The following is a 140,260-nucleotide window of genomic DNA, read 5'->3' as shown; positions in this document are numbered from 1 at the left end:
AGTTCCTCAGGTATCGGTATTGGGACCAATTTGATTTAATCTTTTTATTATTGACCTTGGCACAAAAAGTGGGAATGTGCTAATAAAGTTTGCGGATGACACAAAGCTGGGAGGTATTGCTAACACAGAGAAGGACCGGGATATCCTACAGGACGATCTGGATGACCTCGTAAACTGGAGTAATAGTAATAGGATGAAATTTAATAATGAAAAGTGCAAGGTCATGCATTTAGGGATTAATAACAAGAATTATTGTTATAAGCTGGGGACGCATCAGTTGGAAGTAACAGAGGAGGAGAGTATCAGAGGGGTAGCTGTGTTAGTCTGGATCTGTAAAAGCAGCAAAGAGTCCTGTGGCACCTTATAGACTAACAGACGTATTGGAGCATGAGCTTTCGTGGGTGAATACCCACTTCATTGGAGGAGGAGAAAGACCTCGGAGTATTGGTTGATCACAGGAGGACTATGAGCTGCCAATGTGATATGGCCATTAAAAAAGCTAATGCGGTTTTAGGATGCATCAGGCGAGGTATTTCCAGCAAAGATAAGGAGATGTTAGTACTGTTATACAAGGCACTGGTGAGACCTCATCTGGAATAGTGTGCAGTTCTGGTCTCCCATGTTTAAGAAGGATGAATTCAAACTGGAACAGGTACAGAGAAAGGCTACTAGGATGATCCGAGGAATGGAAAACCTGTCTTATGAAAGAAGACTCAAAGAGCTTGGCTTGTTTAGCCTAACCAAAAGAAGGCTGAGGGGAGATATGATTGTTCTCTATAAATATATCAGAGAAATAAATACCAGGGAGGGAGAGGAATTATTTAAGCTCAATGCCAATGTGGACACAAGAACAAATGGATATAAACTGGCCATCAGGAAGTTTAGACTTGAAATTAGATGAAGGTTTCTAACCATCAGAGGAGTGAAGTTCTGGAACAGCCTTCTAAGGGGAGTAGTGGGGGCAAAAGACATCTGGCTTCAAGACTAAGCTTGATAAGCTTATGGAGGGGATGGTATAATGAGATTGGTCTTTGACTATTAGCAGTAAATATGCCCAATGGTCTGTGATGGGATGTTAGAAGGGGTGGGAGCTGAGTTACTAAAGAGAATTCTTTCCTGAGTGTCTGGCTGGTGAGTCTTGCCCACATGCTCAGGGTTTAGCTGATCGCCATATTTGGTGTCGGGAAGGAATTTTCCTCCAGGGCAGATTGGCAGAGGCCCTGGGGGGTTTTCGCTTTCCTTGGCAGCGTGGAGCACAGGTCACTTGCTGGAAGATTTTCTGCACCTTGAAGTCTTTAAACCATGATTTCAGGGCTTCAATGGCTCAGACGCAGGTTTGATACAGGAGTGGGTGGGTGAGATTCTGTAGCCTGCGTTGTGCAGGAGGTCAGCCTAGTTATTCATAATGGTCCCTTCTGACCTTAAAGTGTATGATTCTATGAAAAAAGATTCCCCTGGGAGTGGAGAGTTAAACCCTAAAACAACCCAGTTCCAGTTGGGAGCTGCTGGAGGGGTCTGCATGGGGTCCCCTGGCCCAGACACCTGCCTCCTCCTTCCAGAGCCCAGCTGCAGCCTCCCCCCATGCACAGACATCTGCCCAGTGATGAGCTGCCAAAATATTAACAACCGGTTCCCTCCTCCTCACCCCATGAGGGAGTCATGCCCCTGGGACTCCTGCCCCATCCAACCCCCATGTTTCTTGACAGCCCTCCGGACCCCTGCCCCATCCACCCCCTTCCCTGTCCCCTGACTGCCCCTTGCCGCCCCATTTAACCTCTGCTCCTTCCTGACTGCCCCCTGGAACCCTTGCCCCCATTCAATCCCCCTGTTCCTGCCCTCTGACCCCGGACACTAATCCACCCCCCCAACTCCCCAGCCCTCTATCCAACACCCCCTCCATTCTTCCAACCGGTTCTAAAAGGGCTTCTAAATTTAACAACTGGTTCCCACGAACCGGTGAGATCCGGCTCCAGCTCACCACTGCATCTGCCCACCCTCCCCCAAGAGCTCAGCCACAAGCTCTGCTCAGCACAGCTTTGTCTCCCTGGTAAAGCCCTGTCCGTCCCCACCTTTTGTCTCCCGAGCTCGCTCCCACCTCCATCCCAGCCTGGCCACTCAGCTCACTGCAAGAGGGAGAGCGGGCCCTGCAGAGTCCAGCGACCCCTAGTGATGGCCAGCAGCTCTGCAGCCCCAATGCTGCGCAGAACATGAAATTCTGTGCAAAATCTGCATAGCGCTCAATTCCCCGAGGAGTAAATTTCATCGAGTTTTACACATCATTTTCTCTAGCACTCGTTTTCCATCTGTTTCTCTCTCTGACTCTCCGCAACCCATCTCTATTCCTTAGCACAGATCATTCCACCTCAGGTTCCCAGTTCTTTCCCAAGAATTTATCCCTTAATCTCTTGCTGCTCACCCAGAGCATTTCCCTCCTCGGGATGGTTCTGTGTTCACTCTTCATTTGCATTTCCCGCCACTTTCTCCAGGCTTCTCTTTTTACACTGGTTTTACTTTATTTTTTTCCTTTTTTATTCTTTCATTTCTTCTCTCCTTTAAACCTGCCCTGTGCTTGACTCTCCACATCTTCCTCCAGCTGACATCACCCCACCTCTATCTCCTTCCCACCTAAGCATCCCTTCTTTCATGGCTTGTAGGTCACACTCCCCAGTCCCTTGCTCTCCCACTCTCAGGATCCCTGCTGCTACAGATCCTCCAGATTCTCCCCAACCCTCCAAATACTAATTAATCCTGTGCCTCTCCCACCCGCATATCTGCCTGACCCAGCCCAACTGTTAATTCTCCCCCAACACCACATCACTTCTGCCCTCAGCCCCTTCGTCAGTTCTGACCCTACCCAGCCCCATATCTGCCCCTCAGGGCCTCTCTGCTCCTCCTGCAGCTCCAGAGGTTCTTCCCCCCCTCCCCCTCCCATCCCTGGTGCTGCACGGAGGGGGGAGGAGCTTCCAGGGGTCATAGAGCTAAGAGGCCAGAGGGTTGAGTTGACTGGAGTCCTCCAGGCTATAGGGGTTAGGATGACTTGGCTAGAGAAGCCCATTTTTTCATGTCCAGTGGGTTTAAAAAGGAGCTCACTCCAGTCAGGCAAGGGGGAGCCAGAGGAGAGGAAGTGCGTGTGAGGAGCTGCGAGCAAGAGGCACCAGGAGTTGAGAATGAGAGGGTGTGCTGCTGGAGGACTAAGGAGTACAAGCGTTATCAGACACCAGGAGGAAGGTCCTGTGGTGAGGATAAAGAAGGTGTTTGGAGGAGGCCATGGGGAAGTAGCCCAGGGAGTTGTAGCTGTCATGCAGCTGTTACAAGAGGCACTATAGACAGCTGCAATCCACAGGACCTTGGGCTGGAACCCGGAGTAGAGGGTGGGCCCGGGTTCCCCCCAAACCTCCCAACTCCTGATCAGACACAGGAGGAAGATCTGTGGGGAAGATCATAGAATCACAGAATCATAGAATTCAAGATCAGAAGGGACCATTATGATCATCTAGTCTGACCTCCTGCAAGATGCAGGCCACATAAGCCGATCCACTCACTCCTTTAGCAAGCGACCCCTGCCCCATGCTTCGGAGGAAGGCGAAAAACCTCCAGGGCCACTGCCAATCTTCCCTGGAGGAAAATTCCTTCCCGACCCCAAATATGGCGGTCAGCTGAACCCCGAGCATGCGGGCAAGACTCTCCAGCCATACCCTCTGGAAAAAGGTTAAGAATATCATATCATTGACCCATTGTACTATTTACCAGTGTGGCACTTAATTGACCTATTGACTAAGCCCGTTATCCTATCATACCATCTCCTCCATAAACTTATCTAGCTTAATCTTAAAGTCATGGAGGTCCTTCGCCCCCACTGTTTCCCTCGGTAGGCTGTTCCAGTATTGCACTCCCCTGATGGTTAGAAACCTTCGTCTAATTTCAAGCCTAAATTTCCTGACTGACAATTTATATCCATTTGTCCTCGTGTCCACATTAGCACTGAGCTGAAATAATTCCTCTCCTTCCCTGGTATTTATCCCTCTGATATATTTAAAGAGTGCAATCATATCTCCTCTTATCCTTCTTTGGTTAAGGAAAACAAACTGAGCTCCTCAAGTCTCCTTTCATACGACAGGCCTTCCATTCCTCGGATCATTCTAGTGGCCCTTCTTTGTACCCGTTCCAGTTTGAATTCATCCTTCTTAAACATGGGAGACCAAAACTGCACACAATACTCCAAATGAGGTCTCACCAACGCCTTATATAACGGGACTAGCACCTCCTTATCCCTACTAGAAATACCTCGCCTAATGCATCCCAAGACCGCATTAGCTTTTTTAACGGCCACATCACATTGCCTACTCATAGTCATCCTACGATCAACCAAGACTCCTAGGTCCTTCTCCTCCTCCGTTACTTCCAACTGGTGCGTCCCCAGCTTATAACTAAAATTCTTGTTAGTCATCCCTAAATGCATAACCTTACACTTCTCACTATTGAATTTCATCCTGTTACTAATACTCCAGTTTACAAGGTCATCCAAATCTCCCTGGAGGATATCCCAATCCTTTTCCGAATTGGCAATACCTCCCAACTTGGTGTCATCCGCAAACTTTATCAGCCCACTCCTACTCTTGGTTCCCAGGTCAGCAATAAATAGATTGAATAAAATCGGACCCAAAACCGAACCTTGAGGAACTCCACTGGTAACCCCCCTCCAACCTGACAGTTCCCCCTTCAATACTACCCTCTGCAGTCTCCCCTTTAACCAGCTCCTTATCCACCTCTGGATTTTCATTTCGATCCCCATCTTTTCCAATTTAACCAGTAATTCTTCATGCGGTACCGTATCAAACGCCTTACTGAAATCTAGATATATTAGATCCACCGCATTTCCCTTGTCTAAAAAATCTGTTACTTTCTCAAAGAAGGAGATCAGGTTGGTTTGGCACGATCTACCTTTCGTAAATCCATGCTGTAATCTATCCCAGTTGCCATCGGCCTCATGCTCTGGAACCACTCTCTCTTTTAAGATTTTTTCCATGATTTTGCATACTACAGATGTTAAACTAACAGGCCTGTAGTTACCCGGGTCACTTTTTCCCCCCTTCTTGAATATAGGAACTACATTAGCTAATCTCCAGTCAAACGGTACAATCCCCGAATTTAGAGATTTATTAAAAATTATCGCTAACGGGCTAGCAATATCACTCGCTAATTCCCTTAATATTCTAGGATGAAGATTATCTGGGCCCCCTGATTTACTTCCGTTTAGCTGTTCAAGTTTGGCTTCTACCTCAGATACAGTAATGTCTACCCCCATCTCTTCATTCCCATCGGTCCCTCTACCACTATTCCTTAGCCCTTCATTAGCCTCATTAAAGACCGAGGCAAAATATTCATTCAGATATTGTGCCATGCCAAGATTATCCCTAATCTCCACTCCGTTTAAAGTTTTAAGCGGTCCCACTTCTTCTTTCTTGGTTTTCTTCCTATTTATATGGCTAAAAATCCTTTTGCTATTGGTTTTAATCCCCTTCGCTAGGTCCATCTCCACCCGTCGCTTTGCCTTTCTCACTGCTTCCCTACACCCTCTGACCTCAATAAGGTAGGTTTCTTTGCTGATCCCTCCCATTTTCCACTCCTGGTACGCTTTCTGTTTTTTCTTAATGACCCCTCTAAGACGCTTGCTCATCCAGCTCGGTCTAAAACTGCTGCCTACGAGCCATTTTCCCTTTCTTGGGATACATGCCTCTGACAACTCCTGCAACTTCAACCTGAAGTAACCGCAGGCGTCATCTGCCTTTAGATCCCTAAATGTGTTAGTCCAGTCCACTTCCCTAACTAGTCGCCTTAATTTAGTAAAGTTAGCCCTTTTGAAATCGTAAACCCTAGTCTCAGATGCACTATTGATTATTCTCCCATTTATTTTGAAACGAATTAGCTCATGATCACTCGAGCCAAGGTTGTCCCCTACAACTATTTCCTCAACAAGGTCCTCGTTACTCACCAAAATCAGATCTAAAATGGCATCCCCCCTCGTCGGTTCAGCAACCACTTGATGAAGGAATTCATTAGCTATCACGTCTAGGAAAAGCTGAGCCCTATTATTATTACTAGCATTTGTTTCCCAATCTATATCCGGGAAGTTAAAGTCCCCCATGATCAAGCAGTTCCTATTAGTATTTACCTCCTTAAAAACATTAAAGAGCTCTCTATCCGTCTCCAAGCTAGATCCCGGCGGTCTATAGCACACCCCAATCACTATCCCGGGTGAGGCTCTGGTAGTTTTCTTCCCCAATGTGACCATTGCCCAGACAGACTCTGTATTATCCATTGCATTGCTAGTTATTTCATTACATTTCACCTGTTTATTGATATACAATGCTACTCCCCCACCTTTACCTTTGCATCGGTCTTTCCTAAATAGCACATACCCTTCCATACCTGTACTCCAGTCATGGCTACCGTTCCACCATGTTTCGGTTATTCCTACGATATCTGGTTTCAATTCTCGGACCAGGAGCTCCAGTTCCTCCATTTTGTTACCTAAGCTTCTCGCATTGGTGAACAAACATCCTAATTTTTCCTGTTGGGCTCCTCTCACTCTTTCCCCCCAACTCGGTAGGGACACAGTACTTCCAGTATGACTTGTAGATCTAGTATCCGTCCCCCCCCTCTTCCTTACACCTAACCGTCCCCCTCTGGCTATATCTGTTGTTATCGTGTTGTTTTCACTCCCAATGTATAAATTTGGCGTGGAGAGCACCAGGACCTCTCCCAACCGTCTCCCCCCAGTGTCTAGTTTAAAGCTCTTTTAATCAGATGAGCCAGCCTCCCTCCTAGAAGTCTACTTCCTTCCCTACTTAGGTGGAGCCCATCCCGTGAGAACAGTTGTCTGTCCCCAAAAGCCTCCCAGTGTCCATACATCCCAAAGCCCTCCTTGTAACACCACTCCCTCAGCCAACTATTAATCGTCACGATCCTGTCTCCCCTTTGGCGCCCTTCCCTAGGGACAGGTAGGATCCCACTGAAGATCACCTGAGCCTCAATTTCCTTGAGCGTCTTACCCAACCTGGCATAGTCTCCCTTGATCCTTTCTAGCGAGAATCTAGCTGTGTCATTCGTTCCCACATGAAGGATGACCAAAGGGTTCTTACCTGCTCCTCTTAGGATCCTTTTCAACCTCAGGTCCACATCCCGTATTTTAGCGCCCGGTAGACAGCACACCCTTCTGTTCTCCGGATCGGCCCTGGTCACAGGCCTGTCCAACCTTCTCAGTATGGAATCCCCAATCACGTAGACCTGCCTTTGCCTGGGGACAGTGCAGTCCTCCAACCCAGCCCCTTTTACCCCTGGTTGCAAGCTCCTTCCATTCCTATCATCCCTTGTGGTTCCCCTTAAGCCATCCTGTATCCTCCCTGAGCCCAAACTTGGTGCTGCCTCCATAGACTCCTCCCCTTTTTCTATGGGACTGGCCGCTCGTCTCTTTTTCCTTGGCCTCCCACTGTCAGCTACCATCTGCTTTACCCCTTCCTCATTCTCCAAACCTTCAAACCTGTTCCTTAGCTCAATTTCCCCCTCACTGGCTCTCCTTTTCCTTGGCCTGCTTCTCACGGTCACATGCTTCCACCGCCCATCTTCCTAATCTGGTGGTCCCCCCTCATTGGCCTCAGCCCCTGCTCCCCCCTGTGCCCCTGAGGTGAGCAAATCTGCCAAAAAGCGGAGGACCCACCAAGGTAGAGGAGGAACTTTATCACACCGTTTAGAAGGTAAGAGCCTCTGAGAGGTTTGAAACCTGCTCAGTCTGATTCATCTGGTGCCAGCTGAATTCTAGGCATGGAAAACACTCATTTAAGGTGGCAGAATTTTATTCCCCACCTGGGATTTTGTCCGATAGAATCATTAGGGACATTAGGGTTTGTCCTTTTTGTTTTACCTTTTCCTCCATCCCTCCTAGCTTTCTCTTCATCTCTTACTTCTTTTGTCCTTTCTCCTGTTCCCCTCCCACCACTAGGAGGGGGATGGGGGGTGTGTGTGTGGCGGGGGGTGCTCTGCATCTCCCATTGTGGGAGGGCCATCGAAAAATGTGGGGCTGATACAGTGCTCGGACAATGATCCCCACCAGTGACTCGAGCCATCCTTTGGGCTGTCTGATGAGAACCCTCAGCCTTTCGCCCCTCAGTCTCTACCCTGATTGGCTGAGCAGGGGGTTATTGACAGGGAGGAGACTCAGGTCCTTGTTGTGATATTTACTTGGTCTTAAAAGAGGTCATAACCAGTCCTATGGTTGATGAATTTTGCTTCTTCTCTGCATTAATTGTCTCTGAGCAGTTCATGAACTGTTGTTGGTCTGGAGCTCATTTGAGAGCACTTTGTTCAGGTCATTCAATGTATGAAATTTGAGAGCCAATGGTTAGTTTGAAAGTCAGGGCTCTTGGGTCCTATTCCCAACTCTGCCACTGACTAGATGTGTGATGACCTAAGACAAGTCAATTCTCCTTTCTCAACCTTAGCCTCTCCCCCTTTCAGGTAGGGATAACAATCCTCTTCTACCTACCTCATGGTGGGTGGAGGATGGGGATCCATTGGAGAGTGTTACTAGGAGCAGTGCATAATATGAGGTGTCCTGCCCCATTTCCTCAGATCAGATTATGACATAATAGAATAGTTGAAGTATTCTATTTTATTTGTATTTTATTATTTTGAAATTGTTAAGTTCAGCAGACTTCAGGAAGGTGTGTAAGGATATCATCGCCGGATGTCTAAGGTACAGCAGGGGATGCGCCTCTGAGGCCACGAGGAACTCCCGCCCACTCCCTGCTGCAGGTACTGCTCTGGCTCACTGTAAATGGGGAGCTAGTGGAAGGGGAAATGGAGCCCCCTGTCACTCACTAAAAGGGAAAGTGGTGGATTCTCCATCTCTTGATGTCATTTAGTGAAGGCTAGATGCCTTTCTGGAATGTGTTTGCCCCAAAAGTAGCTATTGTGCTATACAGGAAGGCTGTGACATGCAGGGTGTTAGACTAGATGCTCTAAAGGTCTCTTCTGGCCATTAAGTCTACTAATTTTGGAAAAACTGAGTGTAGCATTGGGAGCAGCCCCTGGTGTTTTACTATGTAGCTGGCTTGCTTCCTAGAATAAAGACTGATTGAGTGGGGTTATCCACAGGGAGTAGCTCAAACCTTGAAAGTGTCTGGCCAGTGGCAGCACATTAGCACTTCAGGGGAGGGGTGGGTGTGGCAGTGACATCACAAAGGCCTTTTGCAGGACCTCAGCCTATTGGTCAAAGGTGGTGGGGAGGTGGTGACCTCACAGAGAGATGCTGACATCAGTCAGGCAGGACAGGGGCACAGGGCTAGGGAAACCTCGGAGACCCCCTGTGGATTTCCCTCAGCAAGTCTCCTTCTCTAAGTCTCTCTTTGAGGACTTAGAGAGTATTAGGGTTCATGTACGTGAGCGCGAGGAGGAACCTCTTTTGAGTTTTCTCCTTTCCTTTTACTGACTTTACTAGAAAACAGACGTTTCCGTTGTGACAGACCCAGATCAGTGGGGTACAGGAGTCTGGTAGAGGGCAAATATACTGGTCACTGGATGAGTCGTTTTCTGTTCCCTGAGTGACCAGAGCACGGGCTGCACTAGAGTAATCAGGAAGCTGCTAGAACCAATTAAGGCAGACAGGCTGATTAGATCACCTGCAGCCAATCAAGGCAGGCTAATCAGGGCACCTGGGTTTAAAAAGGAGCTCACTCCAGTCAGGCAAGGGGGAGCCAGAGGAGAGGAAGTGCGTGTGAGGAGCTGCGAGCAAGAGGCACCAGGAGTTGAGAATGAGAGGGTGTGCTGCTGGAGGACTAAGGAGTACAAGCGTTATCAGACACCAGGAGGAAGGTCCTGTGGTGAGGATAAAGGTGGTGTTTGGAGGAGGCCATGGGGAAGTAGCCCAGGAAGTTGTAGCTGTCATGCAGCTGTTACAAGAGGCACTATAGACAGCTGAAATCCACAGGACCTTGGGCTGGAACCCGGAGTAGAGGGCGGGCCCGGGTTCCCCCCAAACCTCCCAACTCCTGATCAGACACAGGAAGAAGATCTGTGGGGAAGATCACTGAGGTGAGCAAATCTGCCAATAAGCGGAGGACCCACCAAGGTAGAGGAGGAACTTTATCACACCGTTTAGAAGGTAAGAGCCTCTGAGAGGTTTGAAACCTGCTCAGTCTGATTCATCTGGTGCCAGCTGAATTCTAGGCATGGAAAACACTCATTTAAGGTGGCAGAATTTTATTCCCCACCTGGGATTTTGTCCCATAGAATCATTGGGGACATTAGGGTTTGTCCTTTTTGTTTTACCTTTTCCTCCATCCCTCCTAGCTTTCTCTTCATCTCTTACTTCTTTTGTCCTTTCTCCTGTTCCCCTCCCACCACCAGGAGGGGGATGGGTGTGTGTTTGTGGCGGGGGGTGCTCTGCATCTCCCATTGTGGGAGGGCCATCGAAAAATGTGGGGCTGATACAGTGCTCGGACAATGATCCCCACCAGTGACTCGAGCCATCCTTTGGGCTGTCTGATGAGAACCCTCAGCCTTCCGCCCCTCAGTCTCTACCCTGATTGGCTGAGCAGGGGGTTATTGACAGGGAGGAGACTCAGGTCCTTGTTGTGATATTTACTTGGTCTTAAAAGAGGTCATAACCAGTGCTATGGTTGATGAATTTTGCTTCTTCTCTGTATTAATTGTCTCTGAGCAGTTCATGAACTGTTGTTGGTCTAGAGCTCATTTGAGAGCCCTTTGTTCAGGTCATTCAATGTATGAAATTTGAGAGCCAATGGTTAGTTTGAAAGTCAGGGCTCTTGGGTCCTATTCCCAACTCTGCCACTGACTAGATGTGTGATGACCTAAGACAAGTCAATTCTCCTTTCTCAACCTTAGCCTCTCCCCCTTTCAGGTAGGGATAACAATCCTCTTCTACCTACCTCATGGTGGGTGGAGGATGGGGATCCATTGGAGAGTGTTACTAGGAGCAGTGCATAATATGAGGTGTCCTGCCCCATTTCCTCAGATCAGATTATGACATAATAGAATAGCTGAAGTATTCTATTTTATTTGTATTTTATTATTTTGAAATTGTTAAGTTCAGCAGACTTCAGGAAGGTGTGTAAGGATATCATCGCCGGATGTCTAAGGTACAGCAGGGGATGCGCCTCTGAGGCCACGAGGAACTCCCGCCCACTCCCTGCTGCAGGTACTGCTCTGGCTCACTGTAAATGGGGAGCTAGTGGAAGGGGAAATGGAGCCCCCTGTCACTCACTAAAAGGGAAAGTGGGGGATTCTCCATCTCTTGATGTCATTTAGTGAAGACTAGATGCCTTTCTGGAATGTGTTTGCCCCAAAAGTAGCTATTGTGCTATACAGGAAGGCTGTGACATGCAGGGTGTTAGACTAGATGCTCTAAAGGTCTCTTCTGGCCATTAAGTCTACTAATTTTGGAAAAACTGAGTGTAGCATTGGGAGCAGCCCCTGGTGTTTTACTATGTAGCTGGCTTGCTTCCTAGAGTAAAGACTGATTGAGTGGGGTGATCCACAGGGAGTAGCTCAAACCTTGAAAGTGTCTGGCCAGTGGCAGGACATTAGCACTTCAGGGGAGGGGTGGGTGTGGCAGTGACATCACAAAGGCCTTTTGCAGGACCTCAGCCTATTGGTCAAAGGTGGTGGGGAGGTGGTGACCTCACAGAGAGATGCTGACATCAGTCAGGCAGGACAGGGGCACAGGGCTAGGGAAACCTCGGAGACCCCCTGTGGATTTCCCTCAGCAAGTCTCCTTCTCTAAGTCTCTCTTTGAGGACTTAGAGAGTATTAGGGTTCATGTACGTGAGCGCGAGGAGGAACCTCTTTTGAGTTTTCTCCTTTCCTTTTACTGACTTTACTAGAAAACAGACGTTTCCGTTGTGACAGACCCAGATCAGTGGGGTACAGGAGTCTGGTAGAGGGCAAATATACTGGTCACTGGATGAGTCGTTTTCTGTTCCCTGAGTGACCAGAGCACGGGCTGCACTAGAGTAATCAGGAAGCTGCTAGAACCAATTAAGGCAGACAGGCTGATTAGATCACCTGCAGCCAATCAAGGCAGGCTAATCAGGGCACCTGGGTTTAAAAAGGAGCTCACTCCAGTCAGGCAAGGGGGAGCCAGAGGAGAGGAAGTGCGTGTGAGGAGCTGCGAGCAAGAGGCACCAGGAGTTGAGAATGAGAGGGTGTGCTGCTGGAGGACTAAGGAGGATAAAGGTGGTGTTTGGAGGAGGCCATGGGAAGTAGCCCAGGAAGTTGTAGCTGTCATGCAGCTGTTACAAGAGGCACTATAGACAGCTGAAATCCACAGGACCTTGGGCTGGAACCCGGAGTAGAGGCGGGCCAGGTTCCCCCAAACCTCCCAACTCCTGATCAGACACAGGAAGAAGATCTGTGGGGAAGATCACTGAGGTGAGCAAATCTGCCAATAAGCGGAGGACCCACCAAGGTAGAGGAGGAACTTTATCACACCGTTTAGAAGGTAAGAGCCTCTGAGAGGTTTGAAACCTGCTCAGTCTGATTCATCTGGTGCCAGCTGAATTCTAGGCATGGAAAACACTCATTTAAGGTGGCAGAATTTTATTCCCCACCTGGGATTTTGTCCGATAGAATCATTAGGGACATTAGGGTTTGTCCTTTTTGTTTTACCTTTTCCTCCATCCCTCCTAGCTTTCTCTTCATCTCTTACTTCTTTTGTCCTTTCTCCTGTTCCCCTCCCACCACTAGGAGGGAGATGGGTGTGTGTGTGTGGCGGGGGGTGCTCTGCATCTCCCATTGTGGGAGGGCCATCGAAAAATGTGGGGCTGATACAGTGCTCGGACAATGATCCCCACCAGTGACTCGAGCCATCCTTTGGGCTGTCTGATGAGAACCCTCAGCCTTCCGCCCCTCAGTCTCTACCCTGATTGGCTGAGCAGGGGGTTATTGACAGGGAGGAGACTCAGGTCCTTGTTGTGATATTTACTTGGTCTTAAAAGAGGTCATAACCAGTCCTATGGTTGATGAATTTTGCTTCTTCTCTGCATTAATTGTCTCTGAGCAGTTCATGAACTGTTGTTGGTCTGGAGCTCATTTGAGAGCACTTTGTTCAGGTCATTCAATGTATGAAATTTGAGAGCCAATGGTTAGTTTGAAAGTCAGGGCTCTTGGGTCCTATTCCCAACTCTGCCACTGACTAGATGTGTGATGACCTAAGACAAGTCAATTCTCCTTTCTCAACCTTAGCCTCCCCTTTTCAGGTAGGGATAACAATCCTCTTCTACCTACCTCATGGTGGGTGGAGGATGGGGATCCATTGGAGAGTGTTACTAGGAGCAGTGCATAATATGAGGTGTCCTGCCCCATTTCCTCAGATCAGATTATGACATAATAGAATAGCTGAAGTATTCTATTTTATTTGTATTTTATTATTTTGAAATTGTTAAGTTCAGCAGACTTCAGGAAGGTGTGTAAGGATATCATCGCCGGATGTCTAAGGTACAGCAGGGGATGCGCCTCTGAGGCCACGAGGAACTCCCGCCCACTCCCTGCTGCAGGTACTGCTCTGGCTCACTTTAAATGGGGAGCTAGTGGAAGGGGAAATGGAGCCCCCTGTCACTCACTAAAAGGGAAAGTGGTGGATTCTCCATCTCTTGATGTCATTTAGTGAAGACTAGATGCCTTTCTGGAATGTGTTTGCCCCAAAAGTAGTTATTGTGCTATACAGGAAGGCTGTGACATGCAGGGTGTTAGAGTAGATGCTCTAAAGGTCTCTTCTGGCCATTAAGTCTACTAATTTTGGAAAAACTGAGTGTAGCATTGGGAGCAGCCTCTGGTGTTTTACTATGTAGCTGGCTTGCTTCCTAGAGTAAAGACTGATTGAGTGGGGTGATCCACAGGGAGTAGCTCAAACCTTGAAAGTGTCTGGCCAGTGGCAGGACATTAGCACTTCAGGGGAGGGGTGGGTGTGGCAGTGACATCACAATGGCCTTTTGCAGGACCTCAGCCTATTGGTCAAAGGTGGTGGGGAGGTGGTGACCTCACAGAGAGATGCTGACATCAGTCAGGCAGGACAGGGGCACAGGACTAGGGAAACCTCGGAGACCCCCTGTGGATTTCCCTCAGCAAGTCTCCTTCTCTAAGGCCTGGTCTACACTAGGACTTCAATTCGAATTTAGCAGCGTTAATTCGACTTAACCGTGCACCCGTCCACACCAGGAAGCCATTTAATTCGACAGAGAGGGCTTTTTAATTCGAATTCGGTACTCCTCCCCAACGAGGGGAGTAGCGCTAAATTCGACATGGCTATGTCGAATTAGGCTAGGTGTGGATGCAAATCAAACTTAGTAGCTCCGGGAGCTATCCCACAGTGCACCAGTCTGTTGACGCTCTGGACAGCAGTCCCAGCTTTGATGCTCTGACCAGCCACACAGGAAACGACCCGGGAAAATTTGAATTCCTTTTCCTGTCTGGGCACTTTGAATCTGATGTCCTGGTTGGACATTGGGGCGAGCTCAGCAGCACCGGCAACGATGCAGAGCTCTCCAGCAGAGGAGTCCAGGCAATCCCAGAATAGAAAGAGGTCCCCAGCATGGACTGACCGGGAAGTCTTGCATCTTATCGGTGTGTGGGGCGATGAGTCTGTGCTTTCGGAGCTGCGCTCCAACAAACGGAATGCGAAGACCTACGAGAAGGTCTCCAAAGCCATGAGAGACAGAGGATATAGCCGGGATGCAATGCAGCGCCGCATAAAAGTCAAGGAGCTGAGACAAGGCTACCATAAAATCAAAGCGGCAAACGGACGCTCCGGAGCCCAGCCCCAGACATGCCGCTTCTACGAGGCACTGCATGCCATTCTCGGTGGGTCTGCCACCACTGCCCCACCAGTGTGCGTGGACTCTGACGAAGGGATAGTGTCGACGGCCAGTTCCTCGTCGATGTTCGCAGATGGGGAAGATGAGGAAGGAGATGAGGAGGGGGAGGCAGTCGACAGTGCTTACAGCGTTGATTTCCCAGACAGCCAGGATCTCTTCATCACCCTCACTGAGATCCCCTACCCACCCTCCGCAGCCGTTACCACGGACCCTGAATCAGGAGAAGGATCAGTGGGTAAGTGCTTTAAACATGTTAACATTTATTTCTTAAAGAACAGGAAAATAGACTAGGCGAACAGAAGGTCTATATACAGGGAATGAAACAGGCATCTTCGCGGAGATATCCAGGAAGCTCTCCTGGAGGTAGTCGAAAAGCCTCTGCAGGAGGTTCCTGGGGAGAGCTGGCTTATTGGGTGCTCCGAGGTAGCACACTTTTCCGCGCCACGCTCTCAGCTGGTACTCCGGGACAAATGCCTTGACGAGCATTGCAGCATAGGGCCCTGGCTTGTGCTGGCTTTCATTCAGCATGCGCTCTCTCTCGCTCTGTGACACCCTCCTCAGGGTGATCTCGCGCGCAGACTCCTGCATGTAAGTAGAGTAATTTGTGTACTATTAGTATTGGTAGTGCTTCACTGTTCCTTAGAACAACAAGAAGTGTCACTTTAGAGCCACGTGCTGGAGGCTACAGAGTGGCAGCATACAGGGATCTTTTCCAAGGGAAAACCGCGAGGGGGTGGAACAGGGGCAGAGTTTATGCTTTCAGGATTGCCTGCAGCAAGAGGACAGAGCTGGACATTGACTTTTAAGCAGCCAAAAGCCTTTGGCTTACCATGCCTGGCTGCTCCACGGATTCAGCTTTCCAGCCCCGCTTGTCTGGTGTGCAGTGCAATACCCAAGGCAATGAAAGCGAATGCAGACAAATCGAACTTTCCCTGAGTGAGTGCGCATGAGATAGGTGCCGTCCATGGTCTGGTTCACAGACAATGAGTAGACTATGTTTCATTTTTGAGAAAATGTATCTTTGTAAGCAATTCCCTCCCTTTTCCCCATCACACAGCTGCGACAGTATCCCGACCTGCTCCACCATGCCCCTCACAGAGGCTGGCGCAGATTAGGCGGCGTAAGAAAAGGACACGGGACGAGATGTTTGCTGAACGTATGGGCTGCTCCAGAGCAGAAGTGGACCGGCAGAGCCAGTGGAGGGAGAACCTCACACAGCAGCAGCGCTCACACAGCGAACGGGAGGACAGATGGCGTCAGGAGGAACAGCAGGCGACTCAAACGCTGCTTGGACTACTGAGGAGCAAACAGACACGCTCAGGCGCCTTGTCGATGTTCTGCAGGACCGCAGGCAGGAGGACAGAGCCCCCCTGCACTGTGTCTGCAACCGCCCTCCCCCGCCACACACTGCAATACCCACCTCACCCAGAATAACAAGAAGGAAGGGCACCAAGAGCCGTGAAAACTGTCACTGCACCACAGCGGACTGCTAAATTACCCAAAAGTTCACAGTCCCTAGATTTTGAAAAGTTCTTCCCTTTACTGTGTTGTCGAGTATTAAAAGTAGTTTGCTGTTAATTACTGTTTCTGTCATGTTTGTTTGCTGAAGACTTTCTGTGAAGGGGGGAGAGGGGTTTGGTAATTGCATAGGACATTCACCATGAACAGGGTACAGACATGGGGGCAGGATCAACAGCAGGTTACTCACTGAGTGCAGTCACTAGGCACCCTGGTCAGTCTGTGAGGTGTTTTTAATGTTCTGTTCATAGGCGGCAGGTGCCCTGCTCCAGGTATACTTGGAGGTGGGTCTCTCCCCCAGCCCTGCCTGGATCGGGCCCTGGCCCACGCGGGTCTCCCTCCGCCCCGTCAATTCCCTGCCTGGAGCAGGTCCCAGCGCCCACCTGCCACCCCACCCCTGGCGTTTCGTCCCCCCCCCCCCCCGCGCTGCCTCCCTAACTGACAGTAGAGCGGCTACCGGCAGAAATGCTGTCTGCTGACCCAGTGTCCTAGCGCCTGCCATCCACAAATGGCAAGGCAGGTTGACCTCACCCTGCCCTTCTACCGTAGCCCTGAGCCTCTACAATGCCCCAAACCCTCAGCCCCAGCCACAGCCCGCAACCCCCTACGCCTCCTCCCCCTTCCCACACACCCCTCAGAACCTTCCTACGCCCCCACCCCCAGCCCAGAGGCTGCACCCAAACTCTGTCCCAAAGCCTACACCCCTCACCCCTTCATGCACACCCACCTGTAACCGTCCTCCCCCCTAGAGACCGCTGTAGGAGCAGTAGCCTATCATTCCTAGAGTCTAGAAGCGGTCTCTACATCACTGCACACCCTACCCACCAAAGTCTGCATCCCTGTTTCAACCCTTTAACGCGAAATCATTATTAAAGAAAAGGTTTTTAAATAAAAATGCTCCATTAACTTTATTTTTACACGTGTGTTGGAAGGGGGCAAACAGGGTTAACGGGGTATGAAACTGCAGAGGAGAGTCAACAGTAACTGGGTAAAGAAACAGGGGCAGGTTCAGCTTCTCTGTAAAGCAACCGGACAGTCATAGGTTACCCTGTTCTCTGAGGAACCTAGCTTTCAAAGCCTCCCGGATGCACAGCGCTTCCCGCTGGGATCTTCTAATGGCACGAGTGTCTGGCTGAGCGTAATCAGCAGCCAGGCGATTTGCCTCAACCTCCCATCCCACCATAAAGGTCTCCCCCTTGCTCTCACAGAGATTGTGGAGCACACAGCAAGCTGCAATAACAATGGGGATATTGTTTTCGCTGAGATCCGAGCGAGTCAGTAAGCTCCGCCATCTCCCCTTGAGACGTCTGAAAGCACACTCCACCACCATTCTGCACTTGCTCAGACGGTAGTTGAAGAGCTCCTTGTCAGTGTCCAAGGCGCCTGTATAGGGCATCGTGAGCCAGGGCATTAGCGGGTAGGCTGGGTCCCCGAGGATCACTGTAGGCATCTGCACATCCCCAACAGTTATTTTGTGGTCCGGGAAGAAACTACCTGCCTGGAGGCGTTTAAACAGACCAGAGTTCCTGAACACACGCGCGTCATGAGCCTTGCCCGGCCACCCGACGTTGATGTTGGTAAAGCGTCCCCTATGGTCCACCAGTGCTTGCAGCACCATTGAAAAGTAGCCCTTTCGGTTAATGTACTGGCTGGCCTGGTGGTCCGGTGCCAGGATAGGGATGTGCGTCCCATCTATAGCCCCACCGCAGTTTGGGAATCCCATCGCGGCGAAGCCATATATGATGACCTGGACGTTTCTCAGGGTCACTACCTTTGAGAGCAGTAGGTCAACGATTGCATGGGCTACTTGCATCACAGCAACCCCCACGGTAGATTTGCCCACGCCAAAGTGGTTCGCTACTGACCGGTAGCTGTCTGGCGTGGCAAGTTTCCAGAGGGCTATGGCCACTCGCTTCTGCACACTCAGGGCTGCTCGCATGCATGTGTCCTTGCGCTTCAGGGCAGGGGACAGCAAGTCACACAGTTCAAGGAAAGTGCCCTTACGCATGCGAAAGTTTCGCAGCCACTGTGATTCATCCCAGACCTGCAGCACTATGCGGTCCCATCAGTCCGTGCTTGTTTCCCGGGCCCAGAATCGCCGTTCCACAGCATGAACATGACCCATTGCCACCATGATCTCCACAGCGCGGCGTACCGTGCTTTCTGAGAGGTCTGTGCCAGTCTGAGAGTTCATGTCCTCACCGCGCTGCCGTTGCCTCCTCGCCCGATTTCTCAGCATCTGACTGCTGAAGAGGTGTACGATAAGGTGCGAGGAGTTGACAACGGCCATAAGTGCAGCGATGATCGCAGCGGGCTCCATGATCGCAGTGGAGTGCTGTGGCGTCCGCGCTGGCACTTATAACAGGAAAAGTGCGTGAACTGATTTCCCGCCGGCGGAAGTGACGGTAGAATGCTGACAGTTACCCAAGACCACCCTTGACACATTTTTTCCCCCAGCATGCATTGGGGGGAAATCCCAGAATTCCAATGGGCAGCGGGGACTGCGGGAACTGTGGGATAGCTTCCCACAGTGCACCGCTTCCAAAGTCGACGCTGGCCCTGTTACTGTGGACTCACACAGTCGAATTAGTGTATTTAGTGTGGATACACAAAATCGACTTCATAAGGTCGATTCCACAAATTCGACTTAAGTTGATTCGAAATAGTCTTGTAGTGTAGACATATGCTAAGTCTCTCTTTGAGGACTTAGAGAGTAGTAGGGTTCATGTACGTGAGCGCGAGGAGGAACCTCTTTTGAGTTTTCTCCTTTCCTTTTACTGACTTTACTAGAAAACAGACGTTTCCGTTGTGACAGACCCAGATCAGTGGGGTACAGGAGTCTGGTAGAGGGCAAATATACTGGTCACTGGATGAGTCGTTTTCTGTTCCCTGAGTGACCAGAGCACGGGCTGCACTAGAGTAATCAGGAAGCTGCTAGAACCAATTAAGGCAGACAGGCTGATTAGATCACCTGCAGCCAATCAAGGCAGGCTAATCAGGGCACCTGGGTTTAAAAAGGAGCTCACTCCAGTCAGGCAAGGGGGAGCCAGAGGAGAGGAAGTGCGTGTGAGGAGCTGCGAGCAAGAGGCACCAGGAGTTGAGAATGAGAGGGTGTGCTGCTGGAGGACTAAGGAGGATAAAGGTGGTGTTTGGAGGAGGCCATGGGGAAGTAGCCCAGGAAGTTGTAGCTGTCATGCAGCTGTTACAAGAGGCACTATAGACAGCTGAAATCCACAGGACCTTGGGCTGGAACCCGGAGTAGAGGCGGGCCGGGTTCCCCCAAACCTCCCAACTCCTGATCAGACACAGGAAGAAGATCTGTGGGGAAGATCACTGAGGTGAGCAAATCTGCCAATAAGCGGAGGACCCACCAAGGTAGAGGAGGAACTTTATCACACCGTTTAGAAGGTAAGAGCCTCTGAGAGGTTTGAAACCTGCTCAGTCTGATTCATCTGGTGCCAGCTGAATTCTAGGCATGGAAAACACTCATTTAAGGTGGCAGAATTTTATTCCCCACCTGGGATTTTGTCCCATAGAATCATTGGAGACATTAGGGTTTGTCCTTTTTGTTTTACCTTTTCCTCCATCCCTCCTAGCTTTCTCTTCATCTCTTACTTCTTTTGTCCTTTCTCCTGTTCCCCTCCCACCACCAGGAGGGGGATGGGTGTGTGTTTGTGGCGGGGGGTGCTCTGCATCTCCCATTGTGGGAGGGCCATCGAAAAATGTGGGGCTGATACAGTGCTCGGACAATGATCCCCACCGGTGACTCGAGCCATCCTTTGGGCTGTCTGATGAGAACCCTCAGCCTTCCGCCCCTCAGTCTCTACCCTGATTGGCTGAGCAGGGGGTTATTGACAGGGAGGAGACTCAGGTCCTTGTTGTGATATTTACTTGGTCTTAAAAGAGGTCATAACCAGTGCTATGGTTGATGAATTTTGCTTCTTCTCTGCATTAATTGTCTCTGAGCAGTTCATGAACTGTTGTTGGTCTGGAGCTCATTTGAGAGCACTTTGTTCAGGTCATTCAATGTATGAAATTTGAGAGCCAATGGTTAGTTTGAAAGTCAGGGCTCTTGGGTCCTATTCCCAACCCTGCCACTGACTAGATGAGTGATGACCTAAGACAAGTCAATTCTCCTTTCTCAACCTTAGCTTCTCCCCCTTTCAGGTAGGGATAACAATCCTCTCCTACCTACCTCATGGTGGGTGGAGGATGGGGATCCATTGGAGAGTGTTACTAGGAGCAGTGCATAATATGAGGTGTCCTGCCCCATTTCCTCAGATCAGATTATGACATAATAGAATAGCTGAAGTATTCTATTTTATTTGTATTTTATTATTTTGAAATTGTTAAGTTCAGCAGACTTCAGGAAGGTGTGTAAGGATATCATCGCCGGATGTCTAAGGTACAGCAGGGGATGCGCCTCTGAGGCCACGAGGAACTCCCGCCCACTCCCTGCTGCAGGTACTGCTCTGGCTCACTGTAAATGGGGAGCTAGTGGAAGGGGAAATGGAGCCCCCTGTCACTCACTAAAAGGGAAAGTGGGGGATTCTCCATCTCTTGATGTCATTTAGTGAAGGCTAGATGCCTTTCTGGAATGTGTTTGCCCCAAAAGTAGCTATTGTGCTATACAGGAAGGCTGTGACATGCAGGGTGTTAGACTAGATGCTCTAAAGGTCTCTTCTGGCCATTAAGTCTACTAATTTTGGAAAAACTGAGTGTAGCATTGGGAGCAGCCCCTGGTGTTTTACTATGTAGCTGGCTTGCTTCCTAGAGTAAAGACTGATTGAGTGGGGTGATCCACAGGGAGTAGCTCAAACCTTGAAAGTGTCTGGCCAGTGGCAGGACATTAGCACTTCAGGGGAGGGGTGGGTGTGGCAGTGACATCACAAAGGCCTTTTGCAGGACCTCAGCCTATTGGTCAAAGGTGGTGGGGAGGTGGTGACCTCACAGAGAGATGCTGACATCAGTCAGGCAGGACAGGGGCACAGGGCTAGGGAAACCTCGGAGACCCCCTGTGGATTTCCCTCAGCAAGTCTCCTTCTCTAAGTCTCTCTTTGAGGACTTAGAGAGTATTAGGGTTCATGTACGTGAGCGCGAGGAGGAACCTCTTTTGAGTTTTCTCCTTTCCTTTTACTGACTTTACTAGAAAACAGACGTTTCCGTTGTGACAGACCCAGATCAGTGGGGTACAGGAGTCTGGTAGAGGGCCAATATACTCGTCACTGGATGAGTCGTTTTCTGTTCCCTGAGTGACCAGAGCACGGGCTGCACTAGAGTAATCAGGAAGCTGCTAGAACCAATTAAGGCAGACAGGCTGATTAGATCACCTGCAGCCAATCAAGGCAGGCTAATCAGGGCACCTGGGTTTAAAAAGGAGCTCACTCCAGTCAGGCAAGGGGGAGCCAGAGGAGAGGAAGTGCGTGTGAGGAGCTGCGAGCAAGAGGCACCAGGAGTTGAGAATGAGAGGGTGTGCTGCTGGAGGACTAAGGAGGATAAAGGTGGTGTTTGGAGGAGGCCATGGGGAAGTAGCCCAGGAAGTTGTAGCTGTCATGCAGCTGTTACAAGAGGCACTATAGACAGCTGAAATCCACAGGACCTTGGGCTGGAACCCGGAGTAGAGGGCGGGCCCGGGTTCCCCCCAAACCTCCCAACTCCTGATCAGACACAGGAAGAAGATCTGTGGGGAAGATCACTGAGGTGAGCAAATCTGCCAATAAGCGGAGGACCCACCAAGGTAGAGGAGGAACTTTATCACACCGTTTAGAAGGTAAGAGCCTCTGAGAGGTTTGAAACCTGCTCAGTCTGATTCATCTGGTGCCAGCTGAATTCTAGGCATGGAAAACACTCATTTAAGGTGGCAGAATTTTATTCCCCACCTGGGATTTTGTCCGATAGAATCATTAGGGACATTAGGGTTTGTCCTTTTTGTTTTACCTTTTCCTCCATCCCTCCTAGCTTTCTCTTCATCTCTTACTTCTTTTGTCCTTTCTCCTGTTCCCCTCCCACCACTAGGAGGGAGATGGGTGTGTGTGTGTGGCGGGGGGTGCTCTGCATCTCCCATTGTGGGAGGGCCATCGAAAAATGTGGGGCTGATACAGTGCTCGGACAATGATCCCCACCAGTGACTCGAGCCATCCTTTGGGCTGTCTGATGAGAACCCTCAGCCTTCCGCCCCTCAGTCTCTACCCTGATTGGCTGAGCAGGGGGTTATTGACAGGGAGGAGACTCAGGTCCTTGTTGTGATATTTACTTGGTCTTAAAAGAGGTCATAACCAGTCCTATGGTTGATGAATTTTGCTTCTTCTCTGCATTAATTGTCTCTGAGCAGTTCATGAACTGTTGTTGGTCTGGAGCTCATTTGAGAGCACTTTGTTCAGGTCATTCAATGTATGAAATTTGAGAGCCAATGGTTAGTTTGAAAGTCAGGGCTCTTGGGTCCTATTCCCAACTCTGCCACTGACTAGATGTGTGATGACCTAAGACAAGTCAATTCTCCTTTCTCAACCTTAGCCTCTCCCCTTTTCAGGTAGGGATAACAATCCTCTTCTACCTACCTCATGGTGGGTGGAGGATGGGGATCCATTGGAGAGTGTTACTAGGAGCAGTGCATAATATGAGGTGTCCTGCCCCATTTCCTCAGATCAGATTATGACATAATAGAATAGCTGAAGTATTCTATTTTATTTGTATTTTATTATTTTGAAATTGTTAAGTGCAGCAGACTTCAGGAAGGTGTGTAAGGATATCATCGCCAGATGTCTAAGGTACAGCAGGGGATGCGCCTCTGAGGCCACGAGGAACTCCCGCCCACTCCCTGCTGCCGGTACTGCTCTGGCTCACTGTAAATGGGGAGCTAGTGGAAGGGGAAATGGAGCCCCCTGTCACTCACTAAAAGGGAAAGTGGTGGATTCTCCATCTCTTGATGTCATTTAGTGAAGACTAGATGCCTTTCTGGAATGTGTTTGCCCCAAAAGTAGCTATTGTGCTATACAGGAAGGCTGTGACATGCAGTGTGTTAGAGTAGATGCTCTAAAGGTCTCTTCTGGCCATTAAGTCTACTAATTTTGGAAAAACTGAGTGTAGCATTGGGAGCAGCCTCTGGTGTTTTACTATGTAGCTGGCTTGCTTCCTAGAGTAAAGACTGATTGAGTGGGGTGATCCACAGGGAGTAGCTCAAACCTTGAAAGTGTCTGGCCAGTGGCAGGACATTAGCACTTCAGGGGAGGGGTGGGTGTGGCAGTGACATCACAAAGGCCTTTTGCAGGACCTCAGCCTATTGGTCAAAGGTGGTGGGGAGGTGGTGACCTCACAGAGATGCTGACATCAGTCAGGCAGGACAGGGGCACAGGGCTAGGGAAACCTCGGAGACCCCCTGTGGATTTCCCTCAGCAAGTCTCCTTCTCTAAGGCCTGGTCTACACTAGGACTTTAATTCGAATTTAGCAGCGTTAATTCCACTTAACCGTGCACCCGTCCACACCAGGAAGCCATTTAATTCGACATAGAGGGCTCTTTAGTTCGAATTCGGTACTCCCCCCCGACGAGGGAAATAGCGGTAAATTCGACATGGCTATCTCTATTTAGGCTAGGTGTGGATGCAAATCGAACTTAGTAGCTCCGGGAGCTATCCCACAGTGCACCAGTCTGTTGACGCTCTGGACAGCAGTCCCAGCTTCGAGGCTCTGACCAGCCACACAGGAAATGACCCAGGAAAATTTGAATTCCTTTTCCTGTCTGAGCACTTTGAATCTGATGTCCTGGTTGGACATTGGGGCGAGCTCAGCAGCACCGGCAACGATGCAGAGCTCTCCAGCAGAGGAGTCCAGGCAATCCCAGAATAGAAAGAGGTCCCCAGCATGGACTGACCGGGAAGTCTTGCATCTTATCGGTGTGTGGGGCGATGAGTCTGTGCTTTCGGAGCTGCGCTCCAACAAACGGAATGCGAAGACCTACGAGAAGGTCTCCAAAGCCATGAGAGACAGAGGATACAGCCGGGATGCAATGCAGTGCCGCGTGAAAGTCAAGGAGCTGAGACAAGGCTACCATAAAATCAAAGCGGCAAACGGACGCTCCGGAGCCCAGCCCCAGACATGCCGCTTCTACGAGGCACTGCATGCCATTCTCGGTGGGTCTGCCACCACTGCCCCACCAGTGTGCGTGGACTCTGACGAAGGGATAGTGTCGACGGCCAGTTCCTCGTCGATGTTCGCAGATGGGGAAGATGAGGAAGGAGATGAGGAGGGGGAGGCAGTCGACAGTGCTTACAGCGTTGATTTCCCAGACAGCCAGGATCTCTTCATCACCCTCACTGAGATCCCCTACCCACCCTCCGCAGCCGTTACCACGGACCCTGAATCAGGAGAAGGATCAGTGGGTAAGTGCTTTAAAGATGTTAATATTTATTTCTTAAAAGAACAGGAAAATAGACTAGGCGAACAGAAGGTCTATATACAGGGGAATGAAACAGGCATCTTCCGCGGAGATATCCAGGAAGCTCTCCTGGAGGTAGTCGAAAAGCCTCTGCAGGAGGTTCCTGGGGAGAGCTGGCTTATTGGGTGCTCCGAGGTAGCACACTTTTCCGCGCCACGCTCTCAGCTGGTACTCCGGGACAAATGCCTTGACGAGCATTGCAGCATAGGGCCCTGGCTTGTGCTGGCTTTCATTCAGCATGCGCTCTCTCTCGCTCTGTGACACCCTCCTCAGGGTGATCTCGCGCGCAGACTCCTGCATGTAAGTAGAGTAATTTGTGTACTATTAGTATTGGTAGTGCTTCACTGTTCCTTAGAACAACAAGAAGTGTCACTTTAGAGCCACGTGCTGGAGGCTACAGAGTGGCAGCATACAGGGATCTTTTCCAAGGGAAAACCGCGAGGTGGAACAGGGGCAGAGTTTATGCTTTCAGGATTGCCTGCAGCAAGAGGACAGAGCTGGACATTGACTTTTAAGCAGCCAAAGCCTTTGGCTTACCATGCCTGGCTGCTCCACGGATTCAGCTTTCCAGCCCCGCTTGTCTGGTGTGCAGTGCAATACCCAAGGCAATGAAAGCGAATGCAGACAAATCGAACTTTCCCTGAGTGAGTGCGCATGAGATAGGTGCCGTCCATGGTCTGGTTCACAGACAATGAGTAGACTATGTTTCATTTTTGAGAAAATGTATCTTTGTAAGCAATTCACTCCCTTTTCCCCATCACACAGCTGCGACAGTATCCCGACCTGCTCCACCATGCCCCTCACAGAGGCTGGCGCAGATTAGGCGGCGTAAGAAAAGGACACGGGACGAGATGTTTGCTGAACGTATGGGCTGCTCCAGAGCAGAAGTGGACCGGCAGAGCCAGTGGAGGGAGAACCTCACACAGCAGCAGCGCTCACACAGCGAACGGGAGGACAGATGGCGTCAGGAGGAACAGCAGGCGACTCAAACGCTGCTTGGACTACTGAGGAGCAAACAGACACGCTCAGGCGCCTTGTCGATGTTCTGCAGGACCGCAGGCAGGAGGACAGAGCCCCCTGCACTGTGTCTGCAACCGCCTCCCCGCCACACACTGCAATACCCACCTCACCCAGAATAACAAGAAGGAAGGGCACCAAGAGCCGTGAAAACTGTCACTGCACCACAGCGGACTGCTAAATTACCCAAAAGTTCACAGTCCCTAGATTTTGAAAAGTTCTTTCCTTTACTGTGTTGTCGAGTATTAAAAGTAGTTTGCTGTTAATTACTGTTTCTGTCATGTTTGTTTGCTGAAGACTTTCTGTGAAGGGGGGAGAGGGGTTTGGTAATTGCATAGGACATTCACCATGAACAGGGTACAGACATGGGGGCAGGATCAACAGCAGGTTACTCACTGAGTGCAGTCACTAGGCACCCTGGTCAGTCTGTGAGGTGTTTTTAATGTTCTGTTCATAGGCGGCAGGTGCCCTGCTCCAGGTATACTTGGAGGTGGGTCTCTCCCCCAGCCGTGCCTGGATCGGGCCCTGGCCCTCGGGGGTCTCCCCCCGCCCCTTATATTACCTGCCTGTTGCAGGTCCCAGCGCCCACCTGCCAACCCACCCCCGGCGTTTTTTCCCGCGCTGCCTCCTAACTGACAGTAGAGCAGCTACCGGCAGAAATGCTGTCTGCTGACCCAGTGTCCTAGCGCCTGCCATCCACAAATGGCAAGGCAGGTTGACCTCACCCTGCCCTTCTACCGTAGCCCTGAGCCTCTACAATGCCCCAAACCCGCAGCCCCCGCCACAGCCCGCAACACCCTCGCCTCCTCCCTCTTCCACACACCCCTCACCTTCCTACGCCCCACCCCAGCCCAGAGGCTGCACCCAAACTCTGTCCCAAAGCCTACACCCCTCACCCCTTCATGCACACCCACCTGTAACCGTCCTCCCCCCTAGAGACCGCTGTAGGAGCAGTAGCCTATCATTCCTAGAGTCTAGAAGCGGTCTCTACATCACTGCACACCCTACCCACCACAGTCTGCATCCCTGTTTCAACCCTTTAATGCAAAATCATTATTAAAGAAAAGGTTTTTAAATAAAAATGCTCCATTAACTTTATTTTTACACGTGTGTTGGAAGGGGGCAAACAGGGTTAACGGGGTATGAAACTGCAGAGGAGAGTCAACAGTAACTGGGTAAAGAAACAGGGGCAGGTTCAGCTTCTCTGTAAAGCAACCGGACAGTCATAGGTTACCCTGTTCTCTGAGGAACCTAGCTTTCAAAGCCTCCCGGATGCACAGCGCTTCCCGCTGGGATCTTCTAATGGCACGAGTGTCTGGCTGAGCGTAATCAGCAGCCAGGCGATTTGCCTCAACCTCCCATCCCACCATAAAGGTCTCCCCCTTGCTCTCACAGAGATTGTGGAGCACACAGCAAGCTGCAATAACAATGGGGATATTGTTTTCGCTGAGATCCGAGCGAGTCAGTAAGCTCCGCCATCTCCCCTTGAGACGTCTGAAAGCACACTCCACCACCATTCTGCACTTGCTCAGACGGTAGTTGAAGAGCTCCTTGTCAGTGTCCAAGGCGCCTGTATAGGGCATCGTGAGCCAGGGCATTAGCGGGTAGGCTGGGTCCCCGAGGATCACTGTAGGCATCTGCACATCCCCAACAGTTATTTTGTGGTCCGGGAAGAAACTACCTGCCTGGAGGCGTTTAAACAGACCAGAGTTCCTGAACACACGCGCGTCATGAGCCTTGCCCGGCCACCCGACGTTGATGTTGGTAAAGCGTCCCCTATGGTCCACCAGTGCTTGCAGCACCATTGAAAAGTAGCCCTTTCGGTTAATGTACTGGCTGGCCTGGTGGTCCGGTGCCAGGATAGGGATGTGCGTCCCATCTATAGCCCCACCGCAGTTTGGGAATCCCATCGCGGCGAAGCCATATATGATGACCTGGACGTTTCTCAGGGTCACTACCTTTGAGAGCAGTAGGTCAACGATTGCATGGGCTACTTGCATCACAGCAACCCCCACGGTAGATTTGCCCACGCCAAAGTGGTTCGCTACTGACCGGTAGCTGTCTGGCATGGCAAGTTTCCAGAGGGCTATGGCCACTCGCTTCTGCACACTCAGGGCTGCTCGCATCCGGGTGTCCTTGCGCTTCAGGGCAGGGGACAGCAAGTCACACAGTTCAAGGAAAGTGCCCTTACGCATGCGAAAGTTTCGCAGCCACTGTGATTCATCCCAGACCTGCAGCACTATGCGGTCCCATCAGTCCGTGCTTGTTTCCCGGGCCCAGAATCGCCGTTCCACAGCATGAACATGACCCATTGCCACCATGATCTCCACAGCGCGGCGTACCGTGCTTTCTGAGAGGTCTGTGCCAGTCTGAGACTTCATGTCCTCACCGCGCTGCCATTGCCTCCTCGCCCGATTTCTCAGCATCTGACTGCTGAAGAGGTGTACGATAAGGTGCGAGGAGTTGACAACGGCCATAAGTGCAGCGATGATCGCAGCGGGCTCCATGATCACAGTGGAGTGCTGTGGCGTCCGCGCTGGCACTTATAACAGGAAAAGTGCGTGAACTGATTTCCCGCCGGCGGAAGTGACGGTAGAATGCTGACAGTTACCCAAGACCACCCTTGACACATTTTTTCCCCCAGCATGCATTGGGGGGAAATCCCAGAATTCCAATGGGCAGCGGGGACTGCGGGATCTGTGGGATAGCTTCCCACAGTGCACCACTTCCAAAGTCGACGCTGGCCCTGTTACTGTGGACTCACACAGTCGAATTAGTGTATTTAGTGTGGATACACAAAATCGACTTCATAAGGTCGATTCCACAAATTCGACTTAAGTTGATTCGAAATAGTCTTGTAGTGTAGACATACCCTAAGTCTCTCTTTGAGGACTTAGAGAGTATTAGGGTTCATGTACGTGAGCGCGAGGAGGAACCTCTTTTGAGTTTTCTCCTTTCCTTTTACTGACTTTACTAGAAAACAGACGTTTCCGTTGTGACAGACCCAGATCAGTGGGGTACAGGAGTCTGGTAGAGGGCAAATATACTGGTCACTGGATGAGTCGTTTTCTGTTCCCTGAGTGACCAGAGCACGGGCTGCACTAGAGTAATCAGGAAGCTGCTAGAACCAATTAAGGCAGACAGGCTGATTAGATCACCTGCAGCCAATCAAGGCAGGCTAATCAGGGCACCTGGGTTTAAAAAGGAGCTCACTCCAGTCAGGCAAGGGGGAGCCAGAGGAGAGGAAGTGCGTGTGAGGAGCTGCGAGCAAGAGGCACCAGGAGTTGAGAATGAGAGGGTGTGCTGCTGGAGGACTAAGGAGGATAAAGGTGGTGTTTGGAGGAGGCCATGGGGAAGTAGCCCAGGAAGTTGTAGCTGTCATGCAGCTGTTACAAGAGGCACTATAGACAGCTGAAATCCACAGGACCTTGGGCTGGAACCCGGAGTAGAGGGCGGGCCCGGGTTCCCCCCAAACCTCCCAACTCCTGATCAGACACAGGAAGAAGATCTGTGGGGAAGATCACTGAGGTGAGCAAATCTGCCAATAAGCGGAGGACCCACCAAGGTAGAGGAGGAACTTTATCACACCGTTTAGAAGGTAAGAGCCTCTGAGAGGTTTGAAACCTGCTCAGTCTGATTCATCTGGTGCCAGCTGAATTCTAGGCATGGAAAACACTCATTTAAGGTGGCAGAATTTTATTCCCCACCTGGGATTTTGGCCCATAGAATCATTGGAGACATTAGGGTTTGTCCTTTTTGTTTTACCTTTTCCTCCATCCCTCCTAGCTTTCTCTTCATCTCTTACTTCTTTTGTCCTTTCTCCTGTTCCCCTCCCACCACCAGGAGGGGGATGGGTGTGTGTTTGTGGCGGGGGGTGCTCTGCATCTCCCATTGTGGGAGGGCCATCGAAAAATGTGGGGCTGATACAGTGCTCGGACAATGATCCCCACCGGTGACTCGAGCCATCCTTTGGGCTGTCTGATGAGAACCCTCAGCCTTCCGCCCCTCAGTCTCTACCCTGATTGGCTGAGCAGGGGGTTATTGACAGGGAGGAGACTCAGGTCCTTGTTGTGATATTTACTTGGTCTTAAAAGAGGTCATAACCAGTGCTATGGTTGATGAATTTTGCTTCTTCTCTGCATTAATTGTCTCTGAGCAGTTCATGAACTGTTGTTGGTCTGGAGCTCATTTGAGAGCACTTTGTTCAGGTCATTCAATGTATGAAATTTGAGAGCCAATGGTTAGTTTGAAAGTCAGGGCTCTTGGGTCCTATTCCCAACCCTGCCACTGACTAGATGAGTGATGACCTAAGACAAGTCAATTCTCCTTTCTCAACCTTAGCTTCTCCCCCTTTCAGGTAGGGATAACAATCCTCTCCTACCTACCTCATGGTGGGTGGAGGATGGGGATCCATTGGAGAGTGTTACTAGGAGCAGTGCATAATATGAGGTGTCCTGCCCCATTTCCTCAGATCAGATTATGACATAATAGAATAGCTGAAGTATTCTATTTTATTTGTATTTTATTATTTTGAAATTGTTAAGTTCAGCAGACTTCAGGAAGGTGTGTAAGGATATCATCGCCGGATGTCTAAGGTACAGCAGGGGATGCGCCTCTGAGGCCACGAGGAACTCCCGCCCACTCCCTGCTGCAGGTACTGCTCTGGCTCACTGTAAATGGGGAGCTAGTGGAAGGGGAAATGGAGCCCCCTGTCACTCACTAAAAGGGAAAGTGGTGGATTCTCCATCTCTTGATGTCATTTAGTGAAGGCTAGATGCCTTTCTGGAATGTGTTTGCCCCAAAAGTAGCTATTGTGCTATACAGGAAGGCTGTGACATGCAGGGTGTTAGACTAGATGCTCTAAAGGTCTCTTCTGGCCATTAAGTCTACTAATTTTGGAAAAACTGAGTGTAGCATTGGGAGCAGCCCCTGGTGTTTTACTATGTAGCTGGCTTGCTTCCTAGAGTAAAGACTGATAGAGTGGGGTGATCCACAGGGAGTAGCTCAAACCTTGAAAGTGTCTGGCCAGTGGCAGGACATTAGCACTTCAGGGGAGGGGTGGGTGTGGCAGTGACATCACAAAGGCCTTTTGCAGGACCTCAGCCTATTGGTCAAAGGTGGTGGGGAGGTGGTGACCTCACAGAGAGATGCTGACATCAGTCAGGCAGGACAGGGGCACAGGGCTAGGGAAACCTCGGAGACCCCCTGTGGATTTCCCTCAGCAAGTCTCCTTCTCTACGTCTCTCTTTGAGGACTTAGAGAGTATTAGGGTTCATGTACGTGAGCGCGAGGAGGAACCCCTTTTGAGTTTTCTCCTTTCCTTTTACTGACTTTACTAGAAAACAGACGTTTCCGTTGTGACAGACCCAGATCAGTGGGGTACAGGAGTCTGGTAGAGGGCAAATATACTGGTCACTGGATGAGTCGTTTTCTGTTCCCTGAGTGACCAGAGCACGGGCTGCACTAGAGTAATCAGGAAGCTGCTAGAACCAATTAAGGCAGACAGGCTGATTAGATCACCTGCAGCCAATCAAGGCAGGCTAATCAGGGCACCTGGGTTTAAAAAGGAGCTCACTCCAGTCAGGCAAGGGGGAGCCAGAGGAGAGGAAGTGCGTATGAGGAGCTGCGAGCAAGAGGCACCAGGAGTTGAGAATGAGAGGGTGTGCTGCTGGAGGACTAAGGAGTACAAGCGTTATCAGACACCAGGAGGAAGGTCCGGTGATGAGGATAAAGGTGGTGTTTGGAGGAGGCCATGGGGAAGTAGCCCAGGAAGTTGTAGCTGTCATGCAGCTGTTACAAGAGGCACTATAGACAGCTGAAATCCACAGGACCTTGGGCTGGAACCCGGAGTAGAGGGCGGGCCCGGGTTCCCCCCAAACCTCCCAACTCCTGATCAGACACAGGAAGAAGATCTGTGGGGAAGATCACTGAGGTGAGCAAATCTGCCAATAAGCGGAGGACCCACCAAGGTAGAGGAGGAACTTTATCACACCGTTTAGAAGGTAAGAGCCTCTGAGAGGTTTGAGACCTGCTCAGTCTGATTCATCTGGTGCCAGCTGAATTCTAGGCATGGAAAACACTCATTTAAGGTGGCAGAATTTTATTCCCCACCTGGGATTTTGTCCCATAGAATCATTGGAGACATTAGGGTTTGTCCTTTTTGTTTTACCTTTTCCTCCATCCCTCCTAGCTTTCTCTTCATCTCTTACTTCTTTTGTCCTTTCTCCTGTTCCCCTCCCACCACTAGGAGGGGGATGGGTGTGTGTTTGTGGCGGGGGGTGCTCTGCATCTCCCATTGTGGGAGGGCCATCGAAAAATGTGGGGCTGATACAGTGCTCGGACAATGATCCCCACCGGTGACTCGAGCCATCCTTTGGGCTGTCTGATGAGAACCCTCAGCCTTCCGCCCCTCAGTCTCTACCCTGATTGGCTGAGCAGGGGGTTATTGACAGGGAGGAGACTCAGGTCCTTGTTGTGATATTTACTTGGTCTTAAAAGAGGTCATAACCAGTGCTATGGTTGATGAATTTTGCTTCTTCTCTGCATTAATTGTCTCTGAGCAGTTCATGAACTGTTGTTGGTCTGGAGCTCATTTGAGAGCACTTTGTTCAGGTCATTCAATGTATGAAATTTGAGAGCCAATGGTTAGTTTGAAAGTCAGGGCTCTTGGGTCCTATTCCCAACCCTGCCACTGACTAGATGTGTGATGACCTAAGACAAGTCAATTCTCCTTTCTCAACCTTAGCTTCTCCCCCTTTCAGGTAGGGATAACAATCCTCTTCTACCTACCTCATGGTGGGTGGAGGATGGGGATCCATTGGAGAGTGTTACTAGGAGCAGTGCATAATATGAGGTGTCCTGCCCTATTTCCTCAGATCAGATTATGACATAATAGAATAGCTGAAGTATTCTATTTTATTTGTATTTTATTATTTTGAAATTGTTAAGTGCAGCAGACTTCAGGAAGGTGTGTAAGGATATCATCGCCAGATGTCTAAGGTACAGCAGGCTATGCGCCTCTGAGGCCACGAGGAACTCCCGCCCACTCCCTGCTGCCGGTACTGCTCTGGCTCACTGTAAATGGGGAGCTAGTGGAAGGGGAAATGGAGCCCCCTGTCACTCACTAAAAGGGAAAGTGGTGGATTCTCCATCTCTTGATGTCATTTAGTGAAGACTAGATGCCTTTCTGGAATGTGTTTGCCCCAAAAGTAGCTATTGTGCTATACAGGAAGGCTGTGACATGCAGGGTGTTAGACTAGATGCTCTAAAGGTCTCTTCTGGCCATTAAGTCTACTAATTTTGGAAAAACTGAGTGTAGCATTGGGAGCAGCCTCTGGTGTTTTACTATGTAGCTGGCTTGCTTCCTAGAGTAAAGACTGATTGAGTGGGGTGATCCACAGGGAGTAGCTCAAACCTTGAAAGTGTCTGGCCAGTGGCAGGACATTAGCACTTCAGGGGAGGGGTGGGTGTGGCAGTGACATCACAAAGGCCTTTTGCAGGACCTCAGCCTATTGGTCAAAGGTGGTGGGGAGGTGGTGACCTCACAGAGAGATGCTGACATCAGTCAGGCAGGACAGGGGCACAGGGCTAGGGAAACCTCGGAGACCCCCTGTGGATTTCCCTCAGCAAGTCTCCTTCTCTACGTCTCTCTTTGAGGACTTAGAGAGTATTAGGGTTCATGTACGTGAGCGCGAGGAGGAACCCCTTTTGAGTTTTCTCCTTTCCTTTTACTGACTTTACTAGAAAACAGACGTTTCCGTTGTGACAGACCCAGATCAGTGGGGTACAGGAGTCTGGTAGAGGGCAAATATACTGGTCACTGGATGAGTCGTTTTCTGTTCCCTGAGTGACCAGAGCACGGGCTGCACTAGAGTAATCAGGAAGCTGCTAGAACCAATTAAGGCAGACAGGCTGATTAGATCACCTGCAGCCAATCAAGGCAGGCTAATCAGGGGACCTGGGTTTAAAGGAGCTCACTCCAGTCAGGCAAGGGGGAGCCAGAGGAGAGGAAGTGCGTATGAGGAGCTGCGAGCAAGAGGCACCAGGAGTTGAGAATGAGAGGGTGTGCTGCTGGAGGACTAAGGAGTACAAGCGTTATCAGACACCAGGAGGAAGGTCCGGTGATGAGGATAAAGGTGGTGTTTGGAGGAGGCCATGGGAAGTAGCCCAGGAAGTTGTAGCTGTCATGCAGCTGTTACAAGAGGCACTATAGACAGCTGAAATCCACAGGACCTTGGGCTGGAACCCGGAGTAGAGGCGGGCCAGGTTCCCCCCAAACCTCCCAACTCCTGATCAGACACAGGAAGAAGATCTGTGGGGAAGATCACTGAGGTGAGCAAATCTGCCAATAAGCGGAGGACCCACCAAGGTAGAGGAGGAACTTTATCACACCGTTTAGAAGGTAAGAGCCTCTGAGAGGTTTGAGACCTGCTCAGTCTGATTCATCTGGTGCCAGCTGAATTCTAGGCATGGAAAACACTCATTTAAGGTGGCAGAATTTTATTCCCCACCTGGGATTTTGTCCCATAGAATCATTGGAGACATTAGGGTTTGTCCTTTTTGTTTTACCTTTTCCTCCATCCCTCCTAGCTTTCTCTTCATCTCTTACTTCTTTTGTCCTTTCTCCTGTTCCCCTCCCACCACTAGGAGGGGGATGGGTGTGTGTTTGTGGCGGGGGGTGCTCTGCATCTCCCATTGTGGGAGGGCCATCGAAAAATGTGGGGCTGATACAGTGCTCGGACAATGATCCCCACCGGTGACTCGAGCCATCCTTTGGGCTGTCTGATGAGAACCCTCAGCCTTCCGCCCCTCAGTCTCTACCCTGATTGGCTGAGCAGGGGGTTATTGACAGGGAGGAGACTCAGGTCCTTGTTGTGATATTTACTTGGTCTTAAAAGAGGTCATAACCAGTGCTATGGTTGATGAATTTTGCTTCTTCTCTGCATTAATTGTCTCTGAGCAGTTCATGAACTGTTGTTGGTCTGGAGCTCATTTGAGAGCACTTTGTTCAGGTCATTCAATGTATGAAATTTGAGAGCCAATGGTTAGTTTGAAAGTCAGGGCTCTTGGGTCCTATTCCCAACCCTGCCACTGACTAGATGTGTGATGACCTAAGACAAGTCAATTCTCCTTTCTCAACCTTAGCTTCTCCCCCTTTCAGGTAGGGATAACAATCCTCTTCTACCTACCTCATGGTGGGTGGAGGATGGGGATCCATTGGAGAGTGTTACTAGGAGCAGTGCATAATATGAGGTGTCCTGCCCTATTTCCTCAGATCAGATTATGACATAATAGAATAGCTGAAGTATTCTATTTTATTTGTATTTTATTATTTTGAAATTGTTAAGTGCAGCAGACTTCAGGAAGGTGTGTAAGGATATCATCGCCAGATGTCTAAGGTACAGCAGGCTATGCGCCTCTGAGGCCACGAGGAACTCCCGCCCACTCCCTGCTGCCGGTACTGCTCTGGCTCACTGTAAATGGGGAGCTAGTGGAAGGGGAAATGGAGCCCCCTGTCACTCACTAAAAGGGAAAGTGGTGGATTCTCCATCTCTTGATGTCATTTAGTGAAAACTAGATGCCTTTCTGGAATGTGTTTGCCCCAAAAGTAGCTATTGTGCTATACAGGAAGGCTGTGACATGCAGGGTGTTAGACTAGATGCTCTAAAGGTCTCTTCTGGCCATTAAGTCTACTAATTTTGGAAAAACTGAGTGTAGCATTGGGAGCAGCCTCTGGTGTTTTACTATGTAGCTGGCTTGCTTCCTAGAGTAAAGACTGATTGAGTGGGGTGATCCACAGGGAGTAGCTCAAACCTTGAAAGTGTCTGGCCAGTGGCAGGACATTAGCACTTCAGGGGAGGGGTGGGTGTGGCAGTGACATCACAAAGGCCTTTTGCAGGACCTCAGCCTATTGGTCAAAGGTGGTGGGGAGGTGGTGACCTCACAGAGAGATGCTGACATTAGTCAGGCAGGACAGGGGCACAGGACTAGGGAAACCTCGGAGACCCCCTGTGGATTTCCCTCAGCAAGTCTCCTTCTCTAAGGCCTGGTCTACACTAGGACTTCAATTCGAATTTAGCAGCGTTAATTCGACTTAACCGTGCACCCGTCCACACCAGGAAGCCATTTAATTCGACAGAGAGGGCTTTTTAATTCGAATTCGGTACTCCTCCCCAACGAGGGGAGTAGCGCTAAATTCGACATGGCTATGTCGAATTAGGCTAGGTGTGGATGCAAATCAAACTTAGTAGCTCCGGGAGCTATCCCACAGTGCACCAGTCTGTTGACGCTCTGGACAGCAGTCCCAGCTTCGATGCTCTGACCAGCCACACAGGAAACGACCCGGGAAAATTTGAATTCCTTTTCCTGTCTGGGCACTTTGAATCTGATGTCCTGGTTGGACATTGGGGCGAGCTCAGCAGCACCGGCAACGATGCAGAGCTCTCCAGCAGAGGAGTCCAGGCAATCCCAGAATAGAAAGAGGTCCCCAGCATGGACTGACCGGGAAGTCTTGCATCTTATCGGTGTGTGGGGCGATGAGTCTGTGCTTTCGGAGCTGCGCTCCAACAAACGGAATGCGAAGACCTACGAGAAGGTCTCCAAAGCCATGAGAGACAGAGGATACAGCCGGGATTCAATGCAGTGCCGCGTGAAAGTCAAGGAGCTGAGACAAGGCTACCATAAAATCAAAGCGGCAAACGGACGCTCCGGAGCCCAGCCCCAGACATGCCGCTTCTACGAGGCACTGCATGCCATTCTCGGTGGGTCTGCCACCACTGCCCCACCAGTGTGCGTGGACTCTGACGAAGGGATAGTGTCGACGGCCAGTTCCTCGTCGATGTTCGCAGATGGGGAAGATGAGGAAGGAGATGAGGAGGGGGAGGCAGTCGACAGTGCTTACAGCGTTGATTTCCCAGACAGCCAGGATCTCTTCATCACCCTCACTGAGATCCCCTACCCACCCTCCGCAGCCGTTACCACGGACCCTGAATCAGGAGAAGGATCAGTGGGTAAGTGCTTTAAACATGTTAACATTTATTTCTTAAAAGAACAGGAAAATAGACTAGGCGAACAGAAGGTCTATATACAGGGGAATGAAACAGGCATCTTCCGCGGAGATATCCAGGAAGCTCTCCTGGAGGTAGTCGAAAAGCCTCTGCAGGAGGTTCCTGGGGAGAGCTGGCTTATTGGGTGCTCCGAGGTAGCACACTTTTCCGCGCCACGCTCTCAGCTGGTACTCCGGGACAAGTGCCTTGACGAGCATTGCAGCATAGGGCCCTGGCTTGTGCTGGCTTTCATTCAGCATGCGCTCTCTCTCGCTCTGTGACACCCTCCTCAGGGTGATCTCGCGCGCAGACTCCTGCATGTAAGTAGAGTAATTTGTGTACTATTAGTATTGGTAGTGCTTCACTGTTCCTTAGAACAACAAGAAGTGTCACTTTAGAGCCACGTGCTGGAGGCTACAGAGTGGCAGCATACAGGGATCTTTTCCAAGGGAAAACCGCGAGGGGGTGGAACAGGGGCAGAGTTTATGCTTTCAGGATTGCCTGCAGCAAGAGGACAGAGCTGGACATTGACTTTTAAGCAGCCAAAAGCCTTTGGCTTACCATGCTTGGCTGCTCCACGGATTCAGCTTTCCAGCCCCGCTTGTCTGGTGTGCAGTGCAATACCCAAGGCAATGAAAGCGAATGCAGACAAATCGAACTTTCCCTGAGTGAGTGCGCATGAGATAGGTGCCGTCCATGGTCTGGTTCACAGACAATGAGTAGACTATGTTTCATTTTTGAGAAAATGTATCTTTGTAAGCAATTCCCTCCCTTTTCCCCATCACACAGCTGCGACAGTATCCCGACCTGCTCCACCATGCCCCTCACAGAGGCTGGCGCAGATTAGGCGGCGTAAGAAAAGGACACGGGACGAGATGTTTGCTGAACGTATGGGCTGCTCCAGAGCAGAAGTGGACCGGCAGAGCCAGTGGAGGGAGAACCTCACACAGCAGCAGCGCTCACACAGCGAACGGGAGGACAGATGGCGTCAGGAGGAACAGCAGGCGACTCAAACGCTGCTTGGACTACTGAGGGAGCAAACAGACACGCTCAGGCGCCTTGTCGATGTTCTGCAGGACCGCAGGCAGGAGGACAGAGCCCCCCTGCACTGTGTCTGCAACCGCCCTCCCCCGCCACACACTGCAATACCCACCTCACCCAGAATAACAAGAAGGAGGGGCACCAAGAGCCGTGAAAACTGTCACTGCACCACAGCGGACTGCTAAATTACCCAAAAGTTCACAGTCCCTAGATTTTGAAAAGTTCTTTCCTTTACTGTGTTGTCGAGTATTAAAAGTAGTTTGCTGTTAATTACTGTTTCTGTCATGTTTGTTTGCTGAAGACTTTCTGTGAAGGGGGGAGAGGGGTTTGGTAATTGCATAGGACATTCACCATGAACAGGGTACAGACATGGGGGCAGGATCAACAGCAGGTTACTCACTGAGTGCAGTCACTAGGCACCCTGGTCAGTCTGTGAGGTGTTTTTAATGTTCTGTTCATAGGCGGCAGGTGCCCTGCTCCAGGTATACTTGGAGGTGGGTCTCTCCCCCAGCCCTGCCTGGATCGGGCCCTGGCCCACGCGGGTCTCCCCCCGCCCCGTCAATTCCCTGCCTGGAGCAGGTCCCAGCGCCCACCTGCCACCCCACCCCCGGCGTTTCTTCCCCGCGCTGCCTCCCTAACTGACAGTAGAGCGGCTACCGGCAGAAATGCTGTCTGCTGACCCAGTGTCCTAGCGCCTGCCATCCACAAATGGCAAGGCAGGTTGCCCTCACCCTGCCCTTCTACCGTAGCCCTGAGCCTCTACAATGCCCCAAACCCTCAGCCCCAGCCACAGCCCACAACCCCCTACGCCTCCTCCCCCTTCCCACCCGACGTTGATGTTGGTAAAGCGTCCCCTATGGTCCACCAGTGCTTGCAGCACCATTGAAAAGTAGCCCTTTCGGTTAATGTACTCTCTGGCCTGGTGGTCCGGTGCCAGGATAGGGATGTGAGTCCCATCTATAGCCCCACCGCAGTTTGGGAATCCCATCGCGGCGAAGCCATCTATGACGACCTGGACGTTTCCCAGGATCACTACCTTTGAGAGCAGTAGGTCAACGATTGCGTGGGCTACTTGCATCACAGCAACCCCCACGGTAGATTTGCCCACGCCAAAGTGGTTCGGTACTGACCGGTATCTGTCTGGCGTGGCAAGTTTCCAGAGGGCTATGGCCACTCGCTTCTGCACACTCAGGGCTGCTCGCATCCGGGTGTCCTTGCGCTTCAGGGCAGGGGACAGCAAGTCACACAGTTCAAGGAAAGTGCCCTTACGCATGCGAAAGTTTCGCAGCCACTGTGATTCATCCCAGACCTGCAGCACTATGCGGTCCCATCAGTCTGTGCTTGTTTCCCGGGCCCAGAATCGCCGTTCCACAGCATGAACATGACCCATTGCCACCATGATCTCCACGGCGTGGCGTACCGTGCTTTCTGAGAGGTCTGTGCCAGTCTGAGACTTCATGTCCTCACCGCGCTGCCGTTGCCTCCTCGCCCGATTTCTCAGCATCTGACTGCTGAAGAGGTGTACGATAAGGTGCGAGGAGTTGACAACGGCCATAAGTGCAGCGATGATCGCAGCGGGCTCCATGATCGCAGTGGAGTGGCGTCCGCGCTGGCACTTATAACAGGAAAAGTGCGCGAACTGATTTCCCGCCGGCGGAAGTGACGGTAGAATGCTGACAGTTACCCAAGACCACCTTCGACACATTTTTTCCCCCAGCATGCATTGGGGGGAAATCCCAGAATTCCAATGGGCAGCGGGGACTGCGGGAACTGTGGGATAGCTTCCCACAGTGCACCACTTCCAAAGTCGACGCTGGCCCCGTTACTGTGGACTCACACAGTCGAATTAGTGTATTTAGTGTGGATACACAAAATCGACTTCATAAGGTCGATTCCACAAATTCGACTTAAGTTGATTCGAAATAGTCTTGTAGTGTAGACATACCCTAAGTCTCTCTTTGAGGACTTAGAGAGTATTAGGGTTCATGTACGTGAGCGCGAGGAGGAACCTCTTTTGAGTTTTCTCCTTTCCTTTTACTGACTTTACTAGAAAACAGACGTTTCCGTTGTGACAGACCCAGATCAGTGGGGTATAGGAGTCTGGTAGAGGGCAAATATACTGGTCACTGGATGAGTAGTTTTCTGTTCCCTGAGTGACCAGAGAAGGGGCTGCACTAGAGTAATCAGGAAGCTGCTAGAACCAATTAAGGCAGACAGGCTGATTAGATCACCTGCAGCCAATCAAGGCAGGCTAATCAGGGCACCTGGGTTTAAAAAGGAGCTCACTCCAGTCAGGCAAGGGGGAGCCCACTGAGGTGCGTGTGAGGAGCTGCGAGCAAGAGGCACCAGGAGTTGAGAATGAGAGGGTGAAAAGGGAAAGTGGTGGATTCTCCATCTCTTGATGTCATTTAGTGAAGACTAGATGCCTTTCTGGAATGTGTTTGCCCCAAAAGTAGCTATTGTGCTATACAGGAAGGCTGTGACATGCAGGGTGTTAGAAAAATGCTCTAAAGGTCTCTTCTGGCCATTAAGTCTACTAATTTTGGAAAAACTGAGTGTAGCATTGGGAGCAGCCTCTGGTGTTTTACTATGTAGCTGGCTTGCTTCCTAGAGTAAAGACTGATTGAGTGGGGTGATCCACAGGGAGTAGCTCAAACCTTGAAAGTGTCTGGCCAGTGGCAGGACATTAGCACTTCAGGGGAGGAGTGGGTGTGGCAGTGACATCACAAAGGCCTTTTGCAGGACCTCAGCCTATTGGTCAAAGGTGGTGGGGAGGTGGTGACCTCACAGAGAGATGCTGACATCAGTCAGGCAGGACAGGGGCACAGGGCTAGGGAAACCTCGGAGACCCCCTATGGATTTCCCTCAGCAAGTCTCCTTCTCTAAGTCTCTCTTTGAGGACTTAGGCCTGGTCTACACTAGGACTTTAATTTGAATTTAGCAGCGTTAATTCGAACTAACCGCTCAACCGTCCACACCAGGAAGCCATTTAATTCGAACTAGAGGGCTCTTTAGTTCAAATTTGGTACTCCACCCCGGCAGGTGGAGTAACGCTAAATTCGACATGGCTAGCTCGAATTAGGCTTGGTGTGGATGCTAATCGAACTTAGTAGCTCCGGGAGCTATCCCACACTGCACCACTCTGTTGACGCTCTGGACAGCAGTCTGAGCTTGGATTCTCTGGCCAGCCACACAGGAAATGACCCGCGAAAATTTGAATTCATTTTTCTGTCTGGGCAGTTTGAATCTGACGTCCTGGTTGCACATCGGGGCGAGCTCCGCAGCACCTGCAACGATGCAGCGCTCTCCAGCAGAGGAGTCCGGGCAATCCCAGAATAGAAAGAGGTCCCCAGCATGGACTGACAGGGAAGTCATGGATCTGATCGCTGTGTGGGGCGAGGAGTCTGTGCTCTCGGAGCTGCGCTCCAGCAAGCGGAACGCGAAGACCTTCGAGAAGGTCTCTAAAGCCATGAAAGAGAAAGGATACAGCCGGGATGCGATGCAGTGCCGTGTGAAAGTCAAGGACCTAAGACAAGGGTATCAAAAAGTCAGAGCGGCAAACGGACGCTCCGGAGTACAGCCCCAGACATGCCGCTTCTACGAGGCACTGCATGCCATTCTAGGTGGGTCTGCCACAACTGCCCCACCAGTGACGGTGGACTCCGAGGACGGAATAGTGTACCGGGACAGTTCCTCCTCGATGTTCGCCGATGGGGAAGATGAGGAAGGGTCTTTTGAGGACGGCGCAGGCGACAGCGAACACACTCCCGCTTTCCCTGACAGCCAGGATCTCTTCATCACCCTCACAGAGATCCCCTACCAACCCTCCCCTGCCGTTAACCCGGACTCGGAATCAGGGGAAGGATCAGGCGATAAGTGCTACACACGTATAAACATTTATTTTTTATAACATTGTTATAGAAAAAATAGAAACAGTATTTACAAAATTCTAAATATTAAACTATATGAAAAGAAGGTCCACACAAATGGGGATAGAATAATAATCCTCTATCGACAATTCCACGAAGGTGTCATTCAATTCCTCGCAAAGCCTCTGCATGAGGTTCGTCGGAAGAGGTGCCTTGTTGGGCGGTCCATGGAAGCAGACTCTTCCACGCCAGGACATCCGAATATAGAGAGGAAGCATCGCCTCTACTAGCATTGCTGCATATGGTCCTGGTCTGTGCAGTGCGTCCCGTAACATCCTGTCTTTCTGGGCACGAGTGACCCGCCTCAGGGTGATCTCGTTCTGCAAATACTGCATCTAAGTAGGGCAATTAGTGTAGTGTTACTATTGCTAATGGTTTAAAATTAGGTTGCATAACAATGACCCTCGCCTAACAGCCACGTGCGAGAGGCCACAGAGAACAAGCATCCATTTATCGTTCCGGTGCACTGGCGGGAGGGGCTGCAAAAGGCTCATCCTTTCTGCTTTGCACATTGCCTTTAGCAGGAGAGCACAGCTAACCACTAACTGATAAGCAGTATGTACTGTAAGGCTTACCAGGACTTTGTGCAAGAGGGATGCAGCTGTCTTTCCTCGCTTGTGCGCTCTCCAGTGCAATGACGCCGCCAATGAGAGCGTATTCCAAAATCTCGGACTAGTTCTGAGATCTCCTGAGACTTGGTGCCCTCTTTGGTCTTGTTAACTGAAACTGACTAGACTGTGTTGACTGTTGGCAAACATGTATGTGTTCAAGGAAATCACCTACTTTTTCGCATCACACAGCTTCGGCTCTTTCCCGGACTGCCCCGGCATCCCCCTCGCAGAGGCTGGCTCAGATTAGACGCCGAAAGAAAAAGACTAGGGACGACATGTTCCAGGAACTGATGGCCTGCTCCAGAGCGGAGGCGGCAGAGCAGAGACAGTGGAGGGAGACCCTGTGTCAGCAGCATCGCACACACATGGAACGGGAGGATAGGTGGCGGCAGGAAGACCAGCAGGCGACTCAAACGCTGCTTGGTCTAATGAGGGAGCAAACGGACACGCTCCGGCGCCTTGTAGATGTTCTGCAGGACCGCAGGCAGGAGGAGAGAGCCCCCCTGCACTGCATCTGCAACCGCCCTCCAACGCCAAGAAGTCCTGTCCCCCCCTCACCCAAAGTTACAAGAAGGAGGGGCGGTAGGGGCCGTGAGAACTGTCACTGCACCGCAGCAGAGCGCTTATGTTCAAGACACCTCTCGCGCTGTAAATTTGTACAAGTTCTTTCCTTATAGCATCACCCAGTCCCAACTCCAAGTTTAAACCCCCCACTGTGTACTACATTATTAAAAGCGGTTTGGTGTTACTCACTGTTTCCGTCACGTTTCTCGTGTCAGAAGACTTTCTGTGTGTGTGTGTGTGGGGGGGGAATTGTAATTGCAGTGCATAGCCCACAGTACCATGGTACAGACTTGGGTGCAGGGTCAACTGCAGGGCACACACAGACTGCAGTCACTAGGCACCAGGGTCAGTCTGTGTGGTGTATGCTGCCCCGGGTCTTTCGTTGATGTGTATGCTTGTCCAGGGTCCTGGTGCCTGCCATCCCCGAATGTAAAGGCAGGCTTCCCTTGACATGCACTTCGACTGTAGCCACGATCCTCCCCGGTGCCCTGAGCCCCAAAAAGAGCCCTCATCCAGGGGCAGATACTCACCCTTCCCCCACACCCCTCACCCCTTCCAACGCCCAAACCCACAGCCCACAGCCGTCATGTAAACCCCTATCCAAAGACGGCACCCCTCGCCCCTTCCTGCAAACCCACCCATTCCTGCAACCCTCCCCCTACATGCACAATCACCGTAAACCGTCCCCCACCCCACAGACCTATGTAGGAGCAGGAGGCTGTCCGTCCTGTTTTGGACAAGCGGTCTGTACATCAGTGCACACCGAACCCAGCACAGAATGCTTCCATGTTTCAACCAAGAAACAGAAATGCAAAGTCAACGAAAGATTTATTATTAATTACTGTAACATTTCATTAGTTTTAAAATGTGCTTTGGAAGTGGGGGAAACTTGGAGAACCGGGTTTGTGAGCTCAGATCTAACTCGACACATACAGACACAGGCCCATGATCAGGCTCTCTTAAAATCAAGTGGACAGTCACAGGTTACCCTGCTCTGCGAGGAAACTCGCTTTCAAAGCCTCCCGGATGCACATCGCTTCCCGCTGGGATATTCTCTCGGCACGGGTGTCTGGCTGATCGTAAACAGCAGCCAGGCGATTTGCCTCAACCTCCCAAGCGGCCAAAAAGGTCTCGCCCTTGCTCTCACAGAGATTGTGGAGCACACAGCAAGCAGCAATAACTACGGGGATATTCTTTTCGCTGATGTCCAAGCGAGTCAGTAAGCTCCGCCATCTCCCCTTGAGACGTCCGAAAGCACACTCCACCACCATTCTGCACTTGCTCAGCCTGTAGTTGAAGAGTTCCTTCTCACTGTCCAAGGCGCCTGTATAGGGCTTCATGAGCCAGGGCATTAGCGGGTAGGCCGGGTCCCCGAGGATCACTGTAGGCATCTGCACATCCCCAACCGTTATTTTGTGGTCCGGGAAGAAAGTACCTGCCTGGAGGCGTCTAAACAGACCAGAGTTCCTGAACACACGCGCGTCATGAACCTTGCCCGCCCACCCGACGTTGATGTTGGTAAAACGTCCCCTATGGTCCACTACAGCTTGCAGCACCATTGAAAAGTAGCCCTTTCGGTTAATGTACTCGCTGGCCTGGTGGGCTGGTGCCAGGATAGGGATGTGAGTCCCATCTATAGCCCCACCGCAGTTTGGGAATCCCATCGCGGCGAAGCCATCTATGATGACCTGGACATTTCCGAGAGTCACTACCTTTGAGAGCAGTTGCTCAACGATTGCGTGGGCTACTTGAATGACAGCAATCCCCACGGTAGATTTGCCCACGCCAAAGTGGTTCGCTACTGACCGGTAGCTGTCTGGCGTTGCTAGTTTCCAGAGAGCTATGGCCACTCGCTTATGCACACTCAGGGCTGCTCGCATGCATGTGTCCTGGTGCTTCAGGGCAGGGGACAGCAAGTCACACAGTTCAAGGAAAGTGCCCTTACGCATCCTGAAGTTTCGCAGCCACTCTGTGTCATCCCAGACCTGCAGCACTATGCAGTCCCACCAGTCTGTGCTTGTTTCCCGGGCCCAGAATTGCCGTTCCACACCATGAACGTGACCCATTGCCACCATGATCTCCACTGCGCGGCGTACCCTGCTTTCTGAGAGGTCTGTGCCACTCTCCTCACCGCTGCGGAGCCTCCTCGCCCGGTTTCTCAGCAGCTGACTGTTGCAGAGGTGGACGATAAGGTGCGAGGAGTTGACAACGGCCATAAGTGCAGCGATGATCGCAGCGGGCTCCATGCTCGCAGTGCTGTGGCGTCCGCGCTGTAACCGACCAGACAAGGGTGCGAACAGATTTCCCGCCGGCGCTTTCAGGGAGGGAGGGCATGATTGACGGTTCAATGACGACAGTAACCCAAAACCACCCTCGACACATTTTTTCACCCAGCAGGCATTGCGAGCTCTACCCAGCATTCCAATGGGCAGCGGGGACTGCGGGAACTGTGGGATAGCTTCCCACAGTGCACCGCTTCCAAAGTCGACGCCGGCCCCGTTAATGTGGACTCAGAAGTTCGAATTAGTGTATTTACTGTGGATACACAAATTCGACTTCATAAGGTCGAATCCACAAATTCGACTTAAGTAGATTCGAAATAGTCTTGTAGTGTAGACAAGGCCTTAGAGAGTATTAGGGTTCATGTACGTGAGCGCGAGGAGGAACCTCTTTTGAGTTTTCTCAAGAGGCACCAGGAGTTGAGAATGAGAGGGTGTGCTGCTGGAGGACTAAGGAGTACAAGCATTATCAGACACCAGGAGGAAGGTCCTGTGGTGAGGATAAAGGTGGTGTTTGGAGGAGGCCATGGGGAAGTAGCCCAGGAAGTTGTAGCTGTCATGCAGCTGTTACAAGAGGCACTATAGACAGCTGAAATCCACAGGACCTTGGGCTGGAACCCGGAGTAGAGGATGGGCCCGGGTTCCCCCCAAACCTCCCAACTCCTGATCAGACACAGGAAGAAGATCTGTGGGGAAGATCACTGAGGTGAGCAAATCTGCCAATAAGCGGAGGACCCACCAAGGTAGAGGAGGAACTTTATCACACCGTTTAGAAGGTAAGAGCCTCTGAGAGGTTTCAAACCTCTCAGTCTGATTCATCTGGTGCCAGCTGAATTCTAGGCATGGAAAACACTCATTTAAGGTGGCAGAATTTTATTCCCCACCTGGGATTTTGTCCCATAGAATCATTGGGGACATTAGGGTTTGTCCTTTTTGTTTTACCTTTTCCTCCATCCCTCCTAGCTTTCTCTTCATCTCTTACTTCTTTTGTCCTTTCTCCTGTTCCTCTCCCACCACCAGGAGGGGGATGGGTGTGTGTGTGTGGCGGGGGGTGCTCTGCATCTCCCATTGTGGGAGGGCCATCGAAAAATGTGGGGCTGATACAGTGCTCGGACAATGATCCCCACCGGTGACTCGAGCCATCCTTTGGGCTGTCTGATGAGAACCCTCAGCCTTCCTCCCCTCAGTCTCTACCCTGATTGGCTGAGCAGGGGGTTATTGACAGGGAGGAGACTCAGGTCCTTGTTGTTCTCTTTTAAGACCAAGTAAATATGTCATAACCACTCCTATTGTTGATGAATTTTGCTGCTTCTCTGCATTAATTGTCTCTGAGCAGTTCATGAACTGTTGTTGGTCTGGAGCTCATTTGAGAGCACTTTGTTCAGGTCATTCAATGTATGAAATTTGAGAGCCAATGGTTAGTTTGAAAGTCAGGGCTCTTGGGTCCTATTCCCAACTCTGCCACTGACTAGATGTGTGATGACCTAAGACAAGTCAATTCTCCTTTCTCAACCTTAGCTTCTCCCCCTTTCAAGTAGGGATAACAATCCTCTCCTACCTACCTCATGGTGGGTGGAGGATGGGGATCCATTGGAGAGTGTTACTAGGAGCAGTGCATAATATGAGGTGTCCTGTCCCGTTTACTCAGATCAGATTATGACATAATAGAATAGCTGAAGTATTCTATTTTATTTGTATTTTATTATTTTGAAATTGTTAAGTGCAGCAGACTTCAGGAAGGTGTGTAAGGATATCATCGCCGGATGTCTAAGGTACAGCAGGGGATGTGCCTCTGAGGCCACGAGGAACTCCCGCCCACTCCCTGCTGCAGGTACTGCTCTGGCTCACTGTAAATGGGGAGCTAGTGGAAGGGGAAATGGAGCCCCCTGTCACTCACTAAAAGGGAAAGTGGTGGATTCTCCATCTCTTGATGTCATGTAGTGAAGACTAGATGCCTTTCTGGAATGTGTTTGCCCCAAAAGTAGCTATTGTGCTATGCAGGAAGGCTGTGACACGCACAGTGTTAGACTAGATGCTCTAAAGGTCTCTTCTGGCCATTAAGTCTACTAATTTTGGAAAAACTGAGTGTAGCATTGGGAGCAGCCTCTTGTGTTTTACTATGTAGCTGGCTTGCTTCCTAGAGTAAAGACTGATTGAGTGGGGTGATCCACAGGGAGTAGCTCAAACCTTGAAAGTGTCTGGCCAGTGGCAGGACATTAGGACTTCAGGGGAGGGGTGGGTGTGGCAGTGACATCACAAAGGCCTTTTGCAGTACCTCAGCCTATTGGTCAAAGGTGGTGGGGAGGTGGTGACCTCACAGAGAGATGCTGACATCAGTCAGGCAGGACAGGGGCACAGGGCTAGGGAAACCTCGGAGACCCCCTGTGGATTTCCCTCAGCAAGTCTCCTTCTCTAAGTCTCTCTTTGAGGACTTAGAGAGTATTAGGGTTCACGTACGTGAGCGCGAGGAGGAACCTCTTTTGAGTTTTCTCCTTTCCTTTTACTGACTTTACTAGAAAACAGACGTTTCCGTTGTGACAGACCCAGATCAGTGGGGTACAGGAGTCTGGTAGAGGGCAAATATACTGGTCACTGGATGAGTAGTTTTCTGTTACCTGAGTGACCAGAGCACGGGCTGCACTAGAGTAATCAGGAACCTGCTAGAATCATTTAAGGCAGACAGGCTGATTAGATCACCTGCAGCCAATCTCAGTGACACTATCTAAAGAGGGTTCCAAAGAGGATGGATCTAGACTGTTCTCAGTGGTATCAGATGACAGAACAAGGAGCAATGGTCTTAAGTTGCACTGGGGGAGGTTTAGGTTGGATATTAAGAAACACAATTTCACTAGGAGGGTGGTGAAGCTCTGGAATGGGTTACCTGGGGAGGTGGTGGAATCTCCTTCCTTAGAGATTTTTAAGGTCAGGCTTGACAAAGCCCTGGCTGGGATGATTTAGTTGGGGATTGGTCCTGCTCTGAGCAAGGGGTTGGACTAGATGACCTCCTGAGGTCCCTTCCCACCCTGATATTCTATGTTTCTATGACCCAGGATCCCCAGAATCCTCCTGGACCACATAGGACAGTGGCAAACATGCTGCACAATCCCTGGGGTAATGAGATTAACTTCTCTGCCTCTCTCTCTCCCTGCTCTCTATGGTTTGACCAGGGGCGGCTCCAGGCACCAGCACACCTGCTTTAAATCCCCGAGAGAAGCTCCCTCTCCGAATGAAGCCTCCACTCCTAGGCCAGGGAACAGAGAGGAAGGTGCAGTGTGGGGGAAGTGCTGCTTAAGACCAGAGCGTAAGAAGTGGCATTTGTTATATCCTTGGGGTCAGCTGGTTTAGGAAGAAATCACTTGAGGCCAGAGAGCAGACAGCTAACAAAGCTACCATTTATTTACAGACAAGGAGCTCACCTGACCAGCTCAAACTGACTGGGCTATCCCCTAATAATCTAACTCAGTTGCCATAGGAACAAAAACCATGACAGCCAAATACACAATATTGTCTTCCCCCCCAATAAGAACATCCCCTAAATAAAACATACACTAGACTAGAGAAGGAGGGTAGACTGCCTCCATTCCCGGCTAAACCCTGGGCATTATTTTGCCCCATAACTGTGGGTTTGCCCTAGCTAAAGATCCAGCCGATGAGGAGGCCTTCTCTCTCTAGGTGGATTATGGTGAACTTCTGGTGTTGTTGCACCCGAAAGAACCATGGGCTCAGACCTGACAATGGGCTCAGGGTTCACAGCACGAACAGGTGAGGAGGTGGTATCAGCTTGTGCTGGGCAAAGAGGTATCTCAGCCGCCAGCAGTAATGGAGGAGAACAGCCAGGAACAGGTAATTCTTGATTCGGTGTCTCACCAGAAGAGGTGAAGTCAGACCACTCAACTGCAGATGTGTCCTGAGGACTGGCATGACCTGGCAACAGCTGATCTACATGTCCCCACCAGGTAAGATTCTCTGCAGTCTAGACTGTGTAGGAAACAGGTCCTGTTTGAGTGATGATCGTGGCAGGGACCCATTTCACTCTGGAAGTATAATTCCGAGCCAAAACTGTCTGTCCCGGGCTAAAGGTTTGGTCTTTTGCTCTGGCTGCCCGTCTGATGGCTTGATATTGCTGCTGACATTGCACAATTTGTCGGGGTTCAGAAGTTTTCAGCAGATCAAAGCAAGTGCACAGCTGTCATCCCATCATTAGAAAGGCCGTGGATGCCTTGTTCATAGCATGAGGTGTGTTTCTGTAGGAAAGTAAGAAGGTATCCAGACACTTTTGAATGGAGTGTTGTCCCCTTGCTGATTTCAAAGCTTGTTTCATTGTATGCACAAATCTTTCAGCTAATCCATTGGTGGATAGATGATATGGTGCTGAAGTGATGTGGTGTATCCCATTTGCCTTCATAAAATTTTGAAACTCTTGAGAGACAAACTGCGGTCCGTTGTCGCTCACAAGTTGTTCTGGCAGACCGAAACGACTAAAGAGTCCACATAGTTTTTGGATAGTACTCTCTGCAGTAGTGGATTGCATTATAGAGACTTCTGGCCATTTAGAATGGGCATCTGTTGCCACCAAGGACATGCTTCCTTCAAGGGGGCCAGCGAAGTCAACGTGAATATGTTGTCATGGGTTTTCAGGCCAGTCCCATGGGTGTAGGGGTGCCCACTGGGGTGCATTCCTCACACCGTGACATGACATACAAGCTTTTGCCTTCTCTTCAATAGCACTGTCTAATCCAGGCCACCAAAAATAGCTTCGTGCAATTTCCTTCATGCGCACTATTCCACAGTGACCAGAATGTAGCTGTTCTAACATCTGTGATCTCAATGGTGGTGGAATAATGACACGTCTCCCCCACAACAAACAACCAGATTGGACCGATAACTCTGTCCTCCTGGATATGTAGGTAACAAGTTCGGGTGAGACTGGAGAGGTTTGTCGAGATTTTCCATGCATCACCAGGTCCATAACTTGGGACAATACTGGGTCAACGCGAGTTGCCTTCTTTATCTGAGTAGCAATGATGGGTGTATTCTCTACCTGTTCAAAGTAGAAGATTTCCTTTTGGGCACTATCTTGATGTTTGACTGGCAAAGGCAATCTTGAGAGGCCATCTGCATTGCCGTGCAGAGTGGATTTCCGATATTTGATTTCATATGTGTGTGCTGAAAGTAACAATGCCCAACGTTGCATACGACTAGCAGCTAATGAGGGAATGCCTGTGTAGGGTCCAAAAATTGACGTCAGAGGTTGATGGTCTGTGAGAAGAGTAAACTTCCGCCCAAACAGGTACTGATGAAACTTCCGAATTCCAAAAACAATTCCTAATGCCTCACTTTCGATTTGGGCGTAGTTAGTTTCTGCTTTGCTTAGAGTGCGTGAAGCAAAAGCAATAGGTCTCTCTTCTCCCGAAGGCATAATGTGTGACACGACTGCTCCCACTCCATAAGGGGAGGCATCGCAGGCCAATTGCAGGGGTGAGGATGGATCAAAGTGCGTTAGAACTTCAGAATTTAGCAATGCATCCTTAACTTTGTTAAATGCAACATCACAGGCTTCAGTCCACTTCCAGGCCTTGTTCTGCGCAAGGAGCTTGTGAAGTGGTTTTAGCAGTGTGGCTAACTGTGAGATGAACTTTCCATAATAGTTCAGTAGTCCTAGAAACGAGCGCAGCTGGCTTATATTTCAAGGTGGAAGAGCCTCCACAATAGCCTTAACTTTTGCAGGGACCTTATGAAGACCCGCAGCATCAATGATGTGTCCCAAATATTCAACAGAGGGCTTGAAGAATTCACACTTGTCTTTGGGAACTCGTAGGCCATACTCTTCCATTCTTTGTAGGGTAGCCTCTAAATTCTTCAAGTGATCCTCTTCATTCCTTCCAGTGACCAGGATATCATCCAGATAGCACTGAACTCCTGACAAGCCACACAAGATCAGGTCCATAGCCCTGTGGAACAGGGTGGGAGCAGATGTTATTCTGAAGGGTAGGCGACAGTATCGATAAAGCCCCTTATGAGTCACAATAGTCAACAGCTCTTGGGACTTTTCATCGACATGCATTTGTAAATATGCTTGACCCAGATCAATCTTACTGAACTTTTGTCCCCCAGCCAGGCCTACGAAGAGGGAAGCAGGTATTGCTCTGCACACAACACTGGGTTGACAGTGATTTTAAAATCACTGCAAATCCGGAGGGAGCCATCTTTCTTCACTATTGGAACAATAGAAGTGGCCCATGGGCTATGGGTAACTGGTATTAGGACTCCATTGGTGACCAGGCCCTCCAGGTCTGCTTCAACTTTTGGCCTGATGGCATATGGCACAGTTCAGGCTTTCAGATATTTTGGTGGACTGTCAGTTTAATGTTCACTGTCACAGTGATTCCCTTCATATTTCCCAGATCCTCTCCAAAAACAGCAGCAAGTTTCCTTAGTATAGGGGTTAGACTGGTTTCTTCTGTAGTCATCCAGTGCACTTCTGCCCAGTTCAGCTGAATCTTCCCAAGCCAAGACCTACCCATTAAGACTGGGCAGTTACCTCTCACCACAAACAGTGGCAATTTAGCAGCCTGTCCATTGAGTTCCACCTTAACATCAATAGTGCCCAACATGGGCACAGCTTCTCCCGTATACATCTTCAGAACAGTTTTTGTTGCCTTAAGCGGAAGATGCTGTAGCTTTTCTTTATACACAGTCTCAGAGACCAGCGAGATGGCTACACTGGTGTCCAGTTCCATCCGTATAGGTTTGCCGTCCAACGACGGGGTTACCCAGTATTCATGTGAGCCCACTGCCAAAGACAAAACATGCAGTGGCACTTCCTCTTGCGATGAGGTGTCACCTTGATCATCCTGGGTCTGCTCTAGGGTATGCAGGGTTCCCCTTTTTGTCGGCCAGACCACAGGCATCTTTTTCTTTTGTTTACAGGCACACTCAATGTGTCCCTTTTTGCCACAGTGTCGACACACCAGGTCCTTACACCAGCATTCTGATGCCTGGTGACCCAGCTTACCACAGCGGTAACATTCCTGACTCTGCACAGTTTTGTTGGTAGGTTCTTGTGACACTTTTTCCCCTAGGGGATGCACCGATGTATTGCGCCTCCCTTGTAGCCAGTTCCATGGAGACAGCAATATCAACGGCCTTCTGTAAAGTAAGCTGAGCCTCTGTCAGTAGGCGCTTCCGTATAGCTTCACTGTACAGGCCACACACTAACCTGTCACGCAAAGCATCATTTAACTTCTCCTTAAATTCACAGTGTTCTGCTAGCTTTTTTAAAATTGCTACAAATTGTACAACTGTTTCATCTTCTTTTTGGTCTCTTTTGTGGAACCTATATCTTTCAGCAATTACCAGTGGTTTTGGGGAAAAATGGGACCCCAGGATTTCCACAGTGTCACTGCAAGATTTAGTCTCAGGCTTAGCAGGGTGTAGTAAGCTGCGTAGCAGGGAGTAGGTTTTAGCCCCTACAACACTTAAGAATATTGGCACCTTCTTCACTTCTGTAATGCCATTTGCAATAACAAAAAGCTCAAAACGCTCAGTCTACACATGCCACTGCTCTATAGTCTTATCAAAGGGTTCCAGTGGCCCGGTCAGAGTAGCCATGATTTTAGTTTCACTTTCACAGTCAGTGCAAACAAGCAGTTTTTGTTCTTTGCCTTGACTTCTACTTCCTTCTGTTGCTGGGGCAGCACAGGTATCCCATCCTCGTTGTCACTTGTTATATCCTTGGGGGCAGCCGGGTTTAGGAAGAAATCACTTGAGGCCAGAGAGCAGACAGCTAACTAAGCTACCATTTATTTACAGACAAGGAGCTCACCTGACCAGCTCAAGCTGGCTGGGCTATCCCCTAATAATCTAACTCAGTTGCCATAGGAACAAAAACCATGACATCCAAATACACAACAGCATTGGATGAGGTAGCTCCATCACTAGCCCAGAGAGAAGGGAGGAGCTGGCAGCATCACAGGGAGAGCATCTTCCCAACCCAGGAAGCAGGGAGCAGCTCCAATGGGAGAGCCCAGCCCTGCCCAGAGGAAAGGCAGGATATTGGAGAAGAGCGATGGGGAGTCTCTGGGTAAAGCAGAGGGGTGTGTTAGCTGACCTCAGGGGAGAGAACTGTGTTCGGGTGCTGCTCAGTGAGAATGAGTGGGCATGAACGCAGCATCAGCTCATCAGTGGGCCTGAATGCAGCACTAAGTTTGTTGTTAGGAGTGTTTGTCTTCAGTTTGGGATCTCCCCAGGAGCGCTGGAAGCTTGAGAGATTTTGGGGGTGGGGGGGGGACACAAAGTCCTGCTGCCTGTGGCCCCACCCCCTCCATGGCCACGCCCTACTTCTACTCTTCCTGCTGAAGCCCCACCCCCTGCCCAGGCTGAGAACCTTGGCCCCTGTGGAGTGCCCCTGACCCTCCACCTGGCCGGGGCAGATGTCTGGGGGCACAGAGAGCAGCCCTCGGCCCCTGTCCCCACTCTCCAGAGTGTGCCACCCAGGGCAGGTAGAGGATCCAGGGCTACCCAGTGCAGCTGCCTGGGTGGCAGCTGGGAACTAGTTTTTGGCCTGACCAGGAGGCCCCAATATGAAGCACAGCCACTGCCTGCGATGCGCCATGCCTGCCCAAGGCTTGAGGTTTGGGGGGCGGGGTGTAACTTGGCCCCCTGCCACCAAACTATGCCCATGTTAAAAAGTGGGGGAGGGCATGGCCCCTGGTCCACCTTGTTCCTGTGCCCCTGGATCTCCTCACTGTTTAATGGGTTATTTTTAGGGCTGTGTGTGTCATGGCCACTGTCGGTTTGGTTGGTAACTTTAGCTACATTATCATGAAGATGTTTTCACTGGAGTTTTCTCATAATTTAAAGATAATCTCCACCTGCAGACTCACCCAGTCTGTGAGCTCCTACGGGTTCCACTCTTTTTGTTTCCAGTTCATATGACAGAGCGTCTGGAGAGGGAAAGTTTGAAAGAGAGGAGAATTCAGGCTCTCATATCGATAACAACATCCTCACTCTGAACTCCTAGAGCTGTGTTTTAATTATGACAGAGAAACAAGCTGAGACACATTCAGGTATTTAATACAAAAAGGTGTGAAACCTTATATTTCCTCTCTCATTCAGGCATCTCCCAGCAATGGAACCAACATGATCATCCAGGGCCAGCTCCAGGCACCAGGCGACCAAGCACGTGCTTGGGGTGGCACCTTGGGGCAGGGCAGCTCTCAGGTTTGTGTTGGTTTTTTTTTTTGGTTTGTCAGGGCAGCGCTGGAGGGGTTTTTTCTGTTTGGGTGCCAGGGTGCTTGGGGGGGCGGGGCTTTGGGTGACGCTGGGTGGGCGGGGTGGGACACAGTGTGGCGCTCAGGGGCGGGGCCGGGTGATGTAGTGCTCAGGGGCGGGGGCTGGTGAGGTGCTCGGAGGAGGTGCTCGGAGGAGGGGTGGGGGCTTGGGGTAGCACGGCACTCAGACGGTGGCGGGGGTATGGCATGGTGCGGTGCGGTGTGGTGCTCGGGGGTGGAGCCATGGCACAGCGTAGCGGGGCGGGGCTTCGGTGGCGTGGCACTCGGGGGCGGGGCTGGGGCGTGGTGCTCGAGGGGCGGGTGAGGCACTCGGAGGGGGGGCAGGAGCGGGGGGCCGCGTGGCGCTTGGAGGGGGCGGGGTTTGGGGTGGTGTGGAGCTCAGGGGGCGGGGGTTTGGGCGGTGTGGCGCTCGCGGGGGCGGGGTATGGAGGGGCGGCGCTCTTCTTTTTTGCTTGGGGTGGCAAAAAAGTTAGAGCCGGCCCTGTGATCAACCATGAAGCCTCACAACCATCCCAGGACACACAATCCGTCTGTGGGATTAACTTTTCCTGTCACCATCCCCTCCCATCCTTCAGACTCCAGTTGGTTTGTCTCAGTCACTTACTGCCTTTTGTCATGACCTAGACCCAGATCATGGCATAAAAGTAACTTTACCCTCTTTGGTCCCTTTGACACTAACAGTGACTGCAGGGGCCGGTGCAGACCTTGGCACAGGCGGAGGAAGTTCTGAACCAACCAGAGTTACATCCCTGTGACAATGGCCTCAATGTGTCTTGGCCACTGTGCAGTGTCAGAGGCCCAGCTTTACACTGCCCATGTCCCTGTGTCCCTCATCCACCCCTTCTCTCTTCCACCCGCCCTCACCACCCCGACCCCACTCCCAGCCCTCTCAGGAACACGCCTTGTGCCTGCAGCTGCTGGGGAGGAGGCACCAGAGGCTCCTGTGCTGGAGGGATCCCTCACCGTTGGGGAGGAGCTCGCTTCTTCCCTACAGCCCCTTTGGGCCAGACTAGCTGCCGTATGGGAGCCAAGCGCAGTGATGGGCTGGGTCCAGCTTTTGGACAGACCAAGATTGAGTGTTTATATTGACTGACTGAGCTTTGGCCTGGACTCTGGTGAGCAGTTTGCTTGACGTAAGGGAAATGTTGCCTTAAGTGACCATGTTATTAAGTGATGTGTTCATAAGTTGCTATGTGGGACAAAGAGATGTTTTGATCACACGATGTACTTAAAAACAACAGACACCCAAAATGTACTGCCAAGGAGAAGTTAGCAAAGTCTACAACACCTATGGAGAGAAGAGAATAGAGACATGAAAATAGCTTTGACAGCAAAAGCCCTACCTTTAAAAAGCTCATGCATATGTAGCGTATGAGTTATAAAATGTACTTAATATTCATAGCACTCAAAGGTGATTGGAAAAGAAAATACAGTTATTTTTTCCATAACTGGTCTTCAAGATGTGTTGCTCATGTCCATTCCACAGTTGGGGTGTGTGCTCGCCACATGCACTGGTGCCAGAAGTTTTTCTCCTAGCTGTACCCATAGGGGAGCACCCCTAGTGACCCCTGGAGTGGCACCTCCATGGCGCGGTATAAGGGTACTGCGCGCTCCCCTCACCCTTGGTTCCTTCTTGCCGGAAAACTCCGACAGTGGGGAAAGAGGCGGGGGATGTGGAATGGACATGAGCAACACATCTCAAAAAACACCAGTTATGGAAAAGGTAACTGTCTTTTCTTCTTTGAGTGATTGCTCATGTGCATTCCACAGTAGGTGATTCCCAAGCTATACCTGTTGGAGGTGGGTAGGACTTCACAGATACTTGAGATGGAGCACTGCCCTGAGCAGGGGCGGCTCTAGGAATTTGGCCGCCCCAAGCATGCAGGGGGCGCGCTGCCGGTTGCCGGTCCCGCGGCTCAGGGGGACCTCTTGCAGACGTGCCTGCGGAGGGTGCGCTGGTCCCGCGGCGCCGGTGGACCTCCCACAGACATGACTGCAGAAGGTCCGCCGGAGCCGCCTGCCGCCCTCTCACAGCTAGCATGTGGAGATGGTGCTCCTCACTAGACGCATGAGGCTTGGGACAGAGGACTGGAGGGAAGATGTCCTGGCTCATATGATAGGCTGAGACCACTTTGGGGAGGAATGAAGGGTGTAGGCGGAGTTGGACCTTATCTTTATGAAAAAACATATATAGGGGTTCGGAAGTCAGAGCCCGAAGCTCCGAGACTCTCCTAGCCAAAGTGATTGTCATGAGAGAAGCTACTTTCCATGCAGGAGGAGGGGGTGAGGGCTGCAGGCTCTGGGGCAGGGGTGAGGAGTGCAGGCTCTGGGACAGAGTTTGGATGCAGGCTCTGGGGTGGGGCAGGGGGTGCAGGCTCTGGAAGGGAGTTTGGGGGCAGGAGGGGATGTGTGGGAAGGGGGTGGAGGTGCAGGCTCAGGGAGGGAGTTTGGGTGCAGGCTGTGGGCTGGGGCAGGGGCTGCAGGAGGAGGGGGTGAGAGGTGCAGGCTCTGGGACGAAGTTTGGGTTTAGGCTCTGGGCTGGGGTGGGGGAGCAGGCTCTGGGAGGGAGTTTGGGGGCAGGAGGGGAGGGGTGGGAAGAAGGTAGGGGGTGCAGGCTCTGGGAGGAAGTGGGGGGTGCTGTGCTTACCTGGTGGTCCTAGGCAGAGTGGTCTGGGGGGGTATTTGTTTTCTGCTGCCCCCAGGCTTCACCCCTGCAGCTTTCTATTGACCACAGGAGTGCTTGGGGTAGGGGCAGCGTGCGGAGACACAGTCCCACCCCACCCTGCCCATGGGCCACAGGGAGGGGCCGGCAGCCACAAGGAGCAAACAGGCAGGAAGCCACTCAGCCCCGGTGCGCTGCCGGTGGTGGGTGGGGGCCCTGGGCCCAGGGCCGGCTCCAGGCACCAACCTACCAAGCACGTGCTTGGGGCGGCACCTTGGGAGGGGGCGGCGATCAGGGTTTGGTTTTGTTGTTTTTGGTTTGGCCGGGCGGCACTGGGTGGGCGGTGGGGACATGGGCGGCGCGACGCCACGCTCGGGGGGCAGGGACTTGGGCAGTGCGACACTCGGGGGGGGTGGAGACTTGGGGGACGTGACGCGGCACTGGGAGGGCTGGGACTTGGGTGGCATTGACGCAACGTGGCGCTCGGGGCGGGGGACTTGGGCGGCCCGACGATATGCTGATGGGGCAGGGACTTGGGCGGTGCAACGCTCGGGGGGGGGCAGGGACTTGGGCAGTGCGGTGCTGGGGGGTGGGAACTTGGGCCGTGTGGTGCGACGTTCGGGGAGGGGTCGGGCAGCGCTTGCAGGGGCAGGGCAGCGCCCTTTTTTTTCTTTGCTTGGGGCGGCAAAAATGTTAGAGCCAGCCCTGCCTGAGCCATTTTAAATTGCCTTGGGGATGTGCAGGGGGAGTGCTCGGGGGCGTGGGAGAGACACGGCCTCAAACATTGCTGGAGCTTGGCCCTGGGCCAGGAATATTCCTGGTGCCCAGGCACCACGGGCCCATATAACTTGCCGCCTATGTGTGTGGCCTTTCACGGGTGGGTGCCAGGTGCACTTTGACAAACGAGGGTCCCAAACCCTGGGCTCTGAGATGAAGGAGGTAATCCAGTATTAGCTGGAGGGGAGCAGCCACTGGTGAGATGCCACAATCAGCGACCCATTGAGAGAACTTTGACCATTTTGCCAGATAAGCCTGATGCGTGGAGGGCCTCCAGCTTTCCAGGAAGACTTGCTGGATGCCCTCCCAACAGCTCCTTTCCTCTTGGTCTAACCACTGAGCAGCCATGCCGTGAGGTGGAGGGCTGCAAGGTTGGGGTGGATGAGGTGACCTTGGTCCTGAGAGAGAAGGTTTGGGCAGCCCAGCAGCAGCCACGGGTGGGACAACGGACAGGTCCGTCAGAGTCCTGTGCCAGTGTTGTCTGGGCCATGCTGGGGCAATCATGGGGATGTGAGCCTTGGCCGTCTTGATTTTTTGCAGGACCTTGCTGATCAAGGGCATTGGAGGAAAGGCATATAGCACCTGGCCAACCAGGACAGAAGGAAGGCGTCAGAGATCAAGCCCTTGCCCAGGCTCCTCCTGGAGCAAAACTGGGGGCACCTGCGGTGCCCCACGTTTGGACGATCATGTGCGCCACCTCCGGGTGCAGTGGCCACTCGTGCTGGGACGAGAAGTCCCTGCTCAGGCGATCTGCTCAAGAGTTCCGGATGCCAAGTAAGTGGTAGACTTCCAAGTCGATATCGTGGGTGATGCAGAAATCCCACAGCAGGAGGAGGGCTTCCTGGCAGAGGGCTGTAGAGCGGGCTCCACCTTGCCTGTTGATGTAGAACATTGAGGCCGTATTGTCCATGAGAACTCTGACTACCCTGCCTGCAAGGCATAAGTGAAAAGCCATGCAGGCCAGACGGGCTGCTCTGAGTTCTTTGACGTTTATGTGTAGGCCCAGTTCCTGCACAGACCACAAGTCTTGGGTCTGGAGGTCTCTGACATGGGCTCCCCGCCCCAATCCAACGCATTGGACACCAATTCTATAGTGGGGGAGTGGCTCCTGAACAGGACACCTTGGAGCATGTTCTCTGGGGTGGTCCACCAAAGGAGGGAGGCGAGTACAGTCTTGGGCACGGTTTCGAACCTGTCCAGTGGAAGGGAAGCTCTGGCCGATGTTGCATCAAGAATCACGCCTATTCGTTGTATTGGTACCAACGTAGATTTGATGTTGTTTATCAACAGTCCCAGGGTACGTCTACACTACGGGACTATTCCGAATTTGCATAAACCGGTTTTGTAAAACAGATTTTATAAAATCGAGTGCGCGCGGCCACACTAAACACATTAAATCGGTGGTGTGCGTCCATGGTCCGAGGATAGCGTCGATTTCTGGAGCGTTGCACTGTGGGTAGCTATCCCGTAGCTATCCCATAGTTCCCGCAGCCTCCCCCGCCCCTTGGCATTTCCGGGTTGAGATCCCAGTGCCTGATGGGGCAATAATCATTGTCGCGGGTGGTTCTGGGTAAATGTCGTCAGTCACTCCTTCCTCTGGGAAAGCAACGGCAGACAAGCATTTCGCGGCTTTTTTCCCTGGATTGCCCTGGCAGATGCCATAGCATGGCAATCATGGAGCCTGTTTTGCTTTTTGTGACTGTCACCGTATGTGTACTAGATGCCGCTCACAGAGGCGATTCAGCAGCGCTACACAGCAGCATGCTTTTCCTTTTGCATGATAGCAGAGATGGTTATCAGCCATACTGTACCATCTACCATACCATAAATTGGTAATAAAATGGGCATGGCTACCAGTCCTTTTGCACTGTTCCATTTGCTGCTGTCATAAGTGCCCCTGGCTGCTCTTAGCCAGGGGCGCAAAAGCCAAAATTGGGAATGACTCCCTGAGTCCATGGGCGCCGACTTATATGGGCTCCTGGGGCTTTAGCCCCAGGAATATTCACAGACAGGGGCTCTGCTCCAGCAATATTTGGAGCTAGGTTTCTCCCCTGCTGTGCGCTGCCGGCAGCCCAGAGCCTTTCAAATCCCAGCCGCGGCAGGGAATCAGAGGGCTCTGGGCTGCCTGCCGCGGCGGGGAGCCCAGAGCCCTCTGATTCCCGGCCGCGGCTGGGATTTAAAAGGCTCTGGGCTCCCCACGGTTGCAGGCAGCCCAGAGCCCTTTAAATCCCAGCCGTGGCTGAGATTTAAAAGGCTCGGGGCTGCCCGCCGCGGCGGGGAGCCCAGAGCCCTCTGATTCCCGGCCGCGGCTGGGATTTAAAGGGCTCTGGGCTCCCTGCCGCAGCGGGAAGACCAGAGCCCTCTGATTCCCGGCTGCGGCTGGGATTTAAAAGGCTCTGCGCTCCCCGCGGTTGCAGGCAGCCCAGAGCCCTCTGATTCCCAGCAGCGGCTGAGATTTAAAGGGTTCTGGGCTCTCCGCCGCAGCGGGCAGCCCAGAGCCCTCTGATTCCCGGCCCCGGCTGGGATTTAAAAGGCTCTGGGCTCCCCGCGGTTGCAGGCAGCCCAGAGTCCTCTGACTCCCAGCCGGGGCTGGGATTTAAAGGGCTCTGGGATCCCCACGGCTGCCAGCAGCCCAGAGCCCTTTGAATCCCAGCCTCTGTCCGCTGATTGCCCCCTCCCCAGACCCCTGCCCCCACTGCCCCCCAGAACCTCCACCCCCTATCTAAGCCCCCCCGGTCCTTGTTCCCCGATTACCCCCTCCCGAGACCCCTGCCCCAACCTGCCCCTTGGGACCTCAGCCCCTATCTAAGCCGCCCTCCTCCTGGTCCCCCACGGCCCCCTCCGGAGACCCCACCCAACTTTCCCCCAGGACCGCACCCCCTACCTGTCCCCTGATAAACCTCTTAGACTCCCATGCCTATCCAATTGCTGCCTGTCCCCTGACTGCCCCTTCGAACCTCTGCCCCATCCAACTCCCCCTGCTCCTTGTCCCTTGACTGCCCCCCGTAAATCCCTACCTCTTCTCCAACCCCCAAACCACTTACTGTGCCACTCAGACCAGTGTATCTGGCTCCATGCAGCTCCAGACAGTTGCTGCCATGCTCCCCCATGGAGCCCACAGCCCTCTCCCACCCCCAGCACCTGCCTTCCAGATTTGAACACCTCAAAATTCAGGAGTGCTCAAGCTCGGTTTGGGCAGCTTTTACTTCATTTCTCCCAAATCAGTTTCCCCTGCAAGGTGCCAACTGAAGGTGTTGGAGAACAGAGAGATCAGGTGGCCTCCTAATGCCTGGAAAAGAGACAAAGGCCGGAGGAGGGAGTGTCAGTGCCTGTGCAGACTTCTGGGAAGTGCACGGTGTGGAAGGGAATGCTGTGATGCTTTGGAACATCTCCATACAAAGCCAGTCAGGACTCTGGGGGAGCCTCCTCCCTCGGAGCATACTGTCTCCAGGGCAAGAAGCTTACACCTTCCTGGGTCTGACCTCGGAGCATTCAGCATGCCCTTCCACGTCATGCACTTTCCAAAGTGAGTCTGCCCAGGCTGGTCCTGGGGCAACCAGAGGTCGCTGCACCCCAACTCTGCAGTCAGATGTGACTCTCAGCCAGACAGTAAAACAGAAGGTTTATTAGATGACGGGAACACAGTTTAAACAGAGCTTATTTCCCCAGCCAGCTCCAAACTGACACTCCCTCCTCTGGCCTCTGTGTCTCTTCTGGACAAGGAGGCCACCTGATCTCTTTGTCCCCAACACCTTCAGTTGGCATCTTGCAGGGGAAACTGAGGCACCCACACAGTATTCAGAGAAAATATTAAGAACATTCCCACTTCATCACAACAGATGCAACAAAATATAATACTGTATATTGAAGTAGGCAAGTGCTGCTTCTGACTTTCCACTTTTAATTGACCCTTGTAATCTTGTGGCACTGACGCGTTGTAGCTTCATTTTATATCGGCTTACAGGGCGGGAGCGGGGGGGCACCACCATTTTGGGCCCCACCAAAAATTATACAAACCTGCCGCCTATGCCTGAGTCAATCCCTCCTTTTTGGTATCTAAAAATAGAATCAGTCCTGCCTAGAATATGGGCAAGTGTACTAGAGAACCGCTGTATCAGAGAACCAGAGAGCACAGCTGCTCTGTGTCAGATCCTGCAGAAATTATGAGCTGTATGCTATTCACAGGGGGTGCTCCTGCAACAACCCCACCTGTTGATTCCGTTCTTCCCTCAGCCTTCCTGGGCTACCGTAGCATTGTCCCCCCACTTGTGTGATGAAGTAATAAAGAATGCAGGAATAGACACAGTGACTTGTTAGTGAGATATGAGTGGAAGGCAGCCTCCAGCTGCTATGATAGTCCAGACAGGACAGTAAGGAGTGTGTAGGAGAGGAGCCCAGCATCTCTCTGCTAGTTCAGGGGCACTTGAATCTTTTCTTTACACATGAAGGGTGGGGGCTGATGGAGCTCAGCCCCCTGTTGCTATGACAACGATGGTTATCAGCCATACTGTACCATCTACCAGGAAAAATTAGGACCAGGCGACCTTGATCGACCTGTCCCAAGCAAGTTGGTATGGTTACCAGTCCTTTTGCACTGCCCCATGTGCCAATAGGCTGATGATGAGGACTGGTACCAGTCGTATTGTACCATCAGCCAGCCATAGCGTGGGGGGAGCAAGGATGTTGGTGTTGAGTGCTGCACCATCGCGTCTATCTGCAGCATTCAGTAAAGATAGGGTGACATGTAAAAGAGTCAGAGGATTGTTTTCCCTTTCGCTTCTGGGGGTGTGTGTGGGGGGTGAGTAGATTGCCAAGCTATGCCCTGACCCACCGCGGACACTGTGTTTGACCCTAGAAGCATTTGGAGCTCAGCCAAGAATGCAAATACTTTTCGGAGGCTGCAGGAACTGTGGGATAGCTTCAGTCCTCCAGTCCATGAGCGTCCATTTGATTCTTTGGCTTTCCGTTACGCTTGTCACACTGCAGTGCGCTGAGTCCCTGCTATGGCGTCTGTCTGGAGATTTTTAAAAAGAGATTCTGAATTTCATCTTCTGTAACGGAGCGCTGATAGAACGGATTTGCCTGCCCTTACAGCGATCACATCCGCATGGTCCGTGCTGGAGCTCTTTTTTCATTTTGATTTCGGACTGCATCGCCACCCGTGCTGATCGGAGCTCCACGCTGGGCAAACAGGAAATATTCAAAAGTTCGCGGGGCTTTTCCTGTCTACCTGACCACTGCATCCGAGTTCAGATTGCGATCTAGAGCGGTCACTGGTGCACTGTGGGATAGCTCCCGGAGGCCAATGCCGTCGATCAGCATCCACACTAACCCTAATCCGATATGTTAATACCGATACTAGCGTTACTCCTCTTGTTAGGGAGGAGTACAGAAACCGGTTTAAAGAGCCATTAAAATCGATATAAGGTGCCTCCTAGTGTGGACGGTTGTGGCGTTAAATCGGTTTTACGCTCCTAAAACCGGTTTAAACGCCTAGTGTAGACCAGGCTTTAGAAACTGATCAAGGCCTACTGAAAAAAACTGGCTGGGGTAGACAGGCCACCTGTATGACCTTGTTAGATAAAAGAATGCTTGCAGAGGCTGGGGAAAATGCTTGCAGACACTTTTTGAAATAATTTGTATTTCTTTGTATTAATCTCGGTTTATTGAGAGAAACAGTTGTTCTTTGTTCTCTCTTGTATGCTGGGAAAGTATAACTGGGAAGGTACAGTGATGATGCGACGTAAGTGATGATGTGAAGGAATAGCTCATAAAAACAGTTTGCATCTGTAGTGGGGGGGCTGGTTCTGTATGGAGTGAGTTGGGCAGTTCTCTGTTGTATGGCATGCTACAATAAAGAACTTAATAGTTGGATCCTTGCTGGTCGTTGCCTGTCTCTTTGCGGTCGGACAACAAAACCTGAGCCATCTGGGATAAGAGAGATCCCCGACAAATGTGGCAACTCCGCCGGGACCCGTCCGACTCTCCGTAGAGGGGGTCCATCTCCGACGCAACGCAGCGCACATCCTTCGATTGAGAGGAGCCTTGCCCAGGAGTCGGATCTCACGTCGGCGATAAGGCGTTGTCTCATGAACCAGCCTGGGCCCATTTAAATCCAGCAACATCCACCTGCCCTTTGAGCAGGAGTCCCGGGAACTAGGTAAGTGAGCACTTGGTACAGGAAATGGGACAAGGTGGCAGTAAATGCCCGGGGGATGACCCATTATCTCTCATTCTGAGAGAGTGGAAGGATATATCTGGGACGGCTGGATTGTCCAAGGCTAAGATGAGAAATTTGTGTCTCATCCAATGGCCATCATTTACCTTTCATTTATCCCTGACTAGAGACTGGCCGGAGTGTGAAACCTTTTCCACAGATAGGATGAACTCCTTAAGGGATATTTTGGTCGATCTTAGGCCGGGACAAATGGATTATTTGTTTGTGTGGTATAATTATAAACCCACGGAGTGACGGGTAGCTTTTGACGGGTATGGAGAGCTCTTGTAAAAATCCCCCACCATACGCCCCAGAGCCACACTGGGAGGAGGATGACTTTGTTCCTGTTCGTCCCCCTGTCCGGCGGAGTTTCAGGCTTCAAAAACAGCAGGTTAGGGACAGTTCAGGGACAGAGGAGAATCAAGGAGGGGCTCAGGGTGATGTTGCCTCGTCCTCAGAGGGATCAGGCAGCCTCACCCCCTCTGTGCAGCCTTCAGCCAGCCTTTTTCAAACTTGGCCAGGGGCTGCTTCTCAAACACTCCCAATATTACAGCAGCCCTCGTCCTCGCTCTTGTGGACCCCCTCCAGGTTACTTAACTCCATGAGGGAGGATGTTTCTGAAGCACCCCTGATATTACAAGCCCCGTTGAGAACTTATCCAGTTCCACTGGTTGCTGGGGGACACGAGATGGTTTTTACCCATACCCCATTTGCAACTTCAGATTTGCTTAATTGCCAGTGCACTATGCCTCACCTACGAGACAATCCTGAGGCAGTGGAAAGAATGTTCCACACAATCTTTTCCACTCATGTGCTCACATGCCTGACAGAGGATGAAAGACAAAAAGTAAAAGAAAAATCTAGAACCCATTTGAATGCACCGTGGCTAATTGATGACCCTAAGTGGGATCCCAAGAATTCAGCTCACAAGACAAGTTTGGATAATTTTTTGAAAGCTGTTTTGAAAGGCATTAGGGATGCAGGGGAAGCTACTCCAAATTGGAGCAAGGTGACTGCTTGTGTTCAGCATCCAGACGAGCATCCCTCTGACTTTTGTGCCTGACTGATTTGTGAAGTTAGAAAGCATGGGAATTTGGATCCTGAAACTGATCATGGAAAGGATATATTTAAACTGGTTTTCGTGTCACAATGTGCAGAGGATATTGCTAAGCGATTTAGAGAGCATCCAGACAGTATACAAGGGAAAAGTTTTGCCTGAGCTAGTTAGCATCGCTACTAGAGTGTTTAATGGAAGAGAGGAGAAGAAAGAAAAAGAAAAAAGGAAGGAAAAGCAGAAGGATATAAAGGAGCAAGTGTCACTGTTGGCAGTAGCAATGACCGGGGGAAAGGGAAGAGGTCGTGGATGGAACAGAGGTGGATGGAATGGAAGGGGAAGAGGAGGAGCAGCGAGAGGCAGAGGACGTGGAGAAGGAGTTAGAAGTGGTGGTTGTCATTATTGTGGTGCAGAAGGACATTTGAAAAGAGTGCCCAGTGCGCCCTAAGAAGGAGTATAAGCCAGAGGCAGTAGGGCAATTTGCGGAGGACAGCAACTGAAGGGAGGTGCCACTCCCGTGGAGTCCTGAGATTTATGAGACTGGACTTGTGCAATTTAAATGTGATACCCAGTCCCCTGTGATTCCCCTTAAAATAGGGAACAAGACTTTTGAACTGTTAGTGGATACCAGCGCTACTCATTCAGCTATTCCCGAGGGAGCGGCCCCAAAAGGAAATATTGAAAAATGTGTGATAGGAGTTACTGGAGAGACAGAACAATGTTTTATGACCAGCGAATGCATGGCCACTTTAGGTCCTTTAAATATCCAGCATTCCTTTTTGCTTATGAATGGACCAGTAAACTTGCTTGGGCGAGATTTGCTGTGTAAACTGCATGCTCAAATTTTTTGTAATCCAGATGGCATCATTCTAAGGTTCCCATTGGAAAAGGCATATTTGTTGACAGGGCTGGAAGTTCAAAGCCTCCCTGTGCGAGTGCAAAATGAAGTTAACCCTATAGTGTGGGGAGGAAAACATGCAGTGGGACTAGTAAAGTCAGCTCCCTTTTTAAATCTGACAGTGAAAAGTGACAAGCCTCCGCCTGCCCAGAGACAAGACCCTCTGAAACCTGAAGCTGTTCAGGGGCTAGGGCCCCTCATACGGGATTTAAAAGAGAAGAAAATTCTGGTGCCATGCGTCTCCCCTTGCAATATCCCTATTCTGGCTATTAAGAAGCCTCAGCCTGGGCCAGATGGAAAACCAGTGTATCAAATAGTTCAGGAATTAAGACTGATTAATCAATATGTGATCCCAGAACACGCTGTAGTGCCAAATCCTAGCACCATACTGGCAATGGTGCCGCCAGATGCAAAATGGTTTACTTGTCTGGATCTGGCAAATGCTTTTTTTCTCCGTACCGGTTGCCCTAGATAAACAGTACCTTTTTGCATTCACCTGGAAAATACCAGGTGCAGCTGGGCAAAGGGGGGAGAAACAGGAAATTCCACCCCAGGGCAACTTATGTGGACTAGAATGCCCCAAGGTAGAGGCACCAGGAATGTTTGCTAAAATTTTAGCAGATTTAAAAGATGTCCAGTTACCCCGCGGCTCTACTTTGGTAACTTATGCTAATAATATCTTAGTGGCATAAAAAACGCAGGAAGATAATGAAACTGATTCCATCTCTCTACTTAATCAGTTGGCAGTAAAGGGACACAAAGTCAGCCCCACAAAACTGCAGTGAGCAAGACAAGAGGTGAAATATTTCGGGTGTACTTTAGGGCCTGGAATTCGTTGCATAGAGCCCCAGCGGGTAAAAGCAATATTAAATATTCCTTTTCCCACAACAAAACAAGCAATAAGAAGCTTTACTAGCACAATTGGATTTTGTCGTTCATGGATAGTGGCTGCAGGTGAATTATTAAAGCCGTTACATGAGTTAACTAAGGAAGGGACAGAGGAGCCTTTACAGCCAAATGCTGAGCAGTTAAAAGCCTTCAGAGCACTCAAGGAGTCCCTTGTTCAGGCCCCCGCTCTAGGCAGGGGCGGCTCTACCGTTTTGGCCGCCCCAAGCAGTCATGCCCGGGAGACGCCCCGGAGCCGCGGGAGCAGCGGACCTCCCGCGGGCATGACTGCAGAGGGTCCGCTGGTCCCGTGTGGCTCGGCTGGACCCCCCGCGGCTGCGGACGGTTCGCGGATCCCGCGGCTCCGCTTGAGCTGCCGCAGTCATGCCTGCGGGAGGTCCAGCCGAGCTGCGGGACGACCGCCCCCTCCGCAGTCATGCCTGCGGCAGGTCCGGTCGTCCCGGGGCTCCGGTGGACCTCCCGCAGGCCTGACTGCGGCACGTCCGCCGGCCCAGCCTGCCGCCCCCTAGATTTGGCCGCCCTAGGCACCAGCTTGTTTTGCTGGTGCCTAGAGCCGCCCCTGGCTCTAGGGCTCCCTAATTATAACAAACCCTTTGACTTGTATGTACATGAATCTAAAGGAGGGGCATCTGGAGTGTTAACACAGTTATCTGGAGGCTCTCCTCGACCTGTTGCTTATTTGTCAGGACAATTAGACCCTGTAGCTCAAGACCATCCAGGCTGCCTAAGAAATGTTGCAGCAGCTGCTCTCCTTGTGGAAAAAGCTCAAGAAATGGTACTAGGGCACAGCCTCACAGTGCATATGCCTCATGCTGTGGCCAGCCTATTAAATTCACAACAGCGTAAGCATCTGACTAACCAACGACTGTCGAAATATGAAATTGCTCTCCTAACGACTCATGGAGTAACCCTCCAACGATTTGCCACGTTAAACCCAGCTTCTTTGTTGCCCCAGGAGGGAAGTAGTGGATATGTGCATGATTGTCTGCAGGTTTGGACCTTACTGATGTTCCCCTCCAAGCCCCTGAAATGGAGTTGTTTGTGGATGGATCTGCCTTTGTCCGTGAGGGAATCAGACACTCTGGATACACAGTTACTGATAGCAAGACTGTATTAATAGGGAAAGCTCTTTCACCCGGGGTGAGTGCCCAAGCAGCAGAGCTTGAAAGCCCTGATTGCAGCCTGCCTCTATGCTAAAGGGAAGAGGGTCAATATTTATACGGATTCAAAATATGCTTTTGGGGTGTGCCACGCCACAGGTGCAATTTGGAAGGAACGAGGTTTCATTACCTCATCTGGAGCTCAGATTGCCCATGGAAAGGAAATTGCTGAACTGCTTCAAGCCATTCAGGCTCCTAGGGAGACTGCGGTGATACACTGCAAAGCACATACCAGGCAGACTGATCCAGCCGCAATGGGAAATCGCTTGGCTGACAGGCCAGCCAAGGCAGCAGCCTTACAAGGGGCCCAATTAGACCTGATTTCTCCCGTAGCTCAATGGCAATTACAAGCTTCAGATACTGAAAAGGCAACATGGGAAAAGTGGGGTGCACAGTTTAATCCAGTGGGAATCTGGGAATGTGATGGTCGTCCTATCCTACCTAGAAGCATCAGCATGAGGTACTACAAAAGGTTCACAGTAACACCCATCTAGGAGCGAATAAAATGGTTCAAATCATTCTTAGGCAGTTTGTATCTCCTGGATTAAGTGAAATGGCTAGAGGGGTAGTAGAAAGTTGTATTCCTTGTCAGCAATGTAATCCTAAGGGAACACGCCGACAAGTGCCACCCGGTGGGCTCATAGGCCCATGCAGCACATTCAAATTGATTTTACTGATTTATCTTCTTCAGAAGGAAAGAAACATCTGTTAGTGATCGTGGATCAGCTTTCAGGATGGGTAGAGGCCTTTCCCACTGCCCAAGCCACAGCCAAAGCAGTCTGCAAGGTGCTTCTTAATGAGATCATGCCAAGATTTGGCCCTCCTGAAAAGATTGATTCTGACCATGGAACGCATTTTACAGCAAACATTTGCAAGGAACTCACTGAGGCAGTTGGGACGATATGGGTTTTTCATGCCTTCTGGCATCCTCAGAGTTCAGGCCGGATGGCGCGTATGAATGGAACTCTAAAGACCATCCTAATTAAGTTGTGTAAGGAAACTAAAATGGACTAAAGTTCTTCCTTGGCTTTGTATATTGTCCGGACTACCCCGAATTCTAGGACTAAGCTAGCGCCCTTTGAGATACTTTTTGGACATGTACCCCCTTCCTTTACTACTTTGGTTTCAATGCCTAGTGACACTGATCTGACTTGTGAAACAGAAGTTTATGCAAAAGCATTGCAGCAGCATTTAACAACATTACAACAGTACTCAGCACAGTCTCAATCTTTACCATTGTGGGAAGCTGTTCATTCTATTTTGCCAGGTGACCCGATGTGGATCAAAACTTACTGAAAGACTCCACTTCAACCACAGTGGCTAGAACCGTTCGATACTATCCTGGTGAGCCCTACTGCTGTTTGGGTCAAGGAACTTCCCACTTGGATTCATCATACCAGAGTCAAACGGAGCCTCGCTAGGGAGCCCGACCTGGTAAAGGGTTCCCCAGAAGCAGACAGCATCGGACTTCGAGGGAGCCACGCATGTTAACCCCACCGCGAACCGGGTGAGCCAGAAGCAGACTACCTCCCTGCCCAGGACAAATGGACTGCTACCCCTTTGGGTGACCTGAGATTAAAATTCAAGAAGTATACTGGTGCCCATTCCCCAAGGAATGGCAGCGAATAATCGCCTGGGGAGTTGGTGGACTCATTTGTGTATTGTTTGTTTTTCTTTTGTGGTGGTTGGACTAACTAGGGGATACAAACATAAGGCCTTTATTCGCTTTCCTCATGAAATGAAAGCCCGTATGCCAGCACTGAATAACATTTTGTGTTGGGTATGCTCCTTAATGCCAGTAGATCGTCACTGAGGTCTTCCCATGATCCCCATACCTCTTAGCCCTATGAATATGACATGGACTCCTTCATGGAAGGACTCCTCAGGCTTGCAGAACCTAACCTGGGCAGATTCAGGAATCAGATTAATAGATACCTTATGGTGTGGAAGCGACCTGGTGAATGGTGTTTCCTGGGCTCAGGAAATGTGCCTGTAGGAATTAGCAATTGTAAAGTCTATTTTAATGGAACCCATTTTGGTGAAAGACGGGGACCTGATTGTACTCTTGTACAAGGTTTACCCTGACCTGGAAAGTCCTGGTATGTTTTCCCTGCTAACTTTTGCAGCTTGTTTAATCGGTTGGTATTGGATAAACCTTATGTATTTACCATGTGTATACGTTGCTTTATAGCACCAGATCTATTGCACACTAATTGCACCGCAGTGCTCGAGCATTCAGAGATCATTCACATACGCTGCATAAAAAAGCATTCTTTTAATTCTTCAAGTACTGAATACTCTATGTCAGTGTACTGATAATGCTACTAATAGTTTTCAGTCTCTCTGCCTGGACTGGATGGTATTACAAACCCCAATATACTGCATGTATTATATCTAATCCCTTGTTTAGAGTCTATTGGGTGTGTGGAGAAAAGGCTTATTTTAGCTTGCCTGACTCCTGGAAGGGGTCGTGCTATTTGGCCTGGTTAGAACCCCCTGTCCTATATGGATCACCTTCCTTCTGGGCGTTTAAGAAATGTGTGAGGTGCCAAGGAGGCCTGGTCTCGACCCCTTACCTGGAAAGCACTTAATGATTGGACAGGAACCTGTGCAGCCTTTTTCTTTGCATGTGGAGATGCTACTTACCGTATAGGCAAGATATAATGAGATTACAAGGAGTGTTAGAAATAATGGCTAATACCACTGGTGAGGACCTCATTGATCTGGCTACTGAGCAAAAACAGCTTAGGCAAATGATTCTTCAAAATAGAATGGCCCTGGACATTTTGTTAACCTCACAAGGAGGGACATGTGCCTTAATAGGACAATAATAATAATAATTGGAGATATACCAATCTCCTAGAACTGGAAGAGACCTTGAAAGGTCATCAAGTCCAGCCCCCTGCCTTCACTAGCAGGACCAATTTTTGCCCCAGATCCCTAAGTGGCCCCGTCAAAGATTGAACTCACAACCCTGAGTTTAGCAGGCCAATGCTCAAACCACTGAGCGTGTGCAAGCAGAATCAGGATGAGCTCTACCCTGACATCTGGTGGTGAATTATGGGGAGTGTGGAAAGAATTTCAGGGAGTGTGAAAAGGAATTTCTGGTGTTTGCATTGGCACACCCACCCTGCGTAGCATAGCCCTTGGCAGCCTGGGATGATTATTTTAACAGCTCTGGGATCCCCAATTTCTTTGTTATTGGAGCAGGAGGAATAAAGTGTGTCACCCTGATTATGTGAATGAGGAACTATGAGACTGCTTTATGACAGAGAATCTCACCATCAATTAAGTAGCACTTGCTAGACAAGGGACATGGGTGCCAAAACCCAGTGAATTGAGAGAGGTTGGGGACTGGTGTGTGTATCTGATGGTATGGGCCCCCCTTTGAGGGCCTGGACCACCAATTGCACCTCTGTCACTCTCCGCTGTTAAAGAGCAGAGCTAATTTTGATTCCATTAGGAGTCCATCTAGAGGCTGCTGAGCTGAATTCACTTTGGGCCAATGGTGCACCAGCACCAGGGCTCCCCTACTACAAGCTGAAATCACTAAAAGAGCTAAACTTACTGAGCTGAGATCACTGAGTGCTGTGTTAACTAGTGGGGGAGCCTGAAGATCCATCACTAAGCGGCTGGCAGAGCAGAGCAGTTGCAGCACAGTTGGAACAGCCCACGGAACAGTGAGCGGAGCGGAGTGGAGTGGTTTGCGGGGACGGCTGGAGCGGCTCATGGGTCAGCTGGAGGAGTGGCACACAGTGAGTGGTGTGGAGCCAATCGTGGTGAAGGCTGCAGCAGAACTCCATGGAGAGGCGGGGCAGTTGGCCCTGGCCCACATAGGGTGCCCCTAAGTCCCTGTGGGCCCACCCCATTTCCACCCAGGCTAGGGGGGTAAAACTCTGCAGATAAACTTTTGAACTCTGGGGCGGTGCTGACCAGGGACAGAGACTTTTGGGTTGTTGGACTGTGGGGTGATTGGACTTAAGACCCTAAGGGGAAAAGGACATTGCCAAAACTTACTTGGTGGGTCTTTTGCTCATGGTTTACACTATGAATCCTATTTGTGGCGTTTCCCCAATATGATGCCACATTGTTTCCCTCCTTTATTAAAAGGATTTTGCTACACTCAGACTCTGTGCTTGCGAGAGGGGAAGTATTGCCTCCTAGAGGCGCCCAGGGTGGTGGTATGTAATTGTCCCAGGTCACTGGGTGGGGGCTCGAGCCGGTTTTGCATTGTGTTATTGAAATGGAACCCCTGGATACTGAACCCGACCCTTGTTGCTGCCAACTCAGAGGAGCAGAAGGGTTACACATGTATATTCATGATGTTTATAACGCCACATGGGAGAGGGCAAAACATCTTGAAAAAATTGCAAGGGATCATGGAGAGGAGCGCCCAGGCTGGAGCTCCTGGTGGAGTGATTTATTTAGCTGGTTGCCTGATGTAGGTGGATGGCTGCATAACTTGCTTAAAAGCACTGTTATTTTTATGTGTGGGTTACTACTGCTTTATATAATTATAAAATGTGGGTGCTGTGTAATTGCTCAACTCTGCAGAACAGCCCCTAAGGTCAGGCAACCTTATCATGTAATGTAAGTTGTGTTCCTTGAGTCCCCTTAGTGGGTCCTCTAGGAACAAAGGGGGGACTTGATGAGTGTGGTTTTGGCCTAGTTCTGCTTAGCAACCCAGTTCAGCTTAGCAACCGATCAAGGCCTACTGCAAAATTTACTGGCTGCGGTAGACAGGCCAGCTGTGTGACCTTGCTAAATAAGAGAATGCTTGTAGAGGCTGGGAAAAATGTTTGCAGACACTTTTTGAAGTAACATGTATTTTTTTTTGTACTAACCATGAAGTTATCAGGACATAACAGTTGTTCTTTGTTCCTCTCGATCCTTGCTGGTTGTTGCCTGTCTCTTTGCGGTCGGACAACTAAACCTGAGCCGTCCGGGATAAGAGATCCCTGACACCCTCTTGCTGTCCCCTGCTGCTCTTGGTTCCCCTGTCAGGGATATTTTCCTGTCACTCTTCTCATTTCTGTTCTCCACCATTTCTCACAGACTCTCTCCCTTTATTCTTGTTTTATTTAAATTTACGTTTTTCTTCTGGCTTCTTCTAATTCCCTCTGGTTAAACCTGCCCTGCGGCAGGAGCTCTGGCTGGGAGACCCCAGTGAGATCTAATCCCACAGATCTGTACAAACCGCTCCCTGCTGCTGCTTCTCCCCAACCCCCCAAACCCTGATTGATTGATTCACGCTGTGTCCCTGCCACCCCCACCTCTGCCCCTCAGGGCCCCTCTGCCCCTCCTGCAGCCCCACGGGTTTTTCCCCCTCTCCCTTCCATCCCTGGAGCTGCAGGGAAGGGGAGGGGCTTCCACAGGTCATAGACATGAGGAGCCAGGAGCTGAGTCATAGAGACTGGGGTGTGTGAGGCTAGAAAGGCTGATTTCTGGTTCCCCCGTGGGATATTCCCCCCACCCCACCCCTTCAGGGACACAGGCTGAGCCGGGATCCCCACCCCACCCAGAGCCAGGGTTGGATTCTCTCCCCAGGGACGGAGCCTGGCGGGAAAGTGAAGATCGGGGCCTCGTCACCAGCATCGATAAATGTCACCTGCCCCCGGTCACAGTCCAGACAAACCCGGATCCTGCTGGGGGCCTGGCTCAGGGGCAGGGAGGGCGCAGGGGAGGTGAGAGCCTGGAACTGACCCCCCCCCAACCGCTCCACAGCCCAGATCCCCCCCTCTGGGCTAAGGCTGGTACATCCCTTCCTCCTCACAGACTCTCTGGCCACCCCCACAGCCCAGTATCCCCCAGCCCCCACCTCCACCTCCCAGCAATGTCTCCCCGAGGTGAATCCCTCAGAGCCCAGCACACAGGGCCAAGTATCATATCTCTCAGGGTTCTTGGGTAGTCGCTGCCGTGTGTCTCCCCATCTCACACTTTTCTGATCCTCAGACAGGACGAGGTTGGGATGAGCCGTGTCTGGATCCAGAGTCACATTCACTGGGGAGAGAGAATCAGACCATTGGGGCAGAGCTCTGCCCTGGGGGAGGCTGGAGCCATTTCTCACACTCCCCAGCAGCCCCGTCCTGGCTGGGACAGGCCTGGATCCCAGGGAGCTGCCTCTGTCCTGGGCACCTGAGACTGAGCAGGGACATCACTGCAGTTCTTCAGTCTGTGTAATAGGACCCACTTCATTCATTTTTCATTTGCTTGCTGACGCTTCAGCTCTCTGCTCCCTCTCCTGGGGCTGCTCCATTCCCAGCATCAGCGACACAGCAAGGAAGGTTTTAGTGAGGAGGGAGCAGAGGAGGCAGGTACCAGCTTTGAACCCTGGAGCTAAGCTCCCTCCCTTAAATGCAGCCTCCACTCCCCAGCCAGAGAAGGAAGAGCCAGTTAAGAAAAGAGAGTAGGAAATGGATTGGGTGGGGTAGCCTCCACTCCCGGGTCAGGGAACAGAGAGGAAGGTGCAACTTTGGGGAAGAGCTGCTTAAGAGCAGAGAGTAGGAGGTGGCATTGGGTGGGGGAGCCCCATCCCCAGCCCAGAGAGAGGGGAGGAGCTGCCAACATCACAGAAAGAGCATCTCCCCAATCAAGGAAGCAGGGAGCAGCTCCAATGGGAGAGCCCAGCCCTGCCCACAGGAAAGGCAGGATGTTGGAGAAGAGCGATGGGGAGACCTCTCCACTAGGGTAAACCAGAGGGATGTGTCAGCCCTGAGGACAGAGAGCTCTGTTCACATGCTGCTCACAGAAAGCTTTTCTGTTCAGCAGCATGGGCATGAACTCAGCACTAAGGTTGGTGTCAGGAGTATTTGTGTGACTTCAGCATGGGAGCGCCTCACTGTTCAGTGTGTTGTTTTTAGGGGTCTGTGTGTCATGGTCAGTGTTGGTTTGGTTGGTAACTTTATCAAAAAATGTCTTCATGAGACTGTAGCTAATTTAAAGAATCTCAAGCTGCAATTTCACTCTGTCTGAATGTTCCTAGGGATCCTCCTCTTTTTGTCTCTAGTGCAGATGGCAGAGTGTCTGGAGGAGAAAGGAGATGAGATTTCAGGATTTCACATTCATAACAGCATTTCCACTCTCAACTCCTAGAACTGTCTTTAATTATGACTGAGAAACACACCAAGAAACACTCAGATATTTATATAAAAAGGTTCTGAAACTGTCTCTTTCCTCTCTCATTCAGCCATTTCCCAGCAATGGAACCAGCATCCTTGCAGCCTTACAACCATCCCAGGACAGACAATGTCGGTGAGATTTACTTTTCCCCTTCTCACCTCCTCCCCCACTTCAGACTCCAGTTGGTTTGTCTCATTTATTTACTGCCTTTTGTCATAACCTAGACCCAGAGGTTATGCCCTGCAAAGACTTTGGCATAAAAGTAACTTTACTCACTCCATCTTCTTCTACCCCCTCCCTCTTCCACCCACTCTCACCACCTCCACCCCATTCCCAGCCCTCTCCGGAACATGCCTTGTGCCTGCAGCTGCTGGGGAGGAGGCTCTTGTTCCTCCAGGAACTGCCGCAGTTGCTGAAATTAAGACATAATCTTCTGCCTCTTGGTTTGTGTACTTCTCTGTGAAGGAAAATAGGGAAAGGGCTGGGACACATGTCTCTACTGAAGCTGGAACTCAAAACAGTAAACAAAGAGGATTCCTCAAGATATAATTGAACATCCCCCAAACTCTGAGATAAGAGACGATTGAGAACTGTGAAACTGAGGTATGAATGTTTAACAGTGAGGGTTTGTTTTAGTGCACTGGATTTTCTAAGTCAAAATTCTGTTATTTCATTAATTTAAATTGTTTCCTGTGAAGAGAGTAATTAAGCTAACAGTAGTTAATATACACTAGATAAGAATAATAGTTACAGTAGTTCATGGCAGTGGGTTTCAACCTGTGGTCGGTACAGATAATAGATTTCCAAAGGGGTCTCCGTACCCAAATTCAAAATTATCAAATGCAAAAAGGTTGAAACCCACTGGTTTATGGTGTAGGCCTAAGTAGTAATTCCTGCTAAACCAACTAATTTTGATTTACTTGTGATTATTCCCCACTTAACGGATTTCTGCTTTACCAGCCCCAACTGATTGAGATAAAACATAATTGGGCCTCTAGATTGCCCCTGCCTCTCGTTATTGCTCTGATTCAGAACGCCCCTCCATCCGGCTCGTTACAAATGCAGTTTAATAACAACGGACACCTACCAGATGTTCCTGGCTTCTCTTTTCTCCACTCACTTTACATCCCAGGAGCTTTTCTCTCTCTTCCCTCAGCGTCTTCAAATGGGCCTGAATCTTTTCCTGAAGAAACAGAAACTGGTTTGAGTGATGTTATGTTTATTGTTAGGAGTCAGAGTGTGGGTGGGAGCTTTTCCAACACAAACACTCTACTGATGAATGGAGAACCCAGTAGGTTTACGGTATCAGTGGTACCAAGGAATTGAAGTCATATTAATGGACGCTGGGAGTGTTTCATTGTTTGACCTTTTCCCCCCATTGATTTATACCAACATGACACTGGCGTCACATCCTTGGAGTTTTCTTTCACTGTGAAATATTCTGTTTTTGAGGAGGCTTAACAAACAAAGTGATACAAATCCCAGAAACCTCCAGGGCTTGAAATATTGTCTGGGATTCTCAAAGGAGCCCAATTTCCACTGAATTTCAGCCCTGAACCCCTGGGGACTGGACTGGGTGGATAGACTTGGCTTGGGCACTAGGGCAAACCACATTAGATGTGTTCATTTTTGTCAAGAACAGTCGGGGTTTGCCCTAGTTCTGTCCTGGGCCCTTACAGAGGCAGGGCTGCCTGGGTGCCTCTTCCCCAGCTCAGCTCCCAGAAGCAGTCAGTTCTAGAGATTTCAAAATGCCGCACAGTGGGAGAGCAGTGTGAGGATTAATGGAACCAGTTCGGCTGGTTCTTCAGCCTGACCCCGGTCACCACCACCCAGGGGTTAATTTTGCTGCAACCCAGTCTAATCCCCAAGGTATTTGGCATGGGCCTGCGTTGCCTGGAGCACTTTTATGTGAGGACTCAAGGTGCTCAGAGTCCACATGGTGTTTAGAACAGTGATCTCCTCTAGTGCAGGCCAGCAGCATCTGAGTTTAACCCCTCATGGAGCAGCACAGGAGTTCAGAATCCACAACCCATCTACAACTTCCCATGACTCACGGTGGGTCACAAGCCACCATTTGGGAAATAGCACCCAAGGAGGTCTCAGCTCCCTAACCCTGATTCTGAAATTCCTGCCAAGCCCACAGGAGAGAGAGAGGAGATTGGGCCATGGACTTCCCCTCGTGACTACTGCCGCTCAGCACCTAAAACCTTCCCTATAGAAAAGTACAGGCACCTAAGTCTGCACCATGGAAAATGGACAGCTTTGAAATCTGGATGACCTATCGTGATTACCAGTGTATGCAAACACAACCTCTTTAACTGTCCTCTGCTCCCAGACCCGGTTCTTTCTTTATCCACCTGCTGCATATCGTCTTCATTAGACTGTCACTGTGGGCTCTTTGCCTGATTTGTCTGTACAGTGCCTGGCACAACAGGGCCCTAATCCCTCATCGGGGCCTGAAGTTGCTACTGCAGTAGAAATCAGAACCTTCTATTGGTTATGAATTCTTATTGTTATTGATGTCAACATGGAAACCTTTATGGGCACAAGGTTCCCACACTGAAATCCACAGCCAAAATTTCCAGACTGAAAATTGCAAGATGGGGACTGTCTCCCTGTGTCCTCAGGAGATACGGAAGAGAGACGATGCCAGTCACAGGGTGGCTGGCCCTATAAAGAGAGAGGGATCTCAACCCCACCTGTGATAAACCAGTTCTCCTCCCCAGGCGAGGACAATGAAGGAGTGGTGATCGGGAGAGAGGGGGGTGTCGTAATCCAACCAGCCCTGTGATAGGTAAAACAGAGGCCTATGGAGAACCAGAGGGAAGAGGCCCATGGAGAAGGCAGAGGAGGCCTTGGGATCTTCTTCAGGGTGATACGGCCAAACTCCAGACTAGAAGACCTTGGAGTCACTGCTGGGAAAGCAGGGGTGTTGCTGGCCATAGAAAAGCTTTTGTGGATTATTTCTGGGAACCTCCGAGGGAAAATGAGGTAGGGCTACCCCAGGCCATGAGGGGACACTCTGGAAGCAGTGACGCTTCTACAGTGCCCCATTGCTCTGTTGCCCCCTCCCACCCAGTCCCTGCTTCCTGCAATCCCATCTCTGATTATATCAGGCAGACCAGCTGGGGTTTGCAGGACTGGAGCTCCACTCCTGTGCTCCCCACCAGTCTCATGAGGGTGGGGCTCCCTTCCTCTCTGCGTGAGGAGCTCTGCAGGAGAAGGGCAAAGGGGATGTGTGCCAAGCGGGCAGCCCCAGCTGCTCCTTCAGCCCCAGGGAGAGTAGGAGCATGGACAGGGTGTTTATAGCTTTGGGAAGGGGTGGAAGTAGGGAAGGGCAGAGAAGGGAGGTCATTCAGTGACCAGAACTTTGTGTATGGGGAGCGGGTGGGGTGGGGGTTCCTCACTTCCCCCTCCCACCAACGTGGAAGCCTTACTTAGGATGTTTATCAAGTGCCACACTTCTCCATCTGCATGAGTCTTTGGAGGATTACCAGTTGCTGGGAAACCTACATAAGCCTGAAACCCCTCGTTCCTCTCCAGTGGAGCTCACTGAGTGGCTGTCTGGGGCTAAAGGAAACTCTAATGCCGGGGGAAGGTGAGTTCCCCAAGGCTCTTGTTATAAAAATAAGAGTTGGTGACTTCCTACCTTGAATTCTTCGGCAGCTTCCTCTGCAGGAATGACGCTGTGATCTCTGTGCTGCTTGGATCTGTCACACACCAGGCAGACGGAGATTTTGTCCTCTTTGCAAAACAGTTTTAGAGGCTCCTTGTGTTTCTCACACAGTCTCTCAGGTTCTGGTTCCCTCCCTGAGGGCAACCCGAGTTCTCTGGCTGCTTCCACAACATTCCTGAGCTGCCTGTTCAGCCTGAGGTTCCTCTGGGGAAAGATCTCTCTGCACTGAGGGCAGGAGAAGTGTGTAGCCAATCCCTCCCAGCACTGAGTGATGCAGGCTCCGCAGAAATTGTGATCATAGTCTAGAGACACCGGATCTTTAAAATAGTCCAGACAGATGGGACAGGTCAGTTCACCCCGGAGAGCTTTTGCTGGATTCGCAACAGCCATGGCTTCTAGTGCAGGAAAGAGACGTAAGTGAGGGAATGGTACCAGTATTGTGGGCAACCTTCCTGGCTTACACACGACCCCGGTGAAATGGGCCAGCAAAAGGATCCGAGTCCTCACTCCCACTCCCTTTACCCAGAGGCCTGTCTGACCCCGAGGCCTCCCCTTCCACTCTCCTGTGTGGCAGAGTCCTCATAACCCTGAAAAGGCTGGGCCCAGGATTCCTGGGAGGCTCGACCCCCAACTTTGTCATTGTCACTTAGGGCAGGGACTAGGGTGTCCCCACTCTGGGGTACTCTCTGCGCTGGACACTTCTCTGACCCACTGATCTTTACATACAATTTAAAGCAAATACAATTTATTTAAACAGCAATCAATACAAATAAATAAGGAAAAAAATGGGAAAGGTTAAAGGTAAAAATATAACCCTGCTCTGTGGCAGGGAACATCACAAGCAGCGTCTCTGGGATTCAGGGCAGTTCACAGTCTGCTCCTCACATATCCCAGGCCCTGGCTGTGCTACAGGGACCCTGTGGGTTGGACACTTGCTGTGGTGGTGGCCACACACCTCCAGGCTCTGGGTGGTGGGACCCTTCTTCCCAGTATCAACCTCCCTGTCTGGTTATGATTCCCCTCCCAGTCTAGCCTGCAGGACCCTTTTCTGCCCAGAGCCCCCCTCACTCTCCCCAGCTGCTCACCACACCCTGCTCCAGCCCCAGCTCCACTCTCTGCTGTTCTGCCTCCAGGCCCTGGGCTGCTTTTCTCACCCCTCTGGCTTTGTGGCTGCAGCTCTGCTCCCAGCACAGGATCTGCTCTCCCTGGGCTGGGTCTCTGGCTGGCCCAGCCCTGCTCCCAGCACAAGATCTGCTCTCCGAGGCCCTGTCTCTGGCTTTGTGGCTGCAGCTCTGCTCCCAGCTCAGCTTGGGCCCCTTCCCTCTCCTTAGCTGGCCTCACTGTGTCTGCCTGACCCAGGGAGATTCCAGCCCACATGGACAACGGAATCTGCCTGCCTCATTAGCCTGCTCACCCTGTCAATCAGGCTGACATGGAACATTCGTCTCTCCCCATTGCCCCTGGGGACTGTCAGTCTCAGGGTCCTGGTTTCCCATCGACCCCTTCCCCTTTCTTTTCGTACTGGGAGCCAGCCAGCCAGAACGTCCCCAGAGTGTTAGTAAGAGGCCAACAGTCCCCTTACAGAGACAAAAGAGAAGTTTCGTTTCACTTCCTTCTCAGAAATGGGCTGATTGAATATCAGATGTTTCCTTACTGGGTGTGGGCTTGTTGGTGTCATTAAGCATGACTCTAGGTAACTCAGGAGGGTGGAAAACCACAGTGTCAATGAAGCCTTTTTGTAGTAGGCCTGAATGAACTAAAGTCACTCCATGTCTGACCAAAGTGCTTCCATGTTTATGTTTGAACTTTAATTGACCTAACAGGCCGGCAACAAAGAATGGTTATCAGTTACAACACCTGCACCAGAAGGTAATAACAAGGCCTGCTATAATGAAGCCTGCCTGCTCAAAGAGGGAGTAAAACAAGATAACTGTTCACAGAAGAGTTACTAATGAGCTAAAGTGGTTTTTGCCAAGTATGACTTAACTGCTTAATGTAATTGCCATTGCAAAGTGTATTTGCTACATGGGAATAGATGGGAGGGGCAAGAAGGGGGGGTAAAGGGGAATGAGTAGTGTGGGGGTGATGGGAAGGCTTAGCTGAAATCATGTATAAAGAGGGGAAAACTGCTTGGAGGGGTGTGCAGGATTTGAGATTGCTATGTCTCCCTTGCACCTTATTTGGGCTCAAATAAACTTTGTTTGCTTCTCCACCTTGGTGTGTTTATTGGAGCGAAGCACACCGGGCAACGAACCCCTGTTGCTGTCCTCGGGCCTCTGTGCCGGCAACAGGCTCATGGGATTTCTTTTTTGTGGGCTGTAAAGCAGGGCCGGCTTTAGGAAGTGCGGGGCCCAGTTCGAACATCTTCGGCGGGGCCCCAGCAGGGATGACTAAAAAAATAAACGTTAAAAAAAAGCCTTTCATTTCTTAGCAACCGGTTCCCTATAAAAAGTTCTGATTTAAGGGATGTGCCACAGTATGTATTTTTTGTACCATTAGGGTTACCATACGTCCGTATTGTTAAAAATTCCTCCCGGGTGGCAATTTAAGAACCAAAAAGACTGACATGTCTGGGAAAATACGGCTGTATGTTAACCCTGCCTAAAGTTCTTTTTTTAAAAGATGGGCCTGAACTAGAAATGAGCTCCGTTTCACATGTGGGGGTGTGCTAGAGTGACCAGATGTCCCGATTTTATAGGGACAGTCCTGATTTGGGGGTCTTTTTCTTACATAGGATTCTATTACCCCCACCCCTGTTCCAATTTTTCACCCACCGCCATGTTACGGCTGTTTTAGTACTTGAGGGGTTCACACCTGATACCTGGCGAGTGAAATCTAAACACAGAACTCACAACCCGTGTGGGGTTTGTGCCCTGCTTTGTAACTGCTCTGAGGTTGGCACTCACATTCCTCAGTTACTCTAGACTAGGGGTTTTCAAAGTCTGGGTTGTGGCTGGTCAGGGAAAGCCACTGGCAGGTTGCAGATGCTTCGTTTACCTGAGTGTCCACAGGCACCGCCGTTCACAGCACCCAGTGGCCGCGGTTTCCATTCCCCTTCCCCTGACCAGCCACGACCCAGACTTTGAAAACTCCTGCTCTAGACAGCATGATGGGAGAACTGAACCTGAGTCTCCCACATGCCAGCTGAGTGCTCTAATCACGGGAGTAAACATTATAAGCTGGTTGACAACATCAAAACCACATTCTCCTTCCCCCCGCCTCTCACATTTTGTGTGGAGCGAGGCAGGTGCCTACCTCATTCCAGCAAGAAACACTTTAGGAGCCTGAGCCATCTGATGTCAGGCACTGGGTTCCCATCTGTGGGTTGCTAAGCAGACATAGATGCCCCCCTGTGGCCCTGATTTAATCACCTGTCTGTGAGAGGGGGCAGGGCTTAGGACACCCCTTCAGCCATCTCTTGTCGGCATCGCCCATTGACAAGCTCAGATCAGGGGCGGCTCTACATATTCGGCCGCCCCAACCAGCCATGCGCGGGAGGCGCCCCGGAGCCCCGGGAGCAGCGGACCTCCCGCAGGCTTGACTGGTGAGGGTCCGCTAATCGCGCGGCTCGGCTGGACCTCCTGCAGCTGCGGGCGGTTCACTGGTCCGGCGGCTGTGGTTGAGCTGCCGCCGGCATGGCTGCGGGAGGTCCAGCCGAGCCGCGGGACCAGTGAACCGACCACAGTCATGCCTGCAGGAGGTCCACTGGAGCCGCGGGAGGAGCGCCCCCTCCGCAGTCATGCCTGCGGCAGGTCCGGTCGTCCCGGGGCTCCGGTGGACCTCCCGCAGCCATGACTGCGGCAGGTCCCCCAGCCCAGTCTGCCGCCCCTGACGGCAAATGCCGCCCCACGCGCGTGCTTGTCGCGCTGGGGTCTGGAGCCGGCCCTGGCTTAGATGGCTCCCCCATCCCCACTGAGCTGGCTTTTGTGAATCACACTGTAAGGTGTGTGTGATGCCCATTCACTGTGTAGGGAGTTCAGAGTTGCAGAGATGCAGATTGTGATTTTCTGGTTGTCTACAAATTAGACCCTGCCATGATGCTCAGCATTGCAACACCAAGTCCCTTCATGGATTGCACCCTGTGTAACCAGTCACCTCTCAGCAGAGCACAGCTGAGCAATTCCTGGTTGACATGGGTGTGCATAGGACAGAGCACAGGCTGGATAGTTAGTGACACACCACAGTAAAACCCAAACTCTCTTCCTAGAGGCTCAATATTCCCCATGGATGCTGGGGGTCACAACCAAGTCAGGAAGCAAATCCCATGTTGCTGCCCCCGGCAACTGCAGCTGGGACAGTAAAGTGGAACAAACAAGAATTGTTTTTAATGTTTTATTTACAGAATTAGGGTTGCCAGCTTTATCACCAAACAGCCTTGTCCCAACCTGACTAATAATCACAGCATAGAAAGGAGATCCCCAGCTACCAAGAACAGTTTTCTTAATGGCACAACAACAGTACAGTTGCTCAGGAATTAATATAGGGAATTAATGAGTTACAGTCTCACTTTCAGTAACGTGTAATAAATCCCTCTGTCCCTCTCATATTCCCTTTCCTTCTTCCTTTTCTTTCATACCACCATTTTCTACTCAGCATTTTTGTAGCCCTCACTTCCCATCCCTGTTTATTTTCCTCTCCCACTATCCGCTCCTCCCTCCCACAGATCATCCCCCATGGCTGCTCCATTCTTTTCTCTGCTTTTACCCTTTCCCCTCTTGCAGAACGGCTCATTCCCCAATCCCATCAGGGATATTTTCCTGTCACTCTTCTCATTTCTATTTTGCACCATTTCTCCTGGACTCTCCCTTTATTCTTGTTTTATTTTCATTCACATTTTTCTTCTTGCTTCTTCTAATTCCCTCTGGTTAAACCCGCCCTGTCCCTGCCTCCCCCAGTGCTGCCAACCTCAGAAGTTAAAAAATAAATAAATCACGAGATTATTAACCTTAAAAAATCGTGTCAACAGGTTTTTTTTTGTCAATCTGCACCCATCTCACCCTCCCCCCGCCCTTTTGTGACAGTTACAGGGTTACCAGCTGTCCTGTAGTTACAGGGGATGGTGACTTGGGCCCCTGCGGCAGGAGCTCTGGCTGGGAAACCCGAGTGAGATCTAATCCCAAAGATCTGTACAAACCCCTCCCTGCAGCTGCTTCTCCCCAACTCCCCAAATCCTGATTGATTCATGCTGTGTCCCTGTCACCTCCACCTGCACCTGTCCCCAGCCCGCCTGTTAGTTCTGCCCCCTGCCCAGCCCCCACTTCTGCCCTTCAGGGCCCATCTGCCCCTGCTGCAGCCCCAGAGGTTCTTCACCCCTCCTGTTTCCATCCCTGAGGCTGCAGGGAAGGGGAGGGGCTTCCATAGGTCACAGAGATGAAGAGCCAGGGGTTGGGTAGACAGGAGTCCTCCAAGGTCATAGAGACCAGGGCGTGTGAGGCTAGAAAGGCTGATTTCAGGGCCCCCAGTGGGATATTTCACCCCATCTCAGGGACACAGGCTGAGCTGGGATCCCATCCCCACGCAGAACCAGGGTCGGATTCTCTCCCCAGGGATGGAGCCTGGCGGGAAAGTGAAGATCGGGGCCTCGTCACCAACATCGATAAATGTCACCTGCCCCCGGTCACAGTCCAGACAAACCCGGATCCTGCTGGGGGCCTGGCTCAGGGGCAGGGGGGTCCCAGGGGAGGTGAGAACCTGGAACTGATCCCAGTCGCGTTCCATAGCCCAGATCCCCCCCTCAGGGCTGAGGCTGATCCATCCCTTCCTCCTCACAGACTCTCTGGCCACCCCCACAGCCCAGCCTCCCCCACCCCTCACCTCCACCTCCCAGCAATGTCTCCCTGAGGTGAATCTGTCACAGCCCAGCACACAGGACCAATAGTCAAATCTCTCAGGTTTGTTGGGCAGATTCTGCTGTGTGTCTCTCCAGTTCACGCTTTTCCGATCATTAGACAGGAGAAGTTTAGGATGAGCTGTGTCTGGATCCAGAGTCACAATCACTAGGGAGAGAGAATCAGAGCGTTAGGGGCAGAGCTCAGCCCTGGGGGAAGCTGGGACCATTTCTCACACTCCCCAGCAACACCCTTCTAGCTGGGACAGGCCTGGATCCCAGGGAGCTGCCTCTGTCCTGGGCACCTGAGACTGAGCAGGGATATCACTGCAGCTCCTCAGGCTGGCTAATGGGACCCACTTCATTATTTTTTTCATTTGCTTGCTGAGGAATCAGCTCCCTGCTCCCTCTGCTAGGACTGCTCCATTCCCAGCCTCAGAGACACAGCAAGGAAGGTTTTAGTGAGGAGGAAGCAGAGGAGGCAGGTATCAGCTTTGAACCCCAGAGGGAAATTCCATCCCCTAAATGCAGCCTCCACTCCCCAGCCAGAGTAGGAAGAGCCAATTGAGACCAGAGTAGGAAATGGCATTGGGTGGGGTAGCCCCATCCCTAGTCTAGAGAGAAGGGAGGAACTGAGCCTTGGGGCACGAGAGCGTCTCCCCAATCCAGGAAGCAGTGAGCAGCTCCAATGGGAGAGCCCAGCCCTGCCCAGAGGAAAGGCAGGATGTTGGAGAAGTGGATGGGGGAGACTCCCTGCACTGTGGTAAAGCAGAGGGATGTGTCAGCCCTCAGGGCAGAGAGCTCTGTTCACAGGCTGCTCAAGGAGAGTTTTTCTGTTCAGCAGCCTGGGCATGAACTCAGCACTAAGGTTGGTGTCAGGAGTGTTCGTGTGACTTCAGCGTGGGAGCTCCTCACTGTTCAGTGTGTTGTTTTTAGGGCCGTGTGTGTCATGGTCAGTATCAGTTTGGTTGGTAACTTTAGTTACAATCTCATGAAGATGTTTTCTGATAATTTAAAGACAATCTACAACTGCAATCTCACCCTGTCTGAATGTTCCTAGGGATCCTCCTCTTTTTGTCTCTAGTGCAGACGGCAGAGTGTCTGGAGGGGGGAAGGAGAAAGGAGATGAAATTTCAGCCTTTCCTATTTGTAACAGCATTTCCACTCTCAACTCATAGTAATCTCTTTTAATTATGACAGAGAAACACACTAAGAAACACTCAAATATTTAATATAAAAAGGTCTGAAACCATCTTTTGTCGTAACCTAGACCCAGAGCCTGCAAAGACTTCGGAATAAAAGTAACTTTACCCACTTCGGTCCCTCTGACACTAAGGGGATATTGAGAGTTTGCTAAATCCTGGCTCTAACTGTGAGCTGTTGGGTCTGTTTACTCAGCATTTCTACAGAGAGCAGCACGACATGGCCTCGTCCTCCATAAGCAGAAATAGAAATAATAATACAATAATTTTATAATTGTGGAAATTGAGGTGGGGAAGGTTGATTCAATGGGACAAATTCACCCCTGTGCCAGCAGGAGAGGGGTGACTCTGCTGTTCAGTGGCTGCAGGGGCCGGTGTAGACCTTGGCACAGGCTGAGGAAGTTCTGAAGCCAGCCAGAGTTACATCCCTGTGACAATGGCCCCCGTGTGTCTCGCCCAGCATGCAGAGTGTCACAGGCCCAGCTTTACACTGCCCACCTCGCTCTATCCCTTGTCCACCCCACTCCCTCTTCCACCTGCCCTCACCACCCCCACCCCATTCCCAGCCCTTTCAGGAACCCGCCTTGTGCCTGCAGCTGCTGGGGAGGAGGCACCAGAGGCTCCTGTGCTGGAGGGATCCCTCACTGTGGAGGAGGGGCTTTGTCCTTCCCTCCAGCCCATTTGGCCTAGACTAGCTGCATACGGGACCAGAGCCCAGTGATGGGCTGGGTCCACCTTTGAGAAATGTGCCCCATGGCTGGTGATGGGGCAGTAGACGGGGAGGGCTCTGAGCTATAGAGAGTTCTTTGCCGCATGTCTGGCTGTTGGGTCTTGCCAAAATGCTCGGTATTCAACTGACCACCATATTTGGGGTCGGGAAGGAATTTCCCCTAAGTCAGATTGGCAGAGAGCCTGGGGAGGGTTCTGCCTTCCTTTGCGATGTGGGGCATGGGTCACTTGCAGATTTAAACTAGTGTCAATGGTGGATTTGCTGTAACTTGAAGTCTTTAAATCATGATTTGAGGACTCCAGTAACTCAGCCAGAGGTTAGGGGTCTAATGCAGAAGTGGGTGGGGGAGTTTCTGGGGCCTGCAATGTGCAGGAGGTCAGACTGGATGATCATTATGGTCCTTTTTGGCCTTAAAGTCTATGAGTCTGAGTCATTTCTTTCTTTAACAGTAATTGTCATGGCAAGACATATTTTTGGTAGAAATAAAGGTTTGAATTAATCACACTGAGTGACTTGGACCTCAAGTGCGTGACATTCTCACCCAACAATTAAATAGAAGCATCATCTAATTGTGAACCAATTGGCCAGAGACACTCTCCTCCCTCACTCTCAGATGCTCATCCCAATTTCCATTCCTAGATCCCTTCTAGGTACCTTTGAACTTCCCCAGAGTCTCCAATAGCACAATTGTTTTCTGGGAGAAACCACTGACTCGCTCTTCCAGTTCAGGAGAAATCTCCTCTGGCTGCTGGAACTTCCCCTTCTCACACCTGGAGAGAAACAATTTCACGTCATTATATTTCATTATGTGACTCATTATAAGTTCTGGTTAGGGAGTCGCTGCTCTAATGGGCCTAGAGTGAGAATTCCTCGACTTCTCCCAGCCTCAGAGCAGGTGCAACACAACCCAGGGCCGTACAACCTTCCCTTCACAGGATTCATTAATATTCTTCAACTCTGGGCTGGAGAGACCAGCTCTGGGATAAAAGGGGAATTGAGTCTCTATGGCCAATTCGCTCCTTGGCCTCCAGGCTCTGAGGGACAGGAGGGTCCCAGGTGAAGTGCTATAGAAATCTGCCCTCTAGTCCATAGTCCATCCCCACAATCCTGAGGGCAATCAGGGGACTGGGAGCAAGGAGGGTCTATAGAAATCTGCCCTCTAGTCCATAGTCCATCCCCATAGTCCATAGTCCATCCCCACAATCCTGAGGCAGCCAGTCCCCCAGGGATGTGACATCTCTAGGAAATACTTGAGGTCAGTCCTTCCCACTGACTGGAGAATTCCAGAGTCCTCTATACAAGGGTGAGAACCTCCGGATGAAGTTGATCAGAGAGATTTGTATCTAGAATGTGACCTTCCCCGCACATTTTGCTGTAGAGACCTGGGGAGATGCAGTGCTAACATCACCACCAAGCTCTTTCCCAGCGTTGTGAAGTGCGAGGGGGAGTGAGAGAGAGACACGTACCTGCCCAAGGTACTTCTAATATCCTAGAGGAGAGAGAGAAACAAAAGAATTTCATTCCAGTCTGACACACACACACACACAGGGAATCTCAGGGAAGGGATTTTGCAAATATGGGGAAGAGAGGCCCTGCCCTGGCCCCAGGGCCATGGATTCCCTGAGCTAATGGGGGTTTTCCATCTCTCATATCTCTGTCTGTGACTCTGCAAAGAACAATAGTTATTCACATGTCAGCAATGCACATGCCGAATTACACTATGGTCTCCAAATGCTCAACCCCAGTGCGTAGGATTCAGGAGCCCTCCCTTCCCTGTGTGGGATCTGGCATGTTTCTAATGACAGGTGCTGGTTTTCAATTGTCCCGGCGGTGCTCAACCCCACCCTCCACTCCCACTCCAAACCTTCCCGCAATGCCACACCCCAGGCCAACCCTTCCTGCTCCCACTCCACCCCACCCTGCCTCTGCCCCATCTCCTTTCGTGAGCACACTCCCTCTCTGCTCCTCCCAGCCTCTCCTGCACACAGTGGAACAGCTGATCGCAGCAGGCCGGAGGCGCGGGAGGGAGGGGGAAGAGTTGATCGGCAGGGCAGCCAGCGGGCAGCACTGAGCGTGGGAGCTGGCTACCTATGTTTCTCATTCAGCCTCACCTGCAGGAATTCACTCGCTGGCTTCTGACACTTCCCCTCCAGCTCACTGATCAGCTCACTGAGATGGGAAATCTGCTCGGAGAGTTTACTGACATTTTCATTCTGGATCCTCACAATCTCCTCGTCCAGCTTCTCCAGCTGGGCCAGCAGGAGTCGCTCTTGTTCCTCCAGGAACTGCAGCAGTTGCTGAAATTCAGACACAATCTTCTGCTTTTCGGTTTGTGTTTGTTTCTGTATGAAAATAGGGAGAAGAGCTGGTCAGGGACATATGGATGGAGCCCGGAGTCCTTTCATGGAGAGCTGAGTGTGCAGGAGGCTGAATTTCTTTGAAAATCATAAGATTTCTGACATTTGACTTTACCCTGTGCGTAGTAGGCAGGGGATTCTCTTGCACCTTCCCCTTTTCCCCCTGTATCCTTCTGAAATGGATGTTTCCGTGCCTGTCATGGTCAGCATATTCTGTTATTTATGGTCTCTGGAAATCCTGACCCAGAGCAGCAGTAGGCAGGACTCAGCACTGCACTGGTAGAGACGCCAGAGGAGTTAGAAGAAAACATTTTAAAAATACACACTATGACCAGACACAGGGGACAGCACTTCACCGGGACATTCAGTTCACTTGGGGGGATTTCTCTGAAAGCCACAAGGGCTAGACATTAACTCATCAACTGCAGTGGAAGCTTAGGGCTTGTCTACACATGACCCTAACCCAGCAATCCATGAGCATGGAGAAACACACACAAGCCCATGTTCACCAAGGCCACACAGGAGTCTGCCTCCAAACAGACCTCCCACTAACAGTCCCTGCTGGTTCATAACAACAGGCACCTACCAGAAACTCCTGGCTATTCCGCTCTCTAGTCGCTTTCAATCCCAGCAGCTTTTCTCTCTCTTCCCTCAGAGTCTTCAAATGGGCCTGGATTCTTTCCTGAAGAAATAGAAATGATTTAGGAGGTTTCATCTGGATAGTTGAGAGGTGCTTGGAAGTGGGTGTTTTTCCACCCGAAACCCAAGATGACTGTGGTTCTAATCGCTTTGCGACATCAGGCCCACCAAGGAGATAAAATCTCATTAATGGAGACTGGGAGCATGTTCTATTCTGACTTGTTACCAATTCCAGTTCAGTCTTTTTAGTAATTAGCGAGAGATCTCAATTATAACCAAGCTTTACTGGTATTTGTGAACTGATTAGTGGCACAGCACATAACAGGACACATGGGAGTGAATCAATAAACCAGTTTTGTAGAAGGTTTAACAAACTGAAGCCACCAGGGTTTAAATAGGGGCTGGGATTTCAGCCCTGAAGCCCTGGGTACTGCAGTGGTTGGACAGAGCTGGTTTAAGCACCAGGGCAAATCCCATGAGCCGTCGGGAGGCCATTCGTCTGATTAGAAGTTGCACAGTTCAGTTTTGTGGAGCACTGTCCCTGTCCGGCAGGGACCCAGCACTGGACGTGGATTTGTCTGGTGCAAAAGGGAGAGGAGGAGACTGAGGCTGCAGGAGGACACCCATGGGAGTGGGGGTGGGGTGGCACCTTCATGCAGAATGATGCAGGCGGGTGGCACGCTGGAAAAAACAGTGGTGGGGTCCACACAGGGTGACTGATACTGGTGAGGACGGGCCCATGCAGGCAGGCGTGGGTATAGCCGATGTTCTGGGGATGCCTCAGTGGCCTCCCTAATTAGACATGATGCAGATTTGTATAAAGGACGGGTTCGGGTTTGCCCCAGTGCTGTCCTAACCCCTCTCCATGGCAATGCCCCCTGGACAGGTACCCCACGGTCCCATTCCCTGGTAAAGATCCCGGAAGCAGTGCATTCTGGGAGATTTCAAAAGGCTGCCTGGTGGGACTAATGGAACCGCTCTGGCTGGTCCTTGCCGACGTACACAACAGAACAGGTCAGACTGGCACTGGTCAGCTCCAGCCTGGGGTTGGTTTTGCTACAACCCAGTGTAATCCCAGTGGTACCTGGCATGGACCTGAGCTGTCTGGAGCCCTTTTGTGTGCGGACGGAAGGTGCTCGGGGTCCCACGCAGCGTTTAGCCCAGTGATCTCCTCTAGTGCAGGCCGGCAGCATCTGAGTTTAACCCCTCATGGAGCAACACAGGAGTTCAGAATCCAGTGGGAAACGTCATCGCCCTGCTGGGCCTGGGACCTTTATCAAGGCGTCTCTCCCTCCTAACAGAGACACTTCATCACTGGGTGGGGTGATGCGAAGATGGCAGCATGGCAAAGTGGTTCAGGTTTTGGTCTGGGGAGATCTGGGTTCTATGCTAAGCTCTGTCACTGACATGCTGGGTAACTGTGGGCAACTCGCTGCCCCACTTTGTGCCTCAGTTTCCCTTCCCACCTTTTGTCTATCTAGACCAGTGATCACCTACCGGTTGATTGCGATCCACCAGTCGATCTTGGAGACTTTCCCTGTCGATCGCAATCTCCAGTGGCACAGCAGGGTTGCCTGCCTGCCCCAGCCATACAGCATTCCCTGCACTGCCTGCAGTCACCGCCCCCGCAGCTCCCATTGGCTGGGAATGGGGAACTGTGGCCAGTGAGAGCTGTGGGAGTGGTGCCTGCAGAGAGGGGCAGCACACAGACCCACATGCCTCCCCCGGGGCCAGAGGGGCACCTTGGCCCCTTCTGGAAGTGGCGAAGGGCTGGGGCAGGCAGGGAACCTGTGTTAGCCTCGCTGCACCACTGACCAGGGGCCTCCTGATGTAACCCAGCTGGAGCCAGCACCCCATATCCCCTCCTTCACCCAACACCCCATACCACCTCCTGCACCCTAACCCCCTGCCCTAGCCCTGACCCTCCTCCCAGAGCCAGGACCCCCTACCCATTCCTCCACCCCAACACTCTGCCCCAGCCCAGAGCCCCCTCCTGCACCCAAACTCCCTCCCAGAGCTTGCACCCATCACCCCCTCCTGCACCCCAACATCCTGAGAAAGGCTCAGCACAGAGCCCCATGCCACATGTGAACCCCTTGGCCTTAGCCAAGAACCAGTACCCCCACCCGAACCCCAACCCCGTGCCCCAGATCGGTGATATTGAGCGAGGGTGGGGGATGGAGAGCAATGGAGAAAGGGGGGTATGGAGTGAGTGGGGCTTTGGGGTGGGGAATGGGAGGGACCTTGGGGAAGGAGTGGGCTAGATTCTACTTTCAAGACTTGATATTTTGCCTCTGTTGCTGCACTGCCAGATCATTAATTTTGTTACAGCATCTCCCGTATAATGAAGGCTTTACAGAGCTGAATGATGAATCACACCTGTGACAGGGAACTCTCAGTGAAGTTAGCCTGTAATTAAAACCCAAAAGTTAACCCATTAAATTTTACAGCAATTCCCTACCTTGTACTCCTGGACAGCCTCCTGGATGGGAACCACCGTGTGAGCGCGGTGAGTCCGGGACTCTCTGCAGATCACACAGATGGGGGTTTGATCCTCTTCACAGAACAGTTTCAGAGTCTCCTGGTGCTCCCCACACACCCCGTCCCCTCCTCTTCCCTTTGCTGCCTGTAAACTCAGTCGCTTGGTGATTTCTACCATGTTTGCCAGCTGCCTGTTGGGCCTGAGGTTTCTCTGCTGCACAGTTTCTCTGCACTGAGGGCAGGAGGCGGCTGTAGCGGATCCCTCCCAGCACTGGCTGATGCAGGCTCGGCAGAAATTGTGCCCACACTCCAGACTGACAGGTTCTGTGAAATACTCCAGACAGACGGGACATGTCGCTTCCTCCTGGAGACTTTCCATGGGGCTCTCTGCAGCCATGGCTCCCTCTGGGCAGTTTGTAACAGGCTTTGTTTCAATTTCCTGAATTCAAACTATGCCCCGCCTGCAGCAGCAAGGGGGTGTTTCCTTGCCTGAAAATGACTCAGGCTGTTTGCAGAGCAGGAAGGACCCAGCCAATTTCACCCCTGGAGGCTTTAGTGAAAAAATGTCCAGTCACACCCGTGCCAGGTAACTTTCAGTGAAATTAGCCTGTAATTAGAACCCAAAGGGCTCCTGGTCTCCAGTCAGTCCCTGAGCTGGTGTGGAGGGTCACGGAGGCATCCGCCTGTGAGGAGGAGCCTGCAGGAGCAGGGGCAGGAGCTGGGTGTCAGTGATAGTCAGGCTGGGCAGAATTTTTTTTATAATACATAATTTTGACAGATAACGTTTATTTTAAGCAATTTTTAGATTTATTGATTTAAACTTCCACAGTTGCACAAAAATCTGAGGTTTAAGCATTTCATTCCAATTAAAATGTTCACAGCTGTGGGAAATTATGGGGGGATCGGACAATATTTTGGTCAGACCAGAACTATTTAATGACACTTCACCAGGGGTCGGCAACCTTTCAGAAGCCGTGTGCCGAGTCTTCATTTATTCACTCTAATTTATGGTTTCGGGTGCTGGTAATACATTTTAATGTTTTTTAGAAGGTCTCTCTCTATAAGTCTATATATTATATAACTAAACTAGTGTTGTATTGTAAAATAAACAAGGTTTTCAAAATGTTTAAGAAGCTTCATTTAAAATGAAATTAAAATGTTGATCTTACGCAGCCAGCCCGCTCAGCCCGCTGCTGGTCTGGGGTTCTGTTCACCTAGGCCGGCAGCGGGCTGAGCGAGGCCTGTGGCCGGGACCCCAGCTGGAAAAAGCTGGACATGTCTGGGAAAATACGGCTGTATGTTAACCCTGCCTAAAGTTCTTTTTTAAAAAGATGGGCCTGAACTAGAAATGAGCTCCGTGTCACATGTGTGGGTCCCTGCCACTCCCTGCGGGTGTGCTCGGGTAACCAGATGTCCCGATTTTACAGGGACAGTCCTGATTTGGGGTTCTTTTTCTTACATAGGATTCTATTACCCCCCACCCCCGTTCCAATTTTTCACACTTTCTGTCTGGTCATTCTAGGGTGAGCACGTGTGTACATCCCAGCTGCTCCCTGCCCCCTCATTGAAGCAGGTGTGCAGGATTATTGCCCTGGGAACTGCAGGGCACCAGTGAACATGGGGCTGACTGGAAGTAGGATCTGGCTGCAGGCAGGGCAAAGGGTGCAGGACTGGCTGGAAACAGGGGGCTGAGGGGTGGGCTGGCTGGCTTCAGGCAGGACCTCAGGGCGGGTGGTGCAGCAGGGGTTGGCAGGGCTGGAGACAGAGGAGTGCAAGACTGGCTGGTTTCAGGCGGGGCGGGGGTGCGGCAGGGGTTGGCTGGAGACAGGGCAGAGGGCCCATGGCTCCCCCTGATTCCACCACCCCGGCCCTTTGAATAGCCACAGAAGCCCTGGGGAAGTGGCGGGGCTCCAGGGGCTATTTAAAGGACCGGGGTGGCAGAGTTAGGTGGAGCCCCCTGCTACCCCAGGGCTCTGGGGGTTATTTAAAGGGCCTGGGGCTCCCCTGCTTCTACCGCGCCGGCCCTTTAAATAGCCGTGGGAGCCCTGGGGAAGGAGTGCTGCAGAAAGGGATCTATGGGTCATAATGGACCACAAGCTAAATATGAGTCAACAGTGTAACGCTGTTGCACAAAAACCAAACATCCTTCTGGGATGTGTTAGCAGGAATGTTGTAAGCAAGACATGAGAAGAAATTCTTCTGCTCTGCTCCATGCTGATTAGGCCTCTACTGGAGTATTGTGTCCAGTTCTGGGTGCCACATTTCAGGAAATACATGGACAAATTGGAGAAAGTCCAGAGAAGAGCAACAAAAATGATGAAAGGTCTAGAAAACATGACGTATGAGGAAAGATTGAAAGAACTGGGTTTGTTTAGTCTGGAGAAGAGAAGACTGAGAGGGAATGTGATAACAGCCTTCAAGTACCTGAAAGGTTGTTACAAGGAGGAAGGAGAAACATTTTTCTCCTTAACCTCTGATGATAGAACAAGAAGCAATGGGCTTAAATTGCAACACGGGAGGTTTAGGTTGGACATTAGGAAAAAAATTCCTAACTGTCAGGGTAGTTAAGCACTGGAATAAATTACCTAGGGAGGTTGGGGAATCTCCATCATTGGATATCTTTAAGGGCAGGTTAGACAAACACCTGTCAGGGATGGTCTAGATGGTGCTTGGTCCTACCATGAGTGCAGGGGATTGGACAAGATGACCTCTCGAGATCCCTTCCAGTTCTATGATTCTATGTCCGGCCGCAGAATTTTTTTCTTCTGCAGAAAATACATTCTGCCCGAGAAGTGCTGCACTTTCTCCTACCACAGTCCACCGTGGCACCAGAACAGATTAATCTATTTGTGAAAAAAAATTACCAGAATCTTTTTTGTGTGTGTGTGTGTCTGTTACAGACATATTTGCTGACAGGTATTTTGGAATAAATTACCAAAATAATGGAAACTGGCATGATTAAATTGAGTTATTTTGACACACAAAATATGCAGAATTGTAAAATATTGTGTGCAGAATTTTAAACGTTTTTGGTGCAAAATTCCCCCAGGAGTACAATATCTAGGTCCCATCATGGATCTTTCTCTTTGTCTCCAACTCAAAAGGAGAGAACAAAGTAACCCAGCATGTAGCAGCTTCATGAGGTCGGGAGCCCTGCCTGCTTTTCCTGATCCCACATGGCCCCCAGGACTCCCTAGGGAAGGGTAAGCTAACGAGGAGCACTGCAATTAGGTTGGTTGTTTTGTGCTACGTGATCTGCTCTCTCCTGTGCTTAATATGGTGAAGTGAAAAAACAATAATGTGTTGGACTTGTGCAAAGAGTCTCTCTCTGTATTGTATCAGAGGGTAGCCGTGTCCCATGGGAAGGAGACTCTGGAAAAATTCCACCACGATTTCAACAGCTTCCACCCCTCCATCAACCTCAGCCTGGACCAATCTGCACAGGAGGTCCACTTCCTAGACACCACGGTGCAAATAAGTGATGGTCACATTAACACCACCCTATACCGAAAACCTACCGACCGCTATGCCTACCTTCATGCCTCCAGCTTCCATCCCGGGCACACCACAAGATCCATTGTCTACAGCCAAGCACTGAGGTACAACCGTATCTGCTCTAACCCCGCAGACAGAGACCAACACCTAGAAAATCTCCACCAAGCATTCTCAAAACTACAGTACCCACACGAGGAAATAAGGAAACAGATCAACAGAGCCAGACGTGTACCCAGAAGCCTCCTACTGCAAGACAAACCCAAGAAAGAAACCAACAGGACTCCACTGGCCATCACATACAGTCCCCAGCTAAAGCCTCTCCAACGCATCATCAGGGATCTACAACCCATCCTGGACAATGATCCCACACTTTCACAGGCCTTGGGTGGCAGGCCAGTCCTCGCCCACAGACAACCTGCCAACCTGAAGCATATTCTCACCAGTAACTGCACACCACACCATAGTAACTCTAGCTCATGAACCAATCCATGCAACAAACCTCGATGCCAACTCTGCCCACACATCTACACCAGCAACACCATCACAGGACCTAACCAGATCAGCCACACCATCACTGGTTCATTCACCTGCACATCCACCAATGTAATATATGCCATCATATGCCAGCAATGCCCTTCTGCTATGTACATCGGCCAAACTGGATAGTCTCTAAGGAAAAGGATAAATGGACACAAATCAGATATTAGGAATGGCAATATACAAAAACCTGTAGGAGAACACTTCAACCTCCCTGGCCACACAATAGCAGATCTTAAGGTGGCCATTCTCCAGCAAAAAAACTTTAGGACCAGACTTCAAAGAGAAACTGCTGAGCTTCAGTTCATCTGCAAATTTGACACAATCAGCTCAGGGTTAAACAAAGACTGTGAATGGCTTGCCAACTGCAGAACCAGTTTCTCCTCCCTTGGTTTTCACACCTCAACTGCTAGAACAGGGCCTCATCTTCCCTGATTGATCTAACCTCGTTATCTCTAGCTTGCTTCTTGCTTGCTTATATATACCTGCCCCTGGAAATTTCCACTCTTGCATCCGACGAAGTGGGTATTCACCCACGAAAGCTCATGCTGCAAAACGTGTTAGTCTATAAGGTACCACAGGATTCTTTGCTGCTCTCTCTGTATTAAATGCTTCACAACTAGTGAGTGCCTCCAGAGAGAGTTCAGCTGAAAACCAGCAGGCTCTCACCTTGGCGTGGAGTTCTGGGAGATGGTGTGTTTAAGCATTTGGGAGTCTAGAGGGTCAATTGTGCACCACGGGATTAGGTAGCGGGTTCCAGGCCTCAGGATAGGAAGCTATTCCTCTTCCGGTCCCAAAATCTTGAATTATCTGGGGATCCTGGGGGTCAGATATGAGGCTTTTCCTTACAGCAGTCTGGTGGCACCTAACAATTTCTGGGACACACACACCAGTAAACAGAAACCTTCTCACTGCCTAGCATTCAAACACCCTTAACTCTGACCATGTGAGTTCCGGTGAATATTTCTACATGTCTGAAATATTAAATTCAGAGACATGAATGGGGAGGTCTCCCCCTCAGGGCTGTCACATCCCTTCCCCTTTGGCGGTAGGAGGCTCTTTCCTAGATGCTTCTCCTGGTTTCTGTGTTAGGGAGAGGCTCTCCCTCCAGTTCTGCCACCTCCTGCTCCCTTTGCCTTGGGTTGGGAAGGGGTCTTCCTGGGCTGGGGAAAGACTTCCACCATTCTCTGTGGCTAGGCTAGAGCAGCTGGTAACTTTAACTCGCACCTGCCATGTCCTGCCCCTCCCCTCCCCCACCCTCTCCCCACAAGACCCCCCCTCCTGCTCATCACATCCCTCCTCACACCCCCATCCCCATGTGACCTACCCATCAGTTGCCACATCCCTCATCACCCCTCTTTCCCTTAGAGGCCCCTCCCCCTATCACCACGTCCCTTCTCAACCCCTATCTCACAGGGGCAGGAGAAGAGTGAGCAGCCAATCATGGCAGCTGAGCAGGGAGAGGGTGGAGACTGGAGTGGATCAGGAGTGGAATGTGGGTGCAAGAAGTGGGACAGGGAACTAGGCTCCCCCAGGGGAAGCTTCACCCACTGCCATGTTACGGCTGTTTTAGTGCTTGAGGGGTTCACACTTGATACCTGGCGAGTGAAATCTAAACACAGAACTCACAACACGTCTGGGGTTTGTGCCCTGCTTTGTAACTGCTCTGAGGTTGGCACTCACATTCCTCAGTTACTCTAGACTAGGGGTTTTCAAAGTCTGGGTTGTGGCTGGTCAGGGAAAGCCACTGGCAGGTTGCAGATGCTTCGTTTACCTGAGTGTCCACAGGCACCGCCGTTCATAGCACCCAGTGGCCACGGTTTCCATTCACCTTCCCCTGACCAGCCACGACCCAGACTTTGAAAACTCCTGCTCTAGACAGCATGATGGGAGAACTGAACCTGAGTCTCCCACATGCCAGCTGAGTGCTCTAACCATGGGAGTAAACATTATAAGCTGGTTGACATCATCAAAACCACATTCTCCTTCCCCCCGCCTCTCACATTTTGTGTGGAGCGAGGCAGGTGCCTACCTCATTCCAGCAAGAAACACTTTAGGAGCCTGAGCCACCTGACGTCAGGCACTCGGTTCCCATCTGTGGGTTGCTAAGCAGAGACAGATGCCCCTCTGCGGCCCCGATTTAAGCACCTGTCTGTGAGAGGGGGCGGGGCTTAGGACACCCCTTCAGCCATCTCTTGTCGGCATCGCCCATTGACAAGCTCAGATGGCTCCCCCATCCCCACTGAGCTGTTTTTTGTGAATCACACTGTACGGTGCCTGTGATGTCCATTCACTGTGTAGGGAGTTCAGAGTTGCAGAGATGCAGATTGTGATTTTCTGGTTGTCTACAAATTAGACCCTGCCATGATGCTCAGCATTGCAACACCAAGTCCCTTCATGGATCACACCCTGTGTAACCAGTCGCCTCTCTGCAGAGCACAGCTGAGCAATTCCTGATTGACATGGGTGTGCATAGGACAGAGCACAGGCTGGATAGTTAGTGACACACCACAGTAAAACCCAAACTCTCTTCCTAGAGGCATGATAGTCCCTGTGGGAGCTTGGGGGTCACAACCAAGTCAGGAAGCAAATCCCATGTTGCTGCCCCCGGCAACGGCAGCTGGGACAGTAAAGTGGAACAAACAAGAACTGTTTTTATTGTTTAATTTACAGAATTAGGGTTGCCAACTTTCTCACCAAACAGCTTTGTCCCAACCTAACTAATAATCACAGCATAGAACGGAGATCCCCAGCTACCAAGAACAGTTTTCTTAATGGCACAACAACAGTACAGTTGCTCAGGAATTAATATAGGGAATTAATGAGTTACAGTCTCTCTTTCAGTAACGTGTAATAAATCCCTCTGTCCCTCTCATATTCCCTTTCCTTCTCCCTTTACTTTCATACCACCAATTTCTACTCAGCATTTTTGTGGCCCTCACTTCCCAGCCCTGTTTGTTTTCCTCTCCCACTATCCTCTCCTCCCTCCCACAGATCATCCCCCATGGCTGCTCCATTCTTTTCTCTGCTTTTACCCTTTCCCCTCTTGCAGAACGGCTCATTCCCCAATCCCATCGGGGATATTTTCCTGTCACTCTTCTCATTTCTATTTTGCACCATTTCTCCTGGACTCTCCCTTTATTCTTGTTTTATTTTCATTCACATTTTTCTTCTTGCTTCTTCTAATTCCCTCTGGTTAAACCCGCCCTGTCCCTGCCTCCCCCAGTGCTGCCAACCTCAGGAGTTAAAAAACAAATAAATCACGAGATTATTAACCTTAAAAAATTGTGTCAACTTCTTTTTTGTCAATCTGCACCCATCTCACCCTCCCCCCGCCCTTTTGTGACAGTTACAGGGTTACCAGCTGTCCTGTAGTTACAGGGGATGGTGACTTGGGTCCCTGCGGCAGGAGCTCTGGCTGGGAGACCCCAATGAGATCTAAGGACAGATCTGTACAAACCGCTCCCTGCTGCTTCTCCCCAACCCTGATTGATTCATTCTGTGTCCCTGCCACCCGCATCTCCACCTGTGCCGAGCCCAGCTGTTAGTGCTACACCCTGCCCAGCCCCCACCTCTGCCCCTCAGGGCCCCTCTGCCCCCCCTGCAATCCCAGGGGTTCTTCACCCCTCCTGCTTCCATCCCTGAGGCTGCAGGGAAGGGGCTTCCATAGGTCATAGAGATGAGGAGCCAGGGGTTGGGTAGACAGGAGTCCTCCAAGGTCATAGAGACCAGGGCGTGTGAGGCTAGAAAGGCTGATTTCAGGGCCCTCAGTGGGATATTTCACCCCATCTCAGGGACACAGCCTGAGCTGGGACCCTACCCCCAGCACCCAGAACCAGGGTCGGATTCTATCCCCACGGACGGAGCCTGGCGGGAAAGTGAAGATCGGGGCCTCGTCACCAGCATCGATAAATGTCACCTGCCCCCGCTCACAGTCCAGACAAACCCGGATCCTGCTGGGGGCCCGGCTCAGGGGCAGGGGGGTCACAGGGGAGGTGAGAGCCTGGAACTGACCCAGCCAGTGCCGCTCCACAGCCCAGATCCCCCAACCAGGACTAGGGCTGATCTGTTCCTTCCTGCTCACAGACGCTATGGCCACCCCCACAGCCCAGTCTCTCCGACCCCCCACCTCCACCTCCCAGCAATGTCTCCCCGAGGTGAATCCCTCACAGCCCAGCACCCAGCGATCATTGTCAAATCTCTCAGGTTTGTTGGGCAGATCCTGGCGTTTGTCTCCCCGTCTCACACTTTTCCAATCCTCAGACAGGATGAGTTCGGGATGAGCCGTATCTGGATCCAGAGTCACATTCACTGGGGGGAGAGAATCAGAGCTTTAGGGGCAGAGCTTGGCCCTGAGGGAAGCTGGGACCATTTCTCACGCTCCCCAGCAGCTCCCTTCTGGCTGGGTCAGTCCTGGATCCCAGGGAGCTGCCTCTGTCCTGCGCACCTGAGCAGAGATATCACTGCAGTTCTTCAGTATGTGTAATGGGAGCCACTTCATTCATTTTTCATTTGCTTGGTAAGGAATCAGATCCCTGCTCCCTCTGCTGGGGCTGCTCTATTCCCAGCTTCAGAGACACAGCAAGGAAGGTTTTAGTGAGGAGGAAGCAGAGGAGGCAGGTATCAGCTTTGAACCCCAGAGGGAAGCTCCCTCCCCTAAATGCAGCCTCCACTCCCCAGCTAGAGTAAGAAGAGCCAATTAAGACCAGAGAGTAGGAAATGGCATTGGGTGGGGTAGCCCCATCCCTAGTCTAGAGTGAAGGGAGGAACTGAGCCTTGGGGCACGAAAGCGTCTCCCCAATCCAGGAAGCAGTGAGCAGCTCCAATGGGAGAGCCCAGCCCTGCCCAGAGAAAAGGGCAGGTTGGAGAAGTGGTTGGAGAAGCGGATGTGGGAGACTCCCTGCACTGTAGTAAAGCAGAGGGATGTGTCAGCCCTCAGGACAGAGAGCTCTGTTCACAGGCTGCTCAAGGAGAGTTTTTCTATTTAGCAGCGTGGACATGAACTCAGCCCTAAGGTTGGTGTCAGGAGTGTTCGTGTGACTTCAGCGTGGGAGCTCCTCACTGTTCAGTGTGTTGTTTTTAGGGCCGTGTGTGTCATGGTCACTGTCAGTTCGGTTGGTAACTTTAGCTACAATCTCTTGAAGACGTTTTCTGATAATTTAAAAACAATCTCCAGCTGCAATCTCACCCTGTCTGAATGTTCCTAGGGATCCTCCTCTTTCTGTCTCTAGTGCAGATGGCAGAATGTCTGGAGGAGAAAGGAGATGAAATTTCAGCTTTTCATATTTATAACAGCATTTCCACTCTCAACTCATAGTAATCTCTTAATTATGACAGAGAAACACACCAAAAATACTAATATTTAATATAAAAAGGTCTGAAACTGTCTCTTTCCTCTCTCATTCAGGCAACTCCCAGCAATGGAACTAACATCCCTGCAGCCTCACAACCATCCCAGGACTGACAATCTGCAAGTGAGATTTGCTTTTCCCCTCCTCATCCCCTCCCACCCTTCAGACTCCAGTTGGTTTGTCTCATTCACTTACTGCCTTTTGTCGTAACCTAGACCCAGAGCCTGCAAAGACTTCGGAATAAAAGTAACTTTACCCACTTTGGTCTCTCTGACACTAATGGGATATTGAGAATTTGCTAAATCCTGGCTATGATTGTGAGCTGTTGGGTCTGTTTACTCAGCATCTCTACAGAGAGCAGCACGACGGGGCCTCGTCCTCCATAAGCAGAAATAGAAATAATAATACAATAATTTTATAATTGTGGAAATTGAGGTGGGGAAGGTTGATTCAATGGGACAAATTCACCCCTGTACCAGCAGGAGAGGGGTGACTCTGCTGTTCAGTGGCTGCAGGGGCCGGTGTAGACCTTGGCACAGGCTGAGGAAGTTCTGAACCAGCCAGAGCTACATCCCTATGACAATGGCCCCCGTGTGTCTTGCCCAGCGTGCCAGAGGCCCAGCTTTACACTGCCCACCTCCCTCTGTCCCTCGTCCACCCCCCTCCCTCTTCCACCCGCCCTCACCACCTCCACCCCATTCCCAGCTCTCTCAGGAACACGCCTTGTGCCTGCAGCTGCTGGGAAGGAGGCACCAGAGGCTCCTGTGCTGAAGGGATCCCTGACGACAGGGGAGGGGCTTTCTCCTTCTCTCCAGCCCATTTGGCCCAGACTAGCTGCACACAAGACCTGAGCCCAGTGATGGGCTGGATCTACCTTTGAGAAATGTGCCCCATGGCTGGTGATGGGGCAGTAAACGGGGAGGGCTCTGAGCTATAGAGAGTTCTTTGCCACATGTCTGGCTGTTGGGTCTTGCCAAAATGCTCGGTATTCAACTGACCATCATATCTGGGGTGGGGAAGGAATTTCCCCTAAGTCAGATTGGCAGAGAGCCTGGGGGGGTTTCTGCCTTCCTCTGTGGTGTGGGGCACGGATCACTTGCAGATTTAAACTAATCTCAGTGGTGGATTTGCTGTAACTTGAATTCTTTAAATCATGATTTGAGGACTCCAGTAACTCAGCCAGAGGTTAGGGGTCAATTGCAGGAGTGGGTGGGTGAGGTTCTGGGGCCTGCAATGTGCAGGAGGTCAGACTGGATGATCATTATGGTCCCTTTTGGCCTTAAAGTCTATGAGTCTGAGTCATTTCTTTCTTTAACAGTAATTGTCATGGCAAGACATATTTTTGGTAGAAATAAAGTTTGAATTAGTCAACCTAAGTGACTTGGGGTACGTCCAGACTACCCGCCATATCGGCGGGTAGCCATCGATTTCTCGGATTCGATATATCGCGTCTCATCTTGACGTGATATATCGAACTCCGAACGCGCTCCCGTTGACTCCGGAACTCCACCACCGTGAACGGCGGTGGCGGAGTCGACGGGGGAGCCGTGGACTTCGATCCCACGGCGTGAGGACTGGTGAGTACTTCAAACTAAGGTATTCGACTTCAGCTACGCTATTCGCTATGCGTAGCTGAATTTGCGTACCTTAGTTCGAACTCCCCCCGCTAGTGTAGACCAGGCCTTGGACCTCAAGTGTGTGACATTCTCACCCAACAGTTAAATAGAAGCATCACCTAATTGTGAACCAATTGGCCAGAGACACTCTCCTCCCTCACTCTCAGAGGCTCATCCCAATTTCCATTCCTAGATCCCTTCTAGGTACCTTTGAACTTCCCCAGAGTCTCCAATAGCACAATCGTTTTCTGAGAGAAACCATTGATTCGCTCTTCCAGTTCAGGAGAAATCTCCTCTGGCTGCTGGAACTTCCTCTTCTCACACCTGGAGAGAAACAATTTCATGCGATTATATTTCACTGGGTGACTCATTATAAGTTCCAGCTAGTGAGTCGCTGCTCTAATGGGCCTGGAGTTAGAATTCCTCGACTTCTCCGAGCCTCAGAGCAGGTGCAACACAACCCAGGGCCGTGCAACCTTCCCTTCAAGGACTCATTAATATTCTTCAACTTTGGTCTGGAGAGACCAGCTCTGGGATAAAAGGGGAATTGAGTCTCTATGGCCAATTCACTCCTAGGCCTCCATGCTCCGAGGGACAGGAAGTTCCCATGTGAAGTGCTATAGAAATCTGCCCTCTAGGAACTGGACTGAGACACCAACTCCCCCCTCCCCAGCTTGTTCCACACAGGTCTCCAAACAGTCCTCAGGTGGGAAAGACTCTTGACCACTGCTGCCCTAGGCTGAATGGTAACCAGGGCCCCAGCAGTGACAGGCCCATAGTCCATCCCCACAATCCTGAGGCAGCCAGTCCCCCAAGGAGGTGACATCTCTAGGAAATACTTGAGGTCAGTCCTTCCCACTGACTGGAGAATTCCAGATTCTTCTATACAAGGGTGAGAACCTCAGGATGAAGCTGATCAGAGAAATTTGTATCTAGAATGTGACCTTCCCCACACATTTTGCTGTAGAGCGCTGGGGAGATGCAGTGCTAACATCACCATCAAGCTCTTTCCCAGCGTTGTGAGGTGTGAGGGGGAGTGAGAGAGCCACGTACCTGCTCAAGGTGCATCTAATATCCTAGAGGAGAGAGAGACAAAAGAATTTCAGTCCCCTCTGACACACACACACAGGGAACTTCTGGGAAGGGATTTTGCAAATGTGGGGCAGAGACGCCCTGCCCTGGCCTCAGGGCCATGGATTCCCTGAGCTAATGGGAGTTTTCCATCTCTCATATCTCTGCCTGTGACTCTACAAAGAACAATAGTCACTCACATGTCAGCAATGCACATGTCGAATTACATATGGTCTCCAAATGCTCAACCGCAGTGCGTAGGATTCAGGAGCCCTCCCTTCCCTGTGTGATTTCTGGCATGTTTCTAATGACAGGTGCTGGTTTTCAATTGTCCTGGCGATGTTCAACCCCACCCTCCACTCCCACTCCAAACCTTCCCGCAATGCCACACCCCAGGCCAACCCTTCCTGCTCCCACTCCACCCCCACCCTGCATCTACCTTTCATGAGCACACTCCCTCTCTGCTCCTCCCAGCCTCTCCTGCACACAGTGGAACAGCTGATCGCAGCAGGCCAGAGGCAGGGCAGGGAGGGGGAGGAGTTAATTGGCAGAGCAGCCATTGGGAGCACCCATCTGCGTTTCTCATTCAGTCTCATCATTCATTCATTCATTCATGCCCGTCACCCCAACCGGGGTATGGGCCGCCAACCACAGATCTCCATAGTCTTCTATCCTGGGCCATTCGCTCTAGCTGGTTCCAGGTATAGCCCATTTTTTTGCTATCAACCTGAAGGTCGCGTCGCCAGGTATTTCTTGGGCGGCCTCTTTTCCGCTTGCCTTGGGGGTTCCACTGCAGTGCGTCTCACCTGCAGGAATTCACTCGCTGGCTTCTGACACTTCCCCTCCATCTCACTGATCAGCTCACTGAGATGGGAAATCTGCTCGGAGAGTTTACGGACATTTTCATTCTGGATCCTCACAATCTCCTCGTCCAGCTTCTCCAGCTGGGCCAGCAGGAGTCGCTCTTGTTCCTTCAGGAACTGCCGCAGTTGCTGAAATTCAGACACAATCTTCTGCTTTTCGGTTTGTGTTTGTTTCTGTATGAAAATAGGGAAAAGAGCTGGTCAGGGACATATGGAGGGAGCCCGGAGTCCTTTCATGGAGAGCTGAGTGTGCAGGAGGCTGAATTTCTTTGAAAATCATAAGATTTCTGACATTTGACTTTACCCTGTGCTTTGTAGGCAGAGGATTCTCTCACACCTTCCCCTTTTCCCCCTGCATCCTTCTGAAATGGATGTTTCTCTGCCTGTCATGGTCAGCACATGCTGTTATTTATGGTCTCTGGAAATCTTGACCCAGAGCAGCAGGAGGCAGGACTCAGCACTGCACTGATAGAGACGCCAGAGGAGTTAGAAGAAAACGTTTTAAAAATACACAAAATGACCAGACACAGGGGACAGCACTTCACGAGGACATTCAGTTCACTTGGGGAGGATTTCTGGGCAAGCCATAGGAGCTAGACATTAACTGATCAGCTGAAATGGAACTTTAGGGCTTGTCCATGCACGAATCTAACCCAGCAATCCATGGTCATGGAGAAACACACACAAGCCCATGTTCACCAAGGCCACACAGGAATCTGCCTCCAAACAGACCTCCCACTGCCAGTCCCTGCTGGTTCATAACAACAGGCACCTACCAGATATTCTCGGCAATTCCTCTCTCCAGTCGCTTTCAATCCCAGCAGCTTTTCTCTCTCTTCCCTCAGAGTCTTCAAATGGGCCTGGATTCTTTCCTGAAGAAACAGAAAGGATTTGGGAGGTTTCATCTGGATAGTTGAGAGGTGCTTGGAAGTGGGTGTTTTTCCACCCAACACCCAAGATGACTGTGGTTCTAATCGCTTTGTGACATCAGGGCCAGCAAGGAGATAAAATCTTACTAATGGAGACTGGGGGTACGGCTACATTTGCAACTTCAAAGCGCTGCCATGGGAGCGCTCCCGCGGCAGCGCTTTGAAGTGCGAGTGTGGTCACAGCGCCAGCGCTGGGAGAGAGCTCTCCCAGCACTGCACGTACTCCACCTCCCCGTGGGGATTAGCTGTGGTCCCAGCGCTGGAGCACTGTTTACACTGGTGCTTTACCGCGCGTAACTTGCTGCGCTCAGGGGGGTGTTTTTTCACACCCCTGAGCGAGAAAGTTGCAGCGCTGTAAAGCGCCAGTGTAGCCAAGGCCTGGGAGTGTGTCATATTCCGACTTGTTCCCAATTCCGGTTCAGTCTTTTTAGTAATTAGAGAGAGATCTCAATTATAACCAAGCTTTACTGGTATTTGTGAACTGATTAGTGGTACAGCACATAACAGGACACTGGAGCCACATGGGGGTGAATCAATAAACCAGTTTTGTAGAAGGTTTAACAAACCGAAGCCACCAGGGTTTATATAGGGGCTGGGATTTCAGCCCTGAAGCCCTGGGAACTGCACTGGTTGTACAGAGCTGGTTTAAGTACCAGGGCAAATCCCATGAGACGTCAGGAGGCCATTTATCTGGTTGGAAGCTGCACAGTCCAGTTGTGTGGAGCACTGTCCCTATCCAGTAGGGACTCGGCACTGTATGTGGCTTTGTCTGGTGCAAAAGGGAGAGGAGGAGACTGAGGCTGCAGGAGGACACCTGTGAGGGTGGGGGCAGGGCTGGGGTGGCACCTTCATGCAGAATGATGCAGGTGGGGACACTGAAAAAAGCGGTGGTGTGGTCCACACAGGATGTCTGCTACTGGTGAGGACGGGTTCATGCAGGCAGGCGTGGCCATGTCCTATGTTCTGGGGATGCCTTGGAGACCTCCCTAATTAGACATGATGCAGATTTGTATAAAGGACGGGTTGGGGGTTGCCCCAGTGCTGTCCTAACCCCTTTCCGTGGCAATGCCCCCTGGGCAGGTACCCCACGGTCCCATTCCCTGGTAAAGATCCCGGAAGCAGTGCATTCTGGGAGATTTCAAAAGGCTGCCTGGTGGGACTAATGGAACCACTCTGGCTGGTCCTTGCCCACGTACACAACAGAACAGGTCAGACTGGCACCGGTTAGCTCCAGCCTGGGGTTGGTTTTGCTACAACTCAGTTTAATCCCAGTGGTACTTGGCATGGACCTGAGCTGTCTGGAGCCCTTTTGTGTGCAGACTGAAGGATTGTGATCTCCTCTAGTGCAGGCCGGCAGGAGTTTAACCCCTCATGGAACAACACAGGAGTTCAGAATCCCAGCGAGAAACCTCCTCTCCCTGGTGGGCCTGGGACCTTTATCAAGGCATCTCTCCCTCCTAACCAACACACTTCATCACTGGGTGGGGCTGATGCTAAGATGGCAGCATGGCAAAGTGGTTCGGGTTTTGGGTCTGGGGAGATCTGGGTTCTATACTAAGCTCTGTCACTGACATGCTGGGTAACTGTGGGCAACTCGCTGCCCCACTTTGTGCCTCAGTTTCCCTTCCCCACCTTTTGTCTAGCTAGACCAGCGATCACCAACCAGTTGATTGTGATCTACCAGTCGATTGCCTGCCTGCCCCAGCCATACAGCATTCCCTGCACTGCCTGCAGTCACCGCCCCCGCAGCTCCCATTGGCTGGGAATGGGGAACTGTGGCCAGTGAGAGCTGTGGGAGTGGTGCCTGCAGAGAGGGGCAGCACACAGACCCACATGCCTCCCCCGGGGCCACAGGGGCACCTTGGCCCCTTTTGGGAGTGGCGAAGGGCTGGGGCAGGAAGGAAGCCTGTGTTAGCCTCGCTGCACCACTGACCAGGGGCCTCCTGATGTAAGCCCAGCTAGAGCCAGCACCCCATATCCCCTCCTTCACCCAACACCCCATACCACCTCCTGCACCCTAACCCCCTGCCCTAGCCCTCCTCCCAGAGCCAGGACCCCCTACCCATTCCTGCACCCCAACACTCCGCCCCAGCCCAGAGCCCCCTGCTGCACTCAAACTCCCTCCCAGAGCTTGCACCCATCACCCCCTCCTGCACCCCAACATCCTGAGCAAGGCTCAGCACAGAGCCCCCTGCCACACGTGAACCCCTTGGCCTTAGCCAGGAGCCAGTACCCCCACCTGAACCCCAACCCCAGACTGGTGATATTGAGCGAGGGTGGGGGATGGAGAGCAATGGAGACATGGGGGCATAGAGTGAGTGGGGCTTTGGAGTGGGCAATGGGAGGGGCCTTGGGGAAGGAGTGGGCTAGATTCTACTTTCAAGACTTGATATTTTGCCTCTGTTGCTGCGCTGCCAGATCATTAATTTTGTTTCAGCATCTCCCGTACAATGAAGACTTTACAGGCTGAATGATGAATCACACCTGTGACAGGTAAGTCTCAGTGAAGTTAGCCTGTAATTAAAACCCAAAAGTTAACCCTTTACATTTTCCAGCAATTCCCTACCTCATACTCCTGGGCAGCCTCCTGGATGGGAACCACCGTGTGAGCGCGGTGAGCCCGGGATCTGTCGCACACCACACAGATGGGGGTTTGATCCTCTTCACAGAACAGTTTCAGAGTCTCCTGGTGCTCCCCACAAACCCCGTCCCCTCCTGCTCCCTTTGCTGCTTGTAAACTCAGTCGCTTGGTGATTTCTACCATGTTTGTCAGCTGCCTGTTGGGCCTGAGGTTTCTCTGTTGCACAGTTTCTCTGCACTGAGGGCAGGAGGTGGCTGTATCGGATCCCTCCCAGCACTGGGCAATGCAGGCTCGGCAGAAATTGTGCCCACACTCCACAGTGACAGGTTCTGTGAAATACTCCAGACAGACGGGACATGTCGCTTCCTCCTGGAGACTTTCCACGGGGTTCTCTGCAGCCATGGCTCCCTCTGGGCGGTTTGTAACAGTCTTTGTTTCAAATTCCTGAATTCAAACTATGCCCCGCCTGCAGCAGCAAGGGGGTGTTTCCTTGCCTTAAAATGACTCAGGCTGTTTGCAGAGCAGGAAGGACCCAGCCAATTTCACCCCTGGAGGTTTTAGTGAAAAAATGTCCAGTCACACCTGTGCCAGGTAACTTTCAGTGAAATTAGCCTGTAATTAGAACACAAAGGGCTCCTGGTCTCCAGTCAGTCCCTGAGCTGGTGTGAAAGGAGACGGAGGCATCTTCCTGTGAGGATGAGCCTGTAGGAGCAGGAGCTCTGTGTCAGTAATAGTCAGGCTGGGCAGAATTTTTTTATAATACATAATTTTGACAGATAACGTTTATTTTAAACAATTTTTATATTTATTGATTTAAAGTTCCACAGTTGCACAAAAATCTGAGGTTTAAGCATTTCATTCCAATTAAAATGTTCACAGCTGTGGGAAATTATGGGGGAATCAGACAATATTTTGGTCAGACCAGAACTATTTAATGACACTAGACCAGGGGTCGGCAACCTTTCAGAAGCAGTGTGCCGAGTCTTCATTTATTCACCTTTCATTTATGGATTCGGGTGCCAGTAATACATTTTAATGTTTTTTAGAAGGTCTCTCTCTATAAGTCTATATATTATATAACTAAACTAGTGTTGTATTGTAAAATAAACAAGGTTTTCAAAATGTTTAAGAAGCTTCATTTCAAATGAAATTAAAATGTTGATCTTACGCCGCCGGCCCGCTGCTGGTCTGGGGTTCTGTTCACCTAGGCCGGCAGCGGGCTGAGCGAGGCCTGTGGCCGGGACCCCAGCTGGCAAGGGTCCGTCAGCCAGAACCCAAGACCAGCAGCAGGCTGGGCTGGGACCCAGAGGGCTGGGGGCAGAGGGCTGGAGTCAGGGCTGGGGGCTGGGTTTGGGGGGGGTGTAGGTGTCAAGGCAGAGGGGCCTGGGTATGGGTGGAAATGCTGGTATCAGGGCTAGGGTTGGGGGGGGATGAAGGAGTCAAGCAGAGGGCTGGGTGTGTATGAGGGAGGTTCAGGGCTCAGGGTAGGGGCCTGAGGGGTGTGCAGGGCTCAGGGCAGAGGGCGTGGTGTATGTGTGGGGGTCAGGGCTCAGGGCAGAGGGCTGGGTGACTGGCCCCCGAAGAACTCCCCGCCCCGCGGCTCCTTGTCCCCTGACTACCCTGTCCTGGGACCCCTGCCCCCCAGAACCCCACCCCCTATCTAAGCCTCCCTGTTCCTTGTCCATGGACTAGACCTTACCCCCTACCTGTCCCCTGACTGCCCCAACCCTTATCCACACCCCAGTCCCCAGCCAGACCCGCAGGACTCCCATGCCCCATCCAACCGCTCCCCGCCCCTGACAGGACTCCAAGAACTCCCGACCCATCCAACCCCCCCTGACTCCCTGCCTGCCCCAACCCCTCTCCAATCTCCTGCCTCCTGACAGGACCCCCAGAACTCCCAACTCATACAACCCCTCCAGCTCCTTGTCCCCTGACCACCCCCTCCAGAGACCCCCACCCTAACTGCCCCCCCAGGACCCTCCTTGCTCCCAGTCCCCTGACTGCCCTGACCCCTATCCACCCCTGTGCCCTGACAAACCCCGGGACTCCCATACCCCATCCAACCCCCTGCTCCCTGACTGCCCTCCAGAGACCCCACCCCTAGCCCCGAGATCCCACCTCCCATCCAACCCACGCTGCTCCCTGTCCCCTGACTGCCCTGACCCCTATCCACCCCTGCTCCCTGACAAACTCCGGGACTCCCATGCCCCATCTAACCCCCTGCTCCTGACTGCCCTCCAGAGACCCCGCCCCTAACCCCCAGGACCCCACCTCCCCATCCAACCCCCCCGTCCGCTGTCTGCCCCCACCCCTTATACAACCCCCCCACCCCGGGGCCCTTTACCTTGAGGCTCCACGCAGAGCCAGACAAGCTGCCCCGTGGGAAAGCGCAGCCCTGGCCCTCAGAGCGCTGCGCGCGGCGGCACCAGAGCTCCGGGTGAGCGGGGAGCGTGTCTGCCTCCCCGCAGAGCCAAACGCTGCCCCGTGGGAGCGCGCAGCCCCAATCCCCAGAGCGCTGCACGCGGCAGCAGGGCTCCAGGCCAGGGGAGAAGGTGGGGGAGGGGCGGCAGCTTGCTGCGCTCGGACGGCGCTCCGGCCCGGGAGCGCGGACCCCGCAGCTTGCTGTGCCGGGAGAGTGGGGCCATTTGCCCACCCCATGCGCAGGGCTATGCTTCTGCTCCCTGCTCCCACGGGGAGAGCAGAGGGCAGAGGAGAGTGGGCGAGGCTGGGCAGGATTTTTAATGGCATGCTGGAGTACGGACAGGCTCCAGTGTGCCATTAAAAATTGGCTCGCGTGCCATAGGTTGCCGACCCCTGCACTAGACACTGAGATTCAAGAAGTTGAAGCTTTAGAACTGTTAAAATTGTCGGTGAGCAGGTAAGTCTCCTCCCCCCCCCAGCAGCTCCCCCAGGGCAGTAACCCAGTGCCTCCCCCCCAACCACACAGACTGAGGCTGAAAGTCCATCTGATGGTGGCTTTGGGGCCTGTGGAATGTGCTGGGAGCTCAGCCTGGGCCCTAGTGGGGCAGGTGCCCCTGTAACACAACCACTCCCAGCAAGGCCTGCACCCAGGGCCGCCCAGAGGATTCAGGGGGCCTGGGGCAAAGAAATTGTTGGGGCCCCTTCCATAAAAAAATTGCAATACTATATTCTTGTGGGGGCCCCTGCAGGGCCCAGGGCAAATTGCCCCACTTGCTCCCACCCATGGGAAAAATAAACCTTCTACATCTCAGCACAAACCCAGTTTTGAGAAAACTTCTTTATAAGGTATCACTGGTTCTCAGCACCAGCTATTGCTAAAAGGCACTAAAGCTCATTAAAAGGGTTGGACAAATATTTTCCATCAAAACTTTTTCTGGATCGAAAACTAGGGGTTTTTAAAAAGCAGAAAAAAATCACGGACAATGTCTGCTTTCCTTCAAAATTTGTTGTGGTTTTTTTTTAATTGAAAAGCTGAAATTAGTCTGCCAAAACCTGAACATGGTTTGAGATTTCAGACGTGTGTGGCCAAATATTTGCTGCTTGCTGTGTTTGATTGTTTAAAGAAACAATAAAAAAATTGTGCTTAAAAAAAAATCCAAAACTTTTGAACCACCTCAGCTTGTAACCATCCAGGCAGAGATTTTTCCAGGTTTCTGATACTCTGCTGGCTTCCTTGACTCATATCTGTCTCCATAAACTTCATATAGGTTAGAACATAAGAACAGCCATATTGGGTCAAACCAAAGGCCATTCAGCCCAGTATCCTGTCTACTGACAATGGCCAATGCCAAGTGCCCCAGAGGGAGTGAACCTAACAGGTAATGATCAAGTGATCTCTCTCCTGCCATCCATCTCAACCCTCTGACGAACAGAGGCTAGGGACACCATTCCTTACCCATCCTGGCTAATAGCCATTAATGGACTTAACCTCCATGAATGTATCTGTTTCCTAGAGACTGGCTCCATGGGGTCCCTCACAAACTGGAGATGGTTACTGTGGGTTTGTCTTTAGTATAGCTTATGTACATAGTCCACAAACTGAGCATTTGAGCTTGTTCCAGAATCTGGGATGAGCCTATGTTGTCAAAACTGAAATGCTCAAAATAGGACATGCATGTGAATGGACACAGGGTGCTAAAATTAAATTAACCCAGGGGTTCTCAAACTGGAGGTCAGGATCCCTCAGGGGGTCACAAGGGTATTACTGGGCGTCGTGAGCTGTCAGCCTCCACCTCAAACCCTGCTTTGCCTCCAGCATTTATAATAGTGTTAAATATATAAAAAAGTCCTTTCAATTTATAAATGGGGGTGGGGGGTTGCACTCGGAGATTTCCTATGTGAAAGGGTCACCAGGACAAAAGTTTGAGAACCACTGAATTAACCCCTCTGAAGCCTCAGGGAATGCAGGGGAGGGGGGGGTCTCCCTTGGTAGGGTTGGGCAGAATATTGCTCTTCTCATGTGATCCCTCCCCAGTGGCTAATTTTAAATGAAGCTACCCTCCCCTGACATGAATCTCCCTATGGCACTGAAATTAAATACAGACTATAATTTGGCATTTGAGAAGTGAAAGGGATGGCAGCCCTAATGGAAAAGCTAACAGCTTGGCTCTTCTGCAAGCCTCAAACTTCTGAATGAGCTTTAGGGAGGGAAGTCTGTGCCTCCCAAACAGCCTGGCCCTGCCCCCTATCCGACCCCCACCCACTCCCTGTCTCTTGACTGCCCAGCCCCTCTCAAAATCCCCAACCCATCCTGCTCCTTGTCCCCTCACCATCTCCCAGAGACCCCACCCCCTCCACCACCACCCCAGGACCCCACCCCTGTTCCCTGAATGCCCCGACCCCGCTGAGTTCTGACAGACCCCCAGAACGCCCACAATCCAACCCCCCATTCCTTGTCCCCTAAACACCCCCCACAACCTCTGCCCAGTCCCTGTGCCCTGACTGTCCCTGGGACTCCCTGACCCTTAGCCAACCCCCCCAGCCCCAGCTGCAGCGTGTGTCCGGTGGGACCTGAGCTCCGCCCCGCTCAGAGCCGCGTGGTCAGGGGGCGGGGCTGCGAGCTTCCTCCGCTGGACCTGGAGCTCGCAGCCCCGCCCCTCACCACGCGGCTCGGAGCGGAGTGGGGCTCATGGGCCCCTCCAGAGCCACGCCGCAGCGCTGTCCAGGGACACTGCTTGATGCGCTAAGGCTCTAGAAGAGGGGCGGAGGTGGGGGTAAGGGGCCGGGAGCCTCAGCCGTTGTCGTGGGGGCCCTTGAGGAGCCTGGGGGCCGGGACAAATTGCCCCACTTGCCCCCTCCCCCCAGGCGGCCCTGTCTGTTTATCCCACACCATGTGCCCTGCAGCCCCTAGTGTGAGCTCCCCGCACACCCGCTGCCCTCGGCCATTGGGTCCCAGCCCTCACCTGGGGGACAGGAGCTTGGTCCAGGGCTGCCCAGGAGGGTGGGGCGGGGGCAAGTGGGGCCAACAGTCCCCTTACAGAGAGAAAAGAGAAGTTTCGTTTCACTTCCTTCTCAGAAATGGGCTGATTGAATATCAGATGTTTCCTTACTGGGTGTGGGCTCATGGGATTTCTTTTTTGTGGACTGTAAAGCAGGGCCGGCTTTAGGAAGTGCGGGGCCCAGTTCGAACATTTTCAGCGGGGCCCCAGCAGAGATGACTAAAAAAAAAACATGTAAAAAAAAGCCTTTCATTTCTTAGCAACCGGTTCCCTATAAAAAGTTCTGATTTAAGGGATGTGCCACAGTATGTATTTTTTGTACCAATAGGGTTACCATACGTCCGTATTTTTAAAAATTCCTCCTGGATGGCAATTTAAGAACCAAAAAGCTGGACATGTCTGGGAAAATACGGCTGTATGTTAACCTTGCCTAAAGTTCTTCTTTAAAAAGATAGGCCTGAACTAGAAATGAGTTCCGTGTCACATGTGTGGGTCCCTGCCACTCCCTGGGGGTGTGCTAGGTGACCAGATGTCCCAATTTTATAGGGACAGTCCCGATTTGGGGGTATTTTTCTTACATAGGATTCTATTACCCCCCAACCCCTGTTCCAATTTTTCACACTTTCTGTCTGGTCACTCTAGGGTCGGCACGTGTGTACAGCCCAGCTGCTCCCTGCCCCCTCATTGAAGCAGGTGTGCAGGGTTACTGCCCTGGGAACTGCAGGGCACCAGTGAACATGGGGCTGGCTGGAAGTAGGATCTGGCTGCAGGCAGGGCAAGGGGTGCAGGACTGGCTGGAAACAGGGGGATGTGGGGGTGGGGTGGGCTGGCTGGCTTCAGGCAGGGCTGCAGGGGGGCTGCAGCAGGGGTTGGCAGGGCTGGAGACAGAGGAGTGCAGGACTGGCTGGCTTCAGGCGGGGGGGTGCGGCAGGGGTTGGCTGGAGACAGGGCAGGGGGTGCGGGGCTGGTGTGGGCAGGACGGGGTGTGGGGCTGGTGCAGGCAGGGGGGTGCAGCGGGGGCTCGCTGTGGGAGAGGGTGTGGGTACAGGGGGAACAGCCCACCCTGTAGGGTAAGTGCCCTCTCCTCCTCCCTCTCGCACCAGGGCTCAGGGGCTATTTAAAGGGCCCATGGCTCCCCCTGATTCTACCACCCCGGCCCTTTGAATAGCCACGGGAGCCCTGGGGAAGCAGCGGGGCTCCAGGAGCTATTTAAAGGACCGGGACGGCAGAGGCAGGTGGAGCCCCCTGCTACCCCAGGGCTCTGGGGGTTATTTAAAGGGCCTGGGGCTCCCCTGCTTCTACCACGCTGGCCCTTTAAATAGCCGTGGGAGCCCTGGGGAAGGAGTGCTGCAGAAAGGGATCTATGGGTCATAATGGACATATTAAATTCAGAGACATGAATGGGGAGGTCTCCCCCTCAGGGCTGTCACATCCCTTCCCCTTTGGCTGTGGGGGGCTCTTTCCTGGATGCTTCTCCTGGTTTCTGTGTTAGGGAGAGGCTCTCCCTCCAGTTCTGCCACCTCCTGCTCCCTTTGCCTTGGGTTGGGAAGGGTCTGCCTGGGCTGGGGAGAGACTTCCACCATTCCCTGTGGCTAGGCTTGAGCAGCTGGTAACTTTAACTCGCACCTGCCATGTCCTGCCCCTCCCCTCCCCCACCCTCTCCCCACAAGACCACCCCCTCCTGCTTATCACATCCCTCCTCACACCCCCATCCCCATGTGACCTGCCCACCAGTTGCCACATCCCTCATCACCCCTCTTTCCCTTCGAGGCCCCTCCCCCCATCACCAGGTCTCTTCTCAACCCCTATCCTCACAGGGGCAGGAGAAGAGGGATGCAGCGACTCATGGTAGCTGAGCAGGGAGGGGGTGGAGCCTGGAGTGGAGCAGGGGCGGAATGTGGGGGCAAGAAGTGGGACAGGGAACTAGGCTCCCCCAGGGGAAGCTTCACCCACCACCCATGTTACGGCTGTTTTAGTGCTTGAGGGGTTCACACTTGATACCTGGCAAGTGAAATCTAAACACCGAACTCACAACCCGTGTGGGGTTTGTGCCCTGCTTTGTAACTGCTTTGAGGTTGGCACTCACATTCCTCAGTTACTCTAGACTAGGGGTTTTCAAAGTCTGGGTTGTGGCTGGTCAGGGAAAGCCACTGGCAGGTTGCAGATGCTTCGTTTACCTGAGTGTCCACAGGCACCGCCGTTCACAGCACCCAGTGGCCACGGTTTCCATTCCCCTTGCCCTGACCAGCCACGACCCAGACTTTGAAAACTCCTGCTCTAGACAGCATGATGGGAGAACTGAACCTGAGTCTCCCACATGCCAGCTGAGTGCTCTAACCATGGGAGTAAACATTATAAGCTGGTTGACATCATCAAAACCACATTCTCCTTCCCCCCGCCTCTCACATTTTGTGTGGAGCGAGGCAGGTGCCTACCTCATTCCAGCAAGAAACACTTTAGGAGCCTGAGCCACCTGACATCAGGCGCTGGGTTCCCATCTGTGGGTTGCTAAGCAGACATAGATGTCCCTCTGCAGCCCTGATTTAGGCACCTGTCTGTGAGAGAGGGCAGGGCTTAGGACACCCCTCCCTTGTCAGTATCGCCCATTGACAAGCTCAGATGGCTCCCCCGTCCCCACTGAGCTGGCTTTTGTGAATCACACTGTAAGGTGCCTGTGATGTCCATTCACTGTGTAGGGAGTTCAGAGTTGCAGAGATGCAGATTGTGATTTTCTGGTTGTCTACAAATTAGACCCTGCCATGACACTCCATGCAACACCAAGTCCCTTCATGGATTGCACCCTCTGTAACCAGTCATCTCTCCGCAAAGCACAGCAGAGCAATTCCTGATTGACATAAGTGTACACAGGACAGAGACAGAGCACAGGCTGGATAGTTAGTGACATGTCCCAGTAAAACCCAAACTCTCTTCCTAGAGGCATGATAGTCCCTGTGTGTGGGGGGGGTCACAAACAAGTCAGGAAGCAAATCTCAGGACTCTGTCCCCAACAACTGCAGCTAGGACAGTAAAGTGGAACAAACAAGAACTGTTTTTAATGCTTTATTTACAGAATTAGGGTTGCCAACTTTCTCACCAAACAGCCTTGTCCCAACCCAACTAATAATCACAGCACAGAAAGGAGATCCCCAGCTACCGAGAACAGTTTTTTTAATGGCACAACAACAGTACAGTTGCTCAGGAATTAATGAGTTACAGTCTCTTTCAGTAACGTGTAATAAATCCCTCTGTCCCTCTCATATTCCCTTTCCTTCTCCCTTTTCTTTCATACCACCAATTTCTACTCAGTATTTTTGTAGCCCTCACTTCCCTCCTCTGTTTATTTTCCTCTCCCACTATCCTCTCCTCCCTCCCACAAATCATCCCTCATGGCTGCTCCATTCTTTTCTCTGCTTTTACCTTTTCCTCTCTTACTGAACGGTTGGTTCCCCTGGCCGGGATATTTTCCTGTCATCTTCTCGTTTCTATTTCCACCATTTCTCCTGGACTGTCTCTTTATTCTTGTTTTATTTTCATTCACAGTTTTCTTCTTGCTTCTTCTAATTCCCTCTAGTTAAACCTGCTCTTTCCCTGCCTCTCCCAGTACTGCCAACCTCAGGAGTTAAAAAACAAATAAATCACGAGATTATTAACCTTAAAAAAATGTGTCAATGTTTTTTTTGTCAATCTGCACCCATCTCACCCTCCCCCTGCCCTTTTGTGACAATTACAGGGTTACCACTGTCCTGTAGTTACAGGGGATGGTGACATAGGCCCCTGCAGCAGGAGCTCTGGCTGGGAGCCCCCAATGAGATCTAATCCCACCGATCTGTACAAAACCCTCCCTGCTGCTTCTCCCCAACCCTGATTGATTCATTCTGTGTCCCTGCCACCCGCATCTCCGCCTGTCCCCAGCCCGGCTGTTAGTGCTGCCCCCTGCCCAGCCCCCACCTCTGCCCCTCAGGGCCCCTCTGCCCCTGCTGCAACCCCAGGGGTTCTTCACCCCTCCTGCTTCCATCCCTGAGGCTGCAGGGAAGGGGAGGGGCTTCCATAGGTCACAGAGATGAGGAGCCAGGGGTTGGGTAGGCAGGAGTCCTCCAAGGTCATAGAGTCCAGGGCGTGTGAGGCTAGAAAGGCTGATTTCAGGGCCCACAGTGGGATATTTCACCCCATCTCAGGGACACAGCCTGAGCTGGGACCCTACCCCCAGCACCCAGAGCCAGGGTCGGACTCTCTCCCCACGGATGGAGCCCGGCGGGAAAGTGAAGATCGGGGCCTCGTCACCAGCATCGATAAATGTCACCTGCCCCCGGTCACAGTCCAGACAAACCCGGATCCTGCTGGGGGCCCGGCTCAGGGGCAGGGGGGTCACACGGGAGGTGAGAACCTGGAACTGACCCAGCCAGTGCCGCTCCACAGCCCAGATCCCTCCCTCAGGGCTAAGGCTGATCCATCCCTTCCTCCTCACAGACTCTCTGGCCACCCCCACAGCCCAGTCTCTCCGACCCCCCACCTCCACCTCCCAGCAATGTCTCCCCGAGGTGAATCCCTCACAGCCCAGCACACAGTGCTCAGTGTCAAATCTCTCAGGTTTGTTGGGCAGATCCTGGCGTTTGTCTCCCCATCTCACACTTTTCCAATCCTCAGACAGGATGAGTTCGGGATGAGCCGTGTCTGGATCCAGAGTCACATTCACTGGGGAGAGAGAATCAGAGCTTTAGGGGCAGAGCTTGGCCCTGAGGGAAGCTGGGACCATTTCTCAACACCCCAGCAACACCCTTCTAGCTGGGACAGGCCTGGATCCCAGGGAGCTGCCTCTGTCCTGCGCACCTGAGCAGGGATATCACTGCAGTTCTTCAGTATGTGTAATGGGAGCCACTTCATTCATTTTTCATTTGCTTGGTAAGGAATCAGCTCCCTGCTCCCTCTGCTGGGGCTGCTCTATTCCCAGCTTCAGAGACACAGCAAGGAAGGTTTTAGTGAGGAGGAAGCAGAGGAGGCAGGTATCAGCTTTGAACCCCAGAGGGAAGCTTCCTCCCCTAAATGCAGCCTCCACTCCCCAGCCAGAGTAGGAAGAGCCAATTAAGACCAGAGAGTAGGAAATGGGATTGGGTGGGGTAGTCCCATCACTAGTCTAGAGAGAAGGAAGGAACTGAGCCTTGGGGCCCGAGAGCGTCTCCCCAATCCAGGAAGCAGTGAGCAGCTCCAATGGGAGAGCCCAGCCCTGCCCAGAGAAAAGGCAGGATGTTGGAGAAGTGGATGGGGGAGACTCCCTGTACTGTGGTAAAGCAGAGGGATGTGTCAGCCCTCAGGACAGAGAGCTCTGTTCACAGGCTGCTCAAGGAGAGTTTTTCTATTCAGCAGCCTGGGCATGAACTCAGCCCTAAGGTTGGTGTCAGGAGTGTTCGTGTGACTTCAGCGTGGGAGCTCCTCACTGTTCAGTGTGTTGTTTTTAGGGCCGTGTGTGTCATGGTCACTGTCAGTTTGGTTGGTAACTTTAGCTAGAATCTCTTGAAGACTTTTTCTGATAATTTAAAGACAATCTCCAGCTGCAATCTCACCGTGTCTGAATGTTCCTAAAGATCCTCCTATTTCTGTCTCTAGTGCAGATGGCAGAGTGTCTGGAGGAGAAAGGAGATGAAATTTCAGCCTTTCATATTTATAACAGCATTTCCACTCTCAACTCATAGTAATCTCTTAATTATGACAGAGAAACACACCAAGAAACACTAATATTTAATATAAAAAGGTCTGAAACCATCTGTTTCCTCTCTCATTCAGGCAACTCCCAGAAATGGAACCAACATCCCTGCAGCCTCACAACCATCCCAGGACAGACAATCTGCAAGTGAGATTTGCTTTTCCCCTCCTCATCCCCTCCCACCCTTCAGACTCCAGTTGGTTTGTCTCATTCACTTACGGCCTTTTGTCGTAACCTAGGCCCAGAGCCTGCAAAGACTTCGGAATAAAAGTAACTTTACCCACTTTGGTCTCTCTGAAACTAACGGGATATTGAGAATTTGCTAAATCCTGGCTCTAATTGTGAGCTGTTGGGTCTGTTTACTCAGCATCTCTACAGAGAGCAGCACGACGGGGCCTCGTCCTCCATAAGCAGAAATAGAAATAATAATACAATAATTTTATAATTGTGGAAATTGAGGTGGGGAAGATTGATTCAATGGGACAAATTCACCCCTGTGCCAGCAGGAGAGCGGTGACTCTGCTGTTCAGTGGCTGCAGGGGCCGGTGCAGACCTTGGCACAGGCTGAGGAAGTTCTGAACCAGCCAGAGCTACATCCCTGTGACAATGGCCCCCGTGTGTCTTGCCCAGCGTGCAGAGTGTCAGAGGCCCAGCTTTACACTGCCCACCTCCCTCTGTCCCTCGTCCACCCCACTCCCTCTTCCACCCGCCCTCACCACCCCCACCCCATTCCCAGCCCTCTCAGGAACACGCCTTGTGCCTGCAGCTGCTGGGGAGGAGGCACCAGAGGCTCCTGTGCTGAAGGGATCCCTGATCAGGGGGGAGGGCCTTTCCCCTTCCCTACAGCCCATTTGGCCCAGACTAGCTGCACACAGGACCTGAGCCCAGTGATGGGCTGGATCCGCCTTTGAGAAATGTGCCCCATGGCTGGTGATGGGGCAGTAGACGGGGAGGGCTCTGAGCTATAGAGAGTTCTTTGCAGCATGTCTGGCTGTTGGGTCTTGCCAAAATGCTCGGTATTCAACTGACCATCATATCTGGGGTGGGGAAGGAATTTCCCCTAAGTCAGATTGGCAGAGAGCCTGGGGGGATTTCTGCCTTCCTCTGTGGTGTGGGGCACGGATCACTTGCAGATTTAAACTAGTCTCAATGGTGGATTTGCTGTAACTTGAATTCTTTAAATCATGATTTGAGGACTCCAGTAACTCAGCCAGAGGTTAGGGGTCTATTGCAGGAGTGGGTGGGTGAGGTTCTGGGGCCTGCAATGTGCAGGAGGTCAGACTGGATGATCATTATGGTCCCTTTTGGCCTTAAAGTCTATGAGTCTGAGTCATTTCTTTCTGAACTCCGAACGCGCTCCCGTTGACTCCAGAACTCCACCACCGTGAACGGCAGTGGCAGAGTCGACGGGGGAGCCGTGGACTTCGATCCCACGGCATGAGGACTGGTGAGTACTTCAAACTAAGGTATTCGACTTCAGCTACGCTATTCGCTATTCGCTATGCGTAGCTGAATTTGCGTACCTTAGTTCGAACTCCCCCCGCTAGTGTAGACCAGGCCTTGGACCTCAAGTGTGTGACATTCTCACCCAACAGTTAAATAGAAGCATCACCTAATTGTGAACCAATTGGCCAGAGACACTCTCCTCCCTCACTCTCAGAGGCTCATCCCAATTTCCATTCCTAGATCCCTTCTAGGTACCTTTGAACTTCCCCAGAGTCTCCAATAGCACAATCGTTTTCTGAGAGAAACCATTGATTCGCTCTTCCAGTTCAGGAGAAATCTCCTCTGGCTGCTGGAACTTCCTCTTCTCACACCTGGAGAGAAACAATTTCATGCGATTATATTTCACTGGGTGACTCATTATAAGTTCCAGCTAGTGAGTCGCTGCTCTAATGGGCCTGGAGTTAGAATTCCTCGACTTCTCCGAGCCTCAGAGCAGGTGCAACACAACCCATGGCCGTGCAACCTTCCCTTCAAGGACTCATTAATATTCTTCAACTTTGGTCTGGAGAGACCAGCTCTGGGATAAAAGGGGAATTGAGTCTCCATGGCCAATTCACTCCTAGGCCTCCATGCTCCGAGGGACAGGAAGTTCCCATGTGAAGTGCTATAGAAATCTGCCCTCTAGGAACTGGACTGAGACACCAACTCCCCCCTCCCCAGCTTGTTCCACACAGGTCTCCAAACAGTCCTCAGGTGGGAAAGACTCTTGACCACTGCTGCCCTAGGCTGAATGGTAACCAGGGCCCCAGCAGTGACAGGCCCATAGTCCATCCCCACAATCCTGAGGCAGCCAGTCCCCCAAGGAGGTGACATCTCTAGGAAATACTTGAGGTCAGTCCTTCCCACTGACTGGAGAATTCCAGATTCTTCTATACAAGGGTGAGAACCTCAGGATGAAGCTGATCAGAGAAATTTGTATCTAGAATGTGACCTTCCCCACACATTTTGCTGTAGAGCGCTGGGGAGATGCAGTGCTAACATCACCGTCAAGCTCTTTCCCAGTGTTGTGAGGTGTGAGGGGGAGTGAGAGAGCCACGTACCTGCTCAAGGTGCATCTAATATCCTAGAGGAGAGAGAGACAAAAGAATTTCAGTCCCCTCTGACACACACACACAGGGAACTTCCGGGAAGGGATTTTGCAAATGTGGGGCAGAGACGCCCTGCCCTGGCCCCAGGGCCATGGATTCCCTGAGCTAATGGGAGTTTTCCATCTCTCATATCTCTGTCTGTGACTCTACAAAGAACAATAGTCACTCACATGTCAGCAATGCACATGTCGAATTACACTATAGTCTCCAAATGCTCAACCGCAGTGCGTAGGATTCAGGAGCCCTCCCTTCCCTGTGTGATTTCTGGCATGTTTCTAATGACAGGTGCTGGTTTTCAATTGTCCTGGCGGTGTTCAACCCCACCCTCCACTCCCACTCCAAACCTTCCCGCAATGCCACACCCCAGGCCAACCCTTCCTGCTCCCACTCCACCCCCACCCTGCCTCTACCCCACCTCCTTTCATGAGCACACTCCCTCTCTGCTCCTCCCAGCCTCTCCTGCACACAGTGGAACAGCTGATCACAGCAGGCCAGAGGCAGGGGAGGGAGGGGGAGGAGTTAATTGGCAGAGCAGCCATTGGGAGCACCCATCTGCGTTTCTCATTCAGTCTCACCTGCAGGAATTCACTCGCTGGCTTCTTACACTTTCCCTCCATCTCACTGATCAGCTCACTGAGATGGGAAATCTGCTCGGAGAGTTTACGGACATTTTCATTCTGGATCCTCACAATCTCCTCGTCCAGCTTCTCCAGCTGGGCCAGCAGGAGTCGTTCTCGTTCCTCCAAGAACTGCTGCAGTTGCTGAAATTCAGACACAATCTTCTGCTTTTCGGTTTGTGTTTGTTTCTGTATGAAAATAGGGAAAAGAGCTGGTCAGGGACATATGGAGGGAGCCCGGAGTCCTTTCATGGAGAGCTGAGTGTGCAGGAGGCTGAATTTCTTTGAAAATCCAAAGATTTCTGACATTTGACTTTACCCTGTGCTTAGTAGGCAGGGGATTCTCTCACACCTTCCCCTTTTCCCCCTGCATCCTTCTGAAATGGATGTTTCTCTGCCTGTCATGGTCAGCACATGCTGTTATTTATGGTCTCTGGAAATCTTGACCCAGAGCAGCAGGAGGCAGGACTCAGCACTGCACTGATAGAGACGCCAGAGGAGTTAGAAGAAAACGTTTTAAAAATATACAAAATGACCAGACACAGGGGACAGCACTTCACGAGGACATTCAGTTCACTTGGGGAGGATTTCTGGGCAAGCCATAGGAGCTAGACATTAACTGATCAGCTGAAATGGAACTTTAGGGCTTGTCCATGCACGAATCTAACCCAGCAATCCATGGTCATGGAGAAACACACACAAGCCCATGTTCATGTAGGCCACACAGGAATCTGCCTCCAAACAGACCTCCCACTGCCAGTCCCTGCTGGTTCATAACAACAGGCACCTACCAGATATTCCTGGCAATTCCCCTCTCCAGTCACTTTCAATCCCAGCAGCTTTTCTCTCTCTTCCCTCAGAGTCTTCAAATGGGCCTGGATTCTTTCCTGAAGAAACAGAAAGGATTTGGGAGGTTTCATCTGGATAGTTGAGAGGTGCTTGGAAGTGGGTGTTTTTCCACCCAACACCCAAGATGACTGTGGTTCTAATCGCTTTGTGACATGAGGGCCAGCAAGGAGATAAAATCTTACTAATGGAGACCGGGGTATGGCTACATTTGCAACTTCAAAGCGCTGCCATGGGAGCGCTCCCGCGGCAGCGCTTTGAAGTGCAAGTCTGGTCACAGCGCCAGCGCTGGGAGAGAGCTCTCCCAGCACTGCATGTACTCCACCTCCCCGTGGGGATTAGCTGCGGTCCCAGCGCTAGAGAACTGTTTACACTGGTGCTTTACCGCGCATAACTTGCTGCGCTCAGGGGGGTGTTTTTTCACACCCCTGAGCGAGAAAGTTGCAGCGCTGTAAAGCGCCAGTGTAGCCAAGGCCTGGGAGTGTGTCATATTCCGACTTGTTACCAATTCCGGTTCAGTCTTTTTAGTAATTAGAGAGAGATCTCAATTATAACCAAGCTTTACTGGTATTTGTGAACTGATTAGTGGTACAGCACATAACAGTACACTGGAGTCACATGGGGGTGAATCAATAAACCAGTTTTGTAGAAGGTTTAACAAACCGAAGCCACCAGGGTTTAAATAGGGGCTGGGATTTCAGCCCTGAAGCCCTGGGTACTGCAGTGGTTGGACAGAGCTGGTTTAAGCACCAGGGCAAATCCCATGAGACGTCAGGAGGCCATTTATCTGATTGGAAACTGCACTGTCCAGTTGTGTGGAGCACTGTCCCTATCCAGTAGGGACTCGGCACTGTATGTGGCTTTGTCTGGTGCAAAAGGGAGAGGAGGAGACTGAGGCTGCAGGAGGACACCCGTGAGGGTGGGGGCAGGGCTGGGGTGGCACCTTCATGCAGAATGATGCAGGTGGGAACACTGAAAAAAGGGGTGGTGGGGTCCACACAGGATGTCTGCTACTGGTGAGGACGGGTTCATGCAGGCAGGCGTGGCCATGTCCTATGTTCTGGGGATGCCTCGGTGACCTCCCTAATTAGACATGATGCAGATTTGTATAAAGGACGGTTGGGGGTTGCCCCAGTGCTGTCCTAACCCCTCTCCATGGCAATGCCCCCTGGGCAGGTACCCCAAGGTCCTATTCCCTGGTAAAGATCCCGGAAGCAGTGCATTCTGGGAGATTTCAAAAGGCTGCCTGGTGGGACTAATGGAACCACTCTGGCTGGTCCTTGCCCACGTACACAACAGAGCCGGTCAGACTGGCACCGGTCAGCTCCAGCCTGGGGTTGGTTTTGCTACAACCCAGTGAAATCCCAGTGGTACTTGGCATGGACCTGAGCTGTCTGGAGCCCTTTTGTGTGCGGACTGAAGGTGGTCCAGGTCCCACGCAGCGTTTAGCCCAGTGATCTCCGCTAGTGCAGGCCGGCAGGAGTTTAACCCCTCATGGAGCAACACAGGAGTTCAGAATCTGAGCGATAAACCTCCTCTCCCTGGTGGGCCTGGGACCTTTATCAAGGCGTCTCTCCCTCCTAACGGACACACTTCATCACTGGGTGGGGTGATGCGAAGATGGCAGCATGGCAAAGTGGTTCAGGTTTTGAGTCTGGGGAGATCTGGGTTCTATGCTAAGGTCTGTCACTGACATGCTGGGTAACTGTGGGCAACTCGCTGCCCCACTTTGTGCCTCAGTTTCCCTTCCCCACCTTTTGTCTAGCTAGACCAGCGATCACCAACCAGTTGATTGTGATCTACCAGTCGATTGCCTGCCTGCCCCAGCCATACAGCATTCCCTGCACTGCCTGCAGTCACCGCCCCCGCAGCTCCCATTGGCTGGGAATGGGGAACTGTGGCCAGTGAGAGCTGTGTGACCGGTGCCTGCAGAGAGGGGCAGCACACAGACCCACATGCCGCCACAGGGGCCCCTTCTGGGAGTGGCGAAGGGCGGGGCAGGAAGGGAGCCTGTGTTAGCCTCGCTGCACCACTGACCAGAGGCCTCCTGATGTAACCCAGCTGGAGCCAGCACCCCATATCCCCTCCTTCACCCAACACCCCATACCACCTCCTGCACCCTAACCCCCTGCCCTAGCCCTGGCCCTCCTCCCAGAGCCAGGACCCCCTACCCATTCCTGCACCCCAGCACTCCGCCCCAGCCCAGAGCCCCCTCCTGCACCCAAACTCCCTCCCAGAGCTTGCACCCATCACCCCCTCCTGCACCCCAACATCCTGAGCAAGGCTCAGCACACAGCCCTCTGCCACACGTGAACCCCTTGGCCTTAGCCAAGAGCCAGTACCCCCCCTCGAACCCCAACCCCGTGCCCCAGATCGGTGATATTGAGCGAGGGTGGGTGATGGAAAGCAATGGAGACATGGGGGCGTAGAGTGAGTGGGGCTTTGGAGTGGGCAATGGGAGGGGCCTTGGGGAAGGAGTGGGCTAGATTCTACTTTCAAGACTTGATATTTTGCCTCTGTTGCTGCGCTGCCAGATCATTAATTTTGTTACAGCATCTCCCGTACAATGAAGACTTTACAGGCTGAATGATGATTCACACCCGTGACAGGGAACTCTCAGTGAAATTAGCCTGTCATTAAACCCCCAAAGTTAACCCATTACATTTTACTGCAATTCCCTACCTTGTACTCCTGGGCAGCCTCCTGGATGGGAACCACCCTGTGAGTGCGGTGAGCCCGGGACTCTCTGCAGACCAAACAGATGGGGCTTTGATCCTCTTCACAGAACAGTTTCAGAGCCTCCTGGTGCTCCCCACACACCCCGTCCCCTCCTCTTCCCTTTGCTGCCTGGAAACTCAGTTGCTTGGCGATTTCTACCATGTTTGTCAGCTGCCTGTTGGGCCTGAGGTTTCTCTGTTGCACAGTTTCTCTGCACTGAGGGCAGAATGCGGCTGTATCGGATCCCTCCCAGCACTGACTGATGCAGGCTCGGCAGAAATTGTGCCCACACTCCACACTGACAGGTTCTGTGAAATACTCCAGACAGACGGGACATGTCGCTTCCTCCTGAAGCCTTTCCATGGGGTTCTCTGCAGCCATGGCTTCCTCTGGGCAGTTTGTAACAGTCTTTGTTTCAAATTCCTGAATTCAAACTATGCCCCGCCTACAGCAGCAAGGGGGTGTTTCCTTGCCTGAAAATGACTCCTGCTGTTTGCAGAGCAGGAAGGACCCAGCCAATTTCACCCCTGGAGGCTTTAGTGAAAAAATGTACAATCACACCAGTGCCAGGTAACTTTCCATTCTATGCATCCGAAGAAGTGAGCTTTAGCTCACGAAAGCTCATGCTAAAATAAATTTGTTAGTCTTTAAGGTGCCACAAGTACTCCTGGTTTTTTTGCGGATACAGACTAACACGGCTGCTACTCTGAAACAGGTAACTTTCAGTGAAATTAGCCTGTAATTAGAACCCAAAGGGCTCCTGGTCTCCAGTCAGTCCCTGAGCTGGTGTGGAGGGTCACGGAGGCATCCGCCTGTGAGGATGAACCTGCAGGAGCAGGAGCAGGAGCTGGGTGTCAGTGATAGTCAGGCTGGGCAGAATTTTTTTATAATACATAACTTTGACAGATAACGTTTATTTTAGGCAATTTTTAGATTTATTGATTTAAACTTCCACAGTTGCACAAAAATCTGAGGTTTAAGCATTTCATTCCAATTAAAATGTTCACAGCTGTGGGAAGTTATGGGGGGATCGGACAATATTTTGGTCAGACCAGAACTATTTAATGACACTGGACACTGAGATTCAAGAAGTTGAAGTTTTAGAACTGTTAAAATTGTCTGTGAGCAGGTAAATCTCCTCCCTCCCCCAGCAGTTCCCCCAGGGCAGTAACCCAATTCCTCCCCCCACCACCACACAGACAGAGGCTGAAAGTCCATCTGATGGCAGCTCAGGGGCCTGTGGAATGTGCTGGAATGTGTTTGAGCTCCGCAGCACCCATGGGGTCAGCTCAGCCTGGGCCCTAGTGGGGCAGGTGCCTCTGTAACACAACCACTCCCAGCAAGGCCTGCACCGATTTTCTCCCTGTTTGTCAGTCTCAGCAGAGAGACCAGGGACTGCAGGGAGACCAAGCTCCTGTCCCCAGGTGAGGGCTGGGGCCCAATGACCGAGGGCAGCGGGTGTGCGGGGAGCTCGCACTAGGGGCTGCAGGTACCTGGTGTGGGATAAACAGAGACCTCTCAGGCCACTTGCCCATTGCGGCTGCAGGAGGGGATGTGGGGACAGACTGAGGAGGCCTGGGGAAGTCTGGGAAGCTGCCATTGGGGACAAGGAGAGGGAATTCAGCTGTGGCGGAGGAGCCGTGCTGCGCAGAGATGCTGCTGCGGATGCAGCTAGTTACCCGAGTCCAGTGTTGCAGCAGTTTAACAATGTGGTTAATAGACATTGCAGCTCAGCAGAGTACAAGAGATGCAGCTTCACCCTGGCCACATCCCTCTATTCCCTTCCACCCCTTCCTCCTCCAGCCTGTCCCTGCCCCAACCCCCCTGCCTCCCGCCCCTCCCAGGAGCACTCCCTGTGCCTGCAGCTGCTGGGGAGGAGGCACAAACAGGAGCCAGAGCACAATGATGGGCTGGGACCAAATATCAAGAATCTCTTTTGATTTAGGGTTCAAATTTGGGTACTGACCTAAGTGCCTAGGGGCTGGTTCTCCAAGGGGCTGGGCACCCGCAGCGCCCACTGACTCCGGCTGCAGCTGCGAATGCAGGTGGAACAAGTGCCCTGAAGTCCTGTATTTTGAGGAGATAAACCGAGACACCCAAAATAAGGCCACTTCCGTAAATTTGGGCCTTACTGACTTGCCCATTAACAGCAGTACATGGGCTAAGTCTCATTGTAAGTCACTCTTTATATTTGGTCACTGCTCGATCCTATGATTGTAAGCAGCAGAGGTGCTGACTCCATGGGTGCTCCGGAGCTCAAACACCCATGGAACAAATATAGGGAGAGTTCAGCACCCACCAGCCACAGCTGTTCTGTAGGGCTGCCAATGAGCTGTTTGGTGGGTAGGGGAGGTGCCTGGGGGAGGGCGGAGAGCAGCGAGCTGCAGATTGGCTGCGGCTTCAGGGAGAGGCTGGAGCAGGGGCGGGAAGAGGCAGACAGAGGGCACGGCCTATAGGGGAGGAGGTGGAATGGGGTCAGGAAGAGGTGGAGCGAGGGCAGGGCCTCAGGGGGGCGGGGCCCGAGGGCAGAGCAGGGGTGGAGCCCTCTGGGGAAAAATAAAAGCCAGCGCTTATGGTAAGCAGAGACCGAGCAGTGAAAGGCCCATGTTACATCCCCAGTGTCTACAGGCAGCCAGTCCCCCAGGGATGGGGCATGGGAGTCCCAGGGGTCTGTCTGGGGGCAGGGGTGTGGAGAAGGGTTGGGGCAGTCAGGGGACAGGCAGGGGGTAGGGTCCTAGGGGGCAGTTAGGGTGGGGGGGTCTCAGGAGGGGGCAGTCGGGGACAAGGAGCAGGGAGGCTTAGGTAGGGGGTGGGGTTCTGGGGGGCAGTTAGGGACAGGGGTCCCAGGAGGGGGCAGTCAGGGGACAAGGAGCAGGGGAGGAGTTGGAGGTTCTGAGGGGGGCAGTCAGGAGGTGGGAAGTGGGAGGGAGTGGATGGCAGTGGGGCTAGGGCGGGGCTCTCCCCCGTCCTCTTTTTTGATTGTTGAAATATGGTAACTCTAGGTGAGGGGGGAGCTGGGGGGCGCATGGGGGCCAGCACCTGCATGCATCCACTGCAGACTGCAGGAGCCCCCGGGGAGGGCACTGGGCCACAGCCTGGTCAGAAGGGGTGGGGGGCGCAGTTACTCCCCACTAGCAATGCCGTCGCCTTTGCAGGGCTGCTGCCCCCCTGCGCCGCGCTGGCTCTTCCATGGCTGGGGCTCACGCTCTGGCTCTCTAGTGCCTCCGGAAGGTGGCTCCTCCCCGCCGAGCTGCTGCAGTGGCTCAAGCCCAGCAAAGCCAGTGAGTGGACTCGGGACGGGGGCCACCGGGGTGGGGTGGGGTGGGGAGGGCTCACGGGGGGGGGGCTCTGCACCCTCCACGGGAGTTCAGGGGGCGGAGAGGGGGAAACCTAGTCTGGGGAGCAGCCCCTGGGCAGGCTGTCCCCTGGGGTCTATAAAGGGTCGTTGAGATTCGCCACTCAATGAATCGATGTGCAAGGGGGACGCAAGGTGGAAGTTTAGCCTAGGGCACAAAATATCCTTGCACCAGCCCTGGCTGAAGGAGTACCCACCAGACATCACCCCACATTTACACTCTCATCAATCATTCACTCAAGCTGTCAGCGCGATGCCTTCCGAAGGGGTCATTTTGCCCCAGGTCAGCTTGTGCCAAGATCACTGATCTCGTGATTATACATTTTTTTTTTTTACCTAGTGAGCTGGCATATTGACTGACAAAGGTCAGTAACAGAACAGACACGCAGAATAGAAAATGTCCACAGTAACCATTGGATGCTTAGAAGGCCCTGCTCCCAGAATCCTCTAGCAAATTCAGACATGTCAAGCCGGACCACGTTCATGTTCACCACATTCATTAATAAGAAGCACAGCAATTCATAAACATTCAGCACCGTCCCAACACCCCAGACAGTGAATCTCCTTGTTTCCCGCCCTTTCTCAGTGCGAGGGGGACGTGCTTCTGCTTCAATGGTTGTCAGTTCCCTGTCACCCCCGGCCTTTTACATCCCCACACAAACTCATCAGGGCTCTGCCAGTCCTTACTTTGCCTTACAGATTAACACTAGGCGCAACCTCATCTCCAGCCCCTCTGATGTGTCCTTCTGTAGTGTCCAGCCTCTCTCCACTGGATACTCAGAAATTCCCAGGTAAGCCATTGGGACAACACCAGCTTATTTGAGTTAACCGAGGATCAGCGCCAATAGAACATCACAGCACTGAGATATATTTTTCGTGAAAACAAACAAGTTTATTAGTTCAGATTGAACAAATAGTGAGCGAAGCAATAAGACCAACAGGTTACACACCAAACACCAGGTATAACAGGATTCAGATAGGCTGAGTTTAACTTAAACAGGTAAAATCCATGGCTAAAGCATTCTCCGAGGGTCACCAGCCATCACTGATGAAATCCCCCTTTTCATGAATGCAAAGCATGCTCTCCTTTTGGCTTCCTGAAGGATTGCAGGTGCTGTTCTTGCCCCCAGTTGTAGTCCAGTAAACTGCTGAAGTGCCCCTCCCACACCATTGTGTGTTCTCCAATGGGCTCTCTCTGTTAGTCCTATATGCCAGTGGCTCTCAGCCTTTCCCCACCACTGCACCCCTCTCAGGTGTCTGATCTGTCTTGCCTCCTTGGCTCACTTAAAAATGACTCGCTTCCAAAATCCGACAGAAAAATACAAAAGTGTCTCCATTTTGAAATATATTGATTTCAATTACAACACAGAACACAAAGTGCACAGTGCTCACTTTATTTTTTGTTACAAGTATTTGCACTGTAACCTCCCCCAAAAGAAATAGTATTTTTCCATTCCCCTCTTACAAGTACTGTAGCCCAATCCCTTTATCATGAAAGTTGAAATTCCAAATGTAGAATTATGTAAAAAATACCTGCATTCAAAAATAAAACAATGTAAAATTTCAGAGCCTGTAAGTCCACTCGGTACTATTTCTTCTTCTGCCAATCGCTTAGACAAACAAGTTAGTTTTCATTTGCAGGAGGTAATGCTGCAAGTGAGAACAGGCAATCTTATGACACTGTTGCAGCCGGAGTCAAAAGATATTTACATGCCAGATGCGTTAACGATTCCTCTGTCCCTTCATGCTTCAACCACTATTGCTTAGCCTCACTTTCCCCAGCCTGCTAAACCTGCTGCCCATGCTTAGACCAGAGCTGATCATTCTTCAGCTTTTTAGCCACTTCAAGGGCCTTAGGTGAAAAATTTTCATCTGCCAGTAGGGTTGCCATTTGTGGCAATGGCGTCTGGTCCGGGACAGTTGGAATCATTATCTGCCAGGGAAATCCCCTCTGGCTGGCATTTCCCATTTGCCTACCTCCTGCCGAAGGAGAGTCAACTGGCATTTATTTATTTTTTGAGCGTCTCCCACGGACATAGCTGCTGTCGCCCATTGGAGTGGCTTAATTAACTCTCCTGCAGGTGCAGTACAGAAAACTGCTCCAGGTAGGAATGTGCTACTTATGGTGGACTGAGCGTGCTCAGTAACATCTGCTGAAGTCACTGCCATCACCCTGCCCTTCCTAAGCCTGGGATTGTGCTGACTGCTTTTTACAGGGGTTAAAAAGGGCCAAAGGGGGAAAACCGGAGGAGGGGGCAGACAAGGTCTGAGCAGGGGGTGAAAATTGACTGGTCAGGGGGTCATGCAGCTGACAAACCCCTGCCAGGAATGGTCTAGATAACACTTAGTCTTGCCATGACTGCAGGGGACAAGAAAAGAGTAGGGGTGCGGTGCCCCCCCTTATCCCTCTCTGTGCCCCCTCCACCCCCTTGAGATGGGGCCGGGAGTAGGGCCATGGCTCTGGGAGTTGGGACGCAGACAGGGGTAAGGGGCCCGAGGCTGGATGTGGAAGCTGATGAAGTCATGCCCGCGGTACTGGCATTTCCCCCACCACTGGTGGTGCCCCAGTCCATGGCCTGAACCCCGTGGAACCCTGGGGGGGGGCAGAGACAGAACTAGGTCAGCAGCCGGAAGTGCTCAAAGATCACGAGTCTGCTCCCCTCCCTCCCCCCCCCCCATCAGTTACAGAGATTACAAGTTCGGAGGCTTTTTATTTGACCTCTGGATTTGCACCTTTCCAGGGACACTGGGAAGAAGGGTCCTGTCACCTAGAGCCTGAGGGCGTGTGGCCACCGCCAGAGCAGGTGTCTGACCTGCAGCATCCCTGCAGCACAGCCAGGGCCTGGGCAGGAGGCCTGGGACGGGGAAGGGACAGACTGTGACCTGCCCGGGCATCCCACAGACGCTGTTTGCGCTTCCCCCAGGCCCGCAGAGTGGGGGGAAGTGTTTTCCTTTTGCCTTCCCCATTGTTTCCTGATTTCTTTTATTAGCTGCTGTTTAGTAAATTGCATTTGTTCTGGGGTATAGACAATGGTCAGGGAAGCGCCCAGAGCGGAGGAAGTGCCCCAGAGTGGGGACGCTTTAGCCCGTGTCCTGAGTGGTCACAACCAGGGTGGGGGACGAGCCCCTCAGGAAGCCTGGGCCCAGCTGTGTCGGGGATACAAGGACTTTGTCACACAGCAGAGGGGAAGGGGAGCCCTCGGGGCCAGGCAGGCTCTGGGTGAAGGGAGCGAGGACTCAGATCTTTCTGCTATTCGATTCCTCCCGGGGGTGTTTAAGTCAGGAAAGTTCCCCCCAATAGCGGGACCATTTCCCCGCTTACCTCTGCGCATCTTTACTGGTTTCCCCTAAAGTTCAGTAAGTATTTTAGGAAAATGTGTCACCCATTCCCCCCGCTAGATGGAAGAGGGTCCCTCCCTTCTGTCCTGGGAGTGGAACAGGAGCCGGACCCAGAGATGCTGCAGCGCGATCCCTTCAGCGCTAGGACCCAGGAGCTGCCGGGAGGCGGCTCCGGGCAGCGAGCGCTGGGCTCCGGCCCGGCAGCAGGAAGTGACTCGCAGCCGCTGCGGCGACTCTGGCTCCCAGGCTCCTGGCGAGATCCCCGAGCCCCGGGGGGCGGCTGGTGCTGGGAGCCCGGAGCCCTGGCTGCAGCCGGGAGAGGGGAATCTCCAGCAGGGCCCTTCCCGCTGCTCCCCCCCAGGAGCCTCTCCCAGGGCAGAGCCCCCAGCCCGGCCCGGCCCCTGCCCCGGGGGGCCCCGCTCGGAGGGAAGGTGAGAGAGACCCGCCCCCCCCGGCACCCCCGGGCTGCAGGGGGAGGTTTGGCCCCGGGCTGCTCCCAGCGGAGCTGGCTGCGATTCCCGCCCGGGGCCCGGGAAAGCTGCCGCCGGGATCACGTTACCTCCCACCCCTCCCCCATCCGCTGCTTTGTTTCCCTGCCCCTGGCCGCAGCTCAGGGAGATCCGAGGCGGGGGAGGGAGGGGGGATATTACCCCACCTGCTGAGCGCGTGGGCCCAGCCCGAGCCCCGGGGGCAGCCTAAGGAGAAGCCTGACCCGCTCCCCAGAGGGGCCCTGCACCCACCTCCGCACTCAGCTGTGACTCTCAGCCGGCCTGGAAAACAGGTTTATTGGTCGCTGGGAACACAGCGTAGAACAGAGCTTGTTAGCACAGAAATCAGGAGCTTTCAGCAAAGTCCATCTGTGGGGGAATCCAGAGTCCTGAGCCCTGGACTCTCCCTGCTGAGTCCCAAACCAGGAGGAAACTGAGGCACACACACTGTATTCAGAGAAAATATTAAGAACATTCCTGCTTCATCCCACCCCCCTGAGACCAACCCAGGGGCACTTTCTCCAGTGGCTGGAACCCCTCTAACCACACCAGCCCCTGAGCCTGCAGGTGATGGAGAGACCTGGGGAAAGGGCTGGAGCTGGGCAGGGAAATGACTCTGCACAGAGGGTCCCTTTTGCGGGACCAGCTGGGGAGTTTGGCCTACAAGGGGAGGGGCTCCCTGCATTGGTGAGTCTCGGAGCTGCTGCCCTCAGTGGCACAGCCGGGTTCAACCCCCGTTAGCAGTGTCAGTGGCTGAGCTGCCTGATGAGAGCAAAGGCCCAGGGCAATGGGGCAGTCGCCCGTTCTCCCAGGGCAAGGGAAGAAGATAAAAGGGAGAGCGGAGAGACTGGAAGGGGCTGCTGGAACAGGTCAGTGGCAAGTGGGGGGAAGAGGAAACATTCCCCCATTTCTGAACCAGGACCCTGCCCTGCTACATGTGCTGGGGGGACAAGGAGCTCTCACCTTCTCCCACCTCCTGAAGCCTCCTGGCTGCTCTCAGCAGGGTGGAAGTGGGATTCTGTTTCTCCAGGCCCCTCCTCCCCCCTTCCTCCCTCCACCCATGACTAGCAGAATTGTGGCTGGAGCAGCAGGTGCTGAGCGGGAGACTCTTCTTGTTTCAGATGCCGGTGACCTTTGAGGATGTGGCTGTGTATTTCACCCAGGGGCAGGGGGCTCTGCTGGACCCCACCCAGAGAGCCCTCTACAGGGACGTCATGCAGGAGAACTACGAGACAGTGACCTCGCTGGGTAAGGGATTCCTGGCCCCTTGCATATTGGAAGCTGCAGAGGGTCTGTGTGTCTGACATGGCAATGAGACCAGGATGTCAAAACCTAAGGCACAGGGGTTTAACGCTGGAGCTGTGCACCACAATTCCCGTCACCTCCCCAGATGTCTGCCTCCCCCAAGGTGGCTCAGTGACCACATTCCCGTCCTCTTAGATTCCACATTCCCCAGCAGAGCACCAGGACAGGTGGCACTCACGGAATGTCCTTTCTGACAAATACTCCCACTTTCGGAGAGACACTCTCAGTCCTCCACGCACCCTGATCTAATCTGATTTCACTCCCTGCACAGGATTCCCCCTTCCCAAACCTGACCTGATCAGCCAGCTGGAACGAGGGGAAGAGCCGTGGGTGCCCGATCTCCAGTCCTGTGAGAGAAGAGAGATCCCGAGAGGTGCCCACACAGGTGAGGACTGACACAAGGAAAAAGTTGAGAATCCCCAAAATGAGGTATCAGTACATGCCCTTAGTTCCTTCCTCTTCTCACCCAGGGCAGGGCAGCAGGCAGCAGATGTCACTGACATCGCTTCCCACATGTCCTGTTACCTGCCAGAGTTTCCTTCCCTATTTTCCTTCTTTTTAAAAGTTTGGGTAGGAAGTGGAGGCAGAATCCAGTTGCTCCGTCTGTGCAGCTTTAGTATGTTGGGTTTTCCCTTGGTGCTGTTCCTCTTAATTTTTCCCCAGCACAATGACTCCTATTTGGATTGTGTCTCTCTCCCAGCAGGTGACGAGACAGTGAGTGAGAACGAAGAGGGGAATCAAGAGAAGGAAGTTCCTGGGCACAGAGAATCACAGGGGATCTTTTTGGGAAGAGCTGAAGGGAATTTTTCCCAGTGCTTGGAACAGGGAGATGATGGGGAAAATTGGCGGAGGTCAGAGAGGCTTCCGGGAAACCACTCAAGGAAGCAAATGGATAAATCTATTATATGTGGGGAAGGACACAGCGATCCCACAGCCCGACAGACAACCTCCAAGAAAGACAAAAGCTATGAATGTCCTGGTTTTGGGAAAGGAATCGTTCTGAGACCACAGCTTGTTACACCTCAGGAAATCCAAACTGAAAAGAAATCACGTCAATGCTTGGACCGTGATCTTAAGACCCGCTCAGATCTTAACCATGGGAGAAGCCACACAGGAGAGAGACCCTCTCAGTGCCTTGAGGGCAGGAATTATTTAAATTTGAAGTCAACACTGATTACACAGGAGACAGTCCACACTGGAGAGAGACCCCATAAGTGCTTAGAGTGTGGGAAAAGTTTCGTATGGAGGTCAGCCCTACTTAGTCATCAGGCAATCCACACTGGAGAGAGACCCCATAAGTGCATAGAGTGTGGAAAAAGTTTCATACAGAAGTCACACCTTGTTGCACATCAGGCAGTCCACACTGGAGAGAGACCCCATCAATGCTTAATCTGTGGGAAAAATTTCATACGGAGGTCACACCTTGTTGCACATCAGGCAGTCCACACTGGAGAGAGACCCCATAAATGCTTAATCTGTGGGAAAAGTTTCATATGGAGGTCAGGCCTTGCTTTTCATCAGAGAAAACACACGGGAGAGAGACCTCATAAGTGCTTAGAGTGTGGAAAAAGTTTCATAGAGAGGTCAGGCCTTGCTAAACATCAGATCATCCACACAGGAGAGAGACCTCATAAGTGCTTAGAGTGTGGAAAAAGTTTCATAGAGAGGTCAGGCCTTGCTAAACATCAGATCATCCACACAGGAGAGAGATCCCATAAGTGCTTAGACTGTGGGAAAAGTTTCACATGGAGATCTGCCCTCGTTAAACATGGGAGAATCCACACTGGCGAGAGACCCCACAAATGCGTAGACTGTGGGAAAAGTTTTATACAGAGATCAGCCCTTCTTCTTCATCAGGCAGTCCACACTGGAGAGAGACCCCATAAATGCTTAATCTGTGGGACAAGTTTCATACGGAGGTCAGACCTTGTTAAACATCAGGAAATCCACACTGGAGAGAGACCCCATAAGTGTTTAGACTGTGAAAAAAGTTTCGTACGGAGGTCAACCCTACTTGCACATCAAAAAATCCACACCGGAGAAAGACCCCATAAGTGCTTAGACTGTGGGAAAGGTTTCATACGGAGGCCTGACCTTGTTAAACATCAAGCAATCCATACAAGAGGGAGACCATAAGAGTCCAGAAAGAGTATAAATGGTATTGGGACCATTCCAAGAAATAGAGACTAGAGCTTTGAAATGTAACCTGGTGTTGTTAAGAAACTGAAAGGAGATAGTCGTGCTGTTGATTAATTGCAATTAACTCAAGTAATTAACTCAAAAAAAATTCATTGTGGTTAGAAATATTAATCTTGATGAGTCACATTGTTAAATAATAGAAGAGTAATTGGAATTTTTTTGGATGTTTTTCTACGTTTTCTTATATATTGATTTCTATCACAACAAAGAATAGAAAGTGTACAGTGCTCACTTTACATTATTTTTATTACAAATATTTGTACTGTAAACATGCAAAATAAAAATAGTCTTTTTTCCAATTCACCTCATACAAGTACTGTAGTGCAATCGCTGTATCAGGAAAGTGTAGCTTAAAAACAGATTATTTTACTTACATAAGTGCACTCAAAAATAAAGCAGTTAAAAATTTAGGACTAGATGTCTACTGTTTATTTTCTGCCGATCACTAAAGCAAACAAGTTTGTTTACATTTACGGGGGAGAATGCTGCCTGCTTTTAATTTATGATGTCACCAGAAAGTGTGAGAAGGTGTTCACATGGCATGTTTGTAGCTGGCCGTGCAGGTATTTATGTGCAAGATATGCTAAACCTGCGTACGTCCCTTCATGCTTCAGCCACCATTCCAGTGGACATGCTTCCATGCTGATGATGCTCACTTAAAAAAAGAATGTATTAATTAAATTTGTGACTGAACTCCTTGGAAGAGAATTGTATGTCCCCTGTTCTGTTTTACACACATTCTGGGAAATATTTCATAATATGGCAGTCACGGATAATGACCTAGCACATGTTCATTTTAAGGACACTTTCACTGCAGATTTGACAAAACACAAAGGAAGTAACCATCTGAGATTTCTAAAGGTAGCTACAGCATTCGGCCCACGGTTTAAGAATCTGAAGTACCTTCCAAAATCGGAGAGGGACAAGGTGTGAAGCATGCTTTCAGAAATCTTAAAAGAGCAACACACTGCATTTGTTCTGGGGTATAGACAATGGTCAGGGAAGCGTCCAGAGCAGAGGAAGTGCCCCAGAGTGGGGACGCTCTAGCCCGTGTCCTGAGTGGTCACAACCAGGGTGGGGGACGAGCCCCTCAGGAACCCTGGGCCCAGCCGTGTCGGGGATACAAGGACTTTGCCACACAGCAGAGGGGAAGTGGAGCCCTCGCGGTGAGGCAGGCTCTGGGTGAAGGGAGAGGGAGCGAGGACTCAGATCCTTCTGCTCTTTTATTCCACCCCGGGGGTGTTTAGGAAAGTTCTCCCCAATAGCGGGACCATTTCCCCGCTTACCTCTGCGCATCTTTACTGGTTTCCCCTAAAGTTCAGTAAGTATTTTAGAAAAATGTGTCACCCATTCCCCCCGCTAGATGGAAGAGGGTCCCTCCCTTCTGTCCTGGGAGTGGAACAGGAGCCGGACAGAGAGGAGAAGCGCAGGTCGGTAGGTTTCCTGCTAGGACCCAGGAGCGGCCGGGAGGCGGCTCTGGGGGGAGCGATCGCTGGGGTCCGTCCCGGCAGCGGGAAGTGACTCGCAGCCGCTTGGAGGAAGGTAGGAGAGACACCCCCCCGCCTCGGTTCGCTGCCCTGGGCCCGGGAAAGCTGCCGCCAGCCCCGGTAGGTGCGGAGCGGGATCACGTTACCCTCCATCCCCCCACACCCCCCCGTCCTCCTTCCCCATCCGCTGCTTTGTTTCCCTGCCCCTGGCCGCGCTGGAGCGGACGGAGGCTGCAGCTCAGGGGGATGGGGGGGGGGGCGCGAAGGTGGGCAGCCAAACTGAATGCAGGGTGGGGGGGGCCCAGCTGGGGGCCGGGGAAGGAGCGGGGCCCAGGGGAAAAATCAGGGCCGAAGGGGGTGGGCAGGAGAGGCGCTGGCTCTAGGCTGGTGGGGCCCTGCCGCCCCCCCCCCCCGGCTTGAAGCGGTTTCCAGCCTATCCAGGTTTACAGTCTGGTTCAGTGGCTCTCAGCGCCCCCCACTGTACAGATTGTTTCACCCCCCTGCCTGGGACTAGGAGCCGGGGATAAGAAGGGGGAATAGCTGGTGGGGGGTGAATCTAGGGCTGGGAGAGGCAAGCCCCTCCCCCCCCGTGTAGGGGCAGGACCCCAGCCCCTGAGAACCCCCAATATCCCCTCCCCCACCTGCTCAGCATGTAGCCCCAGCCTCCCCGGCTCCGGAGCCCAGGAGGGGCACACGGCCCCAGCCCGAGCCCCGGGGGCAGCCTAAGGAGAAGCCTGACCCGCTCCCCACAGGGGCCCTGCACCCACCTCCGCACTCAGCTGTGACTCTCAGCCGGCCTGGAAAACAGAAGGTTTATTGGTCGCTGGGAACACAGCGTAGAACAGAGCTTGTTAGCACAGAAATCAGGAGCTCTCAGCAAAGTCCGTCTGGGGAAAATCCCCTCTAACCACACCTGCCCCTGAGCCTGCAGGTGATGGAGAGACCTGGGGAAAGGGCTGGAGCCGGGCAGGGAAATGACTCTGCACAAAGGGCCCCTTGGAGGGGCCTACTGGTGTCACAGGGGGTTCAGTGCTGGGGGGAGGGGCCGGGTCTGTGTTGTGATAAAGTGACTGAGGGTTTTCCCAGCGCGGCAGAGCCCAGAGCGTCTGTCTGTAGGGAGAGGGGGGGTGATATGGACTGAAGCCCCTTCTGTAACCTTCCCCATCACCTCTCTCAACCCAATAGGCTGAGGAATCGTATCCACGTTTCGCTCCAGATTGTCCCGTCTTCCAGAGGACAGAGAAGGGAAATGGCTGCGATGGAGACAGCTCAGGTAGGGGATTTGTGGGGAGCTGTAGGGTGATGCGGAGGATTTGTTGTAGAGGGGAAGGGGCGGGAAACACACAGTGTGAGGCAGGGAGGGGACGGGGTGTGATAAACCTGCTGGAACATGATCAACCTGGGCCTGGTTTTATGAACAGGCTCA

At 51.8% G+C, this 140,260-nt stretch overlaps 5 protein-coding genes, 1 long non-coding RNA gene and 1 pseudogene across 8 annotated transcripts in view; 3 read left to right on the top strand and 4 right to left on the bottom strand.

The window, feature by feature from the left end:
- The first annotated feature begins 48,937 nt into the window (after positions 1-48,937).
- LOC120393828 lies at positions 48,938-70,708 on the top strand. 2 transcript variants are annotated; one of them, XR_005592136.1, is made up of 4 exons: positions 48,938-49,280; positions 54,442-54,546; positions 58,597-58,830; positions 69,559-70,708. It is a non-coding gene; the product is annotated as an uncharacterized LOC120393828 (long non-coding RNA). The 2 variants fall into 2 exon arrangements; XR_005592135.1 differs by having other exon boundaries at positions 69,538-70,708.
- A 3,065-nt stretch (positions 70,709-73,773) lies between these two features.
- On the bottom strand, positions 73,774-80,198 carry LOC120393829 (annotated as a pseudogene).
- A 3,206-nt stretch (positions 80,199-83,404) lies between these two features.
- On the bottom strand, positions 83,405-92,719 carry LOC120393825 (zinc finger protein RFP-like). The gene is made up of 7 exons (XM_039518320.1): positions 92,303-92,719; positions 89,789-89,884; positions 88,957-89,187; positions 88,312-88,334; positions 87,500-87,615; positions 85,955-86,014; positions 83,405-85,082 (listed from the first exon to the last, which is right to left on the bottom strand). The coding sequence occupies exons 1-7, from the start codon at positions 92,717-92,719 to the stop codon at positions 84,568-84,570; spliced, it is 1,458 nt and encodes a 485-aa protein (XP_039374254.1). The 3' UTR covers positions 83,405-84,567.
- Positions 92,720-98,988: 6,269 nt separating this feature from the next.
- LOC120393827 (zinc finger protein RFP-like) lies at positions 98,989-109,298 on the bottom strand. The gene is made up of 7 exons (XM_039518321.1): positions 108,751-109,298; positions 106,032-106,127; positions 105,199-105,429; positions 104,375-104,397; positions 103,530-103,645; positions 101,543-101,602; positions 98,989-100,665 (listed from the first exon to the last, which is right to left on the bottom strand). Exons 1-7 carry the CDS (start codon positions 109,165-109,167, stop codon positions 100,145-100,147), a joined length of 1,464 nt encoding a protein of 487 aa, XP_039374255.1. The 5' UTR covers positions 109,168-109,298; the 3' UTR covers positions 98,989-100,144.
- Positions 109,299-118,166: 8,868 nt separating this feature from the next.
- Positions 118,167-127,186, bottom strand: LOC120393824 (zinc finger protein RFP-like). Its single transcript, XM_039518318.1, has 7 exons — positions 126,626-127,186; positions 123,889-123,984; positions 123,056-123,286; positions 122,433-122,455; positions 121,588-121,703; positions 119,747-119,806; positions 118,167-118,880 (listed from the first exon to the last, which is right to left on the bottom strand). Exons 1-7 carry the CDS (start codon positions 127,040-127,042, stop codon positions 118,360-118,362), a joined length of 1,464 nt encoding a protein of 487 aa, XP_039374252.1. The 5' UTR covers positions 127,043-127,186; the 3' UTR covers positions 118,167-118,359.
- Positions 127,187-135,036: 7,850 nt separating this feature from the next.
- LOC120393823 (zinc finger protein 585B-like) lies at positions 135,037-137,997 on the top strand. 2 transcript variants are annotated; one of them, XM_039518317.1, is made up of 3 exons: positions 135,037-135,091; positions 135,420-135,533; positions 135,852-137,997. In XM_039518317.1, exons 1-3 carry the CDS (start codon positions 135,058-135,060, stop codon positions 137,282-137,284), a joined length of 1,581 nt encoding a protein of 526 aa, XP_039374251.1. In that variant the 5' UTR covers positions 135,037-135,057; the 3' UTR covers positions 137,285-137,997. The 2 variants fall into 2 exon arrangements, with proteins under 2 accessions (XP_039374251.1, XP_039374250.1); XM_039518316.1 differs by having other exon boundaries at positions 135,849-137,997.
- An 881-nt stretch (positions 137,998-138,878) lies between these two features.
- LOC120393822 (zinc finger protein 585B-like) overlaps positions 138,879-140,260 on the top strand; it is a 5,246-nt gene continuing 3,864 nt past the window's right edge. The window contains exons 1-2 of the mRNA XM_039518315.1: positions 138,879-138,954; positions 140,020-140,107. Coding sequence (XP_039374249.1) covers positions 140,084-140,107 — 24 coding nt within the window. The 5' untranslated portion in view covers positions 138,879-138,954; positions 140,020-140,083. The remainder of the gene's footprint in view (positions 138,955-140,019; positions 140,108-140,260) is intronic.

This window comes from Mauremys reevesii, unplaced genomic scaffold (genome assembly GCF_016161935.1).
Source record: "Mauremys reevesii isolate NIE-2019 unplaced genomic scaffold, ASM1616193v1 Contig34, whole genome shotgun sequence".
Taxonomy (NCBI): domain Eukaryota; kingdom Metazoa; phylum Chordata; order Testudines; family Geoemydidae; genus Mauremys; species Mauremys reevesii.
Note: the sequence above shows the minus strand (reverse complement) of the source record. Positions and strands in the feature narration are given on the sequence as shown.

Excerpts from the sequence above, each read along its gene's own strand:
- LOC120393825 (XM_039518320.1), bottom strand. The coding sequence starts at position 92,719 with ATGGCTGCAGAGAGCCCCATGGAAAGTCTCCAGGAGGAAGCGACATGT. Across the intron at positions 87,616-88,311 it reads ATTAGAAGTACCTTGGGCAG|GTGTGAGAAGGGGAAGTTCC; the intron begins GTACGTGTCTCT and ends GTTTCTCTCCAG. Across the intron at positions 86,015-87,499 it reads GACTCTGGGGAAGTTCAAAG|ACACTCTGCCGTCTGCACTA; the intron begins GTACCTAGAAGG and ends TCCCCCCTCCAG.
- LOC120393827 (XM_039518321.1), bottom strand. The coding sequence starts at position 109,167 with ATGGCTGCAGAGAACCCCGTGGAAAGTCTCCAGGAGGAAGCGACATGT. Across the intron at positions 106,128-108,750 it reads AGGCTGCCCAGGAGTATGAG|GAAAGAATCCAGGCCCATTT; the intron begins GTAGGGAATTGC and ends CTGTTTCTTCAG. Across the intron at positions 103,646-104,374 it reads ATTAGATGCACCTTGAGCAG|GTGTGAGAAGAGGAAGTTCC; the intron begins GTACGTGGCTCT and ends GTTTCTCTCCAG.
- LOC120393824 (XM_039518318.1), bottom strand. The coding sequence starts at position 127,042 with ATGGCTGCAGAGAACCCCATGGAAAGGCTTCAGGAGGAAGCGACATGT. Across the intron at positions 123,985-126,625 it reads AGGCTGCCCAGGAGTACAAG|GAAAGAATCCAGGCCCATTT; the intron begins GTAGGGAATTGC and ends CTGTTTCTTCAG. Across the intron at positions 118,881-119,746 it reads TTTAGGAACATTCAGACACG|TGAATGTGACTCTGGATCCA; the intron begins GTGAGATTGCAG and ends CTCTCTCCCCAG.
- LOC120393823 (XM_039518316.1), top strand. The coding sequence starts at position 135,058 with ATGCAGGAGAACTACGAGACAGTGACCTCGCTGG. Across the intron at positions 135,092-135,419 it reads CGAGACAGTGACCTCGCTGG|GATTCCCCCTTCCCAAACCT; the intron begins GTAAGGGATTCC and ends CTCCCTGCACAG. Across the intron at positions 135,534-135,848 it reads CCCGAGAGGTGCCCACACAG|CAGGTGACGAGACAGTGAGT; the intron begins GTGAGGACTGAC and ends TCTCTCTCCCAG.